Source organism: Scardinius erythrophthalmus, assembly GCF_964197995.2.
Source record: "Scardinius erythrophthalmus genome assembly, chromosome: 9".
NCBI classification, from domain to species: domain Eukaryota; kingdom Metazoa; phylum Chordata; class Actinopteri; order Cypriniformes; family Leuciscidae; genus Scardinius; species Scardinius erythrophthalmus.
This window is the reverse complement of record NC_138229.1, coordinates 1,309,999-1,434,248: the sequence shown is the minus strand read 5'-3', so window position 1 is coordinate 1,434,248 and position 124,250 is coordinate 1,309,999. Positions and strand designations below refer to the sequence as shown.

The 124,250-nt window shown below is 40.7% G+C and overlaps 3 protein-coding genes across 9 annotated transcripts; 1 reads left to right on the top strand and 2 right to left on the bottom strand.

The window, feature by feature from the left end:
- Positions 1 to 5,393: 5,393 nt before the first annotated feature.
- Positions 5,394 to 53,875, bottom strand: nop9 (NOP9 nucleolar protein). 7 transcript variants are annotated; one of them, XM_081374881.1, is made up of 12 exons: positions 53,758 to 53,875; positions 52,795 to 53,017; positions 22,372 to 22,608; positions 19,674 to 19,868; positions 16,276 to 16,383; positions 15,068 to 15,209; positions 11,218 to 11,410; positions 10,433 to 10,573; positions 9,501 to 9,620; positions 7,813 to 8,031; positions 6,917 to 7,022; positions 5,394 to 5,789 (listed from the first exon to the last, which is right to left on the bottom strand). In XM_081374881.1, the coding sequence occupies exons 2-12, from the start codon at positions 53,000 to 53,002 to the stop codon at positions 5,635 to 5,637; spliced, it is 1,824 nt and encodes a 607-aa protein (XP_081231007.1). In that variant the 5' UTR covers positions 53,003 to 53,017; positions 53,758 to 53,875; the 3' UTR covers positions 5,394 to 5,634. The 7 variants fall into 7 exon arrangements, with proteins under 7 accessions (XP_081231007.1, XP_081231005.1, XP_081231006.1 ...); XM_081374879.1 differs by having other exon boundaries at positions 52,795 to 52,993; XM_081374880.1 differs by having other exon boundaries at positions 52,795 to 52,987; positions 53,758 to 53,814.
- A 977-nt stretch (positions 53,876 to 54,852) lies between these two features.
- Positions 54,853 to 82,466, top strand: vapal (VAMP (vesicle-associated membrane protein)-associated protein A, like). Its single transcript, XM_081374033.1, has 6 exons — positions 54,853 to 55,199; positions 67,558 to 67,710; positions 69,347 to 69,450; positions 70,199 to 70,279; positions 72,855 to 73,037; positions 81,771 to 82,466. The coding sequence occupies exons 1-6, from the start codon at positions 55,142 to 55,144 to the stop codon at positions 81,930 to 81,932; spliced, it is 741 nt and encodes a 246-aa protein (XP_081230159.1). The 5' UTR covers positions 54,853 to 55,141; the 3' UTR covers positions 81,933 to 82,466.
- Positions 82,467 to 85,146: 2,680 nt separating this feature from the next.
- Positions 85,147 to 110,460, bottom strand: LOC308695515 (protein APCDD1). The gene is made up of 6 exons (XM_081373683.1): positions 110,048 to 110,460; positions 97,269 to 97,440; positions 95,910 to 96,120; positions 93,069 to 93,395; positions 89,462 to 89,783; positions 85,147 to 87,232 (listed from the first exon to the last, which is right to left on the bottom strand). Exons 1-6 carry the CDS (start codon positions 110,082 to 110,084, stop codon positions 86,805 to 86,807), a joined length of 1,497 nt encoding a protein of 498 aa, XP_081229809.1. The 5' UTR covers positions 110,085 to 110,460; the 3' UTR covers positions 85,147 to 86,804.
- Between the last annotated feature and the right edge of the window lie 13,790 nt (positions 110,461 to 124,250).

Below are 124,250 nucleotides of genomic sequence, written 5' to 3'. Positions count from 1 at the left end.
TTCTGCCAAAGAATAAAATAAAGTAATTGCGAATTATAAAGTCAGAATTTTTAACTCGCAGTTCTGTCTTTATAACCCACAAATATGTAAATTCGCAATTGCGAGAAGAAAAAAAAAATCTGAATTGTGAGATAAAAAGACGCAATTACCTGTTTTTAAAAGGTATTTTATAATCTGTGGTAGAAACAAGCTTCCATAAAATACTGATTCACATTTCTTAAAAAAAGAAAGTAGAGTAATTTGGATAATGCTAATATTTATAGACTACTACAGCAACAACTAATAATACAATTAAAATATTAACAGTTTTTCTAGGGTCTAACTTAACAAAAAATTAAGAATAGCTTAGTTTATTGTTTTATTGTTGTGTTTTTTACACAAATAAATGTATACTCTTACTGTCTCTTGCACAGTGTTTATGAAATAATAATTTTATCTTGCTGTTATGAGGGACTGAAGGAGTTTCCGTGTAGTCGGTCAAATAGTAAACAAACGCTGATGTACGAAATTACTGTTTAATTATGAATGGAGTTGTTGTGAGTGAAGCGCGTGCGGACGGAGAGCAGCTGGAGTCAATCTAGCGAACGCGTTCACAGCTGCAGATTCGCCATTAGCCTCGATCTCCATCATCAGCTCACTAATGAGGGCGGGACCGGGAAAGGAAATCCCTATCAAGCCAATCCTCTGGGAAAACCAATTGCGATGACCGGCACCACACACACCTCACACTGCATTTCATGCTACAAGTTACACATAATTAGCAATGCCACCATGAAATCAAAATGGACTATTCTTAGTTTTTTAAATGCAGTGTTTATTAGAAATGCATGGTTTATTCCTGCACATCATTATCTAACTTTTTCTAAAAATGAAGATTTAAAATTCACAAGATTCCCATAGACTTAAATTTAGGGGGTCAAACTTTAATATAATAGCTCTATCAAAGCTCCATCCACTGTCTATCACTGGAAAAGCCTAACAAGTAGCTTAGGACATGCTAACAACATAAAATGTAAAAAAACGTTAATTCACGCTAATAACTTTAAAACATGTTAGAAACATGAAAACAGAAAACATGTTAACATGTTCAATCATGCTAGCAATGTGTTAAATCATGTTAGAAATGTGGGAAAACCTGCTAATTCATGTTAGCAATGTGTTAAATCAAACTAACAATTATAAAAATATATAAATATAAATCATACTAGCAACCTGTTAAAACATGCTAGAAAAATGCTAAATTATGCTAACAACATGCTAAAACATGTTAGCAATGTGGTAAGACATGTTAAATTCATGCTAGCAAAATTCATGCTAGCAAAATGCCAATTCATGCTAGCAAAGTGCTAAATCATGCTAGCAACGTGTTAAAACATGGTAGCAAAATGCTAATTCATGTTAAAATCATGTTAATTCATGCTAACAAAATGTGGGCAGTGGGCGGATGCTTCACATCTGCACGGGAAATGAACGACCCCGCCCTCCACGAGTTTCCTGCTGCCTTGCAGGTCGGCCTTGGCTGGCCAAAGGCTATGGGAGTAAACCCAGGTAGAAAATCCGGTACGGAGACCCGTAGGCAGTTGGCTGAGCTCTGCGATGCCTTCTGGCACCTCCTGCAGCTGCGCTGGCACCGGTCGTATCGGCTTACCTTTCCGCCGGATTCTGCCAGCAACGCCGAGAGGGGGTCCTGGCACTGGGCACTCCAGGACCTTCTTACCACCCGCCCAGGCCTGCACCTGGAGAGATCACTCCAGCTTCGCTGTCTCAGCGTTGATCCGACACGGGGAGCAGCAGACACCAGTGATAAGCCCAGGCTCGTTTGGCGTAGAGCCGGGCACTAGGGGTTGCTCTCGACGGTGGGAGGAGTCCCCTGACTCCACTGGGAAGTTACCGCCCGCCCCAACCCGGGCAGCCCCCGGGCAATAAGGTACTACCCCGCCACAACTTGCTTGCTTCATCGGGTGCGTGAAGCTTAGACAAAATCGACAGGCTTGTTGTAAAATCGAGCACCAGGCAAACACCGAAAGAAAAAGGAACAGAAACCGCCGGCCCTACGGCTGGCTTCCTGGAACGTCAGAACAATGTGCCCTGGCCTCTCTGACGACCTCAAGCAAGTTGACGATGCCATCGTCAACCGCGAGCTGGCCAAGCGGAACATTGACATCGCAGCCCTCCAGGAGACACGCCTCGCCTCCAGTGGCAGTCTCAAGGAGAAGGACTACATGTTCTTCTGTGTGGGTTCCGGGCCAAGCGCTCAACCATCGACATGGTGTTCTCCCTCAGGCAGCTGCAGGAAAAGTGCCGCGAACAGCGACGTTCCTCGCCTTCATCGACCTGACCAAGGCGTTTGACTTAGTCAGTCGGTCTGACCTCTTCGCCCTCCTCCACAAGATTGGATGCCCCCCCAAGCTTCTGAAGTTGGTCAAGTCGTTCCACGACAACATGTCTGACACAGTACAGTACGACGGATCAGCATCGGACCCCTTCCCAATCAAGAGCGGCGTGAAACAAGGGTGTGTCCTGGCCCCGACACTGTTCGGCATATTCTTCTCCCTGCTCCTGCGCTACGCATTCAGCGAGTCCGAAGATGGCATCTTCCTCCACACACGGAGTGACGGGAACCTCTTTAACCTCACTCGCCTCAGAGCGAAGACCAAGGTGCGCAAGGTCCTCATACAGGAAATGCTCTCTGCCGATGATGCCGCCCTCACTGCTCACACTGAAGCTGCCCTTCAGCGACTCATCACTCGTTTCGCTGAGGCATGCACAGAGTTTGGCCTTACCATCAGCCTCAAGAAGACCATCATCATGGGACAGGATGTCAGCACCACTCCCACAATCACCATTGGCGACCACATCCTGGAGGTGGTGGACAAGTTCACATACCTCGGCTCCACAGTCTCCAGCAACCTATCCTTTGACGCCGAGCTTAAAGTAAGGATAGGCAAAGCAGCAACCGCCATGGCCTGCCTAGCGAAGCGTGTGTGGGACAACCCCATGTTGACCCTCAACACAAAGATGAAGGCGTACCAAGCGTGCGTGCTGAGCACCCTTCTGTATGGCAGTGAGGCTTGGACCCTGTTCACGCACCAAGAGCGAAGACTGAACGCCTTACACATGCGCAACCTCAGACGACTCCTCGGCATCACCTGGCAGGATCGCGTCTCCAACGCAGGCGTTTTGTCAAGCATGTTCCTCACCCAGAAGCGCCTGCGCTGGCTCGGACACGTATGCAGGATGGACGATGGCCGCATCCCAAAGGATATCCTCTATGGCGAGCTAGCCACAGGAACACGGCCAAACGGACGACCTGCCCTGCGCTACAAGGATGTCTGCAAGAGGAATTTGAAGTCATGCAGCATTAACCCAGCAGATCTTGCGACAGCAACCTCCGACCGCTCTAGCTGGCGTGCAGATGTCAAAACTGGCGTTAAGCAGGCCGAGGAGAAGAGCGAGATCCAGCGTAGGGAAAGGAAGAGCTGTAAACAGCAGAAAACCCAGCCTGCGACTGCTAACGCTATGACCCCTACCAATGACCACACTTGTAGCAAGTGTGGTAGGAACTGCAGCTCCCGCATTGGATTATTCAGCCACAGCCGGCGATGCAGCTCCACAACTCAGTAAACACTTCTCAACTAAGGTGCAGACTCCATTGTCTCTAGAGACAGAAGGATGCCAACAACAATTCATGCTAAAAAAATACAGAAAAATGCCAGCATCATGATTGAACACTTTGGTAACATGAATTAACGTGCTAGCAACACGCTGAAAAATGTTATCAACATATATAATGTTAACAATATGCTAATTCATGCTAATATTATTTAACAAAAATGGCAGCAATATAAAAATGCATCTTAGCAATGTGCTCAACTGCTAAATCTTGTTAGCAATGTGCGAGAACATGCTAATTTATTCTAGCAACATGCTTAAAACAGGTTAGCAGCATGCTTGCAAACTGTTAAATCAGGTTAACGTGTTGAAACATGCTAGCAAAATGCTAAATCATGCTAACAATGTGTTAAAACATGCTAGCAACATGCTAATTCATGTTAGAAAAGTGTTAAATCATACTAGCAACATGTTAATTCATGCTAGCAATGTATTTCTCTCTTTGTCTTTCCACTTTAAAGCTTATAAAGCTTTCAAACGGCTTTGTCAGACCAACATCAAAGTTTATCCCAACGAACTTTACTAATCTAAAATATGAATAATTCACAAAAAGTGAAATATTTCCCATCACATGACGCGTGCGTTCAGAGCTCAGGCGTGTGAAACTGCTGGCGTTCGGAGGCTCTATCAGCTCGTTGGTTTTGACTGCATCGGGAGAATTCCTCAGCTGAATGTCACGTCGCCCCGATGATCAGATTCGGGGGTTTGACGTTCCTCCTCAGGCTCTCCCACACAGATAGAGGAGATCGCAGCTGCCTGACCTTCACTCAGCGGGACAACACTGCAAACCTCGCTCTGAAGATGCATGTGCACAACCAGCACATCCTTCTCTGACCTCTGTGTGCATTACAGAAACACAGTCGCATTCCTAATGTTTTTATTTATAAAGGCTGATTCAGTGACTATAAAACCACTCTCTTATGGGGACGTTCTGGGGTTTAATTATTTTCCAAATAGAGATATTCAAGTCATCTGGTGAAAAAGTATTAATTACATTTATTTTAATTCACGCTAATGAAAAATGTATTCATTATTTTATAGTAATGCATGATTTGTTTCATCTGGTGAAAAAGTACTAATTAAATTGATTTAAATTCATTATTTTTTTCCCAAGTTACCTGGTGAAAAATTATTAATTTATGATTGTCCTCATGATGTCAAAAAAAATCTTCATTTATTCATTTAGATTAATTCATGATTTCTTTGAAGTCGTCTGGAGAACATTTAATTCAATTTATATTTATCCATGATTTTTTTCCAAGTTATCTGGTGAAAAATGATTAATTCATTCATTTAAATTCATGATTTCTTTCAACACAAAAGTATAAATTAAATACAATTATTAATTCATTAATTTATATTTATTCATTATTTTTCCCCCTCAAGTCATCTAATGAAAAAATCTAAATTCATTCATTTAAATTAATTCAAGATTTTTTCCCACGTCATCCGGTGAAAAATTAATTCATTATTTTATATTAATTAAAAAAGAAAATTGTCTAATATCTAGTCTAATTTTTCATGAAAATGTAAAAAAAAAAAATATATATATATATATATATATATATATTTTTTTTTTTTTTCACATCACTATATATCATATAAAAACAAACATCACAATGTAATTTTTCCCAATATTGCGCAGCCCATGTGAGCGGCATCCAGATAAACTTAAACATATGCATTATTATGAGTGTAAAAATGCTATTGTGAAAGTTTGATCAGTTATCCAGTGGATATGATTTATGTGGTTAACGATGTCGCGTATACATCAGTCAGAGGTGTTGCACAGACATACGCAATAATGGCATGTTTTGATGTTTTTTATTCAAAAATGCATCTTCAAAAGCGATTATATGAAACTTCCTCATGACTAAAACGTCTCTCGATGGCGTCGTCGTTCAGCTGGAATGATTAACAACATCCACAGGAGTTTGTAGAACGTCTCTGTGAGTGAACTCGTCACTCCAGAATATCCCTGAACATCTTCCTCTTCTTCGACTCTCCCGTTTGCACGTCCATCCAGTCGCCCTGGCGCTTCAGGAACGACGTCAGGCCGAATTTGGCCCAGATGTGCCTCGCAAACCGATCGGGTCGCAGCTGGGATTCACTGGGGACTGAGACACCAGAACATGATCAAGATAAAGTAAGGTCACAGCTCATATTAACCTCATCCTTCCCTCGGGTCATTTTGACCCAGAAATCAGGACTTTTGTTGCACTTAAACCACGAATACACACATTTCTTTTTTTAATGAATTCGAGGAAATTTTTTAAAGTAATAAATCCTTCCCTCTCGTGTCACTTTGACCTCCTTAGGAACGAAAAACAAAAAATGCTCAAAATTCAAACTAAAAATGCTAAAACTTTAACAAAAAATTATTTTATAATGTTTATAATACATGTGCATCAAAAGAACTGACTTTAGGACCCAGCGGAATATAGAGATATAAGGCCATCTACAGTCATGAAATATCATGGTATATTATATTTTATTAGAGGTCGGCAAAGACACCCAAATGTAAGATAATTAAGGGTTTTGGATGAAATTGTGAGTAATTTTGAATTTAAGTTTAAATAATATGAGGAATGTGCTTAAATTGCTATTTATTTATTATTTATTGATCAAATCTAGACATTTAAAGGTAAATAAAATAAAAAATAACAAAAAATCTTCAAAAAACTTGCATTAAAAAAAAATAATAATTAAATAAAATAAGCTCTCTGGACAAAAAATAATAATAATAATAATTTCCTGGCTTTGGGCCATTTTGACCCGCCAGGGAAGGATTTGTTGCAGAACGTGAGGGAAAGATGAGGGTTAAATAAATGAGTTCAGGCTTGGTGTTTATAATGAACGTCACTGTAATTTCTGTTTGTTTTATACTTATATTTTTCATTTCTGTTCTGAATACTGAAATTTAAAAGATTTGTTGTGGAGTGAAACTTTTCAGTTTATTTACCTATTGTTACATTCTAAATGTCTGTAATAGTAAACTATCATTTTTTATGTTTTTATTTATAAAAAGCTACAATTTCATAAATTCCTCACTTACTAAAATTGCTTTTATGGTGATGTTCTGGGGTTTCATTTTTTAAAATTCTTTAAAATTCTTTTCAAATAGAGCCATTTAAGTCATCTGGTGAAAAATTATTAGTTTATTAAATAATATGAATTAATTTACTTTTTTTTTTTTTTTTTTTATCTGGTGAAAAATGTATTCAGTGTTTGCATGTTTTCTCACCGAGTTTGTCTGCTATTCTCTTCCTCTGACTGATGGTGGCGCTGTTCCACACGGCCTCCAGCAAACGACTGCCGTACATCGAACACGCCAGATCCACATACATGTCCTGCCACAGAGATTACATGATTCAGATTATTATTATTATAACCTTTATTTTACCAGGCACATTGAGATCAAAAATCCCTTTTGCAAGAGCGTCCTGGCCAAGATTATCAGCAACACAACTTGCGTGGGTTTAACGAATAACATTCATCCATACATATATAGAAAACACACCGGCAAATTTAAAAATAAAATAAGTACATCAATACATAAGTCAGTATTTCTGTCTCCAAATCTTTCAAAATCACTTTAAAAATGTCCAATGAAACCTGAGTTTCAACTTAAAGGTGCAGTGTGTAAGTTTGAGCGCATCCAGTGGTGAGTTTGTGAACTGCACCCAACCGAAGTTACGGTGGCCGACAGGAAGTGATGTCGTCGTCTGAGACAGCAGAGAGTAGCCAGTTAAACAGTGAGGTTTCTTTACAAAGATAAATTAAGAAATTATGTTTACTTAATTATTCAGTAAAACGATGTTATCGCGAATATTATTGTGACTTGTTCATCATTGTGTCAGTGTTTTATTCGCTGACTTTAGCTCGCTTCTTTACACGAAGAACAACATAGTGACAAAACGTGCTTGTCCACTCAGGGCCACCGTAGAAACATGTTGGCGCAAGATGGCTACTTCAACGTAACGGAAATAGGAAATAAGGTCTTTATACACCACTGAAAACATAGTTGTGTATATGATATTGTATTTCTGTCAACAGATCCTCGTTAATATTACACACTGCACCTTTAATAGAAATGTGATAGAGACAGAGCTGAGCTGCGTGGAGTTTGTCAAGCTTTACCTCCATCTTCCTCAGGATCTTCCCCCGGCCCTTATCGCTGGCCAGCGTCACCATCACCTGAAGCGCGTGGCTCCCGAAGGGGTCGGTGGCGAAGGTCAAGAGGTCACGGGGGCAGAGGTCATGAAGGCTGTTCATCAGAACCGATCGCTCTTTAAACCCGGCCAGCGCTTGAACCAGCCGAGAGCCGTGATAACACACTGAGAAAGCCTGAGGAGAAGCCTGAACACACAGACAGAGCATGTCACCTGCATACTGCATACTACACTTTACATATTGCATACTACACTTTACATACTGAATACAACATTTTATATATGGCATACTATACTGCATACTACACTTTACGTAAGGCATACTACACTACATACTGCATACTACACTTTATATACACCATACTACACTTTACATACGCCATACTACTCTTTATATACACCATACTACACTTTACATAAGGCATACTACACTACATACTGCATACTACACTTTACATACACCATACTACACTTTATATACTGAATACTACACTTTATATAAGGCATACTACACTACATACTGCATACTACACTTTATATACACCATATTACACTTTATATACTGAATACTGCACTTTATATAATGCATACTACACTTTACTAACTGCATACTACACTTTATATACACCATATTACACTTTATATACTGAATACTGCACTTTATATAATGCATACTACACTTTACTAACTGCATACTACACTTTACATACTGAATACTAAATTTTATATATGGCATTCTATACTGCATACTACACTTTATATACTGCACTTTACATACTGCATACTACACTTTACATACTGCATACTACACTTTACATACTGCATACTACACTTTACATACTGCATACTACGATTTACATATTGCATACTACCTACTTATAAAATACTAATATTTTCAATAATCTTATATTTTTAGTTTTCATGCTTCATTTTATGTGATTTGTCATTTTATTAGTTTTTATTATTTAAGTTTAATTTATTTTTAAATTCGGCTTTGGTTTTTATATATTTCCAGTTACTAATTTTACTGCTTCTTCAACATTTCTAATTTTGTGTAGTTTAAGTTTTCCAACTAATATTTATATTTTATTGTATTTCAGCAATATCTCAATGAACAGAAATGTTTTTATTAGTTTTGCTTTTACGATAATAACCTTGAACCGGATAATTATTTATTTTCAGTAAGAGTTTGAATGTGATTGGTTATTATAATTCCATGCCTCATTATAAAGGGGGTGTACACTTATGCAACCATGTAATTCTAGGTTTTTATTTGTCTTTGTTTTTCCTTAAACGCTTATATTTGTTTGTTATATGCATTTTGTTGCATTAAAGGTGAACAAAGATCTTGGATGAATTTTTTTTACATCTGAAAAAGCTGCAATTTTAAGCAAAAAAGATAAAACCTATAGCAGTTTGATGAATTAGCCAGTCAGTATGGCAGAGCAGACGTTCCCTGCTTACTGCATACTACATAAGACTGTCCCATCTTAAAAAAAGCCATAGTGCCCTTAATGCACACTAAACCCTCATTATCTCAAATACCGATTCGGAGCTAAACGTAGACAAGTGGTCGAGAGCAAAGACTGCAAGTGTGTGTGTTTGGACAAGGCATTTGATAAAAGTTCCCATAATGCACACTATACTCACACTCACCTGTGTGCCGGAGTCGCCCTCTGCTGGCTCGGTGTTGTAATACACTTCATACGTCAAGAATGACAGAAACAGAGGCAGACAAGAGACTTGCAGAGACGCCGGTTCACTGCAGTGAAAGGCCTGATGGGAAATGGAGTTTAACATTTATTATCAGCTGATCTTAATGAAATACTAGACTTTATCAACTATTCATGAGGAATAGTATTTAAAAAAAACAGTATGCTCAAATAAACAATACATAAAGTTGACGTGTGACGTGTTGAAAAACGAGAGTTGAAACTAAAACTGTGAGTTGGTTTCATTGGACGGTTTTATTTTATTTAGTGATTTTGAAAGACTTGGGCTACGTCTACATTAATCCGGATACATTTGGAAACGGCGTTTTCCACACTAGCGTTTCAGTGTGGACGAGAAACTTTTGAAAAACGCCTGAAAATGCTAAATTCACCTTTACTGCGCATGAGTAAAACCTCACAAAAGCTCACTGAGATGATACAGATGGAAGAATAAATAAAGTAATGAGGCATTTCTCTTTACACACACACACCGCGGGTCCGCTGACATCGACGTGTTTCTACGGTGGCCCTGAGTGGACAAACGCGTTTCGTCAATATGTTGTTCTTCGTGATAAGAAGCGAACTAAAGTCAGCGAATAAAACACTGACACAATGATGAACAAGTGACAATAATATTCACAATAACATCGTTTTACTGAATAATCAAGTAAACCTAATTTCTTAATTTATCTTAGTAAAGAAACAGCTACTCTCTGCTGTCTCAGACGACGACATCACTTCCTGTCGGCCATTGTAACTTCTGTTGGGTGTAATTCGCAAACTCACCACTAGATGCGCTAAAACTTACACACTGCACCTTTAACTCCAGAAATGTGTTGATTACAGTTAGAGATTAGTGCAGTAATTCCTCCTGACCTGCAGGAGGCGCTGTAGCAGTTCTCCCTGCCTCTCCTCCCACTGAACGCAGCTCTCCACCATCTGCACCACGACCGCGATGTTCCCCGCCGCCAGAATCGCCTCGAAACCCTCCATCAACTCGTCGAAGATCTTCAGGAACTGAGCAGACAGAAATAAGAGGCACATGTTAAAGGAAACACATGGTTTCGGCACTTTTTGTTTTTTAAGTCAAAGTTAAGGCTTTTAAAGACCTTTTTAAAAATGAATACTGTACATTAGAGGTGTGCAAAAATGACAAAAACATGTATCTCGAACTTAAATTGATTTCCAGCGGCATTTTTGACCTATATAAGGGTGTATTTTCCTAAACTGATTAGATGTATGCATACATCGCTCAGTGAAAGTATTTAGATGCATCAAAGTCAAAGTGTCATCTAAAATTTAAGACCTCTCAAAAGTAAAAATAAGACTTTTTATGGCCTTTTTATGCACTTTTATGATGGACAGATGCACTTTTATGATGGACAGATGCACTTTTATGATGGACAGATGCACTTTTATCACTGCCATTATAAAGCTCAGAAGGACATTTTTTAATATAACTCTGATTGTGTTTGTCTGAAAGAAGAAAGTCATATACACCTAGGATGACATGAGGGAGAGTAAATCATGGGCTAATTTTAATTTTTGGGTGAACTATCCCTTTAAAAAAAAAAAATAGTAATGTAAGACTTTTTAAGGATGCGTGGGAACCCTGTAAAGAAGATGCGGAACATCACTAGCACTGGTAAAGAGAGCATTACCAGTTTGAAGGGTGTGGACGCCGCGATCAGGCTCTGGATGGGGAAGTTTGCGATGGGATGAAGAGCCAGAGGCATCAGATGAGATCTCAGGTGGTTCCTGTAAACATCTCGCAGCAAAGCTTTCTGGGAGATCTTGAAGATCTTCTGGAGGAGATGACTCCCGGACGGGTCCTTCATGAACACCAGGAGAGGACTGAGGCAGAAACAGAGTTACAAGTCAGTACATCCACACTGTTATTTACATGAGTTCTTATCACAGCATTTTTTCTTTTATCAAATCAACTTAGATAATTCATGTGGTTCAGATAACATCATATTTTGAGTTTCTGTTGATTAAACCAATCTCCTTCATTGTATCAACTCAATTTTTTTGATTTCAATGAACTTAAAATTTTAAAGCAACTAGGTTACTTCCTTTTTAGGTTAAACCAGAGAATGTCTAATAAGGGGAGTAGTTCCACTCTCAGTAAACTTCCAGCTTCTGAACTGCAGTTCCACTCTGGCTCCACATGAGGGCGCTCACAGGACGAGTGCAGTTCCACTCTGACTCCACATGAGGGCGCTCACAGGACGAGTGCAGTTCCACTCTGACTCCACATGAGGGCGCTCACAGGACGAGTGCAGTTTCACTCTGGCTCCACATGAGGGCGCTCACAGGACGAGTGCAGTTCCACTCTGGCTCCACATGAGGGCGCTCACAGGACGAGTGCAGTTCCACTCTGGCTCCACATGAGGGCGCACACAGGACGAGTGCAGTTCCACTCTGGCTCCACATGAGGGCGCTCACAGGACGAGTGCAGTTCCACTCTGACTCCACATGAGGGCGCTCACAGGACGAGTGCAGTTCCACTCTGGCTCCACATGAGGGCGCTCACAGGACGAGTGCAGTTCCACTCTGGCTCCACATGAGGGCGCTCACAGGACGAGTGCAGTTTCACTCTGGCTCCACATGAGGGCGCTCACAGGACGAGTGCAGTTCCACTCTGGCTCCACATGAGGGCGCTCACAGGACGAGTGCAGTTCCACTCTGGCTCCACATGAGGGCGCTCACAGGACGAGTGCAGTTCCACTCTGGCTCCACATGAGGGCGCTCACAGGACGAGTGCAGTTCCACTCTGGCTCCACATGAGGGCGCTCACAGGACGAGTGCAGTTCCACTCTGGCTCCACATGAGGGCGCTCACAGGACGAGTGCAGTTCCACTCTGGCTCCACATGAGGGCGCTCACAGGACGAGTGCAGTTCCACTCTGGCTCCACATGAGGGCGCTCACAGGACGAGTGCAGTTCCACTCTGGCTCCACATGAGGGCGCTCACAGGACGAGTGCAGTTCCACTCTGGCTCCACATGAGGGCGCTCACAGGACGAGTGCAGTTCCACTCTGGCTCCACATGAGGGCGCTCACAGGACGAGTGCAGATCCACTCTGGCTCCACATGAGGGCGCTCACAGGACGAGTGCAGTTCCACTCTGGCTCCACATGAGGGCGCTCACAGGACGAGTGCAGTTCCACTCTGGCTCCACATGAGGGCGCTCACAGGACGAGTGCAGTTCCACTCTGGCTCCACATGAGGGCGCTCACAGGACGAGTGCAGATCCACTCTGGCTCCACATGAGGGCGCTCACAGGACGAGTGCAGTTCCACTCTGGCTCCACATGAGGGCGCTCACAGGACGAGTGCAGTTCCACTCTGGCTCCACATGAGGGCGCTCACAGGACGAGTGCAGTTCCACTCTGGCTCCACATGAGGGCGCTCATACCCCTTTTCCACCAAGGCAGAGCTGGTGCTGGTTCGGAGCCAGAGCCTAGTTTCAAATCGGTTCTTTGTTTTTCCACCGCCAAAGCACCAGCTCCGAACCAGTAAAACTGGTTCTTAAGTAGCACCAAATCATTGCAGGGTCTAGAAAGAACCGCTTGCGTCAGGGGCTGGGGGCGGGGTTACCGTGACCAACAAGACGAATAGAAACTTGTGACCGCCATTTTTAAATAGCAGCTAGTCGAGCTAATAGCAGCTCGATTATAATATCCGTCTATGTAAGTTACGGCGAGCTGCACGAACGCGTTGGATTCCGATGTATTTTTGCAAATCCATGAGCATCCATAGTATTACAACGTCCGTTATTGTTGATGGCTTGTTCGAGATGCATCGGAGCGGCAGGGACCGATCGGAGTTGCAGGGTGTTTGAAGAGCACACGACTCCTTGTGCTTTTAGATCGCTATCGCAGTGCTTTGATGTCACGCGGCGATCGATCTGCGAGAAGCCGATGCATCTCGAACAAGCCTGGCGTGTTTGTGTTTGGCGCTACCGCACTAGCGGTTGCTGGGCAACATGAGACGTATACAGTGACGTAAGATCTGGCTCTGTTGTGGCTCTCTAGCCGGTGGAAAGGCAAACCGGTTCTATTAAGCTCGTCAGTCGAACCAACTCTGAACCAGCTCTGGCTCTGGCTCTGAACCAGCACCCGGTTCTTGTTGGTGGAAAAGGGGTATCACAGGACGAGTGCAGTTCCACTCTGGCTCCACATGAGGGCGCTCACAGGACGAGTGCAGTTCCACTCTGGCTCCACATGAGGGCGCTCACAGGACGAGTGCAGTTCCACTCTGGCTCCACATGAGGGCGCTCACAGGACGAGTGCAGTTCCACTCTGGCTCCACATGAGGGCGCTCACAGGACGAGTGCAGTTCCACTCTGGCTCCACATGAGGGCGCTCACAGGACGAGTGCAGTTTCACTCTGGCTCCACATGAGGGCGCTCACAGGACGAGTGCAGTTCCACTCTGGCTCCACATGAGGGCGCTCACAGGACGAGTGCAGTTCCACTCTGGCTCCACATGAGGGCGCTCACAGGACGAGTGCAGTTTCACTCTGGCTCCACATGAGGGCGCTCACAGGACGAGTGCAGTTCCACTCTGGCTCCACATGAGGGCGCTCACAGGACGAGTGCAGCTTTATTTCATGAACAGAAATGTTTTTAATAGTTTTGCTTTTAGTTAACGATAATAACCCTGGACCGGAGAATTATCACTCACACGACAGTCTTTTGACTAAAATGCCATTTAGTTTTAGTCATACTCGTTTTAGTTTTAATCGACGAAATACAATAAGATTTTAGTCGACTAAATCTACAGTAGTTTTAGTCGACTAAAATCTAATGGGTTTAGTTAAATTGTAATGCATTAATTTAGAATTTCTCAAAAATTTCCAAACCCATTATATACTCCCGGAGAAAAATATATATAAACCAGTTAATATGAATGATTTTAAAGTTTGAACATGCAATACAGACACAGATTTAACTGTTGTGACATTAAAAAAATTAAAATCACTTTTCCTAAAGTAGAACACAGTCTTTAAATTAATGATATATGCATTCTTTAAAACAACTTGAATACATCATACATAATTTATTTGTATAAATTAAATATAATTAATCCTTATTAAAGCTATTAAAGAGCAGTGAATGCTTTTCTCTTTTTCTTTTGTTGTTTGATTAATATTAAGGGTTTATTACCCTTTATTACTTATTACGCACTGTCACTTTAAGAACGAATGCGCGGATCCAATGCACTGATGCACGTGTGTTTACGATCAGTTCTGACTGGATCTATTCCCAAATCATCCCTACCTAACATATGCGTCTAGTCTTTATTAGATAATTCGACATAAAAAATGACATTTGTTATAGATGAAAACGAGACTTTTTCATTTAAAACTGTTTTTATTTAGTTATAGTCTTGTTTTCTTCTATAAAAAATTTCGCTGACAAATAATTTTCGTCTTTATTTTTGTCAATGACATTTTTTTATAGACGAAAACGAGACTATTTACACTGCGCCCGATGATCTTCCTCACCTGACTCCAGGAGCCGAGCTGAGTGACGTCAGGTATCCCATGATGCTCTTGTTGAGCTTATTGCACAGTTTGGGTCTCTTGCGGTGACACACCGTCAGCAGAGTCTGAAGAGCAGCGCAGGCCGTCAGGTTCGACACAAAGACTGAAGAAATGCAACATCAGATCAGAGTTTGATTTGTTAAAAAAAAACGAAATTTTAATGTAGAAATTTAGAGAATATAGAAATATAGTGCAGGGTTATTACAGTTAATAAAAAACATTTGTTACTTGAAATAAAATAAACATTAACTGAAATAAAATGTAATATATATATATATATATATATATATATATATATATATATATATATATATATATATTTGAGCTAGTAGCCTTTAGTTTAACTTGATGCATTAACTAAAATTACAACTATTAAAAGTATTTCTGTTGATTGAAATAAAGCTGAAATAAAATATAGTATAAATTTTAGATAGAAAAACTCATTGAAAATTAGAAATGTTGCCTTGGCACTAGAGATCTACCGATAATCTGTTTTACCGATATTTAAGCATTTTCCCATAATCGGGTATCGGTTTTGTAATATCGGTTTCACCGATAAATGGTAAGTATAATTGCAGAATTTATACATAAAACAGAAATAAAATAAATAAATATCGGTTCTGAATATCGGTTATCGGGCACGTAAACATGCAAATAATTGGTATCAGTAATACAAAAACAACATCAGTCCATCTCTAGTTGCCAATAGTTGAAGTACTAAAATTATTAACTGAAAATAAAAACTAAAACTGAAACTAACCTAAATAGCAATATTTAAATTTAAAAAAAGTCAAAGCACATACCAAAAGTACTAAATTTTTTTACTAAAATTAACAAAAAAACTAATTAAAAATACTAATAAAACTAAAATAAATTAAAAACACAGACTTGATATACTAAAATAAAATAAAAAATAGACATAAATAAAACTATAAAAAGAATATATGAAAAATATTATAGCAATTGTAGTGCAGGGTTATTAGAGTTAACTAAAAACCATAAAAAAAAGTGTTACTTATAAAATAAAATAAACGTTAACTGAAATAAAATTGAAATTATATATATATATATATATATATTTTTTTTTTTAATTTATTTTTTTTTTTTTTTTTTTTTCAGCCAGTTGCCATAAGTTTAACTTGAAAACACTGGTGGGAAAACGTCATCACCGTTGATGTTTTCCATCAGACGATCGGCCAGATGCTTCAGCTCCCACCAGAACGATGTGGGAATCTCGAAGTCCACCAGCTCAACTTCACATCTTTTTTCCTTCTTGGCTGAAACACATTAAACAGAATAAAACTGATCAGAGGCTCTAGATAAAGAAGACCGAAACCAGAACCGTAAGAACCGTTAAACACAGGTAAAGTTAAACACACACAACATGTTTCGGCTGTGAAAGCATTAGAGCCCGACCGATATGGATTTTTGGGCGCCGATGCCGATACCGATAAAAAAAAAACAGATACCGATATATCGGCCGATATTATTTATGTGTATATTATAATACAGTAGCAATATTATTTATGTGTATTATAGTACAGTAAGTTTGGACACACTTTACAATTGGTGTGTACAAACTTTTGATGGCTACTAGAGCCCGACCGATAAAGGATTTTGAAGGCTCATACAGGTACAAATATTTGTTGGTTTTAAATTTTTTTTTTTTTCAGAAACGCGCAACAAAACATCAGATTTCCCTAACATTAGTTATTTGTAGTTATTTATGAGTTTTAACTAAAATAATATGATAATGCATTTTAAAAAGAAACTTGTTTCTTTTATTGTCACAACAGAACAGAGGAACATCAAAATATATTAAACTTCTGATAAATAAAATGTATAAAAATACAAACTTAAGATTTTTTTTTAAGACTAAACGTTTAGTCCTTTGAACAAAAACAACAAATTCAAATTGTCATAATTTACTCTCTCAAGTTGTTTTTTTCTTCTGTTGAAAATAAGTTATTTGGATGAATGTGGGTAACCAAACAGTTGATGTACCCCAGTGACTTCCATAGTATATTTTTCTCCTTTGGAAGTCAATGGGGACCAGCTACTGTTTGGATACCCACATTCTTCAAACTATTAATATTAGAAAAATATTAGAAGGAAATTAATACAGTTGGAACAACATTAGAGTGCCTGTAAATAATGAGATCATTTTTATTATTGGGTGAACTATCCCTTGTAACGGTGGTGGCCGCCCTAACCTAAATTAATTATTTTAAAGAAAACCTTCGGGCGCCAGACAGGATTAAACCTGTCAAAAATTAACTTAACCCAGGATAGCAGAAAATGTAACCACCTGTTACACAACAAATAATAATAATAATCCCAGAAAAAAGGTCATTTCACAAGGAATATTTATTCTTCCATATGTTCAAAATCATAATCACACAGAAAACGAAATGGACAAAAAAAATAAAATTAAACAAAATAAGAAAGGAAGTTCACAGCGGTCTCTGGTCTTTGAGATCCGAGCCCCGTGCCGGAACCGACCGCGTCACGCTAATCCACGTTCGCAGATTCGTGTCCACATTCATTCACAAAAAATGTCCATAAAAAAAGAAAAGAGAGAACAAAGAAAACATTGGATAAACATCTCATAAATCTTGTGGTAAATCACCAACATTAAATCAACAGCAACAATAATTTTAACGCCCAACAACAATTATAAACAAAACACTAAGCACACAGAATGTGCGAATATGAAAGCTATGCGAGTGGGTGCGTGCGTGTGTTGCAGTGTGTGTAATGGCGGCGCAGAGGTACTGACCACGTTTGCAGGTATTGAAGGCACCAATGAGTATTGCGAGTCACCAGACACCAAGATAAGTGGATAAGCGGTTTTTGCCTTGTCTTCAGGACAGCTCATGACAGTTGGTCTGGAAGTGCAATGCTTCAGTCACGCACCAGACATCATACACATGAAACAGCTGATTGACACGCAGCCGTCTTTCCACCGTAAATCCTCACTCATACGGGCAACCCTCATGTGCAAACAAACGGATGACGCTTCTGATTCAGGTACGACACACTCCCTTTAAATACAACTTCCTTCCGTTGTTAATTGACACTCCACCCATACACGCAAAGTGAAAGTAAAAATAAAAGTAAACAAAACAAAGATGTGGCGTAAAGCTCCTTTTTTTTTTTTTTTTTTTAAATCGCCACACCCTTTAAGGACAAGCGGCAATGTGTTTACAATTGCTACTGTCTCTTTAAGAGCTGAGCACGACACGTCTAATGTACACACATTTGACAAGCAGATTTTCTCTCAATTTTTGCCTTTACTTTAGACAACCGACTTTGTTTATGTAAATCTTGTGTGTATTTAACAGTATTAGCACAATAATACTCGAAAGATAACTTAATCCAGTATCCAGGCGCTGGTACTAGAAAGGCTTTTAGTGCATGTGAGCTTCACATGTACGCGCTGAGAAACGCACACGTTAGAACAGCGCATCAGTATTTAAAATTAAATGTTTAACCGACAAAGCATTAAAGCACATGCACATTATGAACTTTTGTGAACTGCAGTGTTAACATTTTATGTGAATATAGCCTACGTCGCGTTGTTCCGCTTCACTCTCGGCTTATTTAACCGCAGCAAAACTGGACATGAGTCACGAATTTTGTCATCCTTATTTGAGTTAAGAGAACTGATAGGGATGTTCTTTTAATTGTTATTCAAGCAATGTATGTCTCGTGAGTCGTGACCAACTCACCATGAACACACTTCACCGCTGATCTCACTCGCGGTTCTCTCTGCCCGACTCGGGCTGGATCAACAGGTTGCAGAATGTGTGGCGCGTTATACACGAGTGTTGCCAACAGGGACGGTGTAGAGTGCCCTCTGGTGGACAAACTATACAACGGCAACACTCATAACATGGTTGAAGGGTGTTTCGTCCGTTTTTATTTTATTTTTGAAATATTAATTTATCGGCCGTTATAAATGCCGATACCGATAGTTTTGAAAATGCCTAATATCGGCCGATAATATCGGCCTGCCGATATATCGGTCGGGCTCTAGAAAGCATGGCTTGTGTTCTGCGACATGTTCGTACGGTGGCCCTGAGCGGACAAACGCGTTTCGTCACTATGTTGTTCTTCGTGTAAAGAAGCAAAAGCTAAAGTCAGCGAATGAAACAGTGACACAATGATGAACAACTAACAATAATATTCACAATAACATCGTTTTACTGAATAATTAAGTAAACAATGTCTTAATTTATCTCTGTAAGGAAACCTCACTGTTTAACTGGCTACTCTCTGCTGTCTCAGACAACGACATCACTTCCTGTCGCCACCGTAACTCCTGTTGGGTGCAGTTCACAACCTCACCACTAGATGCGCTAAAACTTACACACTGCACCTTTAAAGTACAAATTATACAAAACGAAAAAACTTCAAACAAACGTATATCTCTCCATATCTCCCGACATATTGTGTTCAATCTATTTCCACGTCCTGTATGACGCATAAAGGCCTGAGAACGCAAACCCTGAAACAGGATCCGAGGAGCAAGCGTTATTATGATGATGATGATGATGATCCTGACCTTTCTGAGCGCCGGGTGTGTCTCGGGTCAAGCATCCGCTGAGCACCTGCATGAGTGTCCGGAGCAGATGCGATCCGTACGGATCCTGAGCGAACGCCAGCAGATTCTCCCGGACCACTGCACTCACACGCTGCACCTGAGCCTCCAGCATCCCACAATGCTCCTCTTCGGCCCCTGTGACGTCAGACTCCTCCTCTGTAGAGGAACATGAGATGAGGAGACACTGTAAACACACTTCACCAGCTTCAGTGCAGATTCACAAACCCAAACGCCCGAGCGACACGCGAGAGTTAACCAAACACAAAAATGAGAATTAGCGCATGATTAGGCGCGTTTCCATTACAGATTTGCGCAAAACTTTTGTGATTTTTTTCTAAATGTTGACAAAAAACTATTTCGAAATGACGGCGTTTCCATTAACCGATGTTATGCGACTAAAACTTAAAGGGTTAGTTCACCCAAAAATGAAAATTCTGTCAGTAATTACTCACCCTCATGTTGTTCCAACCGCGTAAGACCTTCGTTCATCTTCGGAACACAAATTAAGATATTTTTGATGAAATCAGAGCTATGTCTCACTCCTCCATAGGCTGCTATGTGACCGAAACTTGCTGGCCCAGAAAAGTTATTAAAGAGATCGTTAATATAGTCCAAGTGACTCCAGTGGCTCAATCTTAAGTTTATAAAGCGACGAGAATACTTTTTGTGCGCAAAAACAAACAAAAATAACGACTTTATTCCACTTTTCATTTCCTTCTCTCTGAGCCTCGTAGTGTTTTTGCGTTGCGCGTCTGTGTTGCACGTCATCACGCATCACACACATGACCGGCGTCGGCCAATAGTGAGCCTACGTGGTGACGTGTAACACAGACGCGCAGCGCAAAAACACTACGCGAAACAACTAGAGGCTCAGAGAGAAGGAAATGAAAAGTGGAATAAAGTCGTTATTTTTGTTTGTTTTTGCGCACAAAAAGTATTCTCGTCGCTTGATATACTTAAGATTGAGTCACTGTAGTCACCTGGACTATATTAACGATCTCTTTAATAACTTTTCTGGGCCAGCAAGTTTCGGTCACATAGCAGCCTATGGAGGAGTGAGACATAGCTCTGATTTCATCAAAAATATCTTAATTTGTGTTCCGAAGATGAACGAAGGTCTTACGCGGTTGGAACAACATGAGGGTGAGTAATTACTGACAGAATTTTCATTTTTGGGTGAACTAACCCTTTAATTTTTTCCTCTCGCGATCAGTAAAGTCATTCCAGAAACCATGGCAACGGACATTGGTAGGTTTATGTACTATATCCCAGCAGCCACTGCACTGGCCATTATCATTTATGGAAGGAGATGTATGTGTGTTTCCAAGCATTAATGGTGAGGAACGACCCTTATGCTGTGAGCGGCTCATATGAGGAGTTTCTGGGTGTTTCTCCCTCAGATCTGCTGCGAGGTCTTGATTGTGGGATTTATTTGAGGTTTAGAATCCAGTATTCCTGTAATTCTTTTGTCTTTTATGAATTTAATAAAGAACTCTGTCTCGTATTCTGTCCAAACACACCGCGTCGTCTACGTCAGGTGACTGCAAATGCACAAAAACTGTTTCCATTGCAGTTTTGCGAAATATTCCTTCTTCGAATTGCCTGAAAAAAACCCTCATGCGAGCGGAAAAACTTTATTGCAATAAATGGGAGTTTTTACGAAATTGACGTGTTTCCATTGGGCGTATTTTCAATTCGCAATTTCAATTTGCGCAATTTGAAGGCTAATGGAAACGCGGCTAGTGACTCTCGCTCAACTCAGCCTGGGTGTATAAGACTTTCTTCTGTCAGACGAACACAATCAGAGTTACAGTATATTAAATAATGTCCTGGATCTTCCGAGCTTTATAATGGATATAATGCTTAATTAAATAAAAGTCCATAATTGAAAATAGCTGAAGGAAATATGTATTTGCTGATTCATATTCTTTTGGTTTCTCTGCCCAATATTTAAAAATAAAATAAAAATGAAAATACTCGGTATCGGCAAAGTAAAAAAATAAGGCTCGTATCCACTTGTTCTTTATATTCGTCAATTTTGTTTATTTTTAATCTAATTGAATCTGTTAAATAGATGAATAAATAATAACTTTTACAATTTTAACTTATTTACTTGTTTATTTTAATGTTATCTATTTAAATCAAATGTTTGATTTGTAAATTTTAATCTACTTTTTATTTATATATGTATTTATAAATTTTTTGTTAAGCAAACTAATTTGATTCATATTCTTTTGGTCTCTCTGCCCAATATATATAAAAAAATAAATAATTAAAAATGCAATGAAAATACTTGGTATCGGCAAATACAAAAAAAAAAAAATAATTACCGGTATCAGGCTCGTACTGAAGAAAGAGGTACCAGTGCATCCCTAGAAATATCTTTAAAAAATGATTTATATATATATATATATATATATAGTTTTTTTTTTTATTAATTTATTAATTAATTTTTAACTGTGCCTCCAGTACACACGTGCCCATCTCACCTCTTTCAAAGCGTGTTTTTGAGACTGTCTTTTGTTCACTGCAGTTTTAAGGAGGAAATACTCAGCAATGCTGTCGACTTATGAACTTACACATGGTTTGTCTTAAAGCAGATTAAAAACACCACATAGACACACAAACAACATTAAAAGCTGGATTTGCGTGGCCTCACCTGTCCACCTGCGTGCCTGTCTCACTGCGCTCTCCATCACATGGCCTCCACACTGATCACACGCCACGGCTGTGAACTCTGACCCCGTCTCTCCTCCCAGTTCCTCCAGCACTTCTGCGACCTGAGCCGGACTGGCCAGCGCCAGCAAACCCTCCAGAACCAGACTCCCCGTCATGTCCGTCGCCACCAGGAGCGCCTTCCCCCTCACCTCCGCCAGCACGTTCTCCACAAACACACCTGAACACACAACAACATACCTGAGCACACAACAACAACATACCTGAGCACACAACAACACACCTGAGCACACAACAACACACCTGAGCACACAACAACACACCTGAGCACACAACAACAACATACCTGAGCACACAACAACACACCTGGGCACACAACAACACACCTGAGCACACAACAACACACCTGAGCACACAACAACACACCTGAGCACACAACAACACACCTGAGCACACAACAACACACCTGAGCACACAACACCACACCTGAGCACACAACACCACACCTGAGCACACAACACCACACCTGAGCACACAACAACACACCTGAGCACACAACACCACACCTGAGCACACAACAACACACCTCTGCCAGCACGTTCTCCACAAACACACCTGAGCACACAACAACAAACACACCTGAACACCCAACAACACACCTGAACACACAACAACACACCTCCGCCAGCACGTTCTCCACAAACACACCTGAACACACAACAACACACACACCTGAGCACACAACAACACACACACCTGAGCACACACACAACACATCTGAGCACACAACAACACACACACCTGAGCACACACACCACATCTGAGCACACAACAACACACCTGAACACACAACAACACACCTGAGCACACAACAACACACCTGAGCACACAACAACACACCTGAGCACACAACAACACACCTGAGCACACAACACCACACCTGAGCACACAACAACACACCTGAGCACACAACAACACACCTGAGCACACAACAACACACCTGAGCACACAACAACACACCTGAGCACACAACACCACACCTGAGCACACAACAACACACCTGAGCACACAACACCACACCTGAGCACACAACAACACACCTGAGCACACAACAACACACCTGAGCACACAACAACACACCTGAGCACACAACAACACACCTGAACACACAACAACACACCTGAGCACACAACAACACACCTGAACACACAACAACACACCTGAGCACACAACAACACACCTGAGCACACAACAACACACCTGAGCACACAACACCACTCCTGAGCACACAACACCACACCTGAGTACACAACAACACACCTGAGCACACAACAACACACCTGAGCACACAACAACACACCTGAGCACACAACAACACACCTGAGCACACAACACCACACCTGAGCACACAACAACACACCTGAGCACACAACAACACACCTGAGCACACAACTACACACCTCCGCCAGCACGTTCTCCACAAACACACCTGAACACACAACAACACACCTGAGCACACAACAACACACCTGAGCACACAACAACACACCTGAGCACACAACACCACACCTGAGCACACAACAACACACCTGAGCACACAACACCACACCTGAGCACACAACAACACACCTCCGCCAGCACGTTCTCCACAAACACACCTGAACACACAACAACACACCTGAGCACACAACACACCTGAGCACACAACAACACACCTGAGCACACAACACCACACCTGAGCACACAACAACACACCTGAGCACACAACAACACACCTCCGCCAGCACGTTCTCCACAAACACACCTGAACACACAACAACACACCTGAGCACACAACACACCTGAGCACACAACTACACACCTGAGCACACAACAACACACCTGAGCACACAACAACACACCTGAGCACACAACACACCTGAGCACACAACAACACACCTGAGCACACAACACACCTGAGCACACAACACACCTGAGCACACAACAACACACCTGAGCACACAACACACCTGAGCACACAACAACACACCTGAGCACACAACACACCTGAGCACACAACACACCTGAGCACACAACACACCTGAGCACACAACAACACACCTGAGCACACAACAACACACCTGGGGCCTGTTTCAATAAGGAGGTTCAACCAACTCTGAGTTAAAACTTGAACTCTGAGTTGACTTACCCTGAGATGGGAAACTCTGAGTTTTCGGTGTCAGAACAGCTGAAATGAGTTAGTTCAATCAACTCTGAGTTGACCTACTCTGAGTTAAGCGCGTGCACCACAACTATAAAAAGCCATTATCAATGGAGCGCAGATATTACGAGTCACCATGGCAACAGCGCCAAACAAAAAGAGGAATTACTGTTAAACCATGTTGGGTGTAATTAATTACCAAGTAATCTAAATATTGTGATTTGATTTAAGGGATAACTCTTAATTCTTCTGTAATTTAAAATAAAATCTGATGTAATTACATTAATTAGGTAACTGCATAGACTATAGAGAACAATTCTGTATAGTGGATTTAACATACATTTTTAAAAGGTATATTTTTTATGTAACCTTCTCCCTCTACACACTTTGGTCAATTCAAGAATAGTTCATGCAATTGTATATTGTTTATTTGAAAGCATTAAAAGTGCAGTTTCTTGTCTCTCCTTGTATTGTTCAAGTGGTTGAGGTTGATATGGGATTTAGTAATTAGTAATGATTACTAGACCAATGCTTTCTAAAGATAGTAATTATTACATTAATCTAATTACAATGTTGAAGATAACATTGATAACTATTTTAGAGTAACTTACCCAACTGTTATAATATCAGAGGTGAAACTGGAAGAACAGTAGGCCTATGCTATTCAACCTAATTTTAATTTTCATGTGGAGCAATCCTGCAGGCATTAAAAGACCATGGCAGCAGCTGAAAATTAAATATAAAAACACAATTCAATCAGGTAAGGCTTGAGCATATCATGGGTGAAGGCTACCTGACTTTACAAACATTTGACATATTAAATAACTAAATAGCATCCAGTGTCCAGCAGTGTAGCAGCATTTCTGGATGAGGGAATTCCAGGAGGGACTTCAGAGCCAGTCCCAAAGATCCAAGGGCCTTCATAAAATGTAAGAGGTTTACATATGTGTTATTTTTTAGATAGGCTATTTTTGATATTTCCATTTATTTTACTTTGAGGTTGTTTTTTTTGTTGGTCCTAACAGATTCTGCTGCCACAGAGAGGCCTACAGAGGTAATGTTAATATTATGTGTCTACACATCAAACAATCTACCCATTCAGATTTTTTCAAATTTTTATGTGGATAATCTAAGTTTAAATCTAAGTATAAACGGGTATTCTTATCTCTCCCCGCGCCCCCAGAGTGTGTGTGAACAGCAGGAGGACGGTCCAGCAACTTCTGGTGCACAGATGAACACATTTCAGTGATTTCCAGAAAATGCCACAGTTTAATTCTGTAGAATTTGTTTAGAACTACATTATATAACTCTAATCTACTACTTCAGTTGCCAGTTAAGGAGTTATATAGACTTTATCTTATAAAAAAAAAAATAGAAAAAAACTGCAGTAAAAATAGCAATATTTTATTTATTAATAAAATATTAATTTTATTAATAAAAATGTACTGAAAGAATGAATGAGGTGTTTAAACACCGCTTCCCCTTTAAAAAAGGGGAGGAGACCGATAGAAACTCTGGGTTTACCGAAGAAAACCTGCTCCCGACCAGGTTAGGTTCACAGAGTAAGTTACCATGGTAACTGACTCTGAGTATAAGTTACCTCTCTTTCAGAAACGGGCTTGACTTACCCTGCTTTCTCAGGTTTAACATACCTCCCATTCTGAAACAGAAAACTCAGAGTTTCCCTCATTTCAGGGTTAACATACTCAGAGTTTTCACTTAACCTCCTTTCTGAAACAGGCCCCTGAGCACACAACACACCTCCGCCAGCACGTTCTCCACAAACACACCTGAACACACAACAACTAGGGGTGTCCATGGTTAACCGGTTAACCGATTAACCGTTAAAAATTGCGTAACCGAGTGAAACATTTTGCTCGGTTAATTTAGTTGTAATACATTTTTGCACCACCAGAGACCGCTAGACCAGTTTTCTAATATGAAGCAAAAGAAAGAAAGAAAGCGCGCGTCCGAGAGTGAATGAAGGCTGTGCGCGAGCCAGAAACAAACATAGTATCCGCGCTACTGATCGCAGCACAATAATATCTGTCTGCAGAGCCACAGCTTTACCCCAGCAGTTACCCGCGCATGCGTTTACCGTTACATTAACCCATACATTTTGTATTATGCATTTCCTAAACATGTACTTGCTAATCAAACACTTTATATGAACAAACTACTAATCAATAAAACACAATCGGTCTTCCGACCTTTTACTATTGTGTTGATATGCGCGAGGGAGAGAGAGCAATACAGCGCTCGTGTTGTTTGAGGGCGGTGAGAGTGCGCGCGCGCGCGGCCGGGGCTCTCTCACTGCTTGTTCTTATGCGCCCTGTCCGCTGATCTTAATAATTAGTTGTTACGACGACTTATTTGTTCCCTCGTTTTAATAAATCGTGGACACGTTGAACTAATTCCCTCCCTCATTTTGATTAAACGAATTACAACGTGGCCAAAAAACAGACTTTGATATTATTAATTAGTGAATGCTAAAGACCTATTTTTTGTGAATTGGTGAATATTCAGGTGAATTATTTCGTGGCCACGAATTAATAATTATTAAACTGTTTTTCTCACTAGTGAAAATAGCTCTTCAGTGAAGGCCGACTATTCTCGTACATCTTTTTATTCCTTTTTTTTTCGTGTGTGTGTGAATTGGTGAATATTCAGGTGAATTGTTTCGTGGCCACGAATTAATATTACCTCAGCACGTTTTACAAGACCCTTCTCGATCGCAGCGGCAACGAGCACTTTGATCACTTAAAAAACAAAATATTTCAGCGCTAGATCGCCTAAAAAAAACGAACGAAATGAATGCTCTGCTAGTTAACTGGAGATGTGTTTTTTTATTTGTATTGGTAACGTTATTCATCCCGCGAGATGTTTCAAAAGTGGTGGGGACAATATCGACCTTAGAAAATAGTGATGGGGACATTCCCACCCGCAAATTACGCCTATCTCGGGGTTGCGGCGCGCACACTGTGGTTAACCGAGTATTAACCGCTAAGGGCCTCGGTTAACGGTTAATGAAAAACTTGAAAACGTGCAGCCCTAACAACAACACACCTGAGCACACAACAACACACCTGAGCACACAACAACACACCTGAACACACAACACCACACCTGAGCACACAACAACACACCTGAACACACAACACCACACCTGGGCACACAACAACACACCTGAACACACAACACCACACCTGAACACACAACTACACACCTGAGCACACAACAACACACCTGAGCACACAACACCACACCTGAGCACACAACAACACACCTGAGCACACAACTACACACCTGAGCACACAACAACACACCTGAGCACACAACAACACACCTCTGCCAGCACGTTCTCCACAAACACACCTGAGCACACAACTACACACCTGAGCACACAACTACACACCTGAGCACACAACAACACACCTGAGCACACAACAACACACCTCTGCCAGCACGTTCTCCACAAACACACCTGAACACACAACAACACACCTCCGCCAGCACGTTCTCCACAAACACACCTGAGCACACAACAACACACCTGAGCATACAACAACACACCTGAGCACACAACTACACACCTGAGCACACAACTACACACCTGAGCACACAACAACACACCTCTGCCAGCACGTTCTCCACAAACACACCTGAACACACAACAACACACCTGAACACACAACAACACACCTGAGCACACAACAACACACCTGAGCACACAACAACACACCTCCGCCAGCACATTCTCCACAAACACACCTGAACACACAACAACACACCTGAGCACACAACAACACACCTGAGCACACAACAACACACCTGAGCACACAACACACCTGAGCACACAACTACACACCTGAGCACACAACTACACACCTGAGCACACAACACACCTGAACACACAACTACACACCTGAGCACACAACACCACACCTGAGCACACAACACCACACCTGAGCACACAACACCACACCTGAGCACACAACACCACACCTGAGCACACAACACCACACCTGAGCACACAACACCACACCTGAGCACACAACAACACACCTGAGCACACAACAACACACCTGAGCACACATCTACACACCTGAGCACACAACAACACACCTGAGCACACAACAACACACCTGAGCACACAACAACACACCTGAGCACACAACACCACACCTGAGCACACAACAACACACCTGAGCACACAACACCACACCTGAGCACACAACACCACACCTGAGCACACAACACCACACCTGAGCACACAACAACACACCTGAGCACACAACTACACACCTGAGCACAGAACAACACACCTGAGCACACAACACCACACCTGAGCACACAACAACACACCTGAGCACACAACTACACACCTGAGCACACAACACCACACCTGAGCACACAACACACCTGAGCACACAACACCACACCTGAGCACAACAACACACCTGAGCACACAACAACACACCTGAGCACACAACTACACACCTGAGCACACAACACCACACCTGAGCACACAACACCACACCTGAGCACACAACACCACACCTGAGCACACAACACCACACCTGAGCACACAACAACACACCTGAACACACAACACCACACCTGAGCACACAACTACAGACCTGAGCACACAACTACACACCTGAGCACACAACAACACACCTGAGCACACAACATACCTCCGCCAGCACGTTCTCCACAAACACACCTGAGCACACAACACCACACCTGAGCACACAACTACACACCTGAGCACACAACTACACACCTGAGCACACAACACCACACCTGAGCACACAACACACCTGAGCACACAACACACCTGAGCACACAACACCACACCTGAGCACAACAACACACCTGAGCACACAACTACACACCTGAGCACACAACTACACACCTGAGCACACAACAACACACCTGAGCACACAACAACACACCTGAGCACACAACACCACACCTGAGCACACAACACCACACCTGAGCACACAACAACACACCTGAACACACAACACCACACCTGAGCACACAACTACACACCTGAGCACACAACTACACACCTGAGCACACAACAACACACCTGAGCACACAACAACACACCTCCGCCAGCACGTTCTCCACAAACACACCTGAGCACACAACACCACACCTGAGCACACAACACCACACCTGAGCACACAACAACACACCTGAGCACACAACAACACACCTGAGCACACAACAACACACCTGAGCACACAACAACACACCTCCGCCAGCACGTTCTCCACAAACACACCTGAGCACACAACACCACACCTGAGCACACAACACCACACCTGAGCACACAACACCACACCTGAGCACACAGCTACACACCTGAGCACACAACTACACACCTGAGCACACAACACCACACCTGAGCACACAACTACACACCTGAGCACACAACACCACACCTGAGCACACAACAACACACCTGAGCACACAACTACACACCTGAGCACAACACACCTGAACACAACACACCTGAGCACACAACAACACACCTCCGCCAGCACGTTCTCCACAAACACACCTGAGCACACAACACCACACCTGAGCACACAACAACACACCTGAGCACACAACACCACACCTCCGCCAGCACGTTCTCCACAAACACACCTGAGCACACAACACCACACCTGAGCACACAACTACACACCTGAGCACACAACACCACACCTGAGCACACAACAACACACCTGAGCACACAACTACACACCTGAGCACAACACACCTGAACACAACACACCTGAGCACACAACAACACACCTCCGCCAGCACGTTCTCCACAAACACACCTGAGCACACAACACCACACCTGAGCACACAACTACACACCTGAGCACACAACACCACACCTGAGCACACAACAACACACCTGAGCACACAACTACACACCTGAGCACAACACACCTGAACACAACACACCTGAACACAACACACCTGAGCACACAACAACACACCTCCGCCAGCACGTTCTCCACAAACACACCTGAGCACACAACTAGGGGTGGCACGATCCGCCTTTTTTGCCTCCGATACCGATTCCGATACCTGGGATTCAGTATTGGCCGATACCGAGTACCAATCCGATACTAAAATAATAATAATTCAAAAAAGTGCTGAATTACCTAATAAACTGTATCTGTATGCTTGACTGTGGGGAAGAGACTGTGATTATTCTTTTGAGAAAGGCTTTTAAGCTTGACTTAAACATTATTTTACTAACTAAAACAAAAAACGGACAAAATATATAGGCTACTATATAATTAAAAAACATTTCTTTTAAAATTTTAAGCGCAGCTTTTTAATGAAGCAGCAACATATGATAGATAGGACAGAACAACTAAAGCTATCAATAAACTTTCGTTGCTCAAAAGTATTGTAATATGAAAGGCTCCAAGCGGCACGAAACGCTTATGCGCATTTCGTGCGCAGAATGATGCGCTTGAAGCGACATGGAGTCACAGTGCACAGCGACAGCACTTCGCATTGAAAAGTTCAAAGCACAAAGGGAAGAGATATTGATGCGTAGTGTTATATTATGCAATTAGTTTGAGCCTTTTAACAGTTTTAATTTCTGAACAGTAGTGCTCTCTACTCCAGTGTTGTGATCTAACAGGCATCCGGGAGAAAGTACCGTGAAACTCCAGCCAGATGAAGTCGCGGTCTCTCCCACCCCGAAACGCGGGCGGGATTTGTATGTGAAAATCTGGCAACCCTGCGTGACGCGTGTTGCTCATCTCTCTTTACGGCATGTCTCTCAGGTGTTGTTAAGCATTTGTATGACAATTTAGGACTAAGGGAGGTGATCGTATCGGATCGGGTTATACTCCCGCGATTCATGCAATATCCGATCCAGTGATTTTGGCCAGTATCGGACTAATACCGATACCGAATATCGGATCGGCGCACCTAGGGCTGGGCGATATGGATTTTTTTTTTATCACGATATGTTTTTCCATATTGATCGATCTCGATTCTTATCACGATATGTAGTTTTTGCAGATTCTGCCAGTGTAAGGGACATCCTGAAGCTTGAAGAAACAAGATATTCACTGAAACTTTAGAATAAAGATTAATAACATAAAAAATTAAACAATATGCCTTTCAATAATGAGCACAAAATATTTTTGTTAAGGTCTTCATGCAGCCAAAGGATTCACATTACACTCCCACATTGTATGAATCTTTCTATTGGTCAAGAGAGCAGCGTATTTGGAGGTATTGAAAAATGCAAAAATAAAAGGTTGTGCACATCATTTGTAATTGCAAACATCATGAGTCATCTCCCTTTATACAATAATACAAACTTTTACTTATTGAAACATTGTATATAAACTAACAGCTGTGACAACTATAACATCAAATTGCTTTGGCTGGACAGTGAACATCTCAAGTACAAAAAGAGTAAACATGGCCCTGGCACAAATACTACCTGAAAGATTAAGGTAGATCTCTAGAATTGTTTTATAAGTAGAATGAAATCTGAGCCAAAATTGCACAAATATGTAAACATAGTAAACCAAGGGCTGGGCGATATATCACATGACATTGTTTATAGGCACATCTCGTCAGTAAAGCCGGTTCCTTGATTAGAAGTAAATCGCCATCACCTGCTTTCAGATGGAGTGGCATTTACAACACAGAGACGTAGTTAACTGGCAAGCTGAGCCATATCGCATTAATTATCACGGATCGCCTGTGATAATTAATGCGATATGGCTCAGCTTGTCAGCTGTCTGCCATATCCAAACCACGTCCACACAATTGACGTCGTGTTACCTTTTTTTTCAACAATGTCTTCGGTCTCGAGTTATGTAGTGATGTCGCCTTCACGGTCGGCATTATTTTCGCTGTCCTCAACTTCAGTTTCGCTAATTTTTTTATCCTTTTTACAACTTTTTTCCCTCTCTCTCAGTCTCCTTCTGTTTACTGTAGTAGCCAAGCTGCTCGCTGAGAAGTGGGCGTGTCCTACCGGCATACGGCAGCCGGCAGGCGGCAGATACTGTTGCGCTTAGTTTTTCATGTGATATGATATCGAATAATATGTCCCAAGCATATTATCGAAATCGTTCAGAATATTATCGCGATCCCGTATCGAGATCGAATTATCGCCCAGCCCTAGGCGCACCCCTACACACAACAACACACCTGAGCACACAACAACACACCTGAGCACACAACAACACACCTGAGCACACAACACCACACCTGAGCACACAACACCACACCTGAGCACACAACAACACACCTGAGCACACAACAACACACCTGAGCACACAACACCACACCTGAGCACACAACAACACACCTGAGCACACAACAACACACCTGAGCACACAACACCACACCTGAGCACACAACAACACACCTGAGCACACAACAACACACCTGAGCACACAACACCACACCTGAGCACACAACAACACACCTGAGCACACAACACCACACCTGAGCACACAACAACACACCTGAGCACACAACAACACACCTGAGCACACAACAACACACCTGAGCACACAACACCACACCTGAGCACACAACAACACACCTGAGCACACAACAACACACCTGAGCACACAACAACACACCTGAACACACAACACCACACCTGAGCACACAACACCACACCTGAACACACAACACCACACCTGAACACACAACACCACACCTGAGCACACAACAACACACCTGAGCACACAACAACACACCTCCGCCAGCACGTTCTCCACAAACACACCTGAGCACACAACAACACACACACCTGAGCACACACACAACACACCTGAGCACACAACAACACACCTGAGCACACAACAACACACCTGAACACACAACAACACACCTGAGCACACAACAACACACCTGAACACACAACAACACACCTGAGCACACAACAACACACCTGAACACACAACAACACACCTGAGCACACAACAACACACCTGAACACACAACAACACACCTGAGCACACAACAACACACCTGAACACACAACAACACACCTGAGCACACAACAACACACCTGAACACACAACAACACACCTGAGCACACAACAACACACCTGAGCACACAACACCACACCTGAGCACACAACAACACACCTGAGCACACAACAACACACCTGAGCACACAACAACACACCTGAACACACAACACCACACCTGAGCACACAACAACACACCTGAGCACACAACACCACACCTGAACACACAACACCACACCTGAACACACAACACCACACCTGAGCACACAACAACACACCTGAGCACACAACAACACACCTCCGCCAGCACGTTCTCCACAAACACACCTGAGCACACAACAACACACACACCTGAGCACACACACAACACACCTGAGCACACAACAACACACCTGAACACACAACAACACACCTCCGCCAGCACGTTCTCCACAAACACACCTGAACACACAACAACACACCTGAGCACACAACAACACACCTGAGCACACAACAACACACCTGAGCACACAACAACACACCTGAACACACAACACCACACCTGAGCACACAACAACACACCTGAGCACACAACACCACACCTGAACACTAGGGATGGGCATAATTAATCGACGATCGATAATCGATCGTTAAGAATTTCGTCGATCTCGTTTATTTGTTATCGATTAATCTAATGCAGGTTGCGTTGCGTAGTGTGAGTCTTGAAGCAATGGAATTGATTTTAGCGCGGAGGTACCTGTGCATCCCGGCAACGTCATTCCCCTCAGAGCGGGTGTTTTCGGCGGCTGGACTGGCTGTCACCAGGTTGCGGTCGCATCTGATCCCAGATCATGTCAACATGCTTATCTTTCTCAACAGAAATCAGTGGACTGGTGCAGAAGTTCTATGGGAACTTCATGCGTTTTCTCAGATCGGATAGCTGTCTGATTTATCAAAACGATTCCATTTACACCCGGTCATATAAATGTGTTTTTGCAAAACGGATATAAATCCGATCTTGAATTCCCGCGCTACATATTTAAATTGTTGCACGTCCGAAAGCAACTGATATGAGCTGCATTTTATTGATCATCAGCGATAATTTCTAAATCAAAGACTGCAACAATATTGTGGCAACAGCCCTGGTAAGATCATTTCGGTTCTTTACTTTTAATGAAGATGAATGTGTTTTGATGAATGACTTTCACTTTGATTTGCGATAGTTTGCACGTTGGCTTGATGAATAGATGCTCATCTGTGGTGATGCGTGTTCCAGTAACGCCGTCATATCTGGCTATAACATGACATATAGCCTAGGCCTATAAAACGCTCTCACATGTTTATTTCTTAGCATTTTTGGGATAAGTCAAATTTATATATGTAGTTTCAACAACCAGATACATTTAGGCCTACTCTTGTCCAGTTTCGTCTGGAATGCGTCTCAGATCTCCTCCTGAAGTGGTTTGAGCGATAGGGTTTAAATCCGCCTCGAATGCGTTTCGGAGGGCATTTACACCTGGTCTTTTCACGATCGGATAGCTATCCGATCACAGAAAACGGATGAAGTGGCCATGCATGGGTCTCTGTTCAAGAACGCCGGCTCGCTGTTTTAGAGCACCGCAGGGCATATCTTCAAGTCTAGGCCATCCTTAAAAATATTCTTGTTTGCCGTAACCCGACCGACCCTGTCAATTTAGTACCGACCCAATTATTTATTTATTTCCCCTTTTAGTCCGACCGACTTGCCGGTTGTAAACTTGCGTTAAGACCGACCAATTTTTTTTTAACTCTTCAAACAACTAATACAAATGCAATAAAATAATATTAGTTATTAAGTATTGTGAATATAAATTGCTTAGACATACATACAAACATAAGCTACGTTCTTTCTTTTAAATAAAAACTCGTGGCGCGTCATTATGTTTACACCAGGTTTACGCATGTCACACTACGGCCTGCAGGCTAAGATCGCTCCGTTTCATTCACTGTCAATGGTTCGCGCTTGGTAATGATGGCTGCGGCTTTACTCTAAAGATTATTTCATTTTTATATGTTGTTGAATATGGTTTATTAAAAAATAAACATGTGAAAGCGTGTTATATAGGCTACATGTCATGTTTTAGTCAGTAATGACGACGCTACTGCAACACGCATCGCCGCAGATGAGAAGCTAAGCATCAACGTGCTATCGCAAATCAAAGTGAAAGTAAGTCGCAGACTTCATTAATCATCTTCATTAAATGTAAAGAAACGAAATGATCTTACCAGGGCTGTTTCCGCTTTCTCTTATTGCGGGCTTTGATTCAGAAATTTTAGCTGTTGACCAATAAAATAATAACTGTTGCTTTCGGTGCACTGCATTAAATCTGCATATAGCGGGAATTGAAGATCGGTTATATCCGCAAAAAAAACAACAACACACATCTATGTAACCAGGTGTAAATAATTGAATCGTTTTGATCAATCAGATTGCAATCCGATCTGAGAAAACGCAAAGTGGCCTGGTGTAAACAGCCCCTAGACATCGGTGAAAAATGTTCTCTTACGAGAGGTTCTCTCGTATTGCGTTACGCTACGGGAAAGCCTTTCTTTCTCGAGATACTGAAGCCAAAAATTATCCTTAATTTTTATAATCTTGTCAACGCAGTGCGGCAGCCTGCAGACCTAGGGCAAGCTTACTAGCGTGCCCATTGGCTGCCCTGCGGCAACTGCAGCAGCCTACCGCTGAGCCCTTGGCGTGACGTCACGACCAATGAGCGCGCTTGGCGCGCTTAATGCGTCACAGCCCGCGAAAAGGGGTGTGGCTTAGCGTATATAAACAGGGCTCGGAGGCTGCTTCTCTGGTTTCTGTCTTTTCAGCGAAGCTCTACGCATCGCTGCTCTCTGAGGAAGCCGCCGTCGAATCAAGCGACCAGCACGCCGAGGATCTCAGCCTGAGGACGCCGGCCGCCTTCGCCGCCTTCAGCTTTCCCTGCCTGCTTCGCTATCCGGCGAATATATCCTTTTACTGCTCTGTGTTGTATGTGTTTGTGTGTTCGCCCCGCGACACACTTTGCATCTAAAAGAGCGCGAGGCGTTGTTGCAAATGCCTCGCTCATCCTGTGGCTCGTGCAGAGCCGCGCTCAGCGACGGAGACCGCCACGTAATCTGCGCTCTCTGCCTGGGTTTCGACCACGCAGCCCGCGCCCTTCACGGGCGGCTGCGAACAGTGTGAGGACTTGCCGATGTCGACCCTGCGGGCTCGACTCGCCATGTTTCACGATCCTCCACCTTCTCCGGCTGCCTCTTCCGCGCCGCGTAAGAAAAAACGCCGCTCTCAAAGGCCTTCCGAGCCGGTGGTTATAGCTGAGCGCTCGCCGGAGCCCCTCCCGCGAGCCTCGCTCTCTCCTTCTCCCCCGCCCTTCACCGACGCGCAGCGGCCGGCCTCTGCCCGCACTGCCGTCGCCTCAGGGGATGAAGCAGACCAGCTGGTTACTCCCCTCTGTCAAGCCGCGCAAACGGCGCCGCTCACAAGGGATGTCAGAACGGACGGTCACGGGCTATAGCTTCCTTTACGTTACAAGGAAGCTACCCCCCCCCGGATGACGCACGCCCTCTCCCCCTCTGTTCGAGCCGCGCAAGGCGCCGCTCACAAGGGATGTCAGAAGTAGACGGTCACGGGCTGGCTTCCTTTACGTTATAAGAAAGCTACCCCGCGTCTCGGTCGCGCGCGTCACTCTCCGGCCACCTCCGTTTCTCACACATTTCTCAGTCCCCTCCTAGCTCAGGCGACTAGAAATATCTATATTGCAGTAAACGAGCCTGTTATACACGCACGCCTGCAAACAAACGATGTCACAGCACATAATGACATCTTCCCGCTCTCTCTCCCTTTGTTCGAGCCGCGCAACTGCGCCGTTCTCAAGGGATATCAGAGCGGACGTCACGAGCACCGGCGAAAGGAGGAAGAGAGAGTGTTTTCGTCCCGCTTAGGCCGGACTTCCTCCAATCCTCGCATATTTCTCAGTCCCCTCTAAGTTCAGGCGGCTGGAAATACTATTATTGCAGTAAACGAGCCTGTTGTAATATACGCGCGCCTGCAAACAAACGCTCGGTCATATGCTCGCACTGACTGGAAGCTCATGTGTGCCCCTGTGGCTCAGTGGCAGAACATTAGACTTCCGCACCAGAGACCCGTGTTCGAATCCGGCTCTGGCAGCAGAAAAACTTTTTTCTGCTTGCTTCTCTCGAGCTCGCGGCCAGCTTTCTTACATACAGAAAGCAAACCCGCATCTCACGGGATACATATTTCTCAGTCCCCTCTAAGTTCAGGCGGCTGGAAATACTAATACTGCAGTAAACGGGCCTGTTTTAATACACGCGCGCCTGCAAACAAACGCCGTAACGAAACACGACGCTCGGTCATATGCTCGCACTGACCGGAAGCTCATGTGTGCCCCTGTGGCTCAGTGGTAGAACATTAGGCTTCCGCACCAGAGACCCGTGTTCGAATCCGGCTCTGGCAGCAGAAAAAACTTTTTTCTGCTTGCTTCTCCGAGCTCGCGGCCAGCTTTCTTACATACAGAAAGCAAACCCGCATCTCACGGGATACATATTTCTCAGTCCCCTCTAAGTTAGGCGGCTGGAAATACTAATGCTGCAGTAAACGGGCCTGTTTTAATACACGCGCGCCTGCAAACAAACGCCGAAACACGACGCTCGGTCATTTGCTCGCACCAACTGGAAGCTCATGTGTGCCCCTGTGGCTCAGTGGCAGAATTTTACTGGAGAACCGTGTTCAAATCCGGCTCTGGCGGCAGAAAATATTTTTTCTGCTGTCTTCTCCGAGCTCGCGGCCAGCTTTCTTACATACAGAAAGCGAACCTGCATCTCACAGGATGGTGCTTGAGTATTTATGAGCGTCTAAACATATGAGCCATCAAAGCATTTGCTCTATAACGCCGATGGTGTTACAAGTGTAGAAAATGTGCCCACTCCCATGTGCTCACTGCTACACACAAACACGGTCCCCATGGTAACGCATTCAGAGCGCTCTCTCATAAAGCGGTCACACGCCGCTCGAGTAATAAGTGTAGTAAATGTGCCCACAACTCTGTGCTCACATCTACCTGTAACTCGCTCTGCCACTCGGTTACCCCGGGCAACAGCGGCTCAAGCCGAGGGTGTTATAAGTGTAGAAAATGTGCCCACTCCCATGTGCTCACTGCTTCACACAAACATGGTCCCCATGGTAACGCGCATAGAGCGCTCTCTCATAAAGCGGACACAAGCCGCTCGAGTACTAAGTGTAGTAAATGTGCCCACAACTTTGTGCTCACACCTACCCGCTGCTCGCTCTGCCATTCAGTTACCTCGGGTCGCACACCCTCTAAGCTCCCAAACTCTGGCCGTGTCATAAGTGTAAACTCTGCGCCCGCTCAGGTGCACGCGCACTCACTTTTAGACATTACAATCCCCACGCCGCTTTCGCGCCAGGGGTGTTTGTCAGCAAATCGCGCTCCATCCTCTGGGACCGAGCTACCGAACGCTGTACAGCCGGCCAATACGGTTTACCAGCCCCCGTGTTCGAGCACCAGCGGCGCGCACGCCGCTCCACCCTCTCTGATACAGGTTCCCCAATCCCGCGCAGCGCGGCGATCTGAACCCAGAGACCATTCGACCCCTAGCTATGCATGCGGAAGCATGGGAAGCTATTCAGGGCGCGTCAGAATGGGTGCTGAGTACTATAAAACACGGCTATTCGCTTCAATTCGCTCGTCGCCCTCCGCGCTTTCTAGCACAGACGGAGACGAAAGTGAGTTCAGAAGCTGCGCACCTGCTTCAAGCCAAAATAGCGAAGCTACTGCGCAAAAGGGCTATGGAACAGGTTCATCCTTCTCTAAGCGAGTCGAGCCTTTACAGCCGCTACTTCCTCGTACCCAAGAAGGACGGAGCGTTAAGACCTATTTTAGATCTGAGACATCTGAACAAAGCCCTCATGAGACGGCCGTTCAAAATGATCACAACCAGAAAAATCCTCGCGCAGATTTGCCCAGGAGACTGGTTTATCTCTCTCGATCTAAAAGACGCATATTTTCAGATCCAGATAACTCCCCGTCACAGGCCATTCTTGAGATTCGCCTTCAACGGTCGAGTATATCAGTACACAATCCTGCCCTTCGGCCTGTCTTTGGCACCCCGTACATTACGAAATGCATGGACACGGCTCTCGCTCCCCTGAGAAAACAGGGAATGCGAATACTGAATTATCTGGACGATTGGCTTATTCTAGCGCTGTCAGAGACGGAACTTGTGTCTCACAGAACAGCGCTTCTCAGCCATCTGGAGGATCTGGGTCTCTCGGTCACTGGACCAAGAGCTCGCTATCGCCCCGTCAGTCAATTTCCTTCTTGGAATAGAACTGGACTCGGTGGCTATGACGGCCAGACTGTCGGAGCAGCGCGCGCGCCGCATCCGCCTCCTCGCCGCATCCCTCCAAATAGGCAGCCGGGTTCCGCTGAGGACATTCCAGCGTATCCTGGGGCATATGGCCTCAGCTGCAGCAGTGCTCCAGCTGGGCTTACTGCGCATGCGCCCGCTTCAACGCTGGCTGAAAGCGCGCGTGCCCCACCGAGCCTGGGCGGCCGGCGGCTTGCGAATCAGAGTGAATCAGAGCTGCTTTTCAGCCCTGCAGCCCTGGCTGGCAGCCGAATGGTATCACACAGGAGTGACTATGGGAGTGATTTCACACCGGAAAGTTGTCTCGACAGACGCTTCCAACCTAGATTGGGGAGCGCTCTTCGAAGGCAGACCGGTCTATGGCCGCTGGTCAGACCAGGAGAATCTCCTACACATAAACTGTCTAGAGATGCTCGCGGTCGAGAAAGCTCTCAAACACTTCCTCCCATTCCTCCACGGTCACCATGTTCTAGTCCGCACGGACAATACATCGGTAGTGGCCTATGTGAATCGCCAGGGCGGTGTCAGATCAGACGCTCTGCACCCTGGCGGAACGCCTCCTCGTGTGGGCTCAGCACTCTCTGCCCTCGCTGAGAGAGCCGCGCATGTGCCTGGCCACCTGAACGAGGGCCCCGACAGACTGTCCAGGGACAGCGTTCCCCCTGGGGAGTGGTCTCAACACCCCCAAACAGTCCAGTCACTGTGGCGCCGTTTCGGCAAAGCGAAAGTCGACCTTTTTGCGTCAAAAGACAACGCTCATTGCCCAGAGTTCTTCTCGAAGAACGAGGACGCGCTGGCCCAGACCCGGCCCAGCGGCCCGCTGTATGCTTTTCCCCCGGTCTCTCTGCTGCCTCAGGTCATCAAGAGAATCAGGGAAGCGCGCCACACAGTGCTCCTCTTAGCCCCATACTGGGAGAACCAAGCTTGGTTCCCGGATCTAATACAGCTGGCAGACTCAGCCCCCTGGCCGATACCGGTGAAGAGAGACCTTTTCTCTCAAGCCCGCGGCTCGATATGGCATCCCCATCCAGAGCGCTGTCTCTGCATGCGTGGAGCCTCAACGATTACACGCTGATCTGCCAGACGGGGTCATGAACACGATCATACAATCTAGAGCCCCCTCTACGAGGCGGCTCTACATGTCGAAATGGTCAGTGTTTAACAGATGGTGCACTGCTAAGGGGCTCGATCCACAGACATGTGGGGTATCGCGAGTACTGTGTTTCCTTCAAGAGTTACTGGACGCGGGCAGGTCCCCCTCCACGCTCAAAGTCTATGTCACGGCCATTTCAGCGCTCTCTGTTCAGAGCTGGGCCGCGCATTAGGAAGGAACGAGTTCGTCATCCGCTTCCTTAGAGGAGCCAGGAGGATGAACCCCCCGCGACCCCCCTCGGTTCCTATGTGGGATCTTTCACTGGTCTTGGAGGCCCTGAAAGCACATCCCTTCGAACCCTTGGAAACTGTGGATATGAAATACCTCACGCTCAAAACCGTTTTTCTGATAGCACTGTCTTCAGTCAAACGAGTGGTGGAACAGCTCTTTGTTTCGTTTGGCGGGCGCACCAAGGGTCTCGCCGCCTCGAAACACAGCCTGTCCAGATGGATAGTGGACGCTATTGCTGCTGCTTATGCGTCTAAAGACCTGCAGTGCCCATTGGGCATTCAAGCTCACTCCACCAGAGGCATGGCCTCGTCGTGGGCGTGGTCCAGCGGGATTCCCATTCATGACATTTGTGCAGCGGCAGGCTGGGCCTCCCCCTCCACATTTGTTAGGGTTTACAACCTGGATGTTCCCGCCTTGCAGGCGAAAGTGTTATCAGTCTAAGTCTCGCGTATGCCAGCCCACTATCTGTGCGCGGGCTACGTTGTGTGATTTAGCTCTACTGGTTGAGCTGCACTATGCAGGGAATTGTCAGTTCGGACCGGCTGTGCCGCTCCTAACCCCCTAGTGTGTGCTTATGTACGGCGCTAGCCCTCTTCGGGCCGCCCGGCTCTCTGCTATCACGTTCCCCGGGCTCTCCCTGGGACTCATTCAGTGGATGCTGGGCGCGCACGGCGTTGACAAGGGCGTTCCCGTAGCGTAAGCAACTACGCAATACGAGAGAACCTCTCGTAAGAGAACGTTTCGGTTACTCACGTAACCTCTGTTCTCTCTAGAAGAGGGAACGAGTATTGCGTAGCCCGCCGTGCTCGCACCACGAGCTCATTTCGCTTCATGCGACAAAAACCAGAGAAGCAGCCTCCGAGCCCTGTTTATATACGCTAAGCCACACCCCTTTTCGCGGGCTGTGACGCATTAAGCGCGCCAAGCGCGCTCATTGGTCGTGACGTCACGCCAAGGGCTCAGCGGTAGGCTGCTGCAGTTGCCGCAGGGCAGCCAATGGGCACGCTAGTAAGCTTGCCCTAGGTCTGCAGGCTGCCGCACTGCGTTGACAAGATTATAAAAATTAAGGATAATTTTTGGCTTCAGTATCTCGAGAAAGAAAGGCTTTCCCGTAGCGTAAGCAACTACGCAATACTCGTTCCCTCTTCTAGAGAGAACAGAGGTTACGTGAGTAACCGAAACGTTCTCTCAAGACCCCCCCGACCCCGATTTTTTTTTTATTATTAAAAAAATATACTTTTTTATATTATTTTTTATATATATAAAAAAATAAAGACCTACCTACCGACCCTTTTTTTCTTTTTTTTTGCTGTTACTGCAAACCAAAATATTTTTAAGGATGGCCCTACCGAACGTCCAGTTTCACTGCCACAAGTTGATCTTCTTGTAATAAAGATCTCATCGAGGACAAACAAACTGTATTTTTGTATTTTCATTGCATTTTTAATTTATAAAAAGTTGAAGAAATAATGAATTTCAATATAAAAATATTAATGATTAATCGATAGTCGATTGTTAATTCTCCCGACGATCGACTAAGAAAATTTAATCGAATGCCCATCCCTACTGAACACACAACACCACACCTGAACACACAACACCACACCTGAGCACACAACACCACACCTGAGCACACAACAACACACCTCCGCCAGCACGTTCTCCACAAACACACCTGAGCACAGCACACAACAACACACCTGAACACACAACACCACACCTGAGCACACAACAACACACCTGAGCACACAACAACACACCTCCGCCAGCACGTTCTCCACAAACACACCTGAGCACAGCACACAACAACACACCTGAACACACAACACCACACCTGAGCACACAACAACACACCTGAGCACACAACAACACACCTGAGCACACAACAACACACCTGAACACACAACACCACACCTGAGCACACAACACCACACCTCCGCCAGCACGTTCTCCACAAACACACCTGAGCACACAACAACACACCTGAGCACACAACAACACACCTCCGCCAGCACGTTCTCCACAAACACACCTGAGCACACAACAACACACCTCCGCCAGCACGTTCTCCACAAATACACCTGAGCACACAACAACACACCTGGGGCTCGTTCTTCGTACGTCGCTAACTCAGTTAGCTGGATTTGATTGTTGACGATTTGGCGTGATCTTGGATCGTTTGGTTCTTCGAAGCTCATCCTGGACTTGCTGTCATAGCAACAGATGCGCAAGCTTAAACCTGCTCGGGAGCAGGCTTATTTCATGTAAACAGGATTAGATCGCGGCTTCATAAGCGGAGCTGATACGGGAAGTCCAGCGCAGCGCGATAGTGCACTTTCTGAGATGTTTTTTTTTTCTTTCTCGTGACTCGTGAGATTGTCGTTTACATTATTAAATTGTTGGAAACGCACATTTATTTTCGACTTGTCGGAGTCTGGCTTTAAATACAGCACAAACTGTTTGCATTGCCCTAAGATTATTTGCGAGTGGCTCTTTCCTTTACACTATTGGAGATGCAGAGAACTTGATGGAAAGTGCTGTCTGTCGTGTCATTTGGAGTTTACCTGGCGCTTTTAGGTTTAAAAAACAGTTTTTTTTTTTGTTTTTTTTTTTTGCATTTCCAAGCCACTTAAGACCCAATGTTGTAAAGCAGTTTTTTTTAAAGCAATTTCTTTAGGCTATCATCATTTTTTATGAAGATCATACAATCATGACCATGCCGATTACAGTATGTCACTCAGGCTTCACTAACGTGATTGGTACCATAGACTATAGGCTGCCATCAAGGCCTCAATGAAGGGGATTATGTGAACAGAAAGGGGGTTCACAATGTAAATGTGCAGCCCAGTTACAATTGGGATTCTTAATATTCCAGATTAATAATATTATATCAAATAAAAAAAGGCAGTTGACTAAAATCTTCCATAATCACAAATGTGAAAGCAAAACGGCCAGGATCTGTGCATGACTTAAGAATTTTCAGAGATTCACATTCCTGCACATTATTTGAAAGTGGTAAGGAAAGTTTCACAATTAAATCTCAAGCTCACTGTATTACATACACTTATTGATCCTAACAGAACTGCATTTTTTCATAGGTGATTATGACATGTTCCTGCAGACAGGTGTTTTATGACCCCATTCCCTGACACAAACCAGTTACAATGCAGCTCTAGCCAGGACAAGGGCACACAATGAAAATGAACTTCAGCTAAATAAAGGGAAGATTTCAGTGTCTGAAAAGTCTGAGGGTTGCACACCTGACAGGGCCTGTGGCATTTCTGCATGTGCCATATTACACAACATTGCCACAAAAAAAAAATAATTAAATGTTTAATAAAAGACAAATATGCTTAGTTCCTTGAGTTTTATTTCAATTGTTCTTCGTAAAGAAAAGCCAGTGGTCAAGTGCCTGCAACAAGAGATATTAGACACATGCCTCATGCAACAAATAAAAAGGAAAAGTTGGCTATACACTGCCCACCTGTAGGCCTATGTCTCCTCTGTCTGTGCAGACTCTTCTGTAGGCCTTTCTAGATGTGGAATCCTGCAACTTATATTGCAGCCATAAAGCATACAAGTATAAATGAAGTAAAGTTATTTATGCACTTGCAGGTAGGCTAGTTCCTCCATATGACAGTTATCTGAGAGGGTTTATTCACTGTCCAGTGCAATGGAAACAAATAGACATTACAAAGTCTTATACTTTCTTTCCTTTGGAAAGGTAGAAAATGTCCACTTACTGCACATATTTCAGCCACCACTTTCTTGGGAACAGATACAAGTGTGTATTATGTAAAAGTGCACAAAAGAGGAAAACACAATGTCATTACAATGAACTACACTCGGGAAAATGTGATCAATAACTCATGGCAAAATATTTTTACATTAACATAAGTTTATCAGTTTTCACTTTCACAAGTCAAAGCAATTCATCACTTTTAATGCGGCCTTCATTTAATGCAGCAATATGTACAATTATTTTACAGTGTAGGCTACTAAGATCTTTTCTTTTTTTCAGCCTTTTTCTTGGTTGCTTTTATAAACAGACAACCATTTATTTAACAGTGCCTTTTATAAAAGAGAAGAGACTATAATATAACTAAGAATTACCATTAGGCTATGTAGAATATTTTTGTACTTCACTTTTATTTGTTCCCATGTTCTAGTGTGGTGACTCTGACATTACAATGAAAAAAGTAGCCTAATTATGCAATTATTAAAATACAAATAAGGCTAATAAGTGATAAAAACATCTAACATGGCCACTTCTAACTGATTTAAATTGTCTGCTACTTTTTGCCAGCCCTCTCTCCAGGCTTTTGCAGACTTTGTGTTCCCTGGCGTTTTGATTAAACATTAAAATTCCGAATAAACTTCGACTATTAGTTCTTGCTCTGTTGAGGAGAAAAACTGAGCGCGCTCTTTGGCCACGCTGAGCAGCCGATAGCAGCGTTGCTGATCAATGTTTCTACGATCGATACATATCCCCTTTTAAACCAGCGCATGAACGCGCAGTTATCTCAGATAACTCAATCCAGCGATACTAATCATAAACAACAGGTGAGTTCGAAGAACCCAATTAGCCGGATCATGATTAGCACGATGATGTCATCTTGGATGTGTCATTTGATCTCGGATGTAATAAGCAACGTACGAAGAACGAGCCCCTGAACACACAACAACACACCTGAGCACACAACACACCTCCGCCAGCACGTTCTCCACAAACACACCTGAGCACACAACAACACACCTGAACACACAACAACACACCTGAGCACACAACAACACACCTGAACACACAACAACACACCTGAACACACAACACCACACCTGAGCACACAACAACACACCTGAACACACAACAACACACCTGAGCACACAACAACACACCTGAGCACACAACACCACACCTGAACACACAACAACACACCTGAGCACACAACAACACACCTGAACACACAACAACACACCTGAGCACACAACACACCTCCGCCAGCACGTTCTCCACAAACACACCTGAGCACACAACAACACACCTGAGCACACAACAACACACCTGAGCACACAACAACACACCTGAACACACAACAACACACCTGAACACACAACAACACACCTGAGCACACAACAACACACCTGAACACACAACAACACACCTGAGCACACAACAACACACCTGAGCACACAACAACACACCTGAACACACAACAACACACCTGAGCACACAACAACACACCTGAACACACAACAACACACCTGAGCACACAACAACACACCTGAGCACACAACAACACACCTGAACACACAACAACACACCTGAGCACACAACAACACACCTGAACACACAACAACACACCTGAGCACACAACAACACACCTGAACACACAACAACACACCTGAACACACAACAACACACCTGAGCACACAACACACCTCCGCCAGCACGTTCTCCACAAACACACCTGAGCACACAACACACCTCCGCCAGCACGTTCTCCACAAACACACCTGAGCACACACACAACACACCTCCGCCAGCACGTTCTCCACAAACACACCTGAGCACACAACAACACACCTGAGCACACAACAACACACCTGAACACACAACAACACACCTGAGCACACAACAACACACCTGAACACACAACAACACACCTGAGCACACAACAACACACCTGAACACACAACAACACACCTAAACACACAACAACACACCTGAGCACACAACAACACACCTGAACACACAACAACACACCTGAGCACACAACAACACACCTGAACACACAACAACACACCTAAACACACAACAACACACCTGAGCACACAACAACACACCTGAGCACACAACAACACACCTGAGCACACAACAACACACCTGAGCACACAACAACACACCTCCGCCAGCACGTTCTCCACAAACACACCTGAGCACACAACAACACACCTGAACACACAACAACACACCTGAACACACAACAACACACCTGAGCACACAACAACACACCTGAACACACAACAACACACCTGAACACACAACAACACACCTGAGCACACAACAACACACCTGAGCACACAACAACACACCTGAACACACAACAACACACCTGAGCACACAACAACACACCTGAACACACAACAACACACCTGAGCACACAACAACACACCTGAACACACAACAACACACCTGAGCACACAACAACACACCTGAACACACAACAACACACCTGAACACACAACAACACACCTGAGCACACAACACACCTCCGCCAGCACGTTCTCCACAAACACACCTGAGCACACAACAACACACCTGAGCACACAACAACACACCTGAACACACAACAACACACCTGAGCACACAACAACACACCTGAACACACAACAACACACCTGAGCACACAACAACACACCTGAACACACAACAACACACCTAAACACACAACAACACACCTGAGCACACAACAACACACCTGAACACACAACAACACACCTGAGCACACAACAACACACCTGAACACACAACAACACACCTAAACACACAACAACACACCTGAGCACACAACAACACACCTGAGCACACAACAACACACCTGAGCACACAACAACACACCTGAGCACACAACAACACACCTCCGCCAGCACGTTCTCCACAAACACACCTGAGCACACAACAACACACCTGAACACACAACAACACACCTGAACACACAACAACACACCTGAGCACACAACAACACACCTGAACACACAACAACACACCTGAACACACAACAACACACCTGAGCACACAACAACACACCTGAGCACACAACAACACACCTGAACACACAACAACACACCTGAGCACACAACAACACACCTGAACACACAACAACACACCTGAGCACACAACAACACACCTGAACACACAACAACACACCTGAGCACACAACAACACACCTGAACACACAACAACACACCTGAACACACAACAACACACCTGAGCACACAACACACCTCCGCCAGCACGTTCTCCACAAACACACCTGAGCACACAACAACACACCTGAACACACAACACACCTGAGCACACAACAACACACCTCCGCCAGCACGTACTCCACAAACACACCTGAGCACACAACAACACACCTGAGCACACAACAACACACCTGAGCACACAACAACACACCTGAGCACACAACAACACACCTGAACACACAACAACACACCTGAACACACAACAACACACCTGAGCACACAACAACACACCTGAGCACACAACAACACACCTGAACACACAACACCACACCTGAGCACACAACAACACACCTGAACACACAACAACACACCTGAACACACAACACCACACCTGAACACACAACAACACACCTGAGCACACAACACACCTGAGCACACAACAACACACCTGAGCACACAACAACACACCTGAGCACACAACAACACACCTGAGCACACAACAACACACCTGAGCACACAACAACACACCTGAACACACAACACCACACCTGAGCACACAACTACACACCTGAGCACACAACAACACACCTGAGCACACAACAACACACCTGAGCACACAACAACACACCTGAACACACAACACCACACCTGAGCACACAACAACACACCTGAGCACACAACAACACACCTGAACACACAACACCACACCTGAGCACACAACAACACACCTGAGCACACAACAACACACCTGAGCACACAACAACACACCTGAGCACACAACAACACACCTGAACACACAACACCACACCTGAGCACACAACAACACACCTGAGCACACAACAACACACCTGAACACACAACACCACACCTGAGCACACAACAACACACCTCCGCCAGCACGTTCTCCACAAACACACCTGAGCACACAACAACACACCTGAGCACACAACAACTACACACCTGAGCACACAACTACTAGCGGTGTGAACCGACAGTGGTCTCACGGTTCGGTTCGATTACGATTATCATGTCATCGATTCAGTTCAATTCGATATCACGATGCATCGGGATGCACCGCATCCTCAATTTAAAATTTTACTTCAAAAGTGATGTGTGCGCGCATGTGTGTGCGTGTGCTCGCCTGTTCGGGAAGTCGCAGTGACAGAAACAGTGACATTCCAGTTCAAGTTTCAAGGGAGTAAAGCTTTTTTTACAGTCTATGGAGTAAAGCTTGTTTATGCCATTAAGAAAAGGAAATCTGTCAAATAAATATTGTTTTAAAGAAATGTTCATTTAAAAGCAGCGCTCATTAATCAGTGTATGTTACCATTAAAGATGCGCGCATCAACCGTCGCCGAATCCGCTGTTGAAGGTGACGATCATCCATTTATAATCACGCGTAACACAGAATAATTTTAATTTGACCATCGGGTGCGTATAGGCTACTTAAATAAGAGAAAATTATTGGGCGGGTGGATGATTTGTTTTTGGCTGCGGATTCGGGTGACGTTGGGGCTCATCCGCTTACTCTAAAGCAGTCAGACTCTGCCAGGCGTTAACAGCTCGGGGTGAAAACGGCTAACGTGGTTTATCAAGTTAGTGGTATTACCTCCTGCATATTCTATTTGTGCGTGACATGAGTGCACACAGCGCGTGTCTTCTGCAGGTCGTGCTTACCAGGTTGTTCATAAAAGCCGAAATGTGCCCAGATGACGGCTTTAAAGTAGTTGGAGCATTTTTTATTTTCTCGCACTCGCGTCTCGCCTCCCTCTGCCAATAGGCTTGTTTGAGATGCGCCTTGCCTCGCCTGAAATGTAGGCGAGAGTAGGCGGCTGTAGTGAGGGGAGGAGTGAAAAAAGCGCAGGCAAGACGGACAGTTCTCTCTTCTCGCAGTGGATCTGACACCTGCGAGATCAAAGGCGGATATCGCGGGATTCACGGGATTCACGCTCGTTCACAGTGTTGCTAATAAACTGGATGGAATTTAAGTTCTGTTGCTTTTATATGAAAATAAATATAATGAACAAGACACCCAAAGTAGCCTACTTATTTGATTCCATTCCAAATACATGTTTATCAGTCTTTTTTTCTTTAATACAGACATGTTTTTTTATTTTTTATTTTTTTAATAAAAATTACATTGCATAAACCATAGTGATTGCACTGTTAGATAGTTTGGGAATATTCACACATAACGTATACACATAAAACATGATATCAGAGTTTTAAAATCAAACATTTTAAAAGAGAAAAATACATCACGGTTGTTTAAACCAATGAGCATTAAGCTGTGTCGTCAGCAAGTCGTTTCCCATCATGCTTTTGATCAGCGCAGTCAGTGGAGAGCAACTGCGCGCGACTGCAGAATCCGACAGGTGTGCCTTGCGCTCGCGAGAGATTTTTGACATACGTCAGCATGACATCAGAGCAAGGCGGACCGCACTCGGACACATTTCTAACCGGCATGCATCTCGCGCTGATCACCGGTGATCGGTTCTGCGCAGATTTTGCTCATCTCAAACAAGCCTATTGTATGCTACCGCGACAAAGCACGTACGCAACAAATGACGTCAGAAAAGCGTCAGTACATTATAATCGGTTATGGTCTATTACTGAACCGAAACCGAATCGTCCTCGTCTGCATCGCGATGCATCTTAGAAACGATTAATTTTGACACCCCTAACAACTACACACCTGAGCACACAACAACACACCTGAGCACACAACTACACACCTGAGCACACACACAACAACACACCTGAGCAAACAACACAACACTGATGTACTATTTTATTTAATACTGTGAAGCTGCTTTGATACAATCTGTATTGTGAAAAGCACTATATAAATAAAGTTGTCTTGACTTGACAACAACACACCTGAACACACACACACACACACCTGAACACACAACAAAACACCTGAACACACACACACACACACCTGAACACACAACAAAACACCTGAGCACACACACACACACACCTCAACACACACACACACACACACACACACACACACACACACACACACCTGAACACACAACAACACACCTGAACACACAACAACACACCTGAACACACACAGACACCTGAACACACAACAACACACCTGAACACACAACAACACACCTGAACACACAACAACACACCTGGACACACAACAACACACCTGAACACACACACACACACACACACACACCTGAACACACAATAACACACCTGAGCACAACAACAACACACAACAACACACCTGGACACACAACACCACACCTGAACACACACACACACACACACACACACCTGAACACACAATAACACACCTGAGCACAACAACAACACACAACAACACACCTGGAAACACAACAACACACCTGAACACACACACACACACACCTGAACACACAATAACACACCTGAGCACAACAACAACACACAACAACACACCTGGACACACAACAACACACCTGGACACACACACCTGAACACACAACAACACACCTGAGCACACAACAACTCACCTGAGCACACAACTACACACCTGAGCACACAACAACACACCTGAACACACAACACCACACCTGAGCACACAACAACACACCTGAGCACACAACACCACACCTGAACACACAACACCACACCTGAGCACACAACAACACACCTGAACACACAACAACACACCTGAGCACACAACAACACACCTGAGCACACAACAACACACCTGAGCACACAACAACACACCTGAGCACACAACAACACACCTGAGCACACAACAACACACCTGAGCACACAACACCACACCTGAGCACACAACAACACACCTGAGCACACAACAACACACCTGAGCACACAACAACACACCTGAGCACACAACAACACACCTGAGCACACAACACACCTGAGCACACAACAACACACCTGAGCACACAACTACACACCTGAGCACACAACAACACACCTGAGCACACAACAACACACCTGAGCACACAACTACACACCTGAGCACACACACAACAACATACCTGAGCAAACAACACAACACTGATGTACTATTTTATTTAATACTGTGAAGCTGCTTTGATACAATCTGTATTGTGAAAAGCACTATATAAATAAAGTTGACTTGACTTGACAACAACACACCTGAACACACACACACACACACCTGAACACACAACAAAACACCTGAGCACACACACCTCAACACACACACACACACCTGAACACACAACAACACACCTGAACACACACACACACACACCTGAACACACAACAACACACCTGAGCACAACAACAACACACAACAACACACCTGGACACACACACAACAACACACAACAACACACCTGAACACACAACAACACACCTGAACACACAACAACACACACACACCAGGCTCACCTTTGTCCTCCTCGTCGGTGAATCCCTCCTTCAGTCGGTCACTGACGCGCCGGAAGTAACTGACCGTCCCGCCGTCGAGCCGCTGCTTCTTCGACCCGCCGTCACCGATGTTCCCCTGGACGGCCCGTTTATGACCCTTCTGTTTACCCTTCAATAACCTTTGACCTTTGGCTTCCATCTTCTCAAGCATCACCTTGATCTCAAACATACATTTGATTATAATCTGAGGAAACACTGTATTATGATGGTATGGCACTGCCACGGTATTTTTTTTTTTTTTTTTTTACTAAACCAAGAATTAAATTACCATATTCATATGTTCACATGATACAACAGAAATACGTTATCATCACGGAAAAAAATAAAATAAATAAAAAACACATTTCCACCACATAAGAAAAACATTATGTTTCTGTAAATAATAATATTGAGATAAAAGTTGAAAATATGACATACAAAGTCATATTTATAAGATCAAAAAAAATGACATAAAAATCATATTCGTGACATAAAAGTCTTAATTATGACATATATAATCTCACAGTAATGGTGTAGCATGTCGTAACTTAGACATTTTTTACTATAATTGTGACTTTTTGTGTCATACTTTACATTTACTAAAGCATATTTTTTATTTACTTGTGGCGGTTATGGTCTTCCATAGTACTTTGATTATTATAGTATTTTAAACGGTATTTTCCATGCTAGTGCACGGTATTTCGAAGAATACCACTAAAACAACAATGGTAATTGTACAAATCACCATGTTATTATAACGATGGTCCTGACTCCTGTTATAATGTTACTGTCAATAGTATCAAAATAGTTGACAATAATACGAGCGACAATCGCTGAAGAATCGAGTCACTAGATTAATCAGCACGATCAATTATTGCACTGATAAGCGTGCAAAAAAATGCGATAAGCACATAAATAATAAATAGTATGTAATATTGAGCTTACCAGTGCTTCTGCTCACATGTGTACGCAGAAGACGACGCAGCCTGATGACGCAAGAGCGACGCGATGACGCGTACAGCAGCCGTTTCACAAACAAAAGTCCTGTCACGCAAATTACACTATTTTCTTTTCCTGTTTGTTGTAGTCTATATTTGTTTAATATGTGTACACTATATGTTGGATTATTGTCATGTTTATTATTTGTATGTGACTGGCATTATCTGTATGTGACGTGACAAGTCCTGTCACGCAGAACACGGACGTTTAAAAAAAAAAAACATAATTTGGTGTATAATTACTGTAGTTCCATAATATTTTAGGCATTAACAATGAACTATAAAAACTTTAAACTTAAAAAAGGAATGCTTTAAATCATAACTATGAAATGATGCCATAATAAAAGACATAATTATAGCATGTAAATATCATTATTTCAATGAATAAAACCTATTACATAATTAATTAATTAATTATACTGCCATAAATATTACATAAAAATTAGAAATGATGACTTAGTATGCCATCATTTTGACTTTCTAAACGTTTACGTGGGAGAATGTTCTGGGTCCAAAGGCCACGGGGCCGAAATTACAGCTTATATTGAATTTATTTACCAATATGGACCTAACAAATCGAGTTTACAACAAATCAAATCGAGTTTACGAGTTTATTCACAAACAAAAGTCCTGTCACGCAAATGGCACCATATTTTCTTTTCCGATCTGTTGTTAGTCTATATTTGTTTAATATTTGTATTATGTTGGATATGTTGGATTATTGTCATATTAATTATTTGTATGTGACTGGCATTCAATAAAAACAGAATAAAAAGTCCTGTGACGCAGGAATAATAATTTGGTGTATAATTACTGTAGTTCCTCTATATGTTAGGCATTAACAATGAACTATAAAAAACTACAGACTTATAAAAGTAATGCTTTAAATCATAGTTATGAAATTATGCCATAAAAAGTCATAATTATGGCATGGAAATATCTCATAATTTCAATTTAGACTTAGTATGCCAAAAAAAAAAAAATAATTAAGTCATCATTTTGACTTTTATTCTAAATTATGAATTAGTATGTCAATAATTTTGACTTTCTAAAACGTTTAACTGGGAGAATGTTCTCGGTCCAAAGGCCACGGGGCCGAAATTACAGCTTATATTGAATTTATTTACCAATATGGACTTAACAAATCGAGTTTAGTTAAAAAAAAAACAAAAAAACAACGACGATGGATTAACAGAACGCGAACAGACCGCCCCGCGCGTCCATGTGGGAACGCGCTGCGCACTCCCGCCGCCGGCGCGCTCACTGAGTGACTCAGTGGAAGGGTTTGGGATTGACCTCCGGAACCAACCGTCACCTTCCCGGCCAGAAACATGTCCAAACTGGAGCAAATCCTCGTCTTAGACCCTCCGAACGACCTGAAATTCAAAGGTAAGGGAGTAACGCTGACATTCAGTGGGGTTTAGTAAACTGTAAGCGGGGTTTGTTACGCTATTATGCAGAAAAGCGGTGTGGGCCGCGTTGGATCCCCGCGCTCGATTAACTGACAAGCGGCCGCTCCTGCTCGCGCGTCCCGGTCTCACAACACACAGTCAGCAGGGAGGCGACTGGACCTGGTGTCGGTTTGGATTCGTTTGTCAGGCTTGTTTAACACTGCCACGTCATTTTAAGGGAACAAATGCAGAAATGTAGCTGTCCAGTGCTTACGTGGATGCGTTAATGAAGAAAAACCTTTGAATTAAAGTACTGTTACTGTACCGTTGTACTTCGGTATGATATAGCATTATAAACCAAAATATGTGCATGGTACTTTTAAAAGAAACTCAATTCATTTCAGGTACCATGGTACTGCCATGTTTATTTTGGAATGTACCATGGTACTTCCTTATGGAGTAGTGAAGGTATTTTATTACGAAGGTATATATCAAAGTACAGTAGCTTTACCATCTGATAGCTTCTCTCGTCATATTATACCGTAGTACTTTATTTTCCAATCTTGTAGATGGCACCATCTTAAAATTTAAAAGTCATTTATCTCTTATGAACATAAATGTATTTATTTTTTCCTCTCACTATAGTAATACTGTTAAATGTATTATTTGATTTTAATCTACTTTCTACTAATCTACTCTAATCTACTTTTTCTTTATTTATATTCATCAAATTTGAATCTAATTTAATCTGTTTAATAGATTAATTATTTATTTACTTAAATGATGTGTATTGTCAAAAGCGTTATACAAATAAACGTGTATTGAATTGAACTTATTTATTTCAATGTTATTATTTATTCCAGTCAAATGTTTGGGTTTGTTTATTTATTTTTAAATGTATATCTTTAGGCCTATTTGTTTATTTAATTTTAATCTACTTTTTATTTATATATGCATTTATCAATTTTTGTTTATTTTAATCTAATTTAATTAGTCTTAATAGATTAATTAATGAGTAATATTTTTTAGAATTTTAATTTAAAATAATTAATAATTGTATTATTTATATTTATGATTTTTTTTTTTTTTCACATTTGTTTACAGCCGGCGTCTCCAGACTCCAGTTTGAAAACCTCAGTACCTTATACTGTAAATACCATGGTATATCTCAAAGTACCATGACATTCCCAGCTGATACAACACTGTACAGGAGTTCGTACAGTATCAGATGGTCATAGTACCATAGGAATGGATTATTACCTTTATGTACCGCGGTATCTGCTCCAATACGCCATAATTAATGGAGCGGCTCATGTATAGGTGGGATTATATTTGGGAGTGTTTTTACGATAGTTGGTCTGTGTTTGTTCTCTGAGGCGTCCTGGATAATGAGTAACTAATGCTGTGATACGGCTGATTGTAACCGAAGACGTTCTGGAGTCTGTTTTGTGAGACTCTGGGAACAGATGATCAACCAAAACTCAATTAAATTGACTTGTTTAATGGCGAAATACTCAACGGTGTTCGTCAGATGTAGGCTTTGTAATCCTGATCTGAGTCGGACTCTGAGACGCGATTCAGTGCTGGACTCTTCAAACTCCCGAAAGCATGTGGAAATGTTTACAGAAAAAGTGTAATAACATTTAAATGTAAACAAATAATAAAAGCTATAAATAAATACATAATTACATTAAAATAAATAAACAAATAAATATAAATTAAATCAAAATAAATGAATAAACACAGTACTATAACAGTACTTTAATGAGTTAGAAAGAACATAAAATAACTTAAATATAAATTATCAATAATACTTCCCCAAAATTTCAGATATAATTTTAACATTTAATTATAATATTCTAAATATGTTTAGAGAAACGGTGTAAAAAAAAAATAGATTAAAAATACACATTTGATATGAATAAATTAATAAAATAAATGCATAAATAGCAAATATTAAAGTAAAAATTAGATAGTAATAAATTAATAAAATATATAACGATGAACAAATTAAAATTAATTGTAAAAATAACCAAAAAATATATACAAATATAATGTAATATGATATTTAATATTATATAATATACAAATATAAAAATCAATAATACACAGTACAGTACTTTAGTGAATAGAACAAAATTTATATTTTACACATTTATAATATTTATTTTTTACAGTATAAATTGGGTCTTTTCCAGTTCCTCGCATGAGAATAATAATATAACTCAATCTAAAGGATTGAAAACCTGATTATTGGGTCAGAACGCAGATCTGAATGTTCTGGTGTGGTTCTGTCAGAAGTTTAAGAGTTAAAGGTGAATCGTTGTCATTTAGGAATAAAATCGCAGGTGTGTTTGAATTGAGATTGCGATATTTTAGCAATTAATTGTGTAATTTTTTGCATTGAACCAGATGTTGTGATACAACAGTATTGTTTAAAAGGTTGTGGTTGGTAAGATTTGTTGATGCTTTGAAAGAGTCTCTTATATCATAAGACTGCACTTATTTGATCAAAAATACAGTAAAAATTATGAAATATTATTGTAATGTAAATCATCTGTTCTCTATGTGAATATACAGTAAAGTGTAATTTATATCATGTGATCAAAGCTGAATGTTCAGCATCATTACTCCAGTCTTCAGAGTCACATGATCCTTCAGAAATCACTCTAATATGAGGATTTGATGATCAAGAAACATTTATGATTATTATCAATATTGAAAACTGCTTCATATTTTATTTGTCATGATTCTTCGATGAATAGAAAGTTCAAAAGAACCGCATTTAATTGAAATAGAATCTTTTGTAACATTATAAATGTCTATTTTGATCAATTTCATGCATCCTTCATGAATAAAAATATTAATTTCTTTTAAAGACCCCACACTTGTAAACTGTAGTCTAGGATCTGCTTGATTTTGGGTTATGCCTTTGAATTATTAATAACGTCTTTGCATGAGAAAGACTTTGGTGAGGTTCTGGAGCCTGAGATAAAGTGTCTGGGCGTCTTGGCAGGGAGTTTGACGTACGGCCGGACTCTCGAGACCTGCGTTCAAGATCTTAATCATGTTTTTTTGGGCAAGTTCTGCTGACAGTAAGTGGCAGCATGAGATTATGATTAGAAACAGATCTTTATTTATTCCTCCTGAACTTCCTCTGATCTGGTAGCGGTGCTGTCGTTTAGGGTCATCAAGATGTCATAACTTCAGTCGTTAATACCTGAAGAATTTCATTATTCTTAATTGGAAATTTAATACCACAGCAAAGACTAAATCAGTTTGTTATAATCCGTTTTATTGTCTTTTTCAGTATTTCAGTAAGTATGTTTAGTTTTCTATTTTTTGTATTTATTTCAGCGAACGAAAACATTCACTTTAGAGCGATTGATCGTTAAAAGAGCGCTATTATATTGTTACGCCAGTAGGTGGCGATACAATTAAAACAAATCTACTTTCCATTGAATCGTTAATTCAAGAGATTCGTTCAAAAACGCTGATTCATTCGAGTAATGAAACGAGTCCTGACTGAGTCGTTGAATCATTCATTCAACCCGATTAACAAGAAAACAATTCAAATTAATTAAATATTTAGACTGCAATTAACATTTTGTCAGAAGCTCCTGCTCTGAAGAACCGTAAATTGTCAATCCCAGAATCCTCAGTGGGACAGCTCACATTTCATTTCATTCGTATTATTTATGTACATTGTGTAGGGTTTTCATGTTGTTAAACGAATTTTTATTGTGTTATTTTAGTGTCATGTTCTCGCAATTGTGAGTTTATATCTCATGATTCTAAGAAAGAAGTCAGAATTTTTTTTCTTTCTCAATTTCCAGTTTAATTCTCACAAATTTGAGACAAAAGGTATAAACTCTGAATTGCAAGCAAAAAAAAAGAAAGGTCAGAATTACGAGATTAAAAGGTTGCAATTAGCTTTTTTATTTTTTTTATTTTGTGGTGTAAACGAGCTTCCAGAGGATGGTTACTCCATTTAGTTTGATGAATATAAAATCTTCCTAATAACAAAAACAAATCGATAACATAAAAGTTACCCGCCGAATTGACAACACGCTGATGTCAGACGCACAAACCAATCAATGTCGAGATGCAGCCCACAGAGATGATGACGCAAGTGTGTCATGTAAAGTTCTTTAGTGCGCTCGCATAATTGCAATGTGAAACCAAACCAAAACTTATCGAATGTATAAAATGTATCAACAACAACTTTGGTGCGGACCTTCAGATGTGAAAACGCCCTAAATTGTAATTTTTATGCCAAGTTCACACTACACGATTTTCACAGTAGTCGGGCCACTGTTCTTCTCATTCAGCCACTGCTGTGTTCACACACACGATGGGGTTTCACACCGCACGACTTTACAAGAGAATCGCTGACAACTTCTGTCTGATCCACAAACTACATTTCACAATCAAACACACGCGAGAAGTGATAAGGAAATAACACAAGATCACATGTGAGACTGAAATTGTTATTAAAAATTATAGCATCTATTAGGCCGTGTGTCCACCAACGTGTTTTTTCACGTGGCTGGCGTATATTTTCAATTGTTTTCAATGGGAGCGCCGCCATTTTAAAACGTTACGAGGCGCTGAGCGTTTTTTTTTTTTTTTTTTTTTACGCTGAAGCACTCAGGGTTTTTTACAGGTCGTCGAGAGTTGAAGAATGTTCAACTTTGGGTAAAACGCAGCGCTCATCACTGTCACTTTTTACCCAACCGTCCAATCACAGTGGAGGAGGGCGGGACTAATATCACACCGACCAGCCGCCACATTCCACTTGTACGATGTCAACAGACGACAACAACAAGCATAATAACAGAACAAAATAATTTAAAACAAGAGCTAAAGAAAATACGTTACATTGTATCGACATTTTAATACAGAATCAACACAGAAACAAAATATGTGTGAAATGAGATACTAGTAACACTTTCGCGGATATTCCGTATCATAACAAGCAAAGAAAAAAATGCTGCGCTGCCAAAACGCTCAAGCGCCCACAGCTAGGCGTTTAGCTGGCTAGGGGACACGCGGCCTTAGAAGCGAGAAGATTTGTGATCCAATTTGTCTGTCCGCTGATTTGCGGCGAAAAGAAGAAGGAAAAAAAACAGATTATGCAGGAGGAAATGTTTGGGAGACGAGAGCAAGGATTGTGTTTTGAGGAAGCGAAATGCATTAAATATCTGTTCATCTCTAATGGTTATTGGATTATTAACTGCATAAATCACATGTTGGCATCGTGTTTGGTTGGAGTGTGATGCTCTTGAAATAGACATTTTCCATGTGTTCATGTACGGTTTATCCACGCGTTCCCGCCGGTAGGGATGGGACGGTATGGAAATTTAATATCACGATAATAGTGACCAAAATTATCGCGATTATCAATATTATCACGGTTTTGTTAAAACGAGATGAAAGTGTTCAAAAAGAGTTGATGCTCACACTGAAGACATTTTAACAAGTTTTATATTTGAAAATCAACAAACAACAAATAAAACAAGCAGCTCTATGCACTTTTTAAAGCATTTCCCTCCTTATAATGAATTAATACATAGCAACGCATTATAAGACCGCGCACATGCATTTTAACGGCCACCTAGTGTTAAGTAGTGTTCATGACATGAATGTTAATGTGCCTTTAAGATAACTACTTCTATGGTGTAGCCTACATTATTGTATGCATGCTGTTTTTATGTGAGCGCGCACGCACAGTGAGAGTGAGATTACTCGCGCAAAGAGGAAGATGACTGCTCTACTGCTGACCGTTGTTTTATTATAATGTGTTTACTTCCACTTTGATTTGTTGCGTGTTTTAGAGTGTTTTCTTTTCCCTTTTAACATTCGCTCTTCGACATGTATGTGAAGAGTGTGCTTAACTGAGAGGAAACATCTATAAAAGTCTCGTGGAACTACTAGTTCATTTGCACTGTCATGTATTCTTCATCTGGGCAGACTTCAAACTCTCTGACAGACGTTACAACATGTATCACAACGGACGCGCTCTCTCGTTTCATTCAAATACAATTTCCGTCTTGCGTCTCCGTTTTTAATTGTATTGAAAATTAATAAGAGTTGATTTGTTGTTTACAGAGTTTGATAATATTGTTGTGATCATCTTATCTGAACGATTGCTTTGTACGCTGTACATGATTTATAAAAAGGTAAGAAAACATTCATCTCAATTCAATGTCCCCGTAATTAGCCTATGTGGTAAAAAAAAAAAAATCGGTGTAGTAAGTGTATAATGAATATAAATTATTATCCCTTAAATGTCACTCTTAATAGTCTTTTTTGAACTTGTTCGTTCGTCTTTGGCTAAGCCACTTGATGTGAACTTTACTCAACTGCGGAAGTTTCACGTTTATTGATATAAAATAGTTCAACTTAAAACAACATTTCATGCCCAATTATTTCCCAGACGTAGTTTTGGTATTGAGGTCAAAGTTAACTTGCCTTGCGTTCGCTATACAACAGTCGGTGATGGTCACAAGACGACTCGGCAGATCTGAAGTTATTGCAGCGACTTTTTCTTGTGCATGTTCTGCTGACAGGGTGACCATCCTCGATTAAGTTTCCCTCAGGACTTTTGTTAAAGCCAAAATATGACCACACATCAGAATTGGTTCTAAGGCTGAAAAATCTCCCGAACACGGTCACTGCCTTCCGCAATTCCTTCTTGAATAAAAAAAAACATTGCGCGCTGCGCCTGCGTCAGACTGTTGCTGCCTGAACAGGATCAAAATCGTGATAATCAAACACGGTTTTAATGATAATTAAATTTTAAACGATAATACTAACCGTCAGTACATTTTATCGTGGTTTATCGTGAAACCGGTAATCGTCCCATCCCTACTCGCCGGGTTGATTAATCCCAATACTGCAGGTTTCCTGAAATGTTACGTTGAAAATATGCAAATTAGGCATTATCTAATTAAATATGCATTTGCATACATTTCTAGAAATTTGAACATTGAATGAAGCCAGATTCATAATTCATTGGGATGTAAATCAGAAAATTGACCATGTTTTTAATATAATATGATAAATGAGCAAACCTTCAGAATATACACCGCCTTTAAAGATGTGAAATCTATAGATGCAATAAAATAAACACTTAAATGCGTATTTTGGATGTTTTCTTTCTACTAGTCTGTAATGTTATGGAAGCAAAATAGGCTCAAAATTGCATGAAAAACATTGATTTATCAGGTTATATCTAATGTAAACATGTCAATAATTTATTTAACTATCCTAACTGTTGCTCCATTAGTAGTTGAGCTTAAACGAATAACTGTATGTACAGTAGAAGAACAGAAAACTGGTATTGTCGTCTGGCATCGGACAGAAGAAATCTTCCCATTAGGAATCATGAACGTATGTTTGACCCGAAGTCACACCGATTTTGATTAGATTTCTCTCTCATCCTTGACATGATTATGATTCCCTCCGATGCTTCTCTGATGTGAGTTTATTCACTTCTCATGTTGCGCACAACAATCCTCCTTCTCACAAGTTCAACAGAAGCTAATTTCCAAGGTCGAGCATCTGGTATTTACAAAAATAAGTCCATTCCTTGGCTTGGTCCTGCAGGACTCCTCTAATCCACTAATGTGTGACATGCTCAGTCATAAGATCCTGGCTTTTGAAGGCTAATTGCATGTCATCTCCGTTCATCTGATCCAAAAGACCAGCGGAAAAGCTGAGGCGGGATTTGATTGAGGAGAGATGCTGGTTGTACCAAATTGTCCTGTTTTCTGTCATATAAATAAACGTTAATTTCCATGCAAATTCTGGTGGACAATAGGGCTGAGTAACGATATCGATTCTTAAATCCCGAGAGTCGATTAGTCATCCTGTTCTCAGTTGATAAATGAATGGAACATTGTAACGCGCATCTCATCCAATAAATCACAATAATCTTTGTGCTTTGTTACTATTGATATGAAACAAAGTCTCAGATTTCAAATTACGGCCATTTTCTTGCGAAATTCAAAAACATAAATAGCGTTTTGTCGCTGTGCCGTGAGATCGCTCTGGCTCAGCTCTAGAGAAGCACATGATCTTCTCCTCCGCCTTAATAACACCAGTTACAGCGCGAAATCAACATGAGTGAGCGTCTGAAAGTGTGTTAAAAGATGAGTACAACTTATCGAAGTCCGTATCATGTGACATGGAATCGCCCAATCAGTGTTTCAACCGTGGAAAGACGTCAGTAAACAATGTCATGTAACGTCACATTTACCTCAGAAAAACCATATCCAGTGACCATAAACTCGTCAGTCAGCAAGAACAATTAACTCTGGAGCATTTTGCTAAATATAGGCTATGCACCATATTACATATTCATAATAATTGTTAATGTTCTTCAATATTTAATGCATGTTTAAATAAATCTAGCAAGTTTTTATGACAGCCACCATTTAAATGTTTACATTTCATATAACTTTATTATTATAAAAATAAGTGTAATTTAAATGTTTGTATACAAATCAGTTAATTTTTACCTTCAATATTATAGTAGGTTAATGAAGACTATAGGCTACCACTGACTCCCATAGTTTACAGCATTAGTGAAGAGATTTTAAATTTACCATGTCCAGATATCCAAAATAATCAATATTGAATCGAATCGAATTGCAAGCTTGTGAATCGAAATCTAATCGAATTGTGAAATTTGTGTCAATACCCAGCCCTAGTGGCCAATATAAAGCTCATAGGCTGATATGAAATCGCGCTAATTAAACCGAATTGAAGATTACTAAAAAAAAATTTTTTTTTTAATTCTTATTTTAAATTCGTTTTTTTTATTAGAATTTTTTATTAATTTTACTGAATCTGAATTAAAAAATGCAAGCCATTAAAATAACCACTCTTTCGTTTAAAGCAACGAAAAAATTGGACAAAAAATAGGCCTATGTTAAAATATTAAATATCAATGTTTTCATATCTATTTGTCAAAGTATTAATCTTCATTCAAGTCTATGCAACAGAATCAGATTTAACAAATTTATTTTTTGACCAATTATCAAAATAATGTGTAGTCCTGCAAAGCTCTTATTATCAGAGCGTGTGAGCAGATAGCAGGTGATAATTGTATAATTTTAACAATATTATTTCACAAACGGAGGTTTTATTTCTCGCGCCGCTAATGTAATTTCTCCTGCTAACGTCGTGACACCGTCTCTGTTGCGTCTTTGTACTTTAGTGCGCTTCAAGCACACATGCCAACTTTAACATCGTTTAAATGATGATGTTATAAAGAATAATTAGCCTCCACATTTATGGATCATATGTTTCTAATACATGTTTTGCACAGAAGAAGGTTTCTCCGGCATCTGAACGAGTGAAACCAGGTCTGGAATAAACCACATGATGTGATAGATCAACTCAAAGCAGGATCCCCACACACTAAAGCTCCAGTGCAGTAATTAAACCGTGTTCTTGATTGCTATAAATATGAAAGTTGCATTTACCACAGTGACATCACTTACCACACACACACTTAATAAAATAAGATGTTGAACGAACTTGATTAAATTGAAGTAAACTTTTCCACGAAAATGAATTACATTTTTCCAACAAAATCTAATTTGTTTGAAATGATTTATTGTGATCTTGTTGTATGAACTTAAATTCATTTAGTCATTCCTGCTAGATAAAGTTTTGTCAGGTTGACCACATTTAATGTTTGCCCTGCCTAAAATTATAATTTTAGCTAATTTGACTCTACAGTTATTTCCAATGATAGAAGCTACTAGTGTTCAATATAATTAAAACCAGTTTTTACAGTGTAATATTGAATATTACTTATGCAGGTTTTTGAAAGAGGTTTAATGCATGTGTAGTGTATACTGAGTGTCCACAGCTCTAAACTAAACACACTCTTCTGCATAACGCTAACCACAAAATTTAAAAACATTACAGAAAGTCCTCTAAGTTTCTAACATAACTGAATATTAAACACTAACATTAACTAACAACATCTTTCCATTTACAGAAAAACACATGAAAAAACACTTTAATCCATAAATTTACCTTCCTAATGCAGTCCCTTGCAAAGCATGCTGGGAACTACAGATCCACTGCCCAGTTAGTGGTCAACAAAAATGATTCATGTAGTTTTCACACAAATTAATTAAGTAAACTTCAGTTTTTTAAATATATTAGGTTGATTGAACACAATTAAATTAAGTTGTGACAAAATATTAAACAATAGTGTTACTTTAGCTTATTTTAATTTTTAATTTAATTTTTTTTAAATTGAGATTTACAAATGATCTGAAAGCTGAATAAATGAGCTTTGCTTTGATGTTTGGTTTGTTATGATACAACTATTGAACATCTGGAATCTGAGAGTGCAAAAAAATCGAAACATTGAGAAAATCTCCTTTAAAGTTGTTCATTTATGTTGACGATTGTGCAGCATTCATCACATAAATACATGTTTTATATATTTACGGTAGGAAATTTACAAATATCTTTAATTAATATCCTCACGATTATTGACCCATATAGTGTATTGTTGGCTTTTGCCTCATAACCCGTGCTACTTGTGTCTGGTTTTGTGATCAAGGGTCTGCTTCTCTGCGTTGCGTTTTCCCGGTGTATTGTGGGAGTGTATGGCGTGATGTGCTTCCAGTCGTACGAGGTTTAATGACGGTCAGCGTCATTGATTTATGGCTCTATTTAAAAGACCTTTAAAGCAGTGCAGCTGAAATGCCAGTAAATTGTGATTTTATGGTAATTGAGGAATTACATGATTCAATAAGGCGTCTGAAACACACGAGTCTTTGTGCCGGTGTGTTCGAGTCTCGTCTCGGTTTGACGTGTCGGCATCTCTGTTCTCATGACACTCGCTCAGTTATTATTATCATCTTTAAGCGGTGATGTGAGATTATGAGTTAGTCAAAATTGATGTGCAACATTGTTAACAAATGAAGAAAGCGATATTAACTTTTGTTTTTACACATTAAAATCATTAGTTAATTTTTATTAGCCTAATTAACATAATTTTAAGATGCATGCGTTATAGTAGGGCTGCAACTTACTGTTATTTTGATAATCGATTTTTTTTTTGATCAATCAGATGAAAAATCTAAATTATACATTAAAAAAGCTTTAAATTCATTATTTTAAACAATGTTATTCCACATCCTGATTATGTGTAATATGAAAACTGTTTAATATAAAGCTTATAAAAACTTTAAATTACTATTTTAATAAGAAATATATAATATAATAAGCAAAAACAAAAGTACAGAATAGTGTTATAATTTTTTTATAGATTTTTTTTATTTTACCCAGAACAACACGATAGAAAATGTCATATATTTTGAGTGAATGTTCATTAGAGATGTACGATATATCGGGCAATACATGTATTTAATGCTATCATTATCGGCCCCACGTAAGAAAATTTGGTCGATATATTAGAACCGATTATAAATAATGGATTATTTCCTTCAGATGTTCAACATGATGGTTTTGAATTGCTTAAACTTATTGGAATCATTCCAAAAAAGGAAAATGCAGTAAAGTGCAACATGTGCTGTAATATCGGCTACATAACATTAAAATGAGAACATCATAATTGTGTGTTTAGGACATGGCTTTTAATGGTGAGACTTGTGTTTTTGTAATCAGGCTCTCAGAATCATATACGTTTTATTGGCCAATATATCGGTTATCGGCTTTTCCAATATAAAGAGTTATCGGTATCGGTCAAAATAGAATAGAATAGAATGAGGCATTTATATATATATATATAGGCATTAAAATGTTCCGTTGCACCCCAGTGTTCGTGACCCCTAATGTTCGTGACCCCTAATGTTCGTGACCCCTAATGTTCGTGACCCTTAATGTTCGTGACCCTTAATGTTCGTGACCCTTAATGTTCGTGACCCCCTAATGTTCGTGACCCTTAATGTTCGTGACCCCTAATGTTCGTGACCCTTAATGTTCGTGACCCCTAATGTTCGTGACCCCTAATGTTCGTGACCCCTAATGTTCGTGACCCTTAATGTTCGTGACCCCTAATGTTCGTGACCCCTAATGTTCGTGACCCCTAATGTTCGTGACCCCTAATGTTCGTGACCCTTAATGTTCGTGACCCTTAATGTTCGTGACCCCTGATGTTCGTGACCCTTAATGTTCGTGACCCCTAATGTTCGTGACCCCTAATGTTCGTGACCCCTGATGTTCGTGACCCTTAATGTTCGTGACCCCTAATGTTCGTGACCCTTAATGTTCGTGACCCCCTAATGTTCGTGACCCTTAATGTTCGTGACCCCTAATGTTCATGAGTTCCTGTTGTGATGTTCTCCTCCTCTTCTCAGGTCCTTTCACAGATGTCGTCACTGCTAACCTGAAGCTAAAGAATCCTTCAGAGAAGAAAGTATGTTTCAAAGTGAAGACCACAGCACCGCGCAGATACTGCGTACGACCCAACAGTGGGATCATCGAGCCCGGAGCCACGCTCACCATCTCAGGTCAGAACCGTAGACTGTACAGAAACATGGGCGTAGTGTGTGTGACGTCACCCGAAGTGTTTCTGAAGAGCGTTCTTGAAGCCCAAAGTGGGCGGAGCCGGCCATCTTGGCAGCGCATCACTCGCGGATTAGCTGAGGTGACGTGACGCTAACAGACAGCAGACAAACGGCTAGCAGTGACATCAGCGGCAATCCACCTGTCACTCAAGTGGCCACGCCCTTAATTAGGCTGAACTTTAAGTCTTAATATAATTTAAATGGATGAGTTGCATAAAAATTCACCCCCCTCACAGTCGTCATGAAGGACAAAATTAGCTATATAGACCAAAAACATATTTTTTTTTTTATGCTGTAAAGTTGGGCATTTTAACATGGGGGTTTATGGGATTGACTCTCTTTTGGAGCCTGTCTCTTGTGGCCAGTCGCTGAACTGCAGTTTAAGTCACTTCAGTGTCGAATCAAGAGAGAGAGAGAAGTTTGACACTGGGTTATAGCACAGGACCCAAAGTATTCAGCCAGAAAAGAACATTCATTTTCTATCGAAATGGTTTGGGTGGGCCCAAATTGTTGGCCAAGATGGTGGTCTTTAATTCGTGCTTCTCCGACGGCACATTTTAGCCAGGGTTATCATAGTTAACTAAATTTAAAACTATAATAAATGCTGCACTGAGTTAGGAGACCAGTTTTAGGATTTTTAGGCAAACCGTTCTTAAGTTATAAGCAAAAAGAGGCATTTTTCATATCTCCTGACCAGTAGGTGGCGCTGTGCCGAAACTCTGCATGTAGCCTCAGATAATGCTTTTGATGACATGCACCAATTTTCGTCCCAATGCACTAAAGTTTTTAAAGTTAAATGGGAAAACAAAATAACTTGCGTTACTTATTTGAAAAACTAACTCAGATATTTTGTTGTAAATTTTACTAGTTACTTTAAAAAGTAATCTGATTACATAACTCAGGTTGCTTGTAATGAGTGACCCCCTACACTGGTTATAAGATTAACGTCAATCAGATATTATGTTGAATTTTTGCGGAAGTACATTGGGAAAAAAGATCGATTCGTGTCTTTTGAGAATCGATATCGAATCGACCACATTTTAAAAAAACAAAATCAAAAAATGTGTATTTGCCCAGCCCTGCATGTGACCCGTGCTTTACATTCCAGGATGTGTGTGAAGAACAGACACAGAGCTAAACTGTTATTTCCTGAAAATCATCCACAAACATCCATCATTGATTCAGTGAGTCAAACTTCAGCGAGCGAATCATTCAGAATCGATTTTCTCCAGTGATTGAACAGAAGAATGAATCAGACATCGGTGCCTCGCTCATAAACTCATGAATACGGCAGTGAATATTGACTTTTTCTCGCACGAAGCATTATTTTATGATGCTTTATTGTTCTTTTTGAAGCTTTAAAACTTCTTTCATTATGATTGAAAATCTCTCCATTTGTTCCACAGAAGAAAGTTAGTTATGTGAGCTTTTACTGTTGTCATATTTAGATTATTTACTGTTTCTTATGCAGAATAATATAGTTTTGAGTTTTAATTATGTGCAGATTAGTCCAGGCCGTGTGTATTACTAGAGTGTTTAGAAATGCGGTTAATATTGTTGATGTTTGTGTTTGTCTCAGTTATGCTGCAGCCGTTTGATTACGACCCCAACGAGAAAAGCAAACACAAGTTCATGGTACAGGCCATCTTCGCCCCGGGAACCCTCGCAGACACAGAAGCCTTGGTGAGTGTGTGTGAGAGAGAGAGAGAGAGAGAGAGAGAGAGAGAGAGAGAGAGAGAGAGAGAGAGAGAGAGAGAGAGAGAGAGAGAGAGAGAGAGAGAGAGAGAGAGAGAGAGAGAGAGTGAGAGAGTGAGAGAGTGAGAGAGTGAGAGAGTGAGAGAGAGAGAGAAAGAGAGTGTGTGAGAGAGTGTGTGAGAGAGAGAGAGAAAGAGAGTGTGTGAGAGAGAGAGAGAAAGAGAGTGAGTGAGAGAGTGTGTGAGAGAGAGAGAGAAAGAGAGTGAGTGAGTGAGTGAGTGAGTGAGTGAGACTGTGTGAGAGACTGTGTGAGAGACTGTGTGAGAGACTGTGTGAGAGAAAGTGTGTGTGTGTGAGAGAGAGAGTGTGTGTGTGTGTGTGTGTGTGTGTGTGTGTGTAGGGCTGCTGTAACTGCATGTTCACACCAGCTGATGGCAGCAAACAGCCATTAGCTCCCTTGTTTTAGCCTGACATCAAGTCAGAAAAATCTAATTAATAATGCAGTGGTTGTCCACACACAAGTGAGTGTGTGTGAGAGAGTTTTCATTACAAAAACATCTTAACTAAAAATCCTGTCCTGTTTATTAAACACTGAGAAAGTCAAAAGTTAAGAGGATGTTTCTGTAGTACATGCATCTCGGGTCTGGTTTTATTGGGTCAAACAACGTGTGTGTGTGTGTGTGTGTGTGTGCGCGCGCCAGTGGTTGATGAATTGCCTGTTCTTCATGTGTTTCAGTGGAAAGACGCGAAACCAGATGAGCTCATGGATTCCAAACTCAGATGCGTGTTCGAGCTGCCGTCTGAAAACGATAAAGTGGTGAGTGTGTGTGTGTGTGTGTGTGTGTGTGTGTGTGTGTGTGTGTGTGTGTGTGTGTGTGTGTGGTTCAGAGAGACGACAGGGAGGAGCCGAGAGCGTGTGGATTCCCCTCTTACATGCTTCTGTAAACTGAGTTATAGCTGTGCTTTAACAGCAGAAAGAGCTCGACTCAGAACATTCACACGTATCTTTAAAGTGCTGGAAGTGATTTTATTTTCCTGGAATATTTCCTGAAATTCAATTTTAAAAAATTAAGTTTGAGATGATAAAAGTCTTAAATGGTAAAACCAAAAGCTTTGATAAAATAAATGCAACCGCTGCGTGTTCAAAGTCTAAATGCGTCACTGTTTTGGCCTTTTATATAATTAGAAACATTATTTAACACATTCAATATATAGATTTTGCTAGAATATAGGCTATATTTTGTAATATATATTGATATATTAGTATTGAATAAAACAAACAGACATTTTAAACCTGTTTTGCATTTGAATGTCTTACAGGTACAGATTTATTTTCACATTAAATGAGTTTTATATGTAGGAATGTACATTATTAATTTAATATGCGCATGTCTTAAAGCTCTCTTGCTTCGGTTAGCAAAACGCCTGAAACCACTTACAGCACTTTTATATTAATTTTTTTTTTACAGTAACTAGAGATTCTTCATTTTTGTTATCTTCAATAACACTTGAGCAGTTTTGTTTTCACTCTTAATGCTTGCATGCTCTTCACCAACACTGACACACACCAGGGCTGCATGATTTATAGAAATAATACAGAGATTTATCAGATTGCAGAATTAAATAAATAAATGCGCTGCACATTTCAGAGTGAAGCGCGTAAATGTGTTCATTTACAGGCGAGTAACTAATATCTGCATCTGCTCTGAGTTTGTGTTTCCGGTGTCTCTCGATTCCAGTAATTTAAGCTCTAATAAACAGTGTTATGCTGCTTGATATTACAATCTGGTATTTGTTATCATGCTATTTTAATATATCATAATCATAAACACCCTGGTTTGTATGGTTTGTAGCGTACATAGTTGTACCGTTTACTGCACTTCGCTATTCTTTTAGTTATTTTACTTTTTTTTTTTTACCTACAGCGGCTTATAAAACACACATTCACATAAAATAGCTTGCAAAATAAGCTCATATTCATATTCATCAACTTGTTATGAGAAACGCTTGAAAATAAACGGTTGAGCTTTAAGAGATTCTTGCGGTTTTCCGCCAAAATAAATAAAAGCTTTGTTTTAACGTTCCAAAATGAATAAATATTAGTATTGGAAAAATATATAGATTTTTCCTAGTTCATATTTTTAATTTTATGGTGAAATATATTATTTCTTTAAAAAAATAAATAAATAAATAATTATTATCTCATAACAAGTTGAATAATTAAAAAGTCATATTCATATATAATCACACAATTTTGGGGCAAATTATGCAGCCCAACAGATAATCAGTGTTATTTAAATATCATTGCGATAAAATAAATATGCATATTTAAAAATTTACTATACATTTTTTTTGTTGTTTTGAATTAGTTTTTATTATTATATCTTATGTTTTAATTTGAACGTTAGTATTTTTGTTGTGTTGTTATTTTTTTATTATTGTTTTTTCATATATATATATATATATATATATATATATATATACAGTTTTTTATAAATTTTTATTTCAGTTTTAGTTATTTTAGTACCTCAAGTTAAACTAAATGAAAATGAGGAATGCTGCTTTGACAGCTAGCTGAAATAAATATATATATAATTTTTATATAAATTTTTTTGTATTTTTTATTTCATTTCAGTTCATGTTTGTTTATATCAAGTAATACACTTTTTTATGGTTTTAGCTAACTATAATAACCCTGTAAGCCACTTTAGATAAAACCATTTACAAAATGAATAAATGTAAATAAGCACAGCAAACCTAGAGCGATTTTATTTTATTTTTTCCTCTAAACACACACACGCGCATCACTTCCTGTTTCTCCGTTGCGTCCCAGCGCTCTAAGGCCAGGACTGTTTCCCACTGGATCAGTGCCACTCCGGCTTTGGCCTGGACGAAGATCCGCTCGCCGGTGTTCAACCGGCCGCCACACATTCCCACCACAGCCAGTGTTAGAACCCGGAGCACTGCAGGGTCAGAGGTCAAGGGTCAGAGCAGGCAGGACACGTGCTCAGGCCAGAGAGCCTTTAGTAGGGTAGGTCAAAGGTCAGCAGGGTCAGCAGGAGAAACATGGCAAGTCACCTTTATAAAGATACTTATACATAATCACACGCATATTTATATGTAATCACAGGTCTAGAAATCGGACATTTTAAATGAGGCTTCCTCGTATATCCAGGTTTTCCAAGCTTTATTTATATAGCACTTTTTACAATACTGAGTGTTTCAAAGCAGCTTTACAGAGATAACAGGAAAATAATGCAACAAAGTTTGTTTCTAGAAGAAAATAGCGTCACAGTCCAGCTTAAGTACGTTCTGGGATGTTTCTTTTTTTTTTGTAAAAAAGTTATTTAGTTCGTTTTTATATATATGTGTATGTTCCCGTTCTCCCCCAGAACGACGTCGACGCTCCTGTTAAATCTGCTAGCGTGCTAAACTCCTCTAAAGTGGACGGGTCGCTGCCACCCAAACCCGTCAGCGCCGCCCTGGACGACTCGGAGAAGAAGAAGGTTCTGGAGGAGTGCAAACGCTTGCAGTCCGAGGCCATCAAGCTGAACGAGGAGAACCGCCAGCTTAAGGTGAAGCAGGAGTCACATGCACATTTACTGCTCACTCACCATTGTGTAGGGCTGGGACACAAAACAGGCTCACATGGGTAAATTTTTGTTAAATTGAGATGTATTCATAATCTGAAAGCTGAATAAATAAGCTTTTCATTGATGTATGGTTTGTTAGGATAGGACAATATTTGGCTGAGATACAACTATTAAAAATCTGGAATCTGAGGACGCAAGAATCTAAACATTGAGAAAATCTCCTTTAAAGTTGTTCATTTATGTTCATGATTGTGCAGCATTCACTGCAGAGGGCCCTCTAGTCTAGTTTTTAACAGCAGAGGGCACTCTAGGCTAGTTTTTAACAGCAGAGGGCGCTCTAGGCTAGTTTTTAACAGCAGAAGGCCCTCTAGTCTAGTTTTTAACAGCAGAGGGCGCTCTAGGCTAGTTTTTAACAGCAGAAGGCCCTCTAGTCTAGTTTTTAACAGCAGAGGGCGCTCTAGTCTAGTTTTTAACAGCAGAGGGCGCTCTAGGCTAGTTTTTAACAGCAGAAGGCCCTCTAGTCTAGTTTTTAACAGCAGAGGGCGCTCTAGTCTAGTTTTTAACAGCAGAGAGCGCTCTAGGCTAGTTTTTAACAGCAGAGGGCGCTCTAGGCTAGTTTTTAACAGCAGAAGGCCCTCTAGTCTAGTTTTTAACAGCAGAGGGCGCTCTAGTCTAGTTTTTAACAGCAGAGGGCGCACTATGCTAGTTTTAAACAGCAGAGGGCGCTCTAGGCTAGTTTTAAACAGCAGAGGGCCCTCTAGGCTAGCTTTTAACAGCAGATGGCGCTCTAGGCTAGTTTTAAACAGCAGAGGGCGCTCTAGGCTAGTTTTAAACAGCAGAGGGCGCTCTAGGCTAGCTTTTAACAGCAGAGGGCGCTCTAGGCTAGCTTTTAACAGCAGATGGCGCTCTAGGCTAGCTTTTAACAGCAGAGGGCGCTGTAGGCTAGTTTTAACAGCAGAGGGCGCTCTAGGCTAGTTTTAAACAGCAGAGGGCGCTCTAGGCTAGCTTTTAACAGCAGAGGGCGCTCTAGGCTAGCTTTTAACAGCAGAGGGCGCTCTAGGCTAGTTTTTAACAGCAGAGGGCGCTCTAGGCTAGTTTTAAACAGCAGAGGGCCCTCTAGGCTAGCTTTTAACAGCAGAGGGCCCTCTAGGCTAGCTTTTAACAGCAGAAGGCGCTCTAGGCTAGTTTTTAACAGCAGAGGGCGCTCTAGGCTAGTTTTTAACAGCAGAGGGCGCTCTAGGCTAGCATTTAACAGCCGAGGGCCCTCTAGGCTAGCTTTTAACAGCAGAGGGCCCTCTAGGCTAGTTTTTAACAGCAGAGGGCGCTCTAGTCTAGTTTTTAACAGCAGAGGGCCCTCTAGGCTAGTTTTTAACAGCAGAGGGCGCTCTAGGCTAGTTTTAAACAGCAGAGGGCGCTCTAGGCTAGCATTTAACAGCCGAGGGCCCTCTAGGCTAGCTTTTAACAGCAGAAGGCACTCTAGGCTAGTTTTTAACAGCAGAGGGCGCTCTAGTCTAGTTTTTAACAGCAGAGGGCCCTCTAGGCTAGCTTTTAACAGCAGATGGCACTCTAGTCTAGTTTTAAACAGCAGAGGGCGCTCTAGGCTAGCTTTTAACAGCAGAGGGCGCTCTAGGCTAGTTTTTAACAGCAGAGGGCCCTCTAGGCTAGTTTTTAACAGCAGAGGGCGCTCTAGTCTAGTTTTTAACAGCAGAGGGCCCTCTAGGCTAGCTTTTAACAGCAGAGGGCCCTCTAGGCTAGTTTTTAACAGCAGAGGGCGCTCTAGTCTAGTTTTTAACAGCAGAGGGCGCTCTAGGCTAGCTTTTAACAGCAGATGGCACTCTAGTCTAGTTTTAAACAGCAGAGGGCGCTCTAGGCTAGCTTTTAACAGCAGAGGGCCCTCTAGGCTAGTTTTTAACAGCAGAGGGCGCTCTAGTCTAGTTTTTAACAGCAGAGGGCCCTCTAGGCTAGCTTTTAACAGCAGATGGCACTCTAGTCTAGTTTTAAACAGCAGAGGGCGCTCTAGGCTAGCTTTTAACAGCAGAGGGCGCTCTAGGCTAGTTTTTAACAGCAGAGGGCGCTCTAAGCTAGTTTTTAACAGCAGAAGGCACTCTAGTCTAGTTTTTAACAGCAGAGGGCGCACTAGTCTAGTTTTAAACAGCAGAGGGCGCTCTAGGCTAGCTTTTAACAGCAGAGGGCGCTCTAGGCTAGTGGCTAGTTTTTAAACGGCAGAGGGCGCTCTAGGCTAGTTTTTAACAGCAGAGGGCGCTCTAGGCTAGTTTTAAACAGCAGAGGGCGCTCTAGGCTAGCTTTTAACAGCAGATGGCGCTCTAGTCTAGTTTTTAACAGCAGAGGGCGCTCTAGGCTAGTTTTTAACAGCAGAAGGCACTCTAGTCTAGTTTTTAACAGCAGAGGGCGCACTAGTCTAGTTTTAAACAGCAGAGGGCGCTCTAGGCTAGCTTTTAACAGCAGAGGGCGCTCTAGGCTAGTGGCTAGTTTTTAAACGGCAGAGGGCGCTCTAGGCTAGTTTTTAACAGCAGAGGGCGCTCTAGGCTAGTTTTAAACAGCAGAGGGCGCTCTAGGCTAGTTTTAAACAGCAGAGGGCGCTCTAGGCTAGTTTTTAACAGCAGAGGGCGCTCTAGGCTAGTTTTAAACAGCAGAGGGCGCTCTAGGCTAGTTTTAAACAGCAGAGGGCGCTCTAGGCTAGTTTTTAACAGCAGAGGGCGCTCTAGGCTAGTTTTAAACAGCAGAGGGCGCTCTAGGCTAGCTTTTAACAGCAGAGGGCGCTCTAGGCTAGCTTTTAACAGCAGAGGGCGCTCTAGTCTAGTTTTTAACAGCAGAGGGCGCTCTAAGCTAGTTTTTAACAGCAGAAGGCACTCTAGTCTAGTTTTTAACAGCAGAGGGCGCACTAGGCTAGCTTTTAACAGCAGAGGGCGCTCTAAGCTAGTTTTTAACAGCAGAAGGCACTCTAGTCTAGTTTTAAACAGCAGAGGGCGCTCTAGGCTAGTTTTTAAACAGCAGAGGGCGCTCTAGGCTAGTTTTTAACAGCAGAAGGCACTCTAGTCTAGTTTTAAACAGCAGAGGGCGCTCTAGGCTAGTTTTTAAACAGCAGAGGGCGCTCTAGGCTAGTGGCTAGTTTTTAAACGGCAGAGGGCGCTCTAGGCTAGTTTTTAACAGCAGAGGGCGCTCTAGGCTAGTTTTAAACAGCAGAGGGCGCTCTAGGCTAGCTTTTAACAGCAGATGGCGCTCTAGTCTAGTTTCTAACAGCAGAGGGCGCTCTAGGCTAGTTTTAAACAGCAGAGGGCGCTCTAAGCTAGCTCTTAACACCAGAGGGCGCTCTAGGCTAGCTTTTAACAGCAGAGGGCACTCTAGGCTAGTTTTAAACAGCAGAGGGCGCTCTAGGCTAGTTTTTAACAGCAGAGGGCGCTCTAGGCTGTTTTTTTTAAACGGCAGAGGGCGCTCTAGGCTAGTTTTTAACAGCAGAGGGTGCTAGGGATGGGCATAATTAATCGACGATCGATAATCGACCGTTAAGAATTTCATCGATCTCGTTTATTTGTTATCGATTAATCTAATGCAGGTTGCGTTGCGTAGTGTGAGTCTTGAAGCAATGGAATTGATTTTAGCGCGGAGGTACCTGTGCTGTGCATCCCGGCAACGTCAGTCCCCTCAGAACAGGTGTTTTCGGCGGCTGGACTGGCTGTCACCAGGTTGCGGTCGCGTCTGATCCCAGATCATGTCAACATGCTTATCTTTCTCAACAGAAATCAGTGGACTGGTGCAGAAGTTCTATGGGAACTTCATGCGTTTTCTCAGATCGGATAGCGATCTGATTTATCAAAACGATTCCATTTACACCCGGTCATATAAATGTGTTTTTGCAAAACGGATATAAATCCGATCTTGAATTCCCGCGCTACACATTTAAATTGTTGCACGTCCGAAAGCAACTGATATGAGCTGCATTTTATTGATCATCAGCGATAATTTCTAAATCAAAGACTGCAACAATATTGTGGCAACAGCCCTGGTAAGATCATTTCGGTTCTTTACTTTTAATGAAGATGATTGTGTGTTGATGAATGACTTTCACTTTGATTTGCGATAGTTTGCACGTTGGCTTGATGAATAGATGCTCATCTGTGGTGATGCGTGTTCCACTAACGCCGTCATATCTGGCTATAACATGACATATAGCCTAGGCCTATAAAACGCTCTCACATGTTTATTTCTTAGCATTTTTGGGATAAGTCAAATTTACATATGTAGTTTCAACAACCAGATGCATTTACTCTTGTCCAGTTTCGTCTGGAATGCGTCTCAGATCTCCTCCTGAAGTGGTTTGAGCGATAGGGTTTAAATCCGCCTCGAATGCGTTTCGGAGGGCATTTACACCTGGTCTTTTCACGATCGGATAGCTATCCGATCACAGAAAACGGATGAAGTGGCCATGCATGGGTCTCTGTTCAAGAACGCCGGCTCGCTGTTTTAGAGCACCGCAGGGCATATCTTCAAGTCTACCGAACGTCCAGTTTCACTGCCACAAGTTGATCTTCTTGTAATAAAGATCTCATCGAGGACAAACAAACTGTATTTTTGTATTTTCATTGCATTTTTAATTTATAAAAAGTTCTAGGCTAGTTTTTAACAGCAGATAACGTTCTAGGCTAGTTTTTAACAGCAGATGGCGCTCTAGGCTAGCTTTTAACAGCAGAGGGCGCTCTAGGCTAGTTTTAAACAGCAGATGGCGCTCTAGGCTAGTTTTTAAACAGCAGAGTGCGCTCTAGGCTAGTTTTTAAACAGCAGAGGGCGCTCTAGGCTAGTTTTAAACAGCAGATGGCGCTCTAGGCTAGTTTTTAAACAGCAGAGGGCGCTCTAGGCTAGTTTTTAAACAGCAGAGGGCGCTCTAGGCTAGCGTTTAACAGCAGAGGGCGCTCTAGGCTAGTTTTAAACAGCAGAGGGCGCTCTAGGCTAGTTTTTAAACAGCAGAGGGCGCTCTAGGCTAGTTTTTAACCTGTTAAGCTGCAACCCCACTTTTGAAAAATCCCAAGAAATGACATACCCAAACTGAAACAGATACAGTTCATGAACCCTTTGTACTAAAAGCACAAGTATGATCTCATTTGAAAGCTGACACCTGGCAGTTTATTGTAATGTAGAATTAATTATTGTCATAAGGACAAAAATTGTTATAAATAGCTTCAAAGTTTTGTAAAGTTATTAGAAATTATTTTTTTATGAAACATCCTCATGAAAATAAAATTGAAGTTGGCCCTGGAGCAATCTAGAAATGCACTACAGCTAATGCCACATGTCTAAACATTTTATGTTTAAAATCTTAAGATAATAAGTCCAAAACTCTGTATTTAGTGAAATGTTTTTCAAGACCATGTCATGTGACTTTATTTTGATTTGATGCTAAAATGCTACTGATGTTTATTGTCTTCTTCTAACCATCTATGCAGTATATTGTCTTTATTGTTTTGTGGTGCAAACGAGCCCCATTCAGTCTCAGTCTCCCCCTGCACACATTCACACCTCTCCAGCCTGGTTATGGCTGTAAATATGCATTTCTTTTGTCTGCATTAGTTACTAACGACTGGCTATTCACATGCTATTCATATGGTTTCAGTCACTAATTTCTTTTCTCAAAGTCCACCCTTACATTCTAAACTGTTTTAAATGCATTTCTTGAATAAAGAAACATTTCAGTAAGCATTCAAAAAATAATAAAAATATAACTTCTAGGTGGCAGGTGCACCTAGGGCTAGCTAGCATGTTAGCTTAGCACACCATCAATACACGACAATTTATGAGATTAAAACCATGTTTGTGCTTATAAACTTACTTTATAAAGCAAATCGAGTATTTTAAATAATTTTCTGTGATCTAATTTGGCTTCAGATAAAAAAATCAGACAGAAAATATACTATTGTATACTGTTCTGCACAATGATAGTCTATATAGATTAGCATTACATTATAAATATAATCTATTATTATGGAAATACCTGGCATGGTTTGAAAAACACAGGTAACTCAAATATCATAGCAAACATGTTTATTGTCTTCAAAACGACTGTATCTCCATGTTACAGCCATAGTTACAGCGCGATCTGTTGTTAGCTGTGTGTGTGTTCGAGGCTTCCTGGATTGTCACATGATTATGGCACTTCTTCATGTTCTAATACTGTGCACAGGGCGGCGAGGGCGCCCTCAGGCTATTGGTATGAATTGAAAACACATTAACAGAGTATACAAACGCTCATAATGATTACATCGACGCATTTGGGTATAAATTCAATAAATATTATTCCTGTCTATAGAAATCTGATGTAAACCTATGAGAATATATCAATATTTCTCCAAATCTGCACATTTTTTAGCTAAAAGCCCGGAAGGACGTTGTTTTGTGTATCGCTGTCATGACGACGGCACGGGAGTTTTTTTATGAATGAAAGCGGCTGACGCGCATAATTCATATCAAAGGTATCGACTCATTTTTTCATTTCATAACTCCTGACACAAATTAAGAAATAACTGTCGCTATAAGTTTCTCAGAATACAATAGTGGTCAAATTCTGAAACTTGAGTCTTATATCTTTTTAATGATGTATAGTTTGTCAAGGTATAACATTAAATCTGATAGTAACTTTGAACTATTTATAAAAAAAACCGCTTCAGTGCGCCCGCGCTCTGGCAACGGTTAACAGGTTAAACAGCAGAGGGCGCTCTAGGCTAGTTTTTAACAGCAGATGGCGCTCTAGGCTAGTTTTTAAACAGCAGAGGGCGCTCTAGGCTAGTTTTTAAACAGCAGAGGGCGCTCTAGGCTAGCGTTTAACAGCAAGAGGGCGCTCTAGGCTAGTTTTTAACCGGTCAGTCGGACATATGCCGGTCAAATGCATTTGGGTGATGCACTTTTGATACAACTTTTGATGTTCAAAAGTTATAACTGTTTCAAATGTGAATTCTGAACTAGTGGTGGCGCTATAGAGTTGCTCCTAGAAAACCCAAAGTTGGTCAGATTACTATTCATTACCATCACTACAAGTGTACCAATTTACACCATTGTCCTCCTTACTGTTCATAGCGCTGCCGTAAGGGGATTCCGCACCGGATAGTTCTCGGAACGAGCCAGCAGTGTTTCCCCGAGAACTAGCGGTTCCTGCAGGAACGTTTTCCTGGTTGCATTCGCACCGCCAGTAGGAACTCTGAAGTGACGTTGTTGGGACGTTTATTTTGACGGCGCTGATGACGACTGAGCTCACAGTGCTCACATTCTCCTGTTCATTAGTTTACGATCTGTCTAATACATCATTAGATAAAATAATGTTTCCATTACAGATTTGCGCAAAACTTTTGCGATTTTTATTTATTTATTTATTTATTTATTTATTTTAAATGTCGACAAAAAACTATTGCGAAATGACGGCGTTTCCATTAACCGATGTTATGCCACTAAAACTTAATTTTGTCCTCTCGCGATCAGTAAAATCATTCCAGAAACCATGGCAACGGACGTTGGCAGGTTTATGTACTATATCCCAGCCGCCGCACTGGCCATTATTATTAACAGAAGGAGATGTATGTGTGTTTAAGCATTAATGGTGAGGAACGACCCTTATGCTGTGAGCGGCTCATATGAGGAGTTTCTGGGTGTTTCTCCCTCAGATCTGCTTCGAGGTCTTGATTGTGGGATTTATTTGAGGTTTAGAATCCATTATTCCTCTAATTCTTTTGTCTTTTATGAATTTAATAAAGAGCTCTGTCTCGTATTCTGTCCAAACACACCACCTCATCTACGTCAGGTGACCTGCAAATGCGCAAAAACTGTTTCCATTGCAGTTTTGTGAAATATTCCTTCTTCGAATTGACTGAAACACCTCCTCATGCGAGCGGAAAAACTTTATTGCGATAAATGCGAGTTTTTACGAAATTGACGTGTTTCCATCGGGCGTAGTTTCAATTCGCAATTTCAATTTGAAAAAAATAATAATATTTTTAGTATTTTTTTTAATGGTTTTGAGTAGTTTATTTATGGTTTTCAGTGTTTTTTTGGTGATTTCAAGGTGGTCCTAGGTGATTATAGGTGAATTATTATTTTTTTATTATTTGGTTTTTGATCGTTTTTGATGGTTTTGAGTAGTTTATGTATGATTTCCGGTGGTTTTTGATGGTTTTGAGGTGGTTTGGGGTAATTTTAGGTAGTTTTTGTTTGTTTTAACTTGGTTTTTACTTGTTTCTTATAGTTTTGAGTAGTTTATGTGTGGTTTCCGGTGATTTTTAGTGGTTTTAAGGTGGTTTTGGGTGCTTTTAGGTGTTTTTGGTGTATTATTTTTTTTTTTATGGTTTTATGTATGGCTTTCAGCGGTTCTTTGGTGGTTGAATGGAATTTTGTCACGGATAGTTCCTATAGCGCTGATTTAGACTCGAATCTGAAGTAGGAGCTCAATTAGTTCCTCCAAAAGGAGTTCCTAAAACTAAAATAGTTCCTTGTTCCTGCGGTGCGAACACGCCAAAATCCGGGAACTATGAATATGTTCCTCCGGTGCGAAAGCTCCCATAGACTCCCACTGGATAAAGTTGAATAATATTTGCAATTCCAATAGGAGCCGAAAGAGTTTTTCCCTCTGTAACTGAACACGATGGTGACCGGCCTAATCCCATGATGCATCTCTTCATCGGATAAACTAACGCTGTTTTTGTTTGTGTTTGTCATCAGGACGAGGGTTTGAGACTGAGAAAGTTCCAGCGCAGCGAACACGCGACGACCAATTCCAGGCCTCCGATTGGACGAGAGTCCGCAACCAGTTCGCTCCCTTCACTCCTGGTCGTCATCGCCGCCATCTTCATCGGATTCTTCCTCGGAAAGTTCATCCTGTAGACGAAGGCGGATCTGACGAACGGTTTTGGCACGAGCGATCGATGGTGTTGACGAAGTTTGGCCCGCATCATCATCATCATCATCATCATCACCCCCCCGACGGGCCGACCAGCGACTCCATCTTTGTTTGTTTTGGTTCACATGCTGTTTATGTGTCGAGGAGTGGACGTTATGAACTGGTTCATTAGGACGGATGAAGGCGAATCCCCCCCCCAAACCCCCATCTTAGTTTTACTAAAACGATTGAAAAGTGTAAATGTCATCATTTTTAATCCTTCCATCCAAAACAAACGCGCATGTGCTGATGATGTCATCAACGGTCGACCGAGCAACACGGGTGCCTCCTTTCCTTCACGTGTACATTTGTTCTTCTTCTCTGTTCCTAACAATACCAATGCAGACTGTTTTATTACTGTAATTATCATTTATGAATTATATTATTAATGTACTTTCTTCTCTGAACTGCATTTATCCACACAAATGTTCACTGACGTACTAGACGACATTGAAGAAATAAACAGGAAAAAATATGTGCATTTGTGTCTTTTATTTGTATTTGCTGTTCATATTCCTCAAAGTCGCACTTCAGTATTGCAGGGAATTCACGTCTGACCTGCCTTGCGTATGTTTAAAGTCCCCCCGTGGTGTTTTTAATCTGCTTTAAGACAAACCATGTGTAAATTCATAAGTCGACAGCATTGCTGAGTATTTCCTCCTTAAAACTGCAGTGAACCAAAGACAGTCTCAAAAACACGCTTTGAAATCGCTGGTGTTTCTGACGTCACAAACTACCTTGTAACCAATCAGATCAACGTGTGATCGTCAACCAGTGGATCTCTGAGCTGAGTGAGTGAGTGGAGGCGGCGCTCATTTGCATATTCATAGAACCGCGCATACTAAATGAGGCGAGGGTGTCGAGTTACATTCAAGATATTTTAAGGCATGAAGAATTGTTTGCAAGGAATTTTTTTTTTAAATATGTCATTTTATGATCAAAGATGAGTTTTAAAGGATAAAATGATTGACTACAGGGGGACTTTAACTATTAAAACTCGTGACCTTTGAACTGTTGAGTTAAGTTAAATATTGAGAATTAACAATACAAAAATATCGGATTTTTATGGTGAAATAAAATTAAGCACCTGCTTGAATATTGCAGTGTTTTTTATTTGTTTCATAAAGATTGTATCAGACTCATTTAGACAGTGATGCTTTTATAGAGGCTAATAACTTCAACCCACATTTATTCCACATATTAACTTTTTCCGCCAGTATTTTTGTTTTTAAGTTGCCAGTCAGCGGCAGCATTTTTTATATGTATATAAAAAATGTCATGGCCACCAGTATATTTTGTTGTATGAATATCTGAACATGCAATATATATATATTTTAAAAAAGAATAGAGACTTTAGCTTCATGCATTCTTTTAAATCAACAATTGAATGTGGGTAAGTTTCATTCAAAGGCAACATTTCGATCAAAACCTTGAGAAAATTGCGTTCTTGTCAAAGACTACATCATGGATTCAGAGCAAATGATTTCAACATTTTATTCAGTAACATTACGCAGTTTTGATTAATATTCTGTTTAATGATCGCGTTATTTTACATGTACGTCAGCAATGCTTCTAAAGTTCATTCATTTTCAATATATTAATCGTGTGTGTGTGTGTATATATATATATATATATATATATATATATATATATGTGTGTGTGTGTGTATATATATATATATATATATGTGTGTGTGTGTGTGTATGTATATATATATATATATATATATATATATATATATATATATATATATATATGTGTGTGTATATATATATGTATATGTGTGTGTGTGTGTGTGTGTATATGTATGTATATATATATGTGTATATATATATATATGTATGTGTGTGTGTATATGTATGTATATATATGTATATATATTATTGGTGGGCCGTTATCGGCGTTAACGTGCTGCGTTAACGTGAGACTCTTATAGGGCGATTAAAAAAAATATCGCCGTTAATCTATTCTCAAAGTTGGGTTGGGAGCTGGGTCTATACTATGCAAGCTATGATGACTTTCACCTTGATATTTTAGCGCGGATGTATACCATTCGGTTCGGTGTACGGTACGCATTTTCAAACCGAACGGTTCGTTGGACCATTTTTTCTGCCGACCAAAGTTTCGTTATTTCAAATGTAGGCGCGTCGCGCGTGGCAAGCGCGCTCATAATGTAGAGACGCCGGCGCGACCACAACATTGTCCGACATCAAATGGCAAACGTAATGTAAGCGGAACGAAACTGAGCTACTCGTTATTGTGTGGCTGACGGACCGTTGTTTATCAGTTTGGACCAAAGCAGCCGATCGTGATCATGCGACACTGTTACTACACAGCGCTAATAAGAGATCCAGTAAAGAAAGCATTTGAATTCGCCACAGAAGTAATAACATCGCTGCGAGATCTAGTGAGAAACATTCACATTTCTCCGTTATTAACAGATCAAACAGCGCGTGGAAGCCAGGAAGAAACATTGTGGCATGAATGAACTATCCAGTGTCCACAGATCTGCAACATTCACCATGGATTTACTGTAGTATACACTAACTGCAACCATGGAAGTTTGGCAGGAATAGTAGGCTATAATGCCTTCAAGTAACATTACATTGGTTTTATTTTGACATTATGAATAAAATTGCTGCCCTCAAATGTTAATCTGAACTAAAAATAGACCTTTGTTTATAACTACTACAATATTAGGCTACATTTCATTTTTTCCAAGGAGCTGTTTTGTTTTATATGCTCATAAGAAGAGTCTATTATAGCTCCATCATTGCTCAAAGTAAAAAAAAATTATAATAAAAAATCATACTTTATTATGTTAGTTTTAATAAATAAATAAAAAAAATCTCTGGCATTTCTTCACAAGTTCTTTTGAATGTCACTTTGTATTTAAGAAACACGTGCCCTTTATTCATTATTTGGGTAGCACACACATATATTCTGAATGCCTTCGGCAGAATTCAAATGAGCCATTTTAATCTAGATTAATTCCGATATTACACTGAGATTAATCTAGATTAAAAAAAATAATCTATGCCCACCACTAGTATATATATATATATATATATATATATATATATATATATATATATACTTTTTAGTCATATTTATTCATACATATTTTGTGTCGCTCCGCACATTCAAGACAAACGTGTTCAAGTTTCAAATTTATTGTCATTCTGTTGTCCTTTGCTGAAGAATGTAATGGTTAAACAGTTAATACAGATTTGTTTTGGTTGATGTCTGTGTGTAATCGATAAACATGGATCTTAATATACAGTTATTAATATTCATTACACAGCAAAACAACAGATATAAACATCTTAAATGTGTTTTTATGCATTTAAAATGACGGCAATGTCAGAATAAAGCAGGACATTTTTATTCCATTAAATTCTCAATGTGATTTGTGTTTCACGCTCAGGATTGACACTATAATACATCCACATTATACAGTATGAAATATGAACTATGTTATAGCTATGAAACTTATTAAAAAAAAATCAACTGACCCTTAATTTTGCTTCTTAAGAATGTTAATATATTTGTGCTGGAAAACGAGACAGAAACACTGAGGAAGAACTTCATGTTTTGCAGCATATTTGCAATTTTTCTATAAAGATATTTTGCAAAGTGACAGTTCATTCCAGCACATGTAAGAATAATGTCTAACTGATATTACCACTTCGTCAGCATATTTATAAATCTACTGTTGATGAATGTGAAGGGTCAGTGATCCGTGGAGTTTTACTGGCCTGAAACAGCATGAGTTAAAAACCCTCCTGAAAACAGCTCTATAAAGTCAGCAGTGATTATCTACAGTTATTAAAGGTCCCATATTGTACGCCACTAGACCTCCGTTATCATGAAACAAGCCAGGAGATTTCAGTTTTGACAATATGGGACCTTTAATATTTCCCTTTCCTTCCATGTAGCCCTTGAAATGGTTCATATCGTCGTCTTAAACTCATTCTCGTACTCGTATAAAAATACCTCTGATATGAACGTCCACGTCTCACTCGTTCTGCAACGAATGCTTTACAGGGAAAAACACACAGAGAAATTAAAGTTCTGTCATTTCAAACCTGTGAGCTGGTCGTTTTCTGTCAAACATTAATCGAGAATTTTTTTTTTTTGAAGCTACTCGAGTCACACCAACAAAATAAGTCCTACAGAAAAAGTAAGGGACACATTTTTAAAGACACAGACACACACACACACACACACACACACACACACTCATACACACTCACTCACTCACACACACACACACACACACTCAAACACACTCACACACAAAGACTCACACACACACTCACACAAACTCACAAACACTCACACACAGTCACTCACACACACACACACATTTGGAGTGCATTTACGTTTATAAATAGTTCGTAGGAACATTTCTAAAACTGTCTTGTGTTCATATTTATGATCATCATCTACTCGTCTTCATGAGCGAGGCTCCTGCTCTCTATGAATGGGAAAGAAAGTGAATAAACAATGACAGAATCTTCATTTCGGGCGTGAATTATTTTTCCTTCAGCATTCGTAGAAAACAAAGTCTCGTCAGAAGTGAAAGCATCGGGCTTCGTTCGTTCTAATAAAGTGCGGTTATCGTTGTGCAGCAGTTTTAATTAGTCCAATCATTATTACACAAGTGCATTCTGGGTCTTCAAGTCAAACATGTTCCAGAAACATCCACATTGGTCCTTCATCTGAAGAATCCCATAAACACGAATAAACTCAAACGCCATCGTCGTCGCCAGATCGCCATGGTAACCGCCCCGGCAACTGGCATGAAAATGCACTTATTTGTCTGCAAACATAAACGCGAATAAACTCAAAACCGCCACCGTCGTCGCCAGATCGCCATGGTAACTACCCCGGCAACGGTTGCTGAGTCGCTGCGGGCCCTCGGCGATGACCTCTGACCTGCACTGGAGTAAAGGCATCTGATAGGACGTGGCTCTCCTCTCGGGCCGGTCCGGGCTGGAGCCGTCGCTGGGCCGCTGGCCGTTGTAGAGCAGGTTTCGCCCGTGAGCGTCCGTCTCCACACGGAAGAGCTCATACTCCGTGTGCGGGAGGCGGAGCCCCAATGCCACGCAGCCATTGGTCGGAGTGACGTCCTGCTCTACGCCCACATGCCACGAGCCCTGAACGCCACACTCGTTCCCCTCGAAGACGTTCAGCAGAGACGTGGTCGCGAGATCCATCGGCATCACACGCATGTGGTTCACTGGAAAAGAGAATTAGTTCATTAAAGTCCATTAATACCCAGATCCGGCCCACATCTGGTACACATGGATCCCACACGGCCCAGATCCGGCCCACATCTGGCACACAGGCACACATGGATTCCACACGTCCCAGATCCGGCCCACATCTGGCACACAGGCACACATGGCCCAGATCCGGCCCACATCTGGTACACATGGATTCCACACGTCCCAGATCCGGCCCACATCTGGCACACAGGCACACATGGATTCCACACGTCCCAGATCCGGCCCACATCTGGCACACAGGCACACATGGATTCCACACGTCCCAGATCCAGCCCACATCTGGCACACATGGATCCCACACGGCCCAGATCCGGCCCACATCTGGCACACAGGCACACATGGATTCCACACGTCCCAGATCCAGCCCACATCTGGTACACATGGATCCCACACGGCCCAGATCCGGCCCACATCTGGTACACATGGATTCCACACGTCCCAGATCCAGCCCACATCTGGTACACATGGATTCCTCACGGCCCAGATCCGGCCCACATCTGGTACACATGGATCCCACACGGCCCAGATCCGGCCCACCTCTGGTACACATGGATTCCTCATGGCCCAGATCTGGCCCACATCTGGCACACATGGATCCCACACGGCCCAGATCCGGCCCACATCTGGTACACATGGATCCCACACGGCCCAGATCCGGCCCACCTCTGGTACACATGGATTCCTCATGGCCCAGATCTGGCCCACATCTGGCACACATGGATCCCACACGGCCCAGATCTGGCCCACATCTGGCACACATGGATTCCACACGTCCCAGATCCGGCCCACATCTGGCACAAAGGCACACATGGATTCCACACGTCCAAGATCCGGCCCACATCTGGCACACATGGATTCCTCATGGCCCAGATCCGGCCCACATCTGGCACACAGGCACACATGGATTCCACACGTCCCAGATCCGGCCCACATCTGGCACACATGGATTCCTCATGGCCCAGATCCGGCCCACATCTGGCACACAGGCACACATGGATTCCACACATCCCAGATCTGGCCCACATCTGGTACACATGGATTCCTCATGGCCCAGATCCGGCCCACATCTGGTACGCATGGATTCCACACAGCCCAGATCCGGCCCATATCTAGCACACATGGATTCCACATGGCCCAGATCTGGCCCACATCTGGCACACGTGGATTTCTCATGGCCCAGATCCGGCTCACATCTGGCACACGTGGATTTCTCATGGCCCAGATCCGGCTCACATCTGGCACACATGGATTCCACACGGCCCAGATCCGGCCCACATCTGGTACATATGGATTCCACACGGCCCAGATCTGGCCCACATCTGGCACACATGGATTCCACACGGCCCACATCTGGCACACATGGATTCCTCATGGCCCAGATCTGGCCCACATCTGGCACACGTGGATTTCTCATGGCCCAGATCCGGCTCACATCTGGCACACGTGGATTCCACACGGCCCAGATCCGGCCCACATCTGGTACACATGGATTCCACACAGCCCAGATCCGGCCCACATCTGGCACACATGGATTCCTCATGGCCCAGATCTGGCCCACATCTGGCACACATGGATTCCACACAGCCCAGATCCGGCCCACATCTGGTACACGTGGATTCCTCATGGCCCAGATCTGGCCCACATCTGGCACACATGGATTCCTCATGGCCCAGATCTGGCCCACATCTGGCACACGTGGATTTCTCATGGCCCAGATCCGGCTCACATCTGGCACACGTGGATTTCTCATGGCCCAGATCCGGCTCACATCTGGCACACGTGGATTCCACCCGGCCCAGATCCGGCCCACATCTGGTACACATGGATTCCACACGGCCCAGATCCGGCCCACATCTGGTACACATGGATTCCTCATGGCCCAGATCTGGCCCACATCTGGCACACATGGATTCCACACAGCCCAGATCCAGCCCACATCTGGTACACGTGGATTCCTCACGGCCCAGATCCGGCCCACATCTGGCACACATGGATTCCACACAACCCAGATATGAAATTATGGTGCGTTAAATCATATTTTTCCATAACTAATAAATTAAATTAGCCTAATTAACGCATTAATTCGACAACACTAGGTTTTGGATTTCTTATTGCAGCAAAATAACAGGCCCAAGGCGAATGTACGTAAGGAGTTGTGAATGATATTCAAAGAGTCTCACCTTTGAACACGAACTCGGTGCCGCCCATGACGCGTGTGGACTGAACCCCGCGACTGTACCGTCCTCTGGCGTAGATGCTGAACGCGGGGTGTTTGCAGACCGGGTCAGAGTAATGGTAGTATCGGCCCTCCCACGTGTTGTTGTTGTCGTGGAAGATGAAGTGTCGTGTGAGGAACAGAACCTCGGGCCGGACCTCGCAGCGCCGGGACACCCAGTGCCCGTGGAGACTCACCGTGAGCTCGGGTCCGTGCGGGAGAACCGGCGGGTGGAGGGGGTCCGAGAGAGACACGATACCACACGAGACACAGCTGAGGTCGTGGTTCTGACAACAGACCAGAGACACGGAATCTGATTATCTTCAATTCAATTCAGTTCACATTTATTTGCAGAGCGCTTTTCACAATGATATTTAAACTGTAAATTATATATTCAAACTGCAAAAACTGTAAATGATACATTCAAACTGCAAAACTGTAAATGATATTTAAACTGTAAATAATACTTTCAAACTGCAAAACTGTAAATTATATTTAAACTGTAAATGATACTTTCAAACTGCAAAACTGTAAATGATATTTAAACTGTAAATGATACTTTCAAACTGCAAAACTGTAAACGATATTTAAACTGTAAATGATACTTTCAAACTGCAAAACTGTAAATGATATTTAAACTGTAAATGATACTTTCAAACTGCAAAACTGTAAATGATATTTAAACTGTAAATGATACTTTCAAACTGCAAAACTGTAAACGATATTTAAACTGTAAATGATACTTTCAAACTACAAAACTGTAAATGATATTTAAGCCGTTAATGATACTTTTACAAAATTCTTTACAAAACTGTAAATTATACTTTTAAACTGCAAAACTGTAAATGATATTTAAACTGTAAATGATACTTTCAAACTACAAACTAGTTATGCTTCTATTAATACATAATCAATAAAAAGCACATGACACTGAATACACACATGCAGAAAACAAGAGTCTGATCCACCCAGAAAACCACCGTTGAACACACACACACACACATACACACACACACACACACACACACACTGGTTGTCCTTTTGTGTCTCAGGGATGGAATTGCAATCATGTCCGTCGAGTGGCTAAATCAGGAACGATGTGTTAATGAGGGCTTTAATGGTGTGCGATGACGCAGTGCATGATGGGATTGAAATGGACACCACATGCTTGAGGACTTTTGATTTTTCTTTACGGCTTATTCTTCGATGTGCACTTGTGGCTGATTTTGCAAATCGTTTTTAATAGCACAAGAAAAAAGTAAACATCTTTCCATAAAGAGGAATTTCTATATTACATTTTTTACGAGCTCATGTCGACCGAAGCTGGTTTGTGTCACAAAAGCAACTACTTAAACGAAGCAACGTGCCAAAAAGAGCTGTTTATGCACATAATACAGTGTAGTGTGTCTGTGAAGGCCAAACGCAGCCCTGCAGGTTTAAAGCGGTTCTTTTGCACACAAAAACACTGAACACAACTGAATATCTTTAAAATCAGAAAGTCAGAAAAAGTTTGGAATAATCACGATTTTTTATGTTTTTGATTGTGTCTCTTCTGCTAACCAAGGCTTGGTTTATTTGATCAAAATACAGTAAAAATTGTGAAATATTATTCCAATGTAAATCAGCTGTTTTCTATGTGGATGTATAGTAAAAGTGTAATTTATTCCTGTGACCAAAGCTGAATTTTCATCATTTTACTAATACTTTGTGTTAAAGTATTTTTAAATGTATTGCTCACCCAGAACACCCTAGTAGCTGCCTAGCAACCACCCAGAACACCCTAGCAATGCCCTAGCAACCACCCAGAATACCTTAGCAACCGCCTAGCAACACCCTACCAACCACTCAGAACACCCTAGTAACTGCATAGCAACACCATAGCAACCACCCAGAATACCCTAGCAACCACCCAGAACACCTTAGCAACCCACCACTAGAAACACCCTAGCAACCGAGTGGCGAGTTTTGCCACTGCAAGCACCACTCACATTCTCTTCAGGAGATGTACATTCTAGTAGTAAAGTGTTCCCCTTCTCATCACTATACGCTGCTGGTCAAAAGTCTTTGCCTCTTACTGAGAGAGAAAACACGAGTCTGAGACTCAAACCAGAGTCATGTTTACTCTAAGCTGAGACATTAATTCATACAGAATGAGGTTTGGTTTGTTTCATCAGAGACGAGAGCGAGGCAGGCCGTCTTCTCTTTTATTATTATTATGATTATTACTGAGATCCTCCTGATAAAACTCTTCCAGATGAAGGAGAAGTCGAGCAGAGAGATAAACATCCTCCAGCACACCAACAGATCACAAATCTCAGCGTTAAGAGAAGATCTTTCATCCTAAACTCAAACATCATCTCAGTCTCGGAAACACACACACACACACACACACACACACACACACACACACACACACACACACACACACTTCTCACTGACACAAGCTTTGTAATGAATAATATTAATACTTTACTTTTTTTTTATGTGTAAACATTTTTAGGATGTTTACATATTTTTATAATAATAATTTAAGTGTTTGTAATGAATAATAATAATGTTTTTTGTAATGAACAGTATTTTTTATAAATAATACATTTTTTAATTAATTATAATAATTTTTTGTAATTAATAATATTAATAATTAATTTAATCCTTTAAAAAAAATACATTTGTACATAAAATACAGTTGTTTAAGTTAGTATTTTTTAGGATGTTTACATATTTTTCTAAAAATAACTTTTGTAATGAATAATATTTTTGTAATTAATATTATTAATAATAATAATAATACATTTTTAAGGTTTAAAAACTTTTGTAAATTTGTAAACTGCTTTTTAATGAAAAAACAATATTTTATATTTGCTATTTTTTATGATGTTTACATATTTTTAGAATAATAATATAGTTTTTGAAATAATAATAAATTTTTGTACTGAATAATAATATTTTTGTAATAAATAATGACTAATTTGTTTTTAATGAAGAAAAACTAATATTTTATGTTTGCTATTTTTTCAGGATATTTACATATTTGTATAAAAATAATAATAAAATACTTTTGTAATGAATAATAATGTAAAGGTTTAAACACTTCTTTGTAAATTTTAGAATAATAATATAGATTTGTAATTAATAATAGTGCATTTTTGTACTGTAATAATAATATTTTTCTAATAAAAAAACTTTAAAACTTTTAAAACTTTATTTTTGGGACATTTACACATTTTTATTGTAATAAAAAAATAAGTTTTTGTAATGAATAATGTTGTTTTTTATATTTATAATTAATTTTTCATTTATCTTTTTGTAAATTTGTAAATTGCTTTTATTTTCCTTTTTTCTTATAAAAAAAAAAAAAAAAAAAAAAACTTACATTTGATGTTGAAGCCTATAAAATGTATTTTCTTTCAAGGATGTTTACATATTTTTTTATTTTACATTTATTAGGATGATTTATTAGTTGCTTTTTCCAAACCAGCTTATTACAGCAGTAAGTCACTCCAGGCTGCCGATTACAGTGACTTCACCCCAGTTTTCAGACAGAATGTTCACTGAATGTTTTCTGGGCTCACCTCGGCGTTCTGCAGCGCCGGCTGATAGCTGGAGGGTCTGTAGTAAATCCTCTGCGCGGGGTCGGTGTGAACGTCTCCCAGGTAAAGCTCCTCCACCAGGTGGTCCAGGTTGTGGTGCAGGTACTGTTTCTCCAGCCTCAGCAGCTGAAGCTCGTGCATGGAGAAGTTCAGGCCTCGGTACCAGTCGCAGTCGCAGACGCTCTCGTCACTCCACAGGTCGTAACTCACGTGAGGCTCCCAGGATCCAGGGTCCCGAGAGGAACCTTTACAGGTGCGGTTCAGTTTTTGACCGAGATCTTCAGCCACCGACACAGAGTGACACACAACCTGTCGAGACAACACACGTTTATTTCTACAGTACACTGTAAAAAACTATTGTGATTTTAACGGTAAAAGACTGCTTTTACTAAAATGGTAAATGAAAAATGACTGCTAAAATGGTAAATGATAAAAGAATACTACAGTGAAAAGACAATAAAACGGTAAACGGTAAAATAATGCTACAGTGAAAAGACGATAAAACGGTAAAAGAATTCTACAGTGAAAAGACGATAAAACAGTAAACGGTAAAATAATGCTACAGTGAAAAGACGATAAAACGGTAAACGGTAAAAGAATTCTACAGTGAAAAGACGATAAAACGGTAAACGGTAAAATAATGCTACAGTGAAAAGACGATAAAACGGTAAACGGTAAAAGAATTCTACAGTGAAAAGACGATAAAACGGTAAACGGTAAAAGAATGCTACAGTGAAAAGACAATAAAACAGTAAACGTAAAATAATGCTACAGTGAAAAGATGATAAAACGGTAAACGGTAAATTAATGCTACATTGAAAAGATGATAAAACGGTAAAATAATGCTACAGTGAAAAGACGATAAAACGGTAAACGGTAAAATAATGCTACAGAGAAAAGACGATAAAACGGTAAACGGTAAAATAATGCTACAGTGAAAAACTGTTAATTGGTTAAAGTTTAACAAGGCATGTTTATATCTACAGCACAGATCGTTTCAAAGCAGCTTCACAGTCATAAACAGAATCAATGACGCAAACTTCATCAAATATGAGACAAATTCAGATTCTGGTCAAGTCAACACACATTAATTATCTACAGTACACTGTAAAAAAGATCATGATTTTAACGGTGAAAGACCGTAAAAATGCTACAATGGAAAACTGTTAATCGGTTAACAGAAAGTTTCCATATATACTGTGAATAACTGTTATGTGATAGATCTAACGGTACATTGTAATTTTACAGTTTTTGGAAGTGAGCAAAGCCACGTTTATCTCTACAGTGCAGATCGTTTCAAAGCAGCTTCATAGAATCTATGATACACACTTCATTAAATATGAGACAAATTCAGATTCTGGTGTGTAACAACAGTCTTATTACACACACTCTGCTTATTACACACACAGTGATGCACAGCAGCACACAAACATGCCAAATATTAAAAATAAAAGGATAACAATATAAAAGATTAATATTGTTTACATAAAGATATGGTGAATTCGGCTTGTCCCGTAGATGGTCTGAGCTTTAATCTCACACACACACACAGCTTTAACCTTGCGCACGAGCAGATCCATTTGCGCTCTGGAGATGCGTTCAGTTTTTCCGCTTGCAAATTCCTCCATGTAAATATCGAATCCTAGCGCAACTGGTTTTTAAAGGGAATGGGAGATGAGATTCTGATTGGTTTAGTGCAGGTTATGCCCAAAACACACCCATTACTCATTAAGAGAATAGAGACAACCCTTTTAGACCAGCGCCGGGAGCGCCGACCATTTTTCCTGTCGTTAAACTAGCAAAAGTGGATTTGGACAGTTGTGCAGTTGCGCCCTGCGCTTTAGACCATAAGCTTAGATCGTTAAAATAGGGCCCTAAGTGTCTTTCACACACTGTATATATGGAAAAATAAAGTTAAGATGATTTAATGACGCACCTGCCCCAGACCTACGTAGATCATATAATAACATAGCCTTTTAAATGCAATTATAATGACCCTAAAATTCAAGATATCAGGGCAAAAATGCCCCTCTATGATTTATTGCCTCATATTTATATCATATGATATAGTAAAGCAATATCACACAAGTGCTGTTTTTGTCTCAAATAGCACGAGTGCAATCGTGAAAATATTAAATTTGACTTCAGAATCCCCAGACAGCAACATAGTGTCGGCCCACATCCGGCCCACATCCGGGCCGTGTGGAATCCATGTGTACCGGATCTGGGCGGACACTATTTTGCTGTCTGTGTCAGTTCAATAAAAAGTTAAGATTATGTTATATTTTAGACACAATATTGTCTGTTTTTGCTCAATTTTGCCAAGGAACATATTATCTAAAGCCAGAGCAGAACTGTTTGCGTCTTTGGTGTTTCGTTTCTAAATGAATGCGCGTTTTGAGCGAATCAACAGGGTGAATCAATGATTCATTCATAAAGAGTGCCATTTACTTCATTCACGAATGAATCAACCTCGACAGCAACATAGTGTCGGCCCAGGGCCACATCTGGCACATGTGGATTCCAGCCGTACCGGATTTGGGCCGGATCTGGGCCGACACTATGTTGCTCTCTGGAAATCAAAGGAATAAGTCAATGACTCACAAATTGTTTAGTTTTAGTGTATCAATTCATTTAAAAAAATACATATTTTGGGGACAGTTTGATTTGTTAACAGATCTTTCGATCTTAAAAATGTATTAAGATTAACTTGACCTAAGATAGACGTGTTGTCCAATTTTGCAACCTTATTGAAAACTTACTGTAAAGTGTTACCAATATGTCCTTATCCGTACATTTGAACATGTGTTTATGTTTCTATACCTGTGCGCGGTGGATCTGGTAGTCGGCCTCGGTCCCGCCCCGTACGATCCAGGACGCCTGTCGGAGTCGCAGTCGGCCCCGGATGAGGAGTGTGTATGTCGGGGCGGTGCAGTGGTTGTCGGCGTAGTAGAACTGGAGAGCCTGGAAGGTGTTGTTGTGAAAGAAGCGATACGAGCGTGTGAGAAACTCTGGACCGGGTCGAACCTCACAGCTGCCATGAGGGAACAGAGAGAGTCAAGTCACCTTTATTTATATAGCACCTTTTACAATACAGATTGTTTCAAAGCAGCTTTACAGAGATAATGTACTGCATTTAATTTTACAGAAAAAAGCTGTTAAATAATTCACAGTATGAATACTGTAGAATTACTGTAGATTACTGGCGACTCTGCAGCCAGTATTTTACTGTAAATTTGGAAAAATGTATTTCATGTTTACGGTAATAAACCGTAAAATATTTTCACAGTATAAATACTGTAAAATAACAGGTGAATCTGCAGCCAGTATTTTATCATTATTTTACAAAGAATTTTTTTACAGTGTGTTTATTATAAGTTGTTTATCCGTGCACATTATTATTGTTTTAACTTCTTGTTCCTGGTAATCTTAAATCAGAATAAGTTCCTCTCGCAGCATCTCTTCTCTTCTCTGATAATGTGGGCGGGGCAACCTGTCACTCACATGAGATCCACCAATAGCAAACCACAACCATCCAATCAATTCCCCACGGACAAAATCAAGCCCCGCCCACATTTGTTCTTGTTTGAGAAGCCTTTCACTCAGATTTAAGGCACAAAGGGGTAGAAAAGACTTGCGCAACTTACGCTTTATGCCGACTTTAATGTTGTAAAATTCATAAATTATGACACAAATTCAAAATTCTGGTAAATTACCGGTAACAGATCATGTGTGAACAGGACCTTTTAAAATATACCGGTGAATTGGATCCAGCAATTTACCAGTAAGGGAGATTGTAACATTAACAGTACATTACCGGTAATATGGTAATTTTTATGGCAATTTTACGGTAATTTAGCAGGTAAATTTTACTGACAATTTACGGTAGTTTACCGGGTCATTTTCACTGCCAATTTTACGGTAATAATTTACTGGGTCATTTTTACTGCCAATTTTACGGTAATAATTTACCGGGTCATTTTTACTGCCAATCTTACGGTAGTTTACCGGGTCATTTTTACTGCCAATGCTGTGTGAAAGGGGCTGATAGTATCATTATTCAGATCAATTCAGTTCAAGTTTTGTTCTCATCTAATAGTGTCCGTGCAATTAAATTGATAATATACGTGAATACTAATTGCCTTTTAAAAGAAAAGAAAAGAAAGGCTCTAACGCTCTCACCCGGTGGACACCCAGTGGCCCTCGATGTTGGGCGGCATCTGGACAGTGATGCGGGCGCCGTTATGCAGGTGTTTCAGCATGTGGAGGCACTGTGTGTGTTTGGACGGCCAGCCGAGACTCTTCTCTAGCGCCAGACGAGGGGAACGACTGTCCGACGAGCCCTTCACACACCCTGAGGACATCAAACACAGCAACTGGTTAGATGAGGTTTAACAGGACATCTGATACGCCCCCGACAGCAACATAGGGGCTGTTTACACCTGGTCACTTCATGCGTTTTTACAGATCGGATAGCTATCTGATTTATCAAAACGATTTCATTTACACCTGGTCACATAAATGTGTTTTTGCAAAATGGATATAAATCCGATCTTCAATTCCAGCGCTATATGTAGCTTTAATGGAGTTCACGTCATCGAAAGCAACCGATATGAGCTGCATTTTATTGATCATTAGCTTATTTCACTATTGTGAAATGACGGTGTTTCCATTAACCAATGTTATGCAACTGAAACGTAATTTTTTTCTCCCACGATAAGTCATTCCAATAATTATGGCGATGGATATTGGCAGGTTTACGTATATCACAGGCACCACACTAGCCGTTATTATTAAAGGAAGGAGACCTAGGTGTGTTTTCCAAGCATTAATAGCAAGGAAAGACCTTTATACTTGTTTTGGGGTGTTTCTCCCTCATTTCTGCTTCGATTAATGAATAACTCTGTCTCGTCTTCTGTCCAAATACACAGTGTCATCTAGGTCATGTGACTATAATGCGCAAAAACTGTTTCCAATGCAGTTTTGCGAAATATTCCTTTTTCGAACTGCCTGAAAAACTCACAAGAACTCATAAAAACTTTTTTTGCGATAAATGGGAGTTTTTGCAAAATTGGCGTGTTTCCATTGGCCGTATTTTCAATTTGCAATTTCAATTTGCGCAATTTGAAGGGTAGTGGAAACTTGGCTATTGAAAAAGGCATTATAAAAGTCCTTAAATGCTACTTAAATGTCCAAATTGAACTAAGGCCTAATCCTGGCTTAATCTGAGCCCTGTGTGTGAAACCGGGCCAATATGTCATAATGTTTACTTTTAACGTCATAACTTTTGCTTTTTATATCATAATTTAGACTTTTTTAGAAGAAAATCCTGAGCTTCATGTGTGTTCAGCTCGTAAATACGATCTTTTTGACATGACTTGAACACGCCATTGGCCCATTCCTCCCTTAAAGAAACTTCCAGATCACTGATATTCTTTGGTTTTCACATTACCAATGCTTTCTTTAAATTTCGCCAAATATTTTCAATGAGATGTTAATTTGAAGACTGTCCAGGCCACTCAAGAACAGTCTACGACTGATCCCTGAACCAAGCTTTTCCCATCCTGCAGGAAAGTCCATTGATCCTCAAGCTTCAGTCTCTGCACCAAAGGCATCACCATCTTTGCCAAAATGGCTTTGATACTTCAAAGAATTCATGATGTCCTTCATTCAGTCAAGATTTCCACTTCCACAGCATAACACGACAGGAGCGCCACCATGTTTGACCATTCTTCTGCTCAGAAGAACATCAAATCTCCAGTTTGGTCACATCACTCCATTAAACGGCACAATAGGGAAGACTTGCACATCTTACGCTTTACGCTAAATTCATAAATGATGACACAAATTCAAAATTCTATAGCTCTACAGAAGACATTAGCCCCTTTCACTCTCAGGGCCCTATCTCGCACCCAGCGCAATTGACTTTGTACACCGACGCATGTATCATTCCTATTTTACACCCGCGCACAGCGGACTCTTCCCTCCACAGACGCACATCGGTAAATTAGGAAATAAACTTGCACCCACGGGGGCGGTTCAGCGCAAAGAGGAGGCGTTATCCGGTGCAAACGTTCCCTGGCAGTTTCAGAAAACAATTCCGCCACTGACCAGGAGAAACCTCGTCTAAAGTCAGTGGCGCGTTGCGCATGCTATTCAGATGCTATTTTAAGGGTGCATGCTTGGCCATAATCAATGTAGCGTGAGCACAACACACACACACTTTATTTCTCTCATCTACACAGACGCAGCAGTTTTCATTTTTAGAAAACCATACATTATTACAAGGAACAATATTACCACTCGAGGGAAATCATGGTTTTGTCCATGAAGAAGTGAAAAAATAGGCATAAATCTAGCTTACACATTTACCCAAATTATCATACGCCTGTTTAAGCGAAGCTAATCTGGGTGTGTTTCTCCGTCCCCAATGTCACTTCTCTGTGTTTTACGGCCCTGACGAGAACGCCGGTCTCCTCGGCTGTGAACCGCCCCTGGCAAATCCGCCGTTATAATAGCAATCCGCCATGGAACAAGCGCGCCTGCTCTTAAAGGGAATGTGAGATGACGCTCTGATTGGTTTATTTCACGTTACGCCCAAACCACACCTATGAGTAATGAAGCGACTTCAGACCAACACATTTTAGATTTGCGTCGGAGAGTCATTTATCCCGCCGGTGTAATAGCAACAGCGCCCGAGATCCGCCCACAAAGTTACTTTTCGTTTTGCGCTTGATACTTGCGTTTCAGATCGTTAAAATAGGGCCCATAGTCTTTACTGGTAAATTACCGGTGTGAACATGACCTTTTCAAATATACCGGTACATTGGTTCTGGCAATTTACCAGTAAGGGAAGTTGTAACATTACCAGTAAATCACCGGTTATATGCGCTGTGTGAACGCGGAATGAAGATTACCGGTATTTTGCTCGTACGAGGTCAGAACTCACTGATCCAATCAGAAGCCGTTGAAGGAGCCATTCATAAAATGATGACGCCTCCATGTTTGACCATGTTCTGCTCAGAAGAACATCAATGTTCCAGTTTTGGTCACATCACTCAATTAAACATTATTCCAGGACTCCACAGGTCTATCCAAATGAGTTTTAGCATATTCAAGTCGGCCTTTTGTGTTCTTCTGGGTCAAGAGTGTCATTCGGCAAGACTTCCCGACATGAAGGCCATGCTTGTCTAGTGTTCTTCTTATCCTCCGCAGTGAAATGTTTTTTCCTCCTTTCATCGGTTCATCTTGCAAGTCTTTGGCAGTAAACTGAGTGTTTTTCTCAGTTGCTCTGATCAAACATTTTATTCCCCTTAATGATCAGGTTTTCTTGTACAATAATCCTGCCAGATGAGTCTCTAGAAACTTTGAGTGTTTTGGAGAACTTCTTATAGACTTTCTAATGGAATAAAACAGTTTGTTCTCTTCTGACTTGGCCATATTTGCTACTCAACTTTGGCACAAGCATGAGATAAATGTATGTATGTGTAACATCACAAGCTAATTCAGTTTCCAAAGGCTTTGCAAAGTTTTAACACAATTGTGTACCATACAAATAAGTGACTTAAAAACAGCAGCGTTGTTACAAAAATCCTACAACTCAAAAGCATTACAATATCCATCCATCCATCCATCCAGATCATTTTAATGTAAAACACTTTGAATTACCAGCTATAATTTCAGTTTATGTTAGTATTGAAAGGGTTAATTCATTCTGTAAATACTTGAGAAATGTTCGCATGTACAAATGTCAAAAGATCTGCAAGTAAACACTGTAATGACACATGGCTTTAAAGATACTAACTACACATCGTTTAGATCACTTGGCCACAACTCAAGCTGAATGGAAAGAATAATTCCGGAAAGAACACACACACACACACACACACACACACACACACACACACACACACACACACACACACACACAGACACTCAGTGTGTGAACGTTAGGGCATATAAAGACCTGTAATGAATGTGGGAAGGAGCTGGTGTTTTGGACAGAGATAAGGTGTTATAATTCTTTTTTAAATTCGGTGTAATGACACTTGGAGAAAATAAAGCTCATGGTTGAGATAACACCAAACACATTTCTGGCCCGCGATCAGGATCTGTATACGGGCGCCAGATGAAAGGAGAGAAACCCAGAATAGCTGACGAATCTGAGGACTAAAACCTCGGAAATTAAAGAGTTTTAGTGCCTGAGGCTTCAGGTCTGCGTATATGAACACGCATTCCAGCGCAAGACCAGAAACATCAGCAAATATATTCCCAAAGTAGGAAACTTTATGACAAGAAACTACATCTGTCTGAATCAGAGTAAAGAGAGCATGCAGAATAACAGCATTAACCATTTCAACCATGAAACAGTGCTGAAACAATCCTCTCAATATAAAAATAAAGGGTTTTCATAAAAGAAACATTTTTGGTTCCACAAAGAAACTTTCAGTGATCAATTTTATATAAGATTCACACTCATTTGCATATTTAAACAACTTGTAACACAAGAAATGTTTGCCATTCTTAAAGTAATCTGTAACACTTTACAATAATGTTCATTTATTAAACATTAATGTATGAGCAAACCATGAGCAATACATTTGTTACTGTAATCTTTGTTAACGTTAGTTAATTAAAATACATTTGTTCATGTTAGTTCAAAGTGCATTAACTAATGTTGACAAGATTTTAATAAAGGATTAGTATATGTTGAAATTTACATTAACAAAGATTAATAAATGCTGTATAAGTGGTTCATTATTAGGTAATGTTAACTAATGAACCTTACTGTAAAGTGTAACTAAACGTATAACTGGGTGTGTGGAGATATATATTAGTTGCATGCTTCTCCTATTAACCCTTCATCCGCATTCATCTTTACGGATCATAACGAAACCCTGCGTTCTCCAGGGAAACTCCGGCCTGCACATCTGGAAACATTAGTAACGCTTCGCTGCTTCCCTCGTATCAAAGTCATCTCTCTCAGTCTCTCTCCTGAGAAACGCTTGCACCTCGTTTGCAGAAACGAACCCGTTCGACACGACAGCCATCGCCACTGATCCTCAAACTCTCCATACCGGCGTGATGATCCGATCTATATTCTGAATGTGCTGATCCAATCTGACCTCTGACCTGTAATGCCTGAATCATAATCATAATCATACACTGTTGGTTCGTTGGCCAGATGTGAACTGAGCGACTGAGTCTGGTTTCTCTCAAGGTTTTGGTTCCACTGTCGCCTTATTCGCCTTTGTTGCCATTGGCTTTTATCTTGCTTAGTTGGGGACATTAACATTTAATTTAATATTCAACAATAATATTGATCTTCCTGCATTGACACCGTTATATGAGAACTGAACTGAGCTGAACGATGACATCACGGTTTTCTGTATATATATGAACTAAATTAACAACTTTTTACAACAAAAATGAACCATCACTGAAATTACTTAAGCTGGACTGTGACGCTGTTTTCTTCTAGAAACAAACTTTGTTGCATTATGTTCCTGTTATCTCTGTAAAGCTGCTATGAAACACTCTGTGTTGTGAAAAGCGCTACATAAATAAATGTGACTTGACCTGAAACCCTGTTAGCACACGCCTGACCGTTACAACACGCCTGATCCTCATGAAACCTTTTTCCTGATGCTTTTACATCTCTCTCTTTTATCCTAGTTTTTAAAAAGGAGACAAAAGTCTTGATGAAAAAGATGGACAGAAATCGTCCGTCCTCGAGGCTCTACTCAGTGTGTGACTGTAGTAAAAAGCAAATTACACTCTTAAAGTCCCCCTGTAGTCAATCATTTTATTGCTTAAAACTCATCATACAATTACATATTTAAATGTTTTTTTCCTAGAAGAAATGTCTTAATGTCTTAAAATATCTTGAATGTAACTCGACACCCTTGCCTCATTTAGTATGTGCGGTTCTATGAATATGCAAATGAGCCCCGCCTCCACTCACTCACTCAGCTCAGAGATCCACTTGTTGACGATCACACGTTGATCTGATTGGTTACAAGGTAGTTTGTGACGTCAGAAACACCAGCGATTTCAAAGCGTGTTTTTGAGACTGTCTTTGGTTCACTGCAGTTTTAAGGAGGAAATACTCAGCAATGCTGTCGACTTATGAATTTACACATGGTTTGTCTTAAAGCATATTAAAAACACCACATAGACACATAAACAACATTAAAAGCTGGATTTAAACCACAGGGGGACTTTAAAAATAAAGCTTCCAAAAGACATTCACAGTGATGCCATAGATGAGGTTCCACTCGCAATGGAAAGATTCCATGTATATCAAAGGTTTTTCATTGAACCATGTGTATAGAAAAGCATTTCTGAAGGAGACACACAGTAGCGTTACTGCGATCTGTGATGTCAGCCGGTCACACGTTTTTATCACACATTTTAAGGCAACCAGGTTACTTACATTTTTTAAGTTTAACCAACAATTCATTTTTTACAGTGGTTTCATTCAGCAAGGACGCATTAACCCTCTGGCACTGCTCGCGTGGCGATAAAAAAAATATTTTTTTTATTTCAATCGAATGAATGTACTATATTTTAGTTCGATAATGTTTTTTTATTTAACATTTTGTAATTTTAGGGGATTTCATGATACTAAATTATATTTATGCAGTAGATCCATTTATTTACATTTTGAGCTAAATATGTAATAAACCTTGAATGCTTTGGATCACAGACTGAAGTTTGGTCTCTTTTTAAAGACGACTCCTGGCAGATTATTGCTGGAGTGAAGTGAAAAAAAGTTGAAAAAGGTAAACTTGAAAAAAAAAAGTTATAGAATTTTATTATGGAAAAATGCACAAAACTACTATTTAAATTTTTATATGAAATGTATATTTTCCCAAACACATTTTACTCTAAAACTGTGAGAAAATCAAAGCCATAAATCTAAACAAGTTGAGGAACAGCTTGATATCTCAAGAAACGAGCTTTCAGTGAGATGTTGTTCGGCTGCAGTACCGAACGCTTCCACTAGAGGAAACTCGTCTCATTCATTTCCAATGCGCGAACAACACAAGTGACTGTCTTCTCAAGACCATTTAACCTTTTCGAATAATGTCCATATTTTATTTGTGTGTTCACTAGAGGATGGATACCCGACCCGAGCCCGACGGGCCGGGCCGGGTTCGGACAGATATTTAGAAATTATGTTCGGGTTCGGGTCGGGCTCGGTCACATCAGCGCGATAAGGCATTGAACATTTTAAATTTAAAACAGCTTATTATGTAGGTAGCCAATGTGCCTGATGCTTTCATTTGATGCAAACGTTCGTTTTTGTGATTTAAATGCATGTAAAATTTTACCATAACATCTGTCTTCCTGTGTGCGCAAATTTCAAATTTGTTTATGTAGCCGTGACAACCAAACACGAGCATGCGCTTGTTTCTCCGTGCGCGCTGATGCACTCATCCTGTTGACATTTCCGAATGCCTACAGTTGCTTAATAAAAGCGGCTTTCCACACAAACAAACGTACATGTGTCATTAGTATGAGAAAAAAATGGGATTTTAACTGTCGGTCTCGGGTCGGGCTCGGACATAAATATCTTTATGCCTGTCGGGCTCGGGTCGGGTTCGGTTACTGCTCTGTCGTACCCCTTTTCCACCAAGGCAGAACTGGTGCTGGTTCGGAGCCAGAGCCTAGTTTCAAATCGGTTCTTTGTTTTTCCACCGCCAAAGCACCAGCTCCGAACCAGTGAAACTGGTTCTTAAGTAGCACCAAATCATTGCAGGGTTTAGAACGGAGCCAAGAAAGAACCGCTTGCGTCAGGGGCTGGGGGCGGGGTTACCGTGACCAACAAGACGAATAGAAACTTGTGACCGCCATTTTTAAATAGCAGCTAGTCGAGCTAATAGCAGCTCGATTATAATATCCGTCTATGTAAGTTACGGCGAGCTGCACGAACGCGTTGGATTCCGATGTATTTTTGCCAACCCATGAGCATCCATAGTATTGCAACGTCCGTTATTGTTGATGGCTTGTTCGAGATGCACCGGAGCGGCGAGGACCGATCGGAGCTGCGGGAGTGTTTGGAGAGCATACGACTCCTTGTGCTTTTAGATCGCTATCGCAGTGCTTTGATGTCACGCGGCGATCGATCTGCGAGAAGCCGATGCATCTCGAACAAGCCTGGAGTGTTTGTGTTTGGCGCTACCGCACTAGCGGTTGCTGGGCAACATGAGACGTATACAGTGACGTAAGATCTGGCTCTGTTGTGGCTCTCTAGCCGGTGGAAAGGCAAACCGGTTCTTAGTAAGCTCGTCAGTCGAACCAACTCTGAACCAGCTCTGGCTCTGGCTCTGAACCAGCACCCGGTTCTTGTTGGTGGAAAAGGGGTATCGGACGCGGGCCGGGCTCGGACAGAAAAATTCGGCCCGATCCGCACTCTAGTGTTCACACAGCAAGTGCCAAAACATTTATCAAGTTTCATAACATTCTAATGAAGGAAAAAAAAATCAATAATAATGAGGGGAAAATAAAAATAAAATCATATTAGAATGATTTTTGGAGGATCATGACGCTGAAGACGGAAGCAGAAAATTCAGCTTTGATCACAGGAATAAATTACACTTTACTATATATTAACATAGAAAACAGCTGTTTTACATTAAAATAATATTTCACTTTTTTACTGTATTTTGGATCAGCATTAATTGCTGTGAAGAAAATACTTCTTTCAAAAGCATTAAAATCCCCAGACTGCTATTGTAAAAGTACTCACTTTGTTCCTGTAGTATAAAAAAATCTAGTTATGTTTTTAATGCTCGTTAGAGGGATCTTTGAACTGACTTCAGTTCTGTTTCTGTCTGGTTTCTCACACTAATTCATGACAAATCATGAGCATTTTCATCCTTCCGTTGTTAATGCTGAAGCGAGCAGAGCCAAACACTCGGTTTCTTTCTCAATCAAAGCGTCCACAACTCTCGAGAGTCGAGACCAAACCACGAGAACATTTCCAGCTGGCCCGATCCCATCGCTGAGGTAACAGCTCACACACACACTCCAGAACCATCAGTCCACAACACAACTCCATCTATAAGCTCTTTACCACACGTGCTCCGCGTCTGAGGGCCGCTTTCTTCCGGAGAGCCGCTTTAACGGCCCTCTCGTTAATCCTGATTATATATACAAGTTTATGAGCTTGTAGACGTTTTAATAGATGCATGATTCAATGGAGGAAAGGGTTTCATGCGGATAAGAATAGAGATAAACCACATGTATTTAGAGGAGGATACCAGCTAACAGGGAAAAGTTCTGGCAAAAGTTCTCTTAAAGTTACGAGCAAACGTTCTACCAGAATGCTTTATCTGGTCTTTAATAATGTCCTCAAAAGAAATCATTCATGCATCGTTTATTTAAACATTTCAGTTGGATCGGATGTTTGTCTAACGGTTTTTAAACGCTACTTCTGGTGTCGGAATGTTCAAAACATTCAAAAGTAACGTTCAAAATAATGTTTGCAAAATGGAATGTTCACTTAACGTTCACAAAACAGTTTGAAACATTTGAAAAACTGGACGTTTTGATCATTCAGAGAACATAACTCAAAGGGCAAAACATTATCAGAGTATATTTGGCAACACTTTATTTCACAGTGTCCTTGTTACATATGTTACATGCACTTACCATAGTAATAACTATAAATTATGCATAATTACATGCAACTAACCCTCAGCCAAACCCTAATCCTACCCTAACCCTATAGTAAGTGTGTTTGCTTAATATTACCAGAGACAATTTATATTACTCAGTACTTAAATATATAATTACACTGTAACAATGACACCTTAAAATAAAGTGTAGCCTAATTATTTTTTATTTTATTTTTATTTCATGTTTAATTCAATTTATTTCTAAATATTTGTGAAATTTACTAGCAATTCCTGAGGGAAAATAATTTCAAACTTGGTGATTATGTATCAGAATTTTAACATATTAAAGGGATCATATCATGCTTTTTTTAACACTTATTTTTCATTTTCCCAGATAATATTTTATAACTTAGGCTATATATTTTTTATAATTATAATGGTAACACTTTACAATAAGGTTCATTAGTTAACATTAGTTAACTAATAATTATCTGCACTTATACAGCATTTATTAATCTTTGTTAATGCTAATTTCAACATTTACTAAAACTTTATTAAAATCTTGTTAACATTAGGCCTAGTAATGCACTGTGAACTAACATGAACTAACAATGGACAGCTGTATTTTTATTAACTAACGTTAACAAAGATGAACAAATACAAATTGCTCATTGTTAGTTCATGTTATTAATACATTAACTAATGTTAACTAATTAGTTAAACACAAATGATTTACTATTAGCTTCTGACCAAGGCTGTATCTCAATACTAGTTTTACTTGATCTTGCGTTCGATACTATAGATCATACAATACTCTTAGATCGACTACAAAATTATACTGGTGTTCAAGGACAAGCATTAAGCTGGTTCAGATCATACCTATCAGACCGCTACCATTTTGTCTATTTGAATGGAGAAAAATCGATCATAACTCCAGTAAACTATGGAGTGCCGCAGGGATCTGTGTTAGGCCCTCTATTATTCTCAATATATATGCTGCCACTTGGAAATATTATAAGGAAACATGGAATTAGTTTCCATTGTTATGCTGATGACACTCAAATCTATATTTCATCACGGCCAGATGAAAACGCTAAATTATCCAAACTAACAGAGTGTGTTAAAGATATAAAAGATTGGATGACGCGCAATTTTCTTTTATTAAATCCAGACAAGACAGAGGTACTACTTATCGGTTCAAAAAACCACCCACAAAACCTCTCACAATACAACTTTAACATAGTAGGATGTCCTGTTACTTTATCCTCTACAGTAAAAGACCTGGGTGTTATACTAGACTGCTGTCTTTTGAAAATCATATTTCATATGTTACAAGAACAGCCTTTTTCCACCTTAGAAACATTGCTAAGCTACGTAATATGCTATCAGTTTCTGATGCAGAAAAGTTAGTTCATGCGTTCAAGACCTTGAGACTAGATTACTGTAATGCTTTATTAGCTGGTTGTCCTGCATCCTCAATAAACAAGCTACAGTTAGTCCAAAATGCCGCCGCTAGAGTTCTTACTAGATCAAGAAAATATGATCATATAACACCAATTTTATCATCCCTACATTGGTTACCTATAAAGTTCCGTATTAATTACAAGGTATTGCTACTGACTTATAAAGCCCTAAACGGCTTAGCTCCAGTGTATTTAACGGATCTTCTATCGCCCTATAATCCATCGCGCTCTTTAAGATCACTAAATTCGAGGCTTTTGGTCATTCCTAGGATATCCAGATCCACCAAAGGAGGGAGAGCATTTTCATATTTAGCACCAAAACTCTGGAATAGCCTTCCTGATACTGTTCGTTGCTCAAACTCGCTCTCCCAGTTTAAAACTAGATTAAAGACGCATCTCTTCAGCCAGGCATTTATATAATATTTTTAATCTTACAGTTAAATCCGGTCTTTAGTTCATAAACGCCAGAGGAGAACTGGACCCCGACTGAGCCTGGGTTCTCCCAAGGTTTTTTTTCTCCATTAGGTCACCTGATGGAGTTTTTCGGTTCCTTGCCACTGTTGCCTTTGGCTTGCTCAGTTGGGGATATTTGGGCATATTTAATTTAATTTAATTAATCAATCAACAATACTATTGATCAGCATTACCAAACGTGGACGTTTTCCACTAGAAACAAACATTGATGTATTATTTTAATTTAATACTGTGAAGCTGCTTTGATACAACCTGTGTTGTGAAAAGCGCTAAATAAATCAACTTGACTTGACTTGACTAATGAACCTGTAAAGGGTTGCCGCTTAAATGACATTGGACCCCATTGACTTTCATTATAAAAGACATTATTCAAAAACATAAGCGTGAGTAAACACAAGATGTGGCTCAGATAACACACAGTTTGAGCTTGACTATGTTTAATATCTAAGGTTGCAGTCTGGCTTCTCCTTGACCTGATCCTGAGGTTTTTCCCCTTATAAATTCCCAGCACATCTAATCTGGCCTGACGACTGGTTTTACGGCTGCTGGGAAAGCCTGCTATAACGCGCCACTTAATTGAACGTTAGATTCTCTTAAACACACTGGAGAGAAAGTGCATATGAAAATATATCTTTATCTCTCAGCTCCGTTTGAAGTGTGTGCCAAACGTTGGTCATTTCCAGCTGATGAAACGGGTCAAACACAGTCCAGGAGTCGTGCTCTCTTCCCACGGGACACTTCATGAGATCCACTGCACGTGTGTGCAGAAATACAATACTTTATGTTAGTGTATCCTTAATAGTACAACCTGTACATTCTACGTTATGTTTAATAGTACAAACTATCCACTTACACACACACACACACAGTTTTCTAATAGGGTCAGAAATGAACCAGAAGTGGCAAAAATTCCCCATTTATTTGACATTTTAGGGCACAAACACCCTTTCTAAGTTTGTCTGACTTTAAACACCCCAATATTAAGTTTAAAATGACCCTCAAAAATCAAGATCTAATCAATTATTAGGCTAAAACTGAGCTTGATTAACAGTATAAAGCGTTTTGAAAGAATCTGTTCACACGCCATCATAAAGAATAAGGTTTGCGGTTGATGATTTTAACTACAGGTCAAATTCGATTAGTTTTTATAACTATCCAGTTTGATCTAATACTCGCTATTATGACATAATTTAATTCCCTATTAGATAAAACAGCACTCAAATGCTGAAAAATATGTCTTTTGCGTTAAGTATTTAGACTGACAGGATGCAATCTACGCGATACCTACGACATTTCTAATTGATTATGATATTAATTTTCTATTCTATTCACAAATACATAGTATTTTCATATTTATCAGTCTCTAAACAGGACAATGAAAGTGAATGAAAGCCCTCACCGATCGCCACCAGCAGCAGAAGCACAGACACAGCCATTATTCCCACAGAATGAGTTTCGCTCAGGATCTTCCTTCCTCAGATTAATCACACATGAAGTTTCTCTTTTATCCAGAACTAGATTCACTCCGACAACATCCATCAGAGCCGACGCGCTGGAGACGAACATCTGAAACACTCGCGACGCACAATCATCGATTAATATAGCGACGAGTTACTGTTCCCACAGGAGAACACGGAGAAATCCACGGAAAACCATGACGGAGAACTCTTCCGAGAGAGAGAGAGCGAGAGAGAGAGAGAGAGAGAGAGAGAGAGAGAGAGAGAGAGAGAGAGAGAGAGAGAGAGAGAGAGAGAGAGAGAGAGAGAGAGAGAGAGAGAGAGAGTGTGTGTGTGTGTGTGTGTGTGTGTGTGTTCACTGTTCACCACATCAAACAGATCCTGATCTCAGAACAATTCAAGCTCCTCCTGTTCGAGCCCGCAGATATTTTTGCACATCAGGGCATTTCTTTTTTCTTGTGTTAAATGTCTAATTAACTGTAGGCTAGTTCAATCTCTAAATATACAGCCTACATTTACGAAACTAAGACATAAATGTTTGTCTTCATAATCTTTAATCAAACCGAAACACTTTTCCTCATCATCAATCCCTCTTAATGTGGGGGTCACGTGAGCACTTTTGCAAGAATTTTTTTCCGGCTAACAAAAATATGTTAACTTTAACATTAAAGTTAAAGTATTTTATTCCCCCCCCCCCCCAAAAAAAAAATAAAACTTTGTTTCTTCATTATACGAACATTAAAGAAACAAATCCATTTTGCAAACATTATGGGAAAGTTACTTTCAATCAAGTAGCAACATTTAAAAAATCTTAGATTACTGTTCAACCAAAAAAAAAAAAAAATCCATGATCAATGCATAAACAATGTTTTTGGCCTGTTCTGATTTTTACATGCTCTGCCAGATTATATAGATTAATCCTTAATAAAGCTACAGAAGTTATTCACTCGAGAGCAGTGAGTGATATTTTTTTCTTTGTCATTTGTTTGATGAAGATTAAAAACATCAGCAGGATATTAGGAATATTAGTTTGCGGTCCATTTAACATCTGACACACGACATCCGGTGTTCTCACAACTCTTTACAGGCATTTAACACTTTCTAACATGTTCAAGAGGAAGATACTCACCAATGACGGGCATTTCAACATCATTTTGAGTGTTTTTTGTCAATTCAAGTAAAAGAGAAATTGTTTACAGACGTCACACCAGTGCAGATCTGAGCTCTGTTCTGCGTCTTCTTGCGCTTGAATGGTTTTAAAGGTCTTGAATGAATGATAGCGTGATCATATAATGTAATGCCAGCCAAAGGATGCCAGGAAAAAACAGATGCCGCGTTAATTGATATTAAATATTAAGCTAAATTAACGTGTTAATTGTGACAGCCATAATTGAAATGCAAAAATTAGCCCAAGAAAATTAATTTTGAACAACAGTAAATGCAACCACAACTTTGTTTAATCACCCGCCATTTAGAGACTATATGAGTTGCACATGGATGAAAACCAGTTAAAGCAATGACTTTATCAATAATAAAATCTATATGCATTCTTGCAGCTCAAACTGTAGAGCAATGGGTTCGATTTCCAGGGAATGCATGTTCTGATAAAGTGCAATGCGTTTCACTTCGGATAGAAGCGTCTGCAAAATGCATAAATGTAAATATTGTCACACCATTTCCATTCCTCTCAAATGAAGGACTGAGACTGCCAGATGCAACATGTACAGAGACTTTCTACATGACACGAAGACTCTGAGAGATGTTTTACCATGTGGATTCACTTTAGCAGACGGAGACAGAGACGCTGTTCTTTAAAAACATAAAACTTACTCTTTTGTCATCACTTTCTCACACTCGTGTTGTTGAAAACCCACAAAACACAAACTCAAAACTAGATGTTCAGCAGAATGTCTGAGTTATAAAACACACTCAAGTTATAAGAAGAAAGTCATACGTGTTCTTTCTTGTCATTATTATGATAATTACTTTAATTATTTTATTCTTTGACGTCATCCAATGACTTTGCATTGTTTTAACTGAATTGATTTGGCAATGCATACATATTTGTGATGCAAATGAAGCAGCTAAACAGAGTAAAAGACGACAGGATGATCGTTTGAGTGAAACAGTCGCAGACTTCACGCTAAAGTGAATCCACATGTTATTCCCTCATCTCCTGTAACATGTAGAAAACTCTTTGTAAATGTTGCATCTGACAGACAGAGAGAGTCTCAGTCCTTCATCTGAGAGCAATGGAAATGGTGTGACCATATAGAGAGAGAGAGAGAGAGAGAGAGAGAGAGAGAGAGAGAGAGAGAGAGACAGAGAGAGAGAGAGAGAAACAAGGCAAGCTTTAAACAGGCTTCAGTTTCTCTCAGTTCAAAGGACTTTAATCTTTTGGTTTGGCAGCAATCAGACCAGATTTAAGTGGGAGTGAGACGCCTCTCTCTCTCTCTCTCTCTCTCTCTCTCTCTCTGTGTGTGTGTGTGTCTCTGTCTCTTTCTCTCTCTCTCTCTCTCTCTCTCTCTGTCTCTCTCTCTCTCTCTCTCTCTCTCTCTGTCTCTCTCTCTCTCTCTCTCTCTCTCTCTCTCTGTCTCTCTCTCTCTCTCTCTCTCTCTCTCTCTCTCTCTCTCTCTCTCTCTCTGTCTCTCTCTCTCTCTCTCTCTCTGGCAGCTGTGGATGTTGGCGAAGCCTGTGAAATGGTGACTTCATCCCGATCTGTTGCTTTCAAACACTGTTGTCCGCGTTTCCTCTCTCTATTGTTCGAACTTAATGTTTTGTGGAAAACCACATCCTGTGAAACACCACTCCTGCAAACTTGCTCACCAAAAACTGAGCAATTCCTCCAGTTCTGAAGCAACGGCTGAAGAGCAAAGACAGATGATTTACAGCAGCTGATCTGTTTAAACAGAGTCTTGATCTGTCTTTTACAGAGTCTTGATGTAGTTCAGGCTCTACTAGAACAGGTTTTCCTGCTGTAATGTTGATTATTCTCCTCATATTCTCCATTGTTGCGGCTCCTCTCTTCCCAGTCTGTCAGTAACGCTCTGTTTACTTCCTGTCTCTATGAAGCCCCTCCTTCTGAAAAGCACACTGTGCTCTGATTGGTCGGCTGGAGCAGTGTGTTGTGATTGGTCGAGCGCTTCGAGTGTGTTTGGGAAATGTCCCGCCCCTTACCATAACCGCCAGTTTAACACACTACTAACTAACTCAACCAGGCCCCGCCCCTTTATTCTGCGCATTAATTATTATAATGAGGAATATTGTGACGTGTTCCCGGAAGAAACTCCAGACTACAGTGGAGGCGTTTCAGGGGTTCAGGAACACTGACAATAGAGAATAGAGAGTCTGCTGGAGAAAAGAGAACGAGACAGAGCTCGTAATAAAACAAGAATCAACATCAGCTTGGCTTTCAGAGATGGAGAACTGAGGGATCTGAAATGTTGTGAATGCGACGCGGAGTATTTCAGTCGCTTGAGAGCGTTGGGAGACTCGATTATGTCATTCGAGGGACTTCATGGAAGAGAGGGCGGAGCTAAAGCATGATAGACGTGTTACAATTCTCTGATTGGTCAAGATTTCTTTACAGAATCATGGGTAATGTAGTTTTTCACCAGAAATTCCAACATTAAACGTGATTGTTTAAAAAACAGGTTGAAGTAATGCCGTCAGATGGCTTAAAGAAAAGCAAATACCATCGAGAGCTCACATCAGCTCTTTAACGGTCCTGGATCACTGGACCAAAATGAATCTGAACCGCTCTATTAATCTGATTGTTTAGTGGATTTCCTCTGTTACCATGGAGTTTACCGCGGTATTTGCTCTTTAATCCTGATGGCTGCGCTCCACCAACTCTAACTCATTTTCCTCTTTCACTTCACTCGCTTTTTCTCCTTCCCTATAGTCTCTCATTCTCTCTCCGTTCCCAGTTTTGGAAACTCGGATGTGGAGCGGTGATCCTGGAGAGAGGGTGGATTAACCATCAGAGTGAGTTCAGGTGTCTTTACCTTCTCTGTCCAGCAATCAAAGGCTAATCAAACACATGCTAGCGTCTTACACACTGAGAATGTATTCACTGTTGCTCAAAAAAACACAAAGTCTGATTCCATAATGTAATAGAAACACATTCAGTCTCTTTTATTTCAATGACATCTGCGATCACTTAGTATGCATGTAATGTAGAATCCTGCAAGATGAATTCAGAAGATCATAAATATGAAATCTGAGATAAATATGTAGAAACTGTTGTTATTAATTTATGTATCAATATCAAGCTGTTTACCCAGAAACATTCCTGAACTCAGTTGAGGTTCGTCTTTTTGTTTTTAATTAATGTTTTTTTGATGATTCTGCTATTTTTTATGTGTGCACAACAGATATGCTCATCTATATCTGTTCATAATTAAAGCGCTGTAATACAGGCAGTAATTCACTGCGCTGATTATTCTCATCAATCACAATCATAATCATAAAGACGAGTTCGTTTCGGCTTCGGTTAATTAGCAGCTCTGTGGTTAAATGCCATTAACCTCACGTTACCTCTCATGTGCTTTATATCACACTCCATCAAAACATGTACATGTTTGGTTTGAAAACTGAAATGTTTGTCACTGGAACAACTTATTTAAATCTAACTTATGTTTTTTTTTTTTTTTTTAATGGAGTCAAGAAGCCTAGAGTTCTATATAGAACCTTATTGGCATAACAGGTTCTTTATAATGGAGTCAAGTTCAAGTTCCATATATAACCTTTTTGGCATACATTTGGCATAAAGAAAAGGGTTCTTTAAAATGGAGTCAAGAACCTTAGAGTTCTATATAGAACCTTATTGGCATAACAGGTTCTTTATAATGGAGTCAAGAACCTTAGAGTTCTATATAGAACCTTATTGGCATAAAGGGGTCTTTATAATGGAGTCAAGAACCCAAGAGTTCTATATAGAACCTTTTTGGCATAACAGGTTCTTTATAATGGAGTTAAGAACCTTAGAGTTCTATATAGAACCTTATTGGCATAACAGGTTCTTTATAATGGAGTCAAGAACCTTAGAGTTTTACATAAAGCCTTTTTGGCATAAAGGGGTCTTTATAATGGAGTCAAGAACCCAAGAGTTCTATATAGAACCTTTTTGGCATAAATGTTTTCTTTTAAAATGGAGTCAAGAACCCTAGATAGAACCTTATTGGCATAACAGGTTCTTTATAATGGAGTCAAGAACCTTAGAGTTTTACATAAAGCCTTTTTGGCATAAAGGGTTCTTTATAATGGAGTCAAGAACCCTAGAGTTCTATATAGAACCTTATTGGCATAAATGTTTTCTTTTAAAATTGAGTAAAGAAACCTTGAGTTTTACATAAAGCCTTTTTGGCATAAAGGGTTCTTTAAAATGGAGTCAAGAACCCAAGAGTTCTATATAGAACCTTATTAGCATAAATGTTTTCTTTTAAAATGGAGTCAAGAACCCTAGAGTTCTATATAGAACCTTATTGGCATAACAGGTTCTTTAAAATGGAGTCAAGAACCCAAGAGTTCTATATAGAAACTTATTAGCATAACAGGTTCTTTATAATGGAGTCAAGAACCCAAGAGTTCTATATAGAACCTTATTGGCATAACAGGTTCTTTAAGAACCCAAGAGTTTTCTTTTAAAATGGAGTCAAGAACCCAAGAGTTCTATATAGAACCTTTTTGGCATAACAGGTTCTTTAAAATTGAGTCTAGAACCCTAGAGTTCAATCTAGAACCTTGTTTTCTAAGAGTGGAAAAACAAAGAGGAGTAGAGTGGGTTGCTCTCTATTGTAGAAACCGCTGTCTTGTCTCTCCAGCTCTGGATGAAATGATTGTCCAGTGTTTGGTCACTGGTATCCCACAATGCTGTGAGGTTGAACTTGTGTGTGAGGTCTCTGTGTGTCTCTGATGTTTGAGTTCAGGCCTCTAGAACCCTAAAAGAACAAAGAAACAGTGACTGAAATACAGACTTTACTCTTTCAACAGCTGCCCTCAAACACATACAGAGACCTCTTAAGAAAAATATGTAATTTTTTTATCTCTCTGTTTTGTTAATTTTCAGAAAGTCATGAACATTTATAAATCATCATGCAATATATAATATACATAGCTGTAGTATAGCTATGCAAAGTTATATGCAAAAGTACAGCTTGATAAGAAATTACATGATAAAAATATTAGATAAATATTAGATATTTACAAGGCAAAAACAATACAATCTCAGTATGACAGTATAATAAAAACTTTCGAAGTTTTAATGTGGCTTTTTCTGTGCTATTTTGTGTGAATGTTCTAAATCTTCAATTTAATTTCATTTGAATTATTGAAAGCGTTTCAAAATGTTTCATTTAACTGTATTAAAATAATTCATAATTAATTTAATTTAAAAAGGGCAATAATACGATTTGATTGGAAATAAAAATAACAAGTAAAAAGGCGAGTAGCCTAATGAGATGAAAGCGTTTCAAAATGTTTAAATTGATTGGCAATAAAAATAATGATTTATAATTAAGAATGAAATTTAAATTCATTGTAATGATGCGATTTCTGTCAGACTGTTGAACACCAAGGGCACCACGTGTGTGTTTCACATCAGATTCCTGTACGATTGTGGAAAGTTAAAGCGACTGGGATTGATGGTAATGATGGCTTTATGTTGGAAACACTCCGTTTCCATGACAACACTGGGCTCTGGGAGTGGGTTTGTGCATGTAAACACTCGCGGACGCACTAAAGCATTAAAGTAAACTGCTGGAATGAGGGACGTTTTTTATGTTTATGTGGAGGCTAAAATCTCCACCACAGGCCAGACCAGCTGGAGACGTCACAAATGTGCCTTCACTTCATTCAGGGGCTTTTTATGCCCCAAAACCACAATCCGACGGCACTTCTGGAAGTGATTGTGGCGCGTTTGGTTCACATTGGGAATGAGCGGCCCTATCCCAGAGGATCCACACTGGACTGGATGTGTGTTTGCAGTCTTCCACGGACCGAATCACTTTGAGCTGCGTTCACACAGGGGAAACAAGCATGTCAAGTTAGCATATGGTTTGTACATTTAAGGGATTTGAGGGATTCATTATCAGTATCTAACCTGACTAAAATATATTTATTCAATGTTATTCACATTATATTTCTGTCATGACAACTCTCAGAATGTTTGGCGTGGTAATGGATATTATAATGTTTGGTCAAATGGTGCTATCAAATCGCTAGCCATCTTGTATTTACTCGCCATGGGGAAGTTCGTATTAGCCAAATCTGCGCAGATTTAGCGTGAATACCCAACTCGTGATTCATCATCATGATATATTAGCATGAAAGACTATATTTCTCTCCGATATGGCAGGAAAATAAAATAAATTGAATGTCGATTATAACCGTGACAAGATGATTGACAGGGCAGTTTAAATGATGACAGGATAAACGTAAAGACACAATTATGATAAAGTAGTTTGACCCAAAGCTTGCCTATACAATTCTGCGACACATTTAAAATAATGTATTTTTTCTTACATATTTTAGGGAAACTTTGGCGAATCATCTTCACTTACTGACCTTCAGCTCCTGATAACAAATAAAAGATTCAATAAAAACCTTTTATTTAAACCCTTTGATGTCCACAGTGAGTGCATTAGTTTTACAAACCGAGGGAGTCTAAATGAGAATAATTCAAATCTAAGTCTAAATGAGTTTTTATATGACATTCATCGAGATAAACTTAACGATTCTAGAAGATTCAGTGAGGAACCATTTCAATATGTTTATAATAAAACTGCTGTGAGAGCCTAGGAGGAGCTCAGTGCCTCATCACAAACAGATCTGGAGAAACGAGCACTAAAAATCAATTTAAAGTTGGACATTTTGTTCTAGTTTAATGATCACAGTGACGTCTGGAATAAAGTTACACCCAACGTTTCACCCGTCGCCTGTCTGTCTCTCCTCTTTCCCGATGTGTACATGTGAATAGGAAACGGAAAACAATAGAAATTTTTGAGTCTTATATCTTTTTAACTTATGCTTTTAGTTAAGGGTATTCTGTATATTGTAGTAATAACTTATTTTTAGTTCTCTCTACACTGATCTCACTATACAGTTGTGTGAGGGTGTGTGTGGAGACACTCGGTAAATGTCTTTATACATTTATGTTTTATTGTTTTTAGTTATAACTGTGGGCTATTAAATGTGCTGTATAAATAAATAAAAGTTGAAAGTATGTTGGAGGAGCCCCGGGGCCCAACGGAGGAACGCAAGATCTGTGTCTTATTAGAAGTGTTTTATAAACTCATAAGGGGAGGAGAAAGAAAGGGCTTATTAAATCAAGACATCAGCTGTAGGGCATTAAGAATGAGGAGTTTCACTGAAGTCATTCTGAGTGAACCCTTAACCTTGAGTTTAGGATCTTCTCTGTCGTTTAACCCCTCGATGGGCCTCCGTGTGTCGAACACTCAGAGATGAGCAGCGATTCTTCTCTTTTCCCTCCAGATTTGTGGCACGTTTATTTCTCTGGTTTCTTGTTTCGGCAGAAATGTACTTTTTTGTCTCCTAGGTTTGCTTATTTAATTAAAATAACCTTAATATACTGTATGAAATTAAATATGCAAAAACTTTCTTTACACTCACATTGGCCTTTAACGTAAAAATGTACTAGAGCTGAACGATTCTGGACAGATTGAAAATCACGATTTTCTTTTGTTCCAAATAGAGATCATGATTGTGAACACACAACTAAACAGCATAACATGTAATTTACTAGAGGTTCTGACAAATACCTTTGTTTACATCCTGTTTTCGGGTGAAGTCCAAAGTAGTCGATTGCCGAGTTCACGCGCATAGGTTTAGTACCTATGATCACGCGCGTGAACTCGACAATCGACTACTTTGGACTTCACCCGAAAACAGGATGTAAACACAGGTATTTGCGCTTGCTTAAATAACATCATTTTTATACATATCTTTCACATCTACTGCAGTCAGATCCACCCGTGATCACTCAGAAGGAATCACTCACATTGACCTGTGCACTTGTAATGACACATCAAGGATGTTAAGAGGCTAAAAGCAGGTTTAGTACTTGCCCCATTGAAGTCAACAGGGTGCAAATTTTAAAAATAGAATAACTCGGTGTAGGCAACACCGATTTTTGTCGTTGTTCTCTGTATTGACAGCACTCCAGATGTACAAAAAAATGAGCTCAATGTTAAAATTGACCGGAGTGCTCCTTTAACATGCTATAAAAATATCTGTGGGGTATTTTGAGCTAAAACTTCACACACACACTCTGGGGACATCAGAGACTGATTTTACATCTTGTGAAAAGGGCTCTTTAATTGCTGCAGTCTATTTAATATGTTTAATTAATTTGAATGAATTATTTGTAAAAAAATGAGTTGAATGAATGATTCAATGACTCACTCATAAATCCTTGACTTGTTTCATTACTGGATGAATCAGCGTTTTGGACGAATCTCTTGAATTAATGATTCTATGGCCTATTTTAACGATCTAAGGTCATGGTCTTGTAAGCTCGCGCTCGATCGGCCCAAAGTCCGGCATCCGACCGGCGCGGAAGGTCTTAACTGTCTTTTCTCGAGGCAAAGTATTTTTTGATTAAAAGCAATACATTTGAATATGTATTCTCTCGTTATTTCATCTGACTCCATAAATGAAAAATGAAAATGATATCCGTGCATCATTAAATGTGAGCGAATGTTTGACTATTCCTTTTAACTCTTTAATGAAAATAATGCTAAGGATGCCATTTGCCAGGAGACCACCTACTTGTGTGCCAGTTATCCATAAACTCTTAAAAACCTTATTACCTTTTGTTTTACTTATATGGAAATGAGACATTTGTACCAGTCACACTGAGACATTTCAAATGCCAAACATGAAAAATACTCTGTGATAATCATTCACATTAAACTATATATCTTCTTGGGTGAAATCAGGTGATCATCTGAGCATGAGAGAGAGGGGGTGAGGGGAGAGGGAATGAAATGTAGATTAGGATGACTCGGAGGTGAGACTTTCGTCTCGATAGTGCACGAGGGCCAGTTCAAATGTTAATTTCCAGAGAGGTCCTTTTGTCCTCTCAGGGTCTGGTCGCTCTTCAACCAGACTGTCCAGCATCTCCTAATTTCTCAATTCTTACAGTCTAAAGTGCAGGGCGCAAGTACAGTTAGCTCGTGTCCAAATCCACTTTTGGGCTAGTTTAACGACGGAAAATTGGTCAGTGCTCCTGATGCATGGTCTAAAAGGGTTTCCCTATTCTCTTAATGAGTACTGGGTTTGTTTTGGGCTTTACATGCAATAATCCAATCAGAGTCTCATCTCCCATTCCCTTTAATGGGAATTTGATAGTGGAAAGACCGAATGCGTCACCAGAGGGCAAACTGATATGCTTGTGCGAAAGGTTGAAGCTGTGTGTGTGTGTGTGTGTGTGTGTGTGTGTGTGTGTGTACGTACGTGTGAGAGAGGTTAAAGCACGCAAGGAGACCATCTACGGGACAAGCCAGATTCACCATATCTTTATGTACACAATAATAATCTTTTACATTGTAATCCTTTTATTTTTAATATTTGGCATGTTTGTGTGCTGCTGTGCGTCCCTGTGTGTGTAATAAGCAGAGTGTGTGTAATAAGTAGAGTTGTGGACCCGCCTATAGGTTCACATTACTAACGCGCTCATTAAATAACAAAAAACAATACTGTGCCATTGACTTTAGAGCAGGTTTCAGTTGGTCAATGGTTCAGTGTATTTCAGTTCCTCAAAATAGCAACGCTCCATCAATGCGCCAGAACACACACTCGTTCTCAGACCAGCAGCTCATGCACACAGATGAGCGCAAATGCATTTGCTATTTAAACATTGTGGCGCAGGACGTGAAAATGAAAATTGCGTTGGGCTGAAACTAGCGAAACACACTTGCGTTGCGCCTGGCGCTGCATTGCTCCGTGTGAATGATTCAATGACTCACTCACTTTTGAAAGTCTTTTGAACGAATCGTTTGAATGAATGATTCAGTGGCATACATTTTTATTTACTTGTCGCCACCTACTGGTGTAACGATGTAATGATACAATCTTTATTTGAAGCATCAAGTTACTTTCAAAAGGTGATTTACTCTATTTTGATAGCTTCCATAGACCTCAGTGTATATATCCAAACTATAATATATAGGTATAATAACTATAATTATTGTAAAACAGAAATAATGATACTGTGTGGTTGAAAAGACTGTTTGTGAAGCTGTTTCATGACAATGGCTCTCTCTGGATCAGAACGCAGATTTAAATGTTCGCTGTGATCATCATAGGTTTAAAAAACACAGGCGAATTAATGACATTTAGGAATGAGATTGAGATCTTTTAACGATTAATAATGCAAAAAGATGCGCCTCTGGTCAAACGCTGGTAGTTAATTCTATTGTAGTCATTCTGAATTATCACAGAAATCAGGAAACTTCAGTCAAAAGATTTCTTTATACATCTGAGGTTAAGATGAGGATGGTCACGTTCATCAGACACTCAAAACAACATTATCATTGGCAGATGTTCACTAGAACATCGACCATCACAACAAACAGTCCGAGAGACTCACGCCGAGGGTTTACCGACAGAACCCTGTGAAGTTTACTTAAACTGTACATGCACTTACCATTTTAATAACCTCATTATGTTTCATTTCTCTCATGGTATTGAAGAGTTTAACCTCAAAATCGAGGTTTGGAGGGCTTTTAAAAAAACAACCAGGGCCTAAAATTAACACCCGTCAAGCTCCAAATGCGAGTAAAAATCAGCGCTGGTGAATGTATGAAATGGTGTCGGACACAAAATTACGTCAAAAAATGCCTGTCTTGTCGAGTATCCTAGAAAACACAGTCAGTTGTGGCTGGAGTGAATGTAAACACGTGTATCGGTATATTGGATCCGTGCATTCGCTCTTAAAGTGACAGCAGCCTCATATTCCTGCAGCCGTCTGTGTTTTTAATGTTAATCAAACAAAAAAGGACAAAGAAAAAAATTCACTCACTGCTCTTGACTGAATAACATTTGAAACGTTAATAAGGATTATTAATCTATGTTTGATTTTTACAGTGAAGACTATCCAGTGCTATTCCGCATTTGATATCTTTATTCATTGTCTCTACCTGAAAACTACTGTTACTTGTCTTTAATAATGTTGTACATTTACATTAGTTAGGCTAGTAGTTTTAGCTGTGGAATTGAAATTGGAATATAGAATTGAGAATTGTTACTGGTATCCAAAATGTTGGTGTCATAACTGGCTGTTTTACAAAAACAGTTTAATAGGCGGTAAAAAAATTAAAATAAATATGGCCAATACATTTCCCCCTGTGGTTGAAAATCCAGCTTTTAATGTTGTTTATGTGTCTATGTGGTGTTTTTAATCTGCTTTAAGACAAACCATGTGTAAGTTCATAAGTCGACAGCATTGCTGAGTATTTCCTCCTTAAAACTGCAGTGAACCAAAGACAGTCTCAAAAACACGCTTTGAAATCGCTGGTGTTTCTGACGTCACAAACTACCTTGTAACCAATCAGATCAACGTGTGATCGTCAACCAGTGGATCTCTGAGCTGAGTGAGTGAGTGGAGGCGGGGCTCATTTGCATATTCATAGAGCCGCGCATACTAAATGAGGCAAGGGTGTCGAGTTACAATCAAGATATTTTAAAACATGAAACATTTTTTTTTTAAATATTTTGGTGATCAAAGATGAAATGTACTTGTGTGTTGCGATATTATTGTTGGATCCAATAGTCCAAAATTGTATGTTAGCACATAAAAGGTGAAAATGTCTAATTTAGTGAAGTAACTGCACACATCTCCTCAGTTCCTCACTGATGTTTAATCACATCGCTATAGATGTGCACTATAGATCAGCTGAAGCTCAGTGAATCTGGAGAACCGAAGCTCCTGAGGGGCATTTCTCCTCATATATTGAGCTGAAGTCCGACACGCGTTACACCCGTCCCGTGACCCGTGCTCAGGATTGGGTTATTGTTGACAGGACCGTCGATGGTATCTCGAGGAGTCTGAAGGACTCTCTGTGTGCACAGAAGCACAGCTCATATCACAGACACCCAAAACCACACAGCCGGGATTAAACATGTCATATTTCAGAGGCGTGTGTCATGGAGTAGAGCTGAGGAATGATGAGACACAGAAGATGTGTGTGTGTGTGTAGAGGTCATTCAGGAACATATTCATATGTGTGTTTTAGAAATGTTTTTATGCATGCAGTTTAAAAGTACATATTTAACATGCATGCTCTTGCAGAAAACATACATTGAATATACATTCTGCTTCCATATTGTTATATCTGAAACCATCAAAGCGTTGAGATCTCGTCAGCTGCTTGGTTTCTGATCTGGAGACTTTATGGGACTTTATTGGAAAGTCAGTGTTTACATTTGCTGCTCTTTAAAACAAGTTCAAAGGGAATGAAAGCGTTTGAAAATGTTTCCTTTTATCTGGTTTAATGATGATATTATGAATCCAGCTGCTCTCGGCTTCATCCAGAGCAAACACAGATCTTCACCGTGGAACCGCAAACTTTTCTTTTGAAAACGTGTCAAAATGGCAAGATGTAAAGTCAGAATTGCGAAAAGTTTAAATAATGCAAGATGTAAACTTAAAATTCTGAGAAAAAAATTTCAAAGTTGCGAGATGTAAAGTCAAATTCCTGAGAATTTTTTATTTTTTTTTAAATGTGAGAATTGTGAGATGTAAAGTCAGAATTGAGAAATAATGTAAATATTGCAAAATGTAGTCAAAGTTCTGAGAATAATTTTTTTTTAATTGTAAGATGTAAAGTCAAAATTGCGAAATTTTTTTATAAATGTAAACTTCGAATTTTTAGGAAAAATGGCAAAATTTTAAATGCCAGAATTGTGAGATGTAAAGTCAGAATTGCGAAAAAAATTAAATCATGCAAGATGTAAACTTAAAATCCTGAGGAAGAAAACGTCTAAGTTGCGAGATGTAAAGTCAAATTCCTGAAAAAAAATTCAGAATTGTGAAAAAATTGTAAATTGCGAGATGTAAACTCAAAACTCTGAGAATTTTTCATTTTTTTTTAAATGCGAGAATTGTGAGATGTAAAGTCAGAA

Bases quoted from the DNA above. Each gene is read 5' to 3' on its own strand.
- nop9 (XM_081374878.1), bottom strand. From the start codon at position 53,002: ATGTTTGAGATCAAGGTGATGCTTGAGAAGATGGAAGCCAAAGGTCAA. The intron at 16,384-19,673 runs GTCAGGATCATC...AATGTGTTTCAG, and splicing joins CACACCCGGCGCTCAGAAAG to CCAAGAAGGAAAAAAGATGT. The intron at 11,411-15,067 runs GTGAGGAAGATC...TTTCTGCCTCAG, and splicing joins AGCTCGGCTCCTGGAGTCAG to TCCTCTCCTGGTGTTCATGA.
- vapal (XM_081374033.1), top strand. From the start codon at position 55,142: ATGTCCAAACTGGAGCAAATCCTCGTCTTAGACCCTCCGAACGACCTG. The intron at 70,280-72,854 runs GTGAGTGTGTGT...GTTCTCCCCCAG, and splicing joins CGTCTGAAAACGATAAAGTG to AACGACGTCGACGCTCCTGT. The intron at 73,038-81,770 runs GTGAAGCAGGAG...GTTTGTCATCAG, and splicing joins AGGAGAACCGCCAGCTTAAG to GACGAGGGTTTGAGACTGAG.
- LOC308695515 (XM_081373683.1), bottom strand. From the start codon at position 110,084: ATGGCTGTGTCTGTGCTTCTGCTGCTGGTGGCGATCG. The intron at 97,441-110,047 runs GTGAGGGCTTTC...TGATGTCCTCAG, and splicing joins TCTGCTGCTGGTGGCGATCG to GGTGTGTGAAGGGCTCGTCG. The intron at 87,233-89,461 runs GTGAGACTCTTT...TCTCTTTTCCAG, and splicing joins CACCGAGTTCGTGTTCAAAG to TGAACCACATGCGTGTGATG.